At 38.9% G+C, this 144,179-nt stretch overlaps 2 long non-coding RNA genes across 2 annotated transcripts; both read left to right on the top strand.

Moving 5' to 3' along the window:
* Positions 1-32,609: 32,609 nt before the first annotated feature.
* Positions 32,610-36,854, top strand: LOC131924282 (uncharacterized). Its single transcript, XR_009382837.1, has 3 exons — positions 32,610-32,747; positions 36,474-36,529; positions 36,772-36,854. It is a non-coding gene; the product is annotated as an uncharacterized LOC131924282 (long non-coding RNA).
* A 5,316-nt stretch (positions 36,855-42,170) lies between these two features.
* Positions 42,171-91,059, top strand: LOC131924281 (uncharacterized). The gene is made up of 3 exons (XR_009382836.1): positions 42,171-42,284; positions 42,590-42,687; positions 90,904-91,059. It is a non-coding gene; the product is annotated as an uncharacterized LOC131924281 (long non-coding RNA).
* Positions 91,060-144,179: the final 53,120 nt, after the last annotated feature.

The raw sequence follows: 144,179 nt of genomic DNA, 5'->3' as shown, positions 1-144,179 counted from the left end.
CCTACATTTCCTTAACTGTCAGACAAAGATTGGGACATGCTGTTCTTCCAGATATGGATAGTATTAGGGAGTGGCTGGGTTTGTTTGTTTATGTGTGCATGTATGCATGTATATATGTATACATGTATATATGTATGTATTATATTTTGAGATATAGTAGCTCATTTTATTATTTTACTATATGAATAATATATAATGTATAACATATATGGTTATTTTATGGATATTTTGCTTTCATATATGTCTATGCACCATGTGCATTCCTGGTACTCTGGTGCATGGATTTCCCTTGAACTGGAGTTATAGACAGATGTGAGCTGCCACATGAGTATTGGGAATTGAACCCGGGTCCTCTGTAAGAGCTGTCAGTGCTCTTAACTGCTGAGCTCCCCCACCACTCCATCTGGAGGCTGAGTTTCAGTCTATGGCTTGGCAGCCTTGAGCTCACGCCATCCTTCTGGCTTTTCTCCTCCAGTGCAGGGATTAGAGGTGAGGGCCACCATGCCTGGCTTGGGGCTGTTTCTTAAAGCAGTTTAGTCCTTTACTGGCTTTTACTTTTTCTCTACTAGAATCCCTTAGAGACACCACTCTCCTACTTATTTAAGAGCTTCAGGTACTATCAGACATGAAGCATGCATCCAGGTTGGATGCAGGACTTTCTATCCATCCTGCACTCCTGCCCAGGTTAGATGCAGGACTTTCCATCCATCCCGCACTCCTGCCCAGGTTGGATGCAGTACTTTCTATCCATCCTGCACTCCTGCCCAGGTTAGTGCAGGACTTTCCATCCATCACACACTCCTGCTCAGTTGGATGCAGGACTTTCCATACATCCTGCACTCCTGCTCAGGTTGCATGCAGGACTTTCCATCCATCCTGTACTCCTGCTCAGGTTGCATGCAGGACTCTCCATCTGTCCCGCACTCCTGCCCAGGATGGATGCAGGACTTTCTATCCATCCTGCACTCCTGCCCAGGTTGGATGCAGGACTTTCATCCATCCTGCACTCTTGCCTTTCCCTTTATCCTCTCACTGCTGTAATGAGTGAGTGAGACTCTGTTTCTTGACACTTTTCTTCTGGGCACTTTTAGCTTGAGGCCCATGGAGAAGTAGAGAGAATGACCTCTCCTTCTATTCAGGGTACATGCTTAAAAACTGATGCCAGCACTCTCTACCTCACCCTCACATTTTAGAAGGAGTAAGTGTTTTGCCTGTTTTAGTTTTTGCTTAAGTATTTCTTTTACTATAACACAAGGGACATTCTTGTGGCCTGCTAAGCCATAGTTTGCCTTACAACCTTCTTCCTCTCTATACCACTAAACAGACGTATCTCCAGGATGGATATTATCATTGTATTGGTGCTTCCTAAGCCTTCCTCCTGCATCAAGGTCAAAGGACCCTCACCCCAAAGTATAATACTATCCTTTCTCAGCAAGTCTCTTTGTTTCTTTCCTATTGCTGTGATAAATACCTGTGAAGAGCAATGTGACAAAGGATGGGCTGCTGGGCAGTGGCACATGCCTTTAGTCCTAGCACGTGGGAGGCCGAGGCAGGTTAATGGGTCTCAGCCTGGGCTACATAGTGAACTGACTCAAGGAAAGATGTCAATGGTGAAAACATTGTTTATTAAAATGACCTACAAAAGAAATCTTGGGAAATACTACAGGGGAATTGGGAGGATGTTAATTTGGGTATTGTTCTGTTTGCTGTAATATACAATTATACCCCCTTGTCTTTAATAATATATAGATACATTAGAATATATCTATAATGGACATAGTATAATAGAATAGAATAATAATAATATAGTACATAGAATAATAATAGAACACTATAATAGAATAGCCTTTAGAGACTTCATTCAGAACCTGGGACAAATATTTTCTCCTGGGATCTAGCCAAGTAGTTTTCTGTCCTTGAAAATGAGATAAAGGTTGAGGATGTAGCTCAGTGGTAGAGCACTTGCTGAGCATGAGGATTCAATACACAATGATACAAGATTAACACTGATAATAATAAGATCACACAGCTAAAGCTAGGCATTGTGGTAAACACCTCTAAAGCCAGTACTTGGGAGGCTGAAGCAGGTGATTCGTGATTCCCACATCATCGCAACACCCATATCAAGACTGTACCTCAAAACAAGCAAAAAGGAAAAGGAAAGTAAACAGAAGACCTTACATTCCCTCAGCAGTGCCAAGTGGACATTTCCCCTTTTTCTCCTAGTTACACTGATCTTCCCAATTAATAATACACCAATCTCTTCTACTTTTAAACCCTCTTTTCAGATAAAAATTCTATCTTTTTAAGACTCATGTATGATTGGTTTAAGCCTATTCAAGCAATAGCTCAGTCTCTTGATTTTCTCCAGAGGTAACATTCGGGTGCCTGAGAAAGGATGGAGACTTGAATCCTTATGCTGTTCTCTGAACATTCAGGTTTCCATGGCAATCTGGTTCCTTATGCAACCTGATTGTTCCTGGTCTCCTGACTTTGTAACTGTGCCACCTGTGGACTGACCCCTGATTTCTGACTTGTCTACAACCTGGAATTTTGGCCACTGGGGCTCAGCCACCTCAGCTCAGGTCATATTAGGGTCTCCTGAGCTGCTGTCATGGACTCCATGTGGAATAAGTTGTACTTAGTTGATTCTGTAGACTCTCTTGCAGTATAGCCTTAGTTGATCCTGGGCATTTCAAGCTCCCACTCCTACTTTACAGGAGACACATGAATGTGACCCTTGGTCGACTTTTGACCTTACTCTATAGGCTCCTCATCGGGTGGTACCCGAAGTTCAGTATAGACCACTGTAAGTGCCGAACACGAACGCTGAGTCTTTACTCTTTAACCACGTTGTTAACTTCCCTGGTCATTTATGTGGCTGCCTCATTTGTTCCCAGGCTGCTCCCTGCTTCACTGCCTCCATTATACCCTTGTGTCTGCCTGTGTCTAATCTCCCAGGACAAGAAGGGACAGTTTTTAAGATCTTCTTCCTCCCATAATTTCTTATACACCATCTAAGCAGCGAGCTGGATGTCAGGCAGTCACAGGTGGAAAGAGTCCATTCCTTGAGCTATCTTTTCGGGAAGCAGGGAACAGAACCTGTTCTCATAGATGATATGGGACAAACAAGCAAAATTTTCATATGTAGAGGAATTAGAAAACAATTTTCCTTTGACATATTTTTTTAAATTTATATGCACATGGTGCTGATTCTTTTCTGAATGTCTGTGTCTTTGCATTTTCTCCTTATTAAGCCTAATCTCCCTTTTGGCTCCTGTACTACTACCCCTAATACATGCATACCGTGCACATTCACACATACCACACACACGTTTGCACAAACACATACTCATCAGTAAGTGAATTGGTGGATGAATAAAGAAGTTCATATGCATGGAAAGAAGAACAATAACTTCAAAGTTCAGAGGTTCTGCTTTTAAGGATCTGTCTTGCATGTGTTACTAATGCCATCAAGATCTTGCTAACTAGCTAATGTGGCCACCAGAGTAGCTAATTATTCTGTGGGAGATCTTGTAAGATGTGGAAACACATGTGAGATGTGTTTCATAGCTGAACCACCATTTGGAACCATGATGTCATGGGAGTGTGTTTGTAAATTGACTTATGAACAAACTTTTGGGATAGAGCTATCCCTAAAATTCTTTCAAAATTAATGTGGTGAATCCAAAACCCATAATAGTAATGATAGAAATAAGCATTTAGAAAATAACTAAGAGTAAATGAAATTTGAAAAGTGGGTTTCTCCCCTGATAGGACAAGTGGCCTTCTAAGCATTGGAACCTGAGTACAAGGGACGGCTGTGTGAGAACATCCCAGAAAGCCAGCTGCAAGGAAAAAGTAGCTTGCAAATGTACTTGAGCCGTCTAAGTTCCCCAACCTGTGATGTGTTGTCACAGTCAAATCACTGAGTAAAGAAATCTACTCATAAATCTAGAAGTCAGTCATCAGATTATATGTGCAAAACTTGTTCATTTTTACCACTTAATTAAAAACTGTACATAAAGCAGATGTTCAAGTAGTTCTTACATAAATGTCCTATATACTTAAGTATAAATAAAGAGTGAGAAATATCATAGATCCCTAAAAGAGAATGTATTTGAGATAAGCAAAACTTTGGATATAAGTCATAAAATCTCAAGAATCAATTGACCACGCTTTGAGAACAATAAGCTTATCTTTACTACAAAAACATCCCCAAATTACAAATCATATTAGGTACAAGACAGATGTTACCTAAATTGAAATCAAGCTGTCACCACTACTATTATATACACCAACACTAATTGTATAGACACAGATTATTTATCAATACAAAATACTTTCAGGAAGCAGAAGGGGTGTGAACAGGTAGGTGGATTTCACACGAAAATATATGTGGTAACCTAAAGCCTTTTAGTCTTGTGGCTAATCCAACATTGTTCCCATTTGAAAGAACAGATAATAATCCCTTTTTTTTGTTTGTTTTTGTTTTTGGAGACAGGGTTTCTCTGTGTAGCTCTAGCTTTCCTGGAACTCACTCTGTAGACCAGGCTGGCCTCAAACTCACAGATATCTACCTGCCTCTACCTGCCTAGGACTGGATTAAATGTGTGTGCTGCACCACCACCCAGAAACAGCTAATATTTCTAACCTGATGGAGTATTTAACATTTTTAGAAGGAAATTTCCAAGTGCTATAAGAATATATAGAAATAAGTAATGCTTATTCCAAATTTAACAAACAAGGTGCTTAGAAGCTATGTGGTAATTCAGTCTAGATTGGCCTTTTGGGATTCAGTGATATGCCTTTGTTTAACTTCTCAGTTCCAACACTCATTCATCTAGACTGAGCTATGACAGCAGTAGGTGTGTGGTGATGTCAACACTGGTCCATGAAGCACTCCCAAGTGCTCAGTTGTGCCTGATGCACATGTGTAACAGTGGCTGAAATAAAAGCAGCCACCCTTTTTTTATTACCTCCTTAGTCAGCCTTGGAGCAGTCATATGCAGATGGTAGTCTAGATTTATTTTTTTCTATGTCTTTATGGGTTTGTTTGTGTAAATATGTGCCATGTGGTTACCGGAAACCAAACTCAGATCCTCTGGAAGAACAGTATGTGCTGTTAACCTCTGAGCTATCAGATGATACTCAAGATAGTTTCATGGATAAGCGAATCAGGTCACAGAATTTAATTAGTGGCTCAATGTAACTCAGATTTAATAATAAGGTTATGATGTCTCCCTAACAGACTGTGGCTTTAAAAGCTTCTCTCTTCACAGTCATCCTGTTTAGATGACTTTATTTTCTATGTGTATATTTATGTTTATCTGCATGGTTATATAGTTTCTCATGATTTTTTTTATTCCTCATTGACAACTTGGGGGTCACAGTTGTTTAGATAGGTTGAAGAATCTCAAGTGTCCACTGAACACCTATGTGCCCAATACTTCTTGAGAACAATATGATTATGTTACTGGTTCTATTGTTGACAACTTGCCATGATTTAAGTCAATAATGGCTATGTGACAAAAGAACAGATATGACATTACTCAGGAAACCAGTTAGTATTTTGTAAATATGCTTTGTTTTTATTTATTTCATTTTCATTTTCCATGACTCGACCTTAGATTTATTCTCAATTTTTTTTAAAGCAAAAGCTTGTTTTGCCCAGGAAATTCTCTCTTTGGCCCATCTGCGAAGACTTGATATTTACATTCATAAACATTTAATCTCATTTCTTAACACTTCATATGATTTACACACTCTGAGATCTGAGATCAGAGCTGCCTGTCAATTGATGCTGACATTTCAATATTTTGAAATAGTTTATACATAATATATGTAACATACATTATAATTAAAACCTCTGCTACTGCACATTTAATATTCTTAATATATCTATTCTTATTGTGTGTGTGGAAAAGGACCATGGGCATTTTCTAAACAAGTGCTAGGCCACGCCTCCATGATGCTGCTCTAGTGCAGAACCAGCGTGCACTGAAACCAGTCTCAAAAGGGTACCTGTGCTAGAAGAACCAAGTCTCCCCTTTGTAAACCAAATCTCTCTAACTTCTAAGTGTGAGGTCCACAAGTCCCTTCCATTCTTGGAGCTGAGCCCGTGGTTACTGCTTTTTACTGCTACCTGCCTAAACCCTGTCTTTGGCCCCAGATAAACCTGCAATCAGAGTGGTATTGGCTCCTGATAAACCTGCAGTCAGAATGGTATTTTCTCCCTCCAGCACTTGCAAATCCGATTTTTATGTCTAACTAAGTGCTTTTGGTTTTCGCTCTACCTACTGCTGGGGCCTGGATTTTAGCAGGCCTGTACCTAAGCCAGATCCGGCCTATGTAATGCTGTTTGTAATGAGAAATCTAAACAGAGAATGGCAGTGAGGCATGGCAGGAATGTGTTTCCTTTGGAGAATTCGGTGCAGAGAAAAGTCTATTGCAGAGCCATGTCCAGAAGGCCTTTCAGCTGGCCAGGACTGAAGACTAATGTTATTGTACATAGGCGTTAGCCTGCCAGCCATTCCTCAGAGATTTGTTTTCTCTCTCTTCTCCCCTCCCCCACCCCACCCCCTTCTCACCCTTCTCTTCTCTTTTCCTTTTCTCTCCTTCTTTGGACCCTGCTGACTGTTTGCTCAGGTGGACAGTGACACCGTTTGGAATGAGCTGCACTCGTCCGGTGCTGCACGCATGGCTGTTGGCTGTGTCATTGAGCTGGCTTCCAAAGTGGCCTCAGGAGAGCTGAAGGTGAGGTCTGGGTTGCATTAAGTGTGGGAAATCCAGAGGAGAAGCTGAAACAGGGATGTTGTTATTTGGGGGTGGGGTGGGGGGTGTAGTGTGTTAATAAAGGGAAGAAATGGAGGGAGGAGGGAAAGGAGATGGCCATTGAGGTGTGAGCAGAACTCCACTGTAAGTAGATAGATACTGCCCTGCCTGAAGGGCCTTCCCCCTCTCCTGCATGTTCTGTAGTCAGAGCATACTGGTGTATTTGTAAGACCATAGACACGGTGAGCAAAACCTTGGTCCATGTTAAAAATACCATGTGCTTTGCATGTGCGTGTGCGTGTGCGTGTGCGTGTGCGTGTGTGTGTGTGTGTGTGTGTGTATAAAATCTGTGATGCTGTCCTGACATTCTCTTTTGAAGTGACTTAAAAACCACAGTTACTGAGTTGTATGTGTAAGCTCAGAATACCACCCAGAGAGAGGAGGGGGAGAAAGTCAACACAGACGGAAGGATTGGGAGGAAATTGTTGATTGGGAGGGTAATGAACCAAAGTATGTTTTTCCATGAAAGAACTTCAAAAATGAGCTATGCTTTATTGTTCTTTTCTTTTTATGGTCTCTTCTTTTCTACATCGTATGAAAAGAACAATGTCCAAACCCCAACGTTTCCAGTCTAAACAATTTATAAAAGCCAGAGACCTGACAGACATTGACATTTTATTTGGTATTTTAACAGTGCTATTTAAAGGTATGCCATGTGTGTCTTGAGTGTAGCTACCCCAATAAACTATGTTGGTGCTAACAGAGATTTTTAATGCACTAGTTCACACACTTCATAATGTGATCTGGAATGGTGATTGATCTGGTATTTTTAGCAATTGTGAGGCTTGAGGGAAATGTGTTATGACCAGTAACATATGCACTGTGAGTTTTGTAAATCTAAGATAAAATCTAAATAGAATTGTTTTTCTTAATGTTAAATGAATTTTTATTCAAATTATACCTGAGTCTTGTGATTTAAAATATAGGGTGGCACTGAAAAATGTGGTGTCATCTTTCCCAGAAGTCAGAATTTATAGAAATAAGGTTTGGATACGGTAGGTTATAGGGTTGTGTTGTTTTTAAAGAAATGCCTGTGTGCATTTGACCAGACTTAGCCTTGGGACATAACTGCTCATCTGGGGGATTAATGGGGCTATTAATGAATGTAGTGGTTAATTTTCAGGCTTTATCTTTGCAAAAGATAAATTAAAAGGTCAGAGGGATTCAGCTTTCTAGACAGGCTTTGCTGTCTCCTATAATTCCTTCTGGATAATTATTCTTATTTGAGTGGCATCATGTATTATGATAAGTGGACGTATTTAAAGAATATTTGAGGATCTTGTTTTCAAAAGAATTCAAGTGGCAACAATAATACCCTGGCTACATATTCTAATTTTTAATGTTGTGTTGTTTCCATACCCACACTTGATGTCAAAGGGAATTTCTATGTTAGCATTCATGATTCCTAATTGCTTTTAGGTTTAGACAAATTAATTGATAATTTATAAGCCTTCTTAATTAGAATGCATACAGTCAAGAAAATCATGACTGTCCTTACTTGGGCTGTGCAGAATTCACAAATTTATGAATGAAGAAAATGAAATAAAAACTTAATTCCATTTTTAGCAGGTAGTTATTTCAAATGGGCAGTTACAAAAAAGTGTCAACACAGTGTACTAAGGACATACTGACCACCAGCTGTGCTAACAAGGGCTATTTATGTTAAGAACAAGGATTCCCACAGATGCTTTTTCTCCTCTTTGCTAAACAGTCAGCAGGCATGGTTTTAGAAAAAGTAAAGAAGGTAAAGAAAAGGCACTGGGAATGTGATGGAACTACTCTGAGCTGGTTTCCTGACCTGCCACCAAGCGGGTCTGAAGAGGTTGGAAGTTGTCCACAGTGTTGACACTGACACTAAGCTGCTTGCAGATGAGAAAAGCAGAGTCAAGTCTCAATTATGTACCTTCAGCACACAAAATAAGTGAGCATTCCAAGTCCCTTCACCTTGCTTTGGTGAACATTTCATACTCTGGAGTTATCCTTCTGATTGTCAAGGAAAACAGAAAAAAAGAAAATCCAAGCTGGACAGGACCATAATAGGAACTGATTCCATGCTGACAGCCACAAATGAACCCCTGATGGGTACTGATTTGGGGACTGGGAGATCACACTGGAAATGCAGAAACCAAAAATGATTTGTTGGCATAGTGAGAATTAAAAAATACTAAGCTAGAGCCACATTTGTGAACCCCTAGTCAACCAGAAGTTCACTTAATTTCACCTGTCACAGCTGTAATTGTCCAGCCTACTGGCTAAGAGCATTGTTGCTCATGGCTTAGGGGTTCACCTCATTCTCATCCAAGAAGGAAATGGGGAGGCTTAATTTAGGACATTGGTAAGCAATACCATGGTAATAAATACCAAAAGGAAAAAGAAAAAAAGAATTAAAAACCCCACTTTTTTTTTTGGGTCATTTTCTGTCATCTCACACATTTTACCCATTTTCTTAGAAAGTCTAAACTTTAATGAAATACCACTGGTGTAGTATAATATTACTTTTAAGATAGTGCTAATTTATCTTGGAAAATATAAAAAGAATTAAGAGCTTTCTTTAAGAATAGTGGGACTGGGTATGTTAGGAACTGAGATGAGCTGGAGGGAGACCAGGGGACATCAAAGGAGAGAAAGCTGATTAGAAAATACTAAAGAAGGAAACAACAAAGATGAAGTAACCTGGGTCGACCTTGAAGCTGCCTTTCACCTTGCTTGTCTTCCTCACTTCTGAGAGGTTCTGTCCTTTTTTGCCTGGAGAAACTAATGAACCAGAAGAATTACAAAAGTGAATCTTGCAGAGGGGAAGGCCTCCAAACTGACATTTAAACAGAACACGTGCAGCAAACTATAACTGTAAATTGGTGTATTTTTAGTACAGAATGGAAATAATCAGCGGAGTAGAGTGGAAATTATGAGACGTTTCAAAGTTTTCTGGGTTTTTAAAAACACACATATACACGTATAATTTCTCAAATCTACAGATCCCCAAATAGGTTTCTGGTACCAATGGACAAACACTCTGAAAATGTTGGAATTTTTGGTGTACCAGAAGAATAATTACTTCAAAATGAATTTCCGTAGGGCATTATAGGAAGTATACTTGGAATATAGAAATACCTCTCAGAGTTAATATTTGTTCACCTCGTTAAATAAATACCCAGTAAGTATCTCTTAAGAATTCCTGCAGCAATTTACTTTGCTGATACTTTGAAAATGCTGCACATGCTTGAACAGCCTGCACAATTTATTCAGAAATGACAGCAAAAGGACAAAATGTCTGATCGTGTGGCAGATGATTTCTCTCATGTTTGAGTGCATATTGCAGTGCTATGTTGCTGTGATAGCTTTCTTGGAGTAACTACTGAGGTTGGTTTGCTCGGAGTGTGACCCTCATGCTCACTGAGTCCTCTTGAAGCAAACACCTTGGTAGAATACTGCCTTAGAGATTTCAACCAATCATTTTAGATCCTGTACACAGTTTGTAAAGTCTATAAACTTCACAACCTTCTGTTTTCTTCCAACTGGTGCATCAGAGCCTTTGGGTAGCACAGGGGGATGGCCCAAGTCCTCTTTTTTATTGCTAGAATTTCTTGATACATACAAAAAGACAAGATGGGGCTGGAGAAATGGCTTAGTAGTTAAGACCAACAACTGCTCTTTAAGAGGGTCTGGGTTTGGTTCCCAGCCCCAACCTGGCATCTTACGACCACCTATTACTCTAGTTTCAGGAGATCTGATGCCCTCTTTGTACCCCTGAGGAAATCAGACAGGCATGTAATGCAATACAAATATATAGGTAAAACACTCATCACATAAAATAAAAATAAATAAATAAATCTTTAAAAGACAAAAAAGTACTTCTAAATTCAAAAGGCAGTAAAATAACAAACTATCTATGATCTGTTCATCCGAACAGTGTGCTGATCAAACTAATGTGCACCCACAGCCACCTCATTCCTAGCTTTTTGAACCAGGCATAACAATTTACTGCATTTTTTAAAATTACTCATTTACTTATTTTTATAGTTTAAAACACTTTAGTCTTTATAAAAAGTAGAATAGTATTGATGTATTCTACTCTAGCTTTCTTCAACTTAAAATCATGCCATAAAGATGCATGCCTATGAATATGTATCTATAACTCACTCATTTTTAGAGTAATGAAATATTCCTTTGTAGAACGAAAATAGTCAGTTCATTCTTCTGTTGAGTGTTTTTGTTATTGCCAGCATTTGCTCTTTGAAGAATACTACGTGAACACTTGAACATGCTCCCTTTTTAACTATGTATTATAAGAATGCCCAGTTACTAGGCTGGCCACATGATATATTTTAGTAGGTAATGCCAAGTGGAATTCCAGAGTAATCTGCTAAAATAACATTCGTGAAAAGCAACACTTTGAAGCCTGTAAATTCTTCCCTCCACCATGGCATTGACAAAATCAGCAAAATTTATCAGGTTGATTTTTTTCAAAACCCTAAAAATTAGCAAAAGGTTTACATCAACTCAAGAAGCCTGTTTCAGAAGCATACTCACTGAGTCTCAATGGGAACAGTGAGGTTTGTGGTCTAAGATAACCCACTGCCATCTTGCCTTCCTATCACTACTACATTCCTAACACACAAAAGCACACATGCTCAGCAAAAAACAGGAAATCGGCAGTCCTCACAGGTGTAATGAGGATGGAGTCCCTTCAGAACCTGATTGCCAGCGACTTGTCTTTACGTGGTGTGTCTGGCTCTTTCCTGTAAGATCCATCCATAAGGCTACCTTTGTTTAAACTCACGCGGGACTTGCCCAGTGTTAAAGCTTGCTCTCAAAAGCATTTTTTGGAAAACTAAGAGGAATCAGAAAGCTTCATGTGCGCTAGGTAAACAATAGGCAGCAGGCTACACGCATGACAGGATGTGGTTGTGTGAACCCAGGGCTGTGTTCAAGCTCAAAAGAGACCTAGAGACCGTCAGCTCTCAGTTCAAGGTGATTCTGAGACTCTGCTCAAGCAGGAAGTAAAGGCCAAGGTGAGCTGTCCAAATAGTTACTGAGTGTGTACACTAACACGCTTACACACATGTGGTGATCCCACAAAGGCTAAAGCATTGCCTGCCCACCGAGCTAACAAAGTAGAAGCCAGGACATAAAAGTAGTTCAAAAACAAAACAAAACAAAACCCACCAAACAAAACAATTATCAACTGTACTAATCCCCTCACCCCCAGAGAGGTGGGCCTCTAATGTCCAGAGATACCATCTTTAAATGATGCATACCATCAACTGTTTTAAAAGTTCACTTTTATTTTCTTTTTCTCTCTTTTCTTTTTATTTATTCTCTCATTCAATACATTCTGCCTGCAGCCTCACCTCCCTCCACTCCTCCTGCCCCACCCCCCCAGCCTCCTCTCTCCTCCAGATCCACTGCTCCTCTGTTTCCCTTCAGAAAGGAGCTGGGATGTGCAATATCCATCACCCTGTTGACTGAGGGTTGACTCCACTGATCTGACTGGCTGGGTGGGTGCTCCCTTCCTCCCTCACCACTGTAAGCACTGCAGCTCGGATGGGACATTATCCTGGCAGTCGGGAGCCAAGGAATACCGCAAAGTCACACCACGCAACAAACCGCACTCAAGAGATTTATCAGGAGGGATAAAAACAAGAGGGTGGCTGCCTCTGCTCGGTGAGAGACAGAAGAGAACTGAACAGGACAGAGGGCTTATGTAGAGCCTTTGCGGAGGGGTGGAACTCTTCAGGGTGAAGCTTTCTGGGGTAGAAATTGGTAGGATTTCACGTGAGTTCAGAGATTGGGCTTTTTACTCTGTAGGGTGGGAGGGGGCTGGGTCCAGCAGTTAGGGTCGTTAGAGTGATCTGTAGGTGGAACCTTGAAGTTGGAGGTCTTTGGGGGAGGAGCCTGGCCACTCCTGTGGCTCAAGGTTGCATTCCCTCCTTTTTAGTTTACTATTGATAAGCAATCAGGTCATGGGAAAGGGGGCAATGTATCCACTTCCTGTTGAATGGGGGTGTCAGAGTTCTTTGGGCAAACATGACCTTCACCAACAGCATATAACAGGAAGCTGCAGTGGGGGCTGGTAATACTGTAATAGCAACTGACTGAAGTCTGGTCAGCAATCTTTTGAATCTATTGTTGAAGAAATATAGACAAGAAGTTTATAAGGCAGGGCTTGATTAATAAGATTAAGAAGAGGAGAAAGGCCGAGCAGTGGTGGCGCACGCCTTTAATCCCAGCACTTGGGAGGCAGAGGCAGGTGGACCTCTGTGAGTTCAAGGCCAGCCTGGGCTACAGAGTGAGTTCCAAAAAAGGTGCAAAGCTACACAGAGAAACCCTGTCTCGAAAAACAAACAAACAAAAAAAGAAGAGAAAGGGTGTTAAGAAGGATAGTATCCAATTTCATACTGGACGGCCAATGAGCTACTAGCCAGAGGCATCCAGCTGTTTCTTTTGTGTTTGGAGATTAACTGGAGTTGTCAGATCTTGTCTTTTACTACATCTGACTGGTTGACATAGGAGCAACATTCCTCCATAAAGAAGAGACAAAGATCGCCTCTTTCTGCTGTGAGTGACTCTAATCCTCCAGGAATTTTTTTTAAATTTTATTTTATTTTATTTTGTAATATAATTTAATTCTGCATATCAGCTACGGATTCCCTTGTTCTCCCCCCTCCCCTCCCCCCCAGCCCACCCCCCATTCCTGTATCCTCCAGGGCAAAGCCTCCCCCGAGGATTGAGATCAACCTGGTAGACTCAGTCCAGGCAGGTCCAGTCCCCTCCTCTCAGGCTGAGACAAGCAACCCTGCATAGGCCCCAGGTTTCAAACAGCCGACTCATGCAATGAGCACAGGACCCGGTCCCACTGCCTGGATGCCTCCCAAACAGATCAAGCCAATCAGCTGTCTCACCCATTCAGAGGGCCTGATCCAATTGGTGACCCCTCAGCCATTGGTTCATAGTTCATGTGTTTCCATTCTTTTGGCTATTTGTCCCTGTGCTCCAGGATTTTATAGTACTGCAGTGGTTGGTGAATCTCTTTGGCCCTGGAGAGTAAGGATGATCTGGTAGAACCATTAAGTTCTACCATTCCTGAACCTTTGGAATCTTAACATAACAATAGCAGAGGGGGAAAGAAATCTGAAACATTTTTCATTACCTGTAATCATTTTCTTATACCTTCAGAACTTTCATTTACATACCTTAAAACATTTTCTTATACCTTCAGAATTTCTTAAGCTTTTGTATGCTCAGACATTTATACACTTTCTTAGACCCTCAGAACTTACTGAAACTTTCACCAACTACCTCTCCTGGGCTGTCTTTAGGGACTTCAGTCCTGCCACACAATGCCAAGTCTCAATTTCTCTCCATGACCCCTTCATGTCCCTTTAAAACTAATACCACATAAGTGATTCTTACATTACAAAGTTCGGCTACCAGTATGAGGTACAGCATTGTACGAGTACATGGAGGTACAGCTTTAATACCTTATTAAACAAGCATTGTTTTTTAAATCTTATCATGTTTTTTTGTTTTCAGAACAGGAATTATCACACAGAAACAGAGAAAATAGGCATAGGGGGTAAGCTCCAGTGAAGAAGAAATGGATGAGGGACTTATAGGGAAGTGAATGGGCCTCTGACAATCTGATATAGAGCAATTTCCCTACTCTGTTAGGACAGATTATTAGTTAGAGGTGGAGGGTCCTCATATGTAAGAGGTAACCAGGACGTGTATAGTTAGGAAAAATAGAGGAGGAGAGAGCAAGTTTAGCTATGAAAGGTGTTCAGGTCATCTGTTTGTGCAGTGGCAGAAGTTGCCACCATTGAAAATCGAGCATGTCAGTTTAGGTCATTGAACTGTACTGAGGCCACGCTGTTTGTAGTAAGAGTGAGGTTTTAATAAAATCCAAGTCAGTGAAGGAAGAGAGGAAAGGTTGCAAGATGAACTCTATTGGAGGGAGTTTCTATAAGCTCCAAGTGGGAATTGAGAGGCAAGAGAAAGCCCAGGAGAACATAGAGAAGCTGAGAGACTTCAGAATGGAGCTGTGAGACAGGAGGGCAAGGTCACAGAGGCCCAGAAGGGCTCAAGGAAGCTGCGGGACTTAGCAGGCAGCTCATTTTGGAAGGCAAAGAAAACTGAAACATACAGGACCAAGAGGGCACTAGGAGAGATAGAACAGATAGCTCTAAGGCTAATGAGACAAGGAAAGGTCGCAGGACCTCAATCATGTAGGCAACTCCTAGTGGGAGGTGAGGAAGTTCCGGAAGGAGCAGAGAGGAGCCATGAGGAAGCAGAGGGAGTAAGTGTCATGGTAACAAGAATTTTAATCTAAGGCATCCCCAAGTGGAGTGAGAGACTTGTCAGAGAGAAATGTCCCAAATCACAGAGGAGTCCTTTTCCACCTGATGGGGACCTGGTAGGGCAAGAGGAAGCTTCCTGGTATGGCTTTCATAGTAAGCGTAAACTAAGCAGGGAGCTCTGTAGTGACACTGAGTAGAAAGGGAGAGATTAGTGGTTAGTGCAGGTAGAGAAGAAAATAGCTGAAGAGGTGTAAGTGTCTTAGTAGATAGAATTGCCCACTTGGTGGGGCTCGGAATGGCGTTGCAGGGAGTATGCCTATGTGGTTGGCTTCCCAAAGGGCGTAATAGGGAGATGCCCACTTGGCAGGTGACCCAAAAGGCATAGAAGGGATATGTTGTGGGCAGCCCATAGGGACATAGCCAGGAGAGAGGGCACTTACTGAGTAGGTGAGGAGAGATGGATGGTTCGTTAAGGTGGAGAAAAGAATCGACAGAAGATGTGGATTCTAGAATCAAATTTGGTGGGTTGCAGAAGCCAACAAAAACAAATGATCTGAACATACCTTAGGAGGGTCAGATCAGCAGCTTGAGTCAGCTTGAAATGTTGAGATGTGGGCATGGTTGAAATGTAAGTGTAGGATCCTCTACCAATGCTACCTGAAAAGAGAGAACTCTGGGAGGAGGTGGTGTTTGGAGACCCTTGTGTGTTAGGAGATGGGACAGGTGGTGAAGAGAGAAGACAGCAGTGGGTGGCCCAGAGGCCAACCTTTTTATTTGTGTATAAAGTTCAGCTGCAGCCAGAGCACACAGGCAAGGTGCCCATCCTTGGACAGTATATTCTGATTTTTTGATCAGTATGCAGGCGGTGTAAAGGAATGTCCTAGTTGGTGACCCAGGATCCAGAGGGCATATCTTTCTTTTTAGGTAACCCAGAGAGAGAAGGCATGAGTGAACTCCAGAAGATGTAGGGCTGGAGCCTGGAATAGGACCTGTTGAAGCTAATGAAATAGCTTAGTAGTGAGTATAAGTGTTGGAGTCCAGCTCTGACCTGTTGAAGGGTTCTTGCAGGGAGGAGAGATGAATGAGGAAGTATGAGAAAGAAATATAAGTGGAGACAGAGAGAAAGATAGAGACATAGGATAGCATCGGAAGGGCTCTGGGTCAATACCCAGATGTCTCGTTCTTTATTCTAATAGACCTGTTATACACTGCCAAGGGGAGAGGCGAAAAACCTCCCTCTATCAAGATCAAAGCACAATGTACAGCGCAGTGTAGATCCTTCAAAACATCTAGTAACTATGCCCCTGGCCAAATCATTCTATTATGCAGCCCTGCTGGGTAAAGCAAGCTCAGATTCTCTGACCTTGAATAAGGCCTCTGTGGGCCCCCATATAAAGAAGGGGTTCATGTGAGAGGCCAAGAGCCATCTCAAGGAAGTAATGCAAGAGCATAAGAAGCTGGCCATCCTTAGGAAGGACAGAATTTTGTCCTGGGTAGTCAGGACTGTGAGTGACTGAATTAAGTGTTTTCTATCTAGGGTAACGGCCTTGTGAGTTGTAGTGATAGCTCATCCCAGATAAGTAACTGAGAAGTAGACAGCTGGACCTTAGGGGGTGATATACTTGGTGGGTTTTGATGAGGCTGGTAAAGCTGTCACCCTACCCCAACAATAGGGGAACAAGAAGATGTGGGTCCCTAAAATTCTATCAGAACTAACTAGGTGGTTCCAGTGTCCAGAAGGAGAGAGAGAGACCGCCCTGATACTGTGGTGTCTACCTGAGACTCCCAGTGAGAGATGGCAGTGATCAGGCCAAGGGAACCCTAGCCCTCTCAGTAATAGATGGCCATATCTAAGAAGTTAGCTGAGTTACCTCACTCAGGATGATTTTTTTCTAGTTCCATTCATTTGCCTGCAAATTTCATGCTGTCATTGTTTCTCTCTGCTGAGTAGTATTCCATTGTGTATATGTACCACATTTTCTTAATCCATTCTTCAGTTGATGGGTATCTAGGTTGTTTCCAGGTTCTGGCTATTACAAATAGTGCTGCTGTGAACATAGTTGAGCATGTACCTTTGTGGTATGATTGAGCATTCCTTGGGTATATGCCCAAGAGTGGTATGGCTGGGTCTTGAGGTAGTTCGATTCCCAATTTTCTGAGAAATCGCCATACTGATTTCCACAGTGGTTGTACAAGTTTGCATTCCCACCAACAGTGGAGGAGTGTTCCCTTTGCTCCGCATCCTCTCCAACATTGACTGTCATTAGTGTTTTTGATTATAGCCATTCTGACAGGTGTAAGATGATATCTCAAAGTCGTTTTGATTTGCATTTCTCTGATGATTAAAGATGTTGAGCATTTCTTTAAATGTCTTTCAGCAATTTGTGATTCTTCTTTTGTGAATTCTCTGTTTAGTTCTTTAGCCCAAAGCCAGAAGGACAAACATGGTATGTACTCACTCATAAGTGGATTCTAGATATAAGGCAAAGAACAATCAGACTGCAACCCACAGAACCAGGGAGGCTATGTATATAGAAGGGGGGGGACCCTAGGATGACTGTGGCTTATAATAAGTTTTGGTTTTACTCAATTACTGAGCAAGCCTCAATGAAACATTTCACTATTAAGATAAGAATTTATACTGTATCAAGCTGATAATAGAAAAAATAAATTAATTAATTAAATAAAAAACCCAAAACAACAACAACAACAAAAACAAAAAACAAAACAAAACAAAAAAAAGAAGTTAGCTGAAGGCCACCTGGGCATGATGTCCCCATGCCATGAGGGACGTGGGGGTAGTCAACACACCAATGCCCTTTTTGATGGCACTTTGGACATAGTCTGGGTGGTTTACAAGTGTTTGGACAGGCCCAGGCCAGTGACCCTCCTGATCACATTTGACACAGGGACACAGAGGGTCTTGGGCTTTGGGAGCCTGGGCAACTGCTCCGGCAAGTGGAAAGGCTTTGGCCAGCATCAGGCACTCTTGTTTTCTGCCTTTCTCCTCTCTCCCACGGTACACCTTAGAGGCCACAGCACAGACTCTGCCTGTGGAGTCAGGGGTCCTTTCTCTAAATGTTTAAGTTTGGCCCTAATATAAGGGAAACTCTGGGAGAAGAAGAAGAAGATCATAAGGAGTTGTTTTCCATCTGTGGTCTGAGAATCTAGACTGGTGTACTGTAAGAGGGCCTTTGTGAGGCAGTCTAGGAATTGAGTTGGATTTTCATGTTTGTCCTGCATGACCTCTTGGATTTTTTCATAATTTACCACCTTAAGGGTGGCTTTGTGAAGACCAGCCAGGAGACAAGTTACAAATTGATCCTTAGCAAGAATGCCCCCTGGGATATTGTAATTCCACTCAGGTCCTGGTCTGGGATTCCCTCATCCCTGACTGGATAGACAGCCTGATGCTCAGATGGGAGAAAGGGAAACCAGAGAGGCTGGAGAGGAAGATGAGGGATTGTGGGTTGAGGCTGATAAGGGGGAGGCTTGTTAGTGTGATCAAAAACGATAGAAGAATCATCTGGTTTGGGCCTCCCAGCTAAGAGGAGTTATTTTTCCCTTGGTTGGCTTAAGTCACGTGGTCACTTTTAATCGAGATGGGAGTTAGGTCATCTGGCAAAATCCATCCTTTCCAACCCTCGCAAAGATGGTTCTCAGCCACGTGGCTGCCTCCATACCATTTTGGTTAATTAATCTCTTAAGCCCTCTATTCTTCGGGTTTTTTTCTTCCCAGTTGGTTTTAGAAGTTTCTTCAGAAATGATTTCTTCATATTTTCTTGTCCTTGATGTCTCTATTTTGTTTTTTAAAAACACAAGAGAAAGCCTTCTATTTTGAGTTCCATAAATATTTCACATATATGACTCTGATATTTGAAATTGATTAATTGTACATTAACCAAAATAAAATTTTATTTTTTCATAACAAAAAAAGTATAACAAAATTTTTATTTTTGAGAAGTATAACAAATCACAGGCCAGGAAAAGTTAACTACCTGTATGTACATGGGTGCAGGACTAGCTATGAGAGCATGGGTAGCCTCACAAAGGGGCCACGTGCTTGGAGAAAACCGCCCTTCCCTCAGCAGCCATAAGCTGCCAGTAGATCCTTAGACTGGCATGAGAGTTCATGAGCTCCTCCCCAATCCATGCTGAGATTCTGTCTGGCTTGATATTGTGTAGTTCTTGTGTATATAGTCATAGCCACTGTGAGTTCATTGGGCCACAACCCTGTCACGTCCAGCAAAGACTGTTTTACTACAGATATCTACCACCTCTGGATCTTACAACCTTCCCACCCCCTCTTCCATGATGAGTCCTGAGCTTAGGAGAGTCAGGTATGATATAGATATCCCACTGAGAGCTGAACATTCCCCAGTCTCTGATTCTCTACAGCTGAAAGATGCACATATCTGCGGGCATAGAGATACATACTTTAGGAGCAGAATAATACTATGCCAATTTAACAGAATAAAGGTATTGGGTTCTCCCTTAGCTCCCATGACCTATCCAGCCATAGGGTTTTGCTCAATTAATAGTATCAGGCATGAGTCCCTTTTTTTTTTTTTTTTCAAACTCTATGGTCAGGCTTCTTTCTAGCTAGCTCTTATAACTAAACTCAGCCCATTCTATTAATCTATATGTTACCATGTATTCTGTGGCTTTACCTGTGTGCCATTGCATGCTGCTCCCTGGACGGCGGCCTGGTGTCTCTCTGCCTCTCCTTTTTCTTTCCCCTATCCCTCTTGGATTTTCCCGCCTGGATTCATCCTGTTCTGCCATAGGTCAATGCAGCTACATTTATCAACCAATCAGAGCAACACATATTCACAGTATTCAGAAAAACATCCCACAACACTTCCCCTTTTCTGTCTAATCAAAAAGAAAGGTTTTAACTTTAATCTAGTAAAATTACATATAACGAAACAGCTATAAAGCAGAAATTACAGTTGCAATATCTAGTCTATTTATATTTGGCAAATTGAAAGTAAATATTCTACCTATCCTGTATTTATGAGTCTAAAGTTTTATATCTAATTTATCTTTTATCATGACTAAGGAAAACTATAATTATAACTCTCTGGTCTTCAACTACATCAAAGACCTCAGAAGGATATAATATTACCTAAGTAAACAGGAAGTACATTGTAAGCAACTTCCAAAAATCTAGAAATGACAGAGACAGCTGCCTGCCTGGACAGTCATCCACAGTTCCTCTGTAATGCTGGGGCATCCATCTTCAGCCAATAGGCCTAGAGTGTTTTAGTCACTGCTCCCTGTGTGCATGGGTCCTTCTTATGGAGCAGGCTTTAAATGCAATCTGAAAGTATTTGGTTACACCCATAACATTCATGCCAGCATTGAGCCAGCGGGCATCCTTGTCAGGCCAATTGTTGTTATAGCTCACAAGGTTTGACACCTTGTGATAAGACCTCTCAGCAACATGCATAGAACTAATAGCACTATGGAAATTAGCCAGTAGGAATGAACTTCCAAGTAAATATCAGTTTGATTTCTCCATAAGAGTGACAAAAAATGTTTAACTATAGTCAGTCATCCCCAATTCAAGGTAGACTCCTTCAGATAGAAGCAGTTTAGTAATCATTTAATTTTTCATAAGTAGATAACAATTCCTTTAATCAGTATAATGCATGTTGGGGTATAATGCCTGTTGGGTAGAATTACATATGATATGTGTGATGGTTTGTTTTTGTCACTTTGACACAAACTGGAGTCACTTTGGAAGGAAGAATCTCAATTAAAGAATTACCTTCATTAAATTAGCCTGTGGCCATGTCTGTAGAACATTTCTTAATTGATGATTGATGTGGAAGAGCCCAGACCACTATGGATGATGCTAGCCCTGGTCTGTGGGCCTGGGTTGTATAAGAACACAAGCTGAGCAAGCCATGGGAGCCAAACGTTGAGTTCCTCCATGGCCTCTGATTCAGTTCCTTTCTCTAGGTATCTGCCTTAACCTTCCTCATTGATGGATATGACTAGATGTGTAAGCCAAGTAAACCCTTTCCTCCCAAGTTGCTTTTGGTCAGTGTTTTTATCACAACAACAGAAATCAAACCAAGATAATATGTCTTTTTAAAAATGCTATATCTAGCTATATAACATGTTGTAAAATACGAAAATATCCCCCGAAAATTCCCTCAAGGTCAAGACAAATGTACATATAATTTTTCTCATCACAACTTGGTTTTCTTTTTTAGTGGTATAAAACTTCACATATGTGTCAACTACAATAATAATGTAGGTATAAATATATAAGAACAAGAGCTGGAGAGATGGCTTAGCAGTTAAAAGTATTGGCTGCTCTTCCAGAGGTCCTGAGTTCAATTCCCAGCGCCCACATGGTGGTTCACAGCCATCTGTAATGAAATCTGATGCCCTCTGGCATGCAGGCAGAACACTGTATACATAATAAATAAATAAATCTTTAAAAAATATATAGAGAGAAACAAACCTAATATTTTCACTGTGACTTCTCTTTCTTAACACAGCATTATAGCAATGCACCCATGTAGCTGCATACATTAGGAGCTTGTTAGCATTTATTGCTCAATATTGTACTGAATGAATATTACCCAGTCTATTGATTCATTTCTGTTTGGATCTCTCATGAATTTACCAAGAAACTTTTCCAACAGTATTTTGGGCATAAGTGAATATTTTACATTGGAAATTGCCTAGGGGAGAAAACCCTGTGTCATAGTTAGACATGTGTGAGAAAGACGTTTTTTGAAGGAAATTAAAATTTTGACTGTTGACTGAGTATTAGTGCTCCCCTTCCTAATTGTGATAGTCAGAGATGGTTTGAAAGCAACAGCTTCTGCTTTGTGAGTATGCTTTGTTCATTATCTGTTCTATTTCATTGGTTAGATCTTCAATGTTTTCTTTTTTCTACTTACGTTGAGTTGCATGTGATTGTTTTTCAGCATTTGAAGAATCTAAGTTTGTAGATTGCAGGTTTTTTTTTCAATAAAGACATTTTAGGGCTGTGGTTCTTTCTTAACACTGCTTTAGCTACATTTTATAAATTTTGATGTATTAAAAATAGTGTCTTCTTTCTTTCCTGGCATCTTCTTCAGTGCAGAGTTACTAGAATTCTGTTATTCAGTTCATTCCTAATTGAGCAACCCCAAACTGTCTTCTATAATTCATATGTAATTAATTCTTCTAGGGTCAAAAAACTATTGCCTGTAACTTAAACTTTTCATAGTTATTGCAAATTATAATGGTGAAATTCTCTTTAATTCCTGTTATATGTCATATTACTTTATCATATATTTGAGTTTTACATGATTATAGATACACCGAGTTGTCCACATTCCTTACACACTTAAAGTTTTTGAAATGTTTCAGTTTCTTATGATGCATTGTAAGGGGAGAGAGGCGGAGAGGAGAGACAGGAGAGAAGGGAGTAGGAGCGGAGAAGGGGAGAGGAGAATATGTGTATAAATTTATAAATAAATATAATTTTATATTAGCCCACATGTTTAATCTTCCCAGGGCTCTGTGTCCATTTGGGCAGTCCCAGATATCTGTACATTTTGTGTTATTTCTTCTCAACCTGCATTATTCCTTCCACATCCCTCATACTGCAGGTCTATTGACACCAAATTCATCTTTAATTTATAGGAAAATGTATTTTTTTCTTTGAATGATAGTCTTTGGCTTAGAATTCTCTGTTGACAGTTATTTCACACTTTAAATGTACTTTCACAGTTACTTTTTTTAATTTGATAAGTCAGCTATCATTTGTCATTTTTATTATTGATGTTTTAAAAATATTTTATTGCCATCTATCTTTAAAATTGTTTATCTTTATAGTTCAGAACATTTTAGGTTGGGTATGATTCCTTGGCATTTATTTTGCTAAACATTGTTGCGTTTCTTGTTGGTGGTTTGCTGTTTTCTAAGAACTGGAGAACTGTAAGCTACTTCTTTGAACACCTTCTGCTGCATTTTTGATATCCTCAGCACCCGAGGCTCCTGCTGTGTGTCATATGCTCAGTTCGTGCTGTCCTGTTAGACACTGAAACTCTGTTGGTGTCTTCAGTCTTGTTTTCCTCTCTGTGCCTCTGTTTGGAGAATTTCCCTTGACTGGTCTTTAAGTTCTGTGTTGCTGGCTTCTCTGGTGTCCTGTCTGCTACTTTTCCTTTGCAAAAAAAATTTTTTTTCATTGCACGTTATACTGTTTACTGTTAAGATTTCTCACTAGTTCCTCTTTCAAAATTTTTCTTTTCTTCACCATACCTATCTCCCCAAACTTAGTGTGTGACAACTTATAAATACTTGGAATTGGTCTGTACCTTATTTTCATTTGATTATGCATTTTGCTTTTGTTACTGTTTGCTTCTTCACATGTCTTGTGATATTTGATTATATGCTAGTCATTGCCTTTTGAAAGGCCAGTAAAGGCTAGAAAGGCTGTTTATTTCTAGTTTAATTTTGAAAATTTTTGTGTCCAAAGATCTTAAACCATTTATTTATCTATTAGTTATTTGTTGTTACCTTAAAATTTTGCTCATTCCCTTTCTACCAATCAGGCATGAATTTTTAAAACAAATCCATACTTACGAGGATGCTGAGATACTTCCTATTTGAAAATTCTACATTTCAGACTCACACAGGACACATATTAATGACTAGGATGGAAACATGTTTAATTTTCTCTTTTTAGATTCCTTAGTCCAAATGAAAGAATAAACAAACACATTACTAAGATAAGGCCTGCATGGCTGCTTGTGAGCATCTATCACAGTATCTCAGAATAGGAGCAGCCTCCACTCACATGGGTGATCTGTGAGTAGATGTATCCTCAGGACCTCCTCATGTCTGCCTGTACCTACCAGGTGCTCTGCCTTGTTCTGAAAGTTGCTCAACAAGCTATCATTGGCTGGCTTACCTCTCCGAGTTCATGACAAAGTTATGAACATTTACTAGATCTCGGTGGCAGAGGCGTAAATGGCAAGTCTGCCTGATGCTCCAGACCATCAGCTGGCTGTACAGCTGGGCTCCTTCCAGACTGTCTCCCTACCCGTCTGCTCTTCTCATAGCTAGTATTTCATTGGAGTTTTCACTGTTTACTCAGTGGTGGTCGGATATGCTTATTCCCAGCCTCTTCAACTGACTTCTGACTTTGTTGTGATTTAACTCATAGTGAAGAAAATTTTTGTATCTTACTGGAGACTATCAAAGGCCAAATTCTCCTAAATCAAGCACAAGTTTTCTCACTGACACCTACTTTACATTGTTAGGAAAAAGAGATTTCATGAGTGGTCTGATGGCAGGTGTGGATGGGAACATGAAGGGAGGGGGATGGAAGGGGAGAGTACTGAAAGAGACTACTGGAAAAGGCATGCATTTTGGGGTCAGGTAAAAACCTGGCCAAGGACGGACTCTTCAAGGATGACCCCACCTTAGACTCCTAGCAATGGCGGATACATGACCAGATTAGTGCCTAGCCCAATTGCCATCAGAGAGGCACCATCCAGCAACTGATGGAAACAGACACAGACCCACAGCCAAACATCAGAGAAGTTTGGGGAATCCTGCAGAAAAGGAGAAAGGATTGTAGGAGCCAGAGGGGTCAAGGACACCACAAGGAAACTCACACAATCAATTAACTTGGGCTCATAGGGATTCACAGAGACTGAACCAACAACCAGGGAGCCTGCATGGGACTGCACTGACCTAGGCACTCTGCACATTTGTTACAGTAGTGTAGTATGGAGTTCTTGTGTGACTCTTAACAGTGGGAACCGGGACTGTCTCTGATTCTTTTACTGACTGACTTTTGGGATGCTACTCCTTATACTGGGTCAACTTGCCCAGCCTCAATACATGGGGAGGTGCTTAGTCTTACTGCAACTTGATATGCCATGTTTTGTTGATAATCATGGGAGACCTGCCCTTCCCTAAACAGAAATGAGGAGGAGTGGACGGGGAGGTAGGAACAGAAAGGAGTCGGGGGAAGGGGCTGAGAGGAGAGGAGGGAGGGGAAACAGCAGCTGGGATGTAAAATAAGTAAATAAATAAATAAATAAATTTATTCTAAAAAGCCTATCTCCATGAAGTCAATAAAAGATCTCCCCCAACGTGATGCATTCTCTGACCCTGGAAAGAGTCAAACATCAGCCGCGCCTGGTTTTCTCTTCCTATTTTGTTTCTGGTAGTGATAAAAACTGCTGGATTTTTTGACAAAAAAAAAAAAGTCTTAATGAGACTTGAAAAATAACCTAGTTGGGAAAGAATTGCAACACAAATTCTAGTATCAAATTCAGCATTTATATACATAGCTTTCTAGTGCTTTGTTTTATTTTCAGTACTTGAAACAAAGACCAAGTAACATCCTATAAATATATGTTCCAAGTAATTTATTTATTTTGTTTGTGACAGTATTAAATTTGATACCTACTGATTATATATATTACAGGTGTTTCCTTGCAGTTTTGTTTCAGTTTCTGCAAAAGAAATTGTTTTTATACCAATATATGAATTGTACATATCCTACTCACTCAGAGAATGTAAGTATTTTGCACCTTTGAAATTTTATATGGTGGTAAATTTCACACACAAGCACAGACTCAATCACATATACATATAAACTCCATGTAAAATGAAAATTCACTTGGTGTTCTTTAACAATAACCACTGTTACATAATATTGTAAGATTTAAATTCTATGGTTGAAATTTTTATTTAATTGCCTAACTTTAACTAATTGTTCAGACTTGCTTGTTGCTAGCTATTCTTCCTATAGGGTGTGTTCACAGATATTTAGAACCCAATGTAAGAAGCAATCGAGGGCCAAAATGAAAGTCGTCCACTCAAAGGAGATACATGTGTTAGTACCAGAAATAAAATACTGAAATTTCATCAAATTTTCCAAAAATTTCTGTATAAACAAACATTTTTGTATAAAAATAATACCAAAAATATCAGGAGGACTGTAGACTGAGTACAAATTTACTGTAGTACACAGGAATACAATGACAACCAAGATCTGGTTTTGTGACATTTTGTGATTACCATCTTTTTTACCCAGCATAATCTTTGCTCACAACTTGATCAACACTATTATTTTGTTTTGTTACTTTTATAAAAGGCTATGTTCCTCATTATTTATAAAAAAATTCCAACTTCTGAAAAAAATACAGCAAAATTACCTTGCCCTAATTCATTTTTTCCTTGAAGTTTTTCATAATGTGGCTCTATTTACATGATGAAAAATACCTGATAGTTTTTGGTTAATGTGGTCCAAGAAACAGTCATGTTTCAAGAAAATCCAGCAATTGAATTGCTGGGCCATGAGTCAAATTCAACCACTGATTGATAAACTAAACAAATTGCTTTCAGTAGGTTATTATTGCCTTACCAAGATCCACATTCTGATGACTTCCTCCCTCCCAAGACCTTCTTCATAGTGGATCCATTGTTATTATTTTCGAAAAGGCTCAACTTAAATTACATGTAACACGAGCATCATCAGATTCCTTGTCTCCTTACCAGACGCCTGATTTTCCTGAGTGTGTTTCATCCTTGCGTAGCCACAGTACTGCCAGGCTCAAGGCCGTGGGCATCAAAGACCACAGATGCCAGCCTCTCCTAACCCTGCTTTCCAATGCTGTCAACAAGCTTCTTCCTTCTAGATTCTTCGGGGAGAAGGGCTGCCATCTGTGCGTGTGCTTTGGTGTCCCCCATGAGTTAAACTGCTAATGTCGTGCTCCTGTTTTCCTGGCTCCCTTGAGCTTACTCAGTGAAACAAAATGCGATTCCCACATGTCCCTTATTGTTTTCTTGGCAACTCTCCCCACCTCTCTTAACCTTCCAGATTCTAGTATGCTTAGGACAGTCTCTCTCTCTCTCTCTCTCTCTCTCTCTCTCTCTCTCTCTCTCTCTCTCTCTCTCTCTCTCTGTAATGCTTTACTTCTTCAAAGGTTTTAGATTCACAGCATTGGTTCTAAGCTAAACTAGTCATTTTAGAAAGTCCTTCTGAAGGCTGAGTTAGCTGGTATTAAGTGCTGTACTAATATATTCCAAAATATTATACAGTCTGGTGAAGTACAGTAGAAGACAATCCAGAAAGTTGACTATGACTTGCTAATTTGGATGTAAAATTTATAAATGGTTTGGATGGTGTTAGGTAATTCCTACTGACCAATGGGCCTCCTTTTTCATAAAGATTTGTATGTTAGAGAAAGCTGAACATTTTTGATCTTTAATAAATGAAAATTAATTTTATTACTCTAGGTAGAAATTAATATCCAGGAATTAAATTGCCATTGCAATATAATCAACATGGAGCCATATTTCACAGCAGAAATTAGCACAAATGAACAGAAGGAGCTCAGGATGAGTTCAGAGCCCACAGTTGGTACTGAACAAGGATTTTGATGGGAAGTGATATAAGGCGTGTTGAGTAAGTGATGAGCAGAACCATTTTCACAAATGTCAACTTTAGATTGTAGGTTACTTAGCAACTCCTCAGCCACATGGCTATGCATGAGTTATTCCTGAGAAGTAGAATCTGATTGACTTGCACTCACTCTTACAAGGTAACTGTGGATGTAGGAAGGAGTGAGACGGGACAGAAGAGGGGACAACTTATCTGTCTATCCCTGAGTAGGTCTCTGACGGCATAACTCCCCAAATGAAGTATTGGAGATTGACAAGAAGAAGGGAGGGTTTCCTTCAATATTCGTGTATGATCTTGGCCCAAAACCTTACCATGCAGTGGGAGCAACAGCAATGCTTTAATTGCCACTGAAGGATTTTCAGCTTAAAAGAGTCAAATCCCATGTCACTCTCTTTAGTATAATCTGGGTCATTGAATGAAATCTTATGGCACTATCTTAGTACCACAAGTGCCATTTTGGATGGGAACACAGATAAAGGAATTCAAATGACCTACCATAGGCTTTCCACAAGAATTGTGATTGATGTTTTTGGCCTTATTCAAGTACTTAATGTACATAATGCAATGTGATTCTCAGTGTTATTTAGTCTAAATCCTTTTAATAATAAATACAATAATAAATATCTCTTAAATGAAAGAATAAAAGACCCCAATAGGACCTGACAGATTATAGTTTATTTTTTAATATTTATTTTATTTTACATGTATGCGTGTTTTGCTCACATGTATGTATATGTACCATGTGCATGCCTGTGTCCATGGATGCTAGAAGAGGGCATCAAGTCCCTTGGAACTGGGGTTACCAATGGTTATTTGTCAGAATTGAACCCTGGTCCCTGACCTTCTATAAGAACAAGTGCTCTGAACCACTGAGCCATTTCTCCAGCCCTACATTATATTTTAAAAAACAAACTTTAGAGGCTGGAGATGGCCCAATGGTTAAGAGGGCTTACTGCTCCTACAGAATACCTAGGGTTTGTTCCCTGTATTCACATATCAGGATGCAACCATCTATATATAACTCCAGTTGCCTAGAATCTGATTCCATCTTCTGTTGGAACCAGGCATGCATGTGGTACATGCAGGGAAAACACACACACACACACACACACACACACACACACACACACACACACACTATTTTTTAAAGCTTTGAGTATTATAGGAAAACTTTAAAATAGTCCCAGCCTTCCTTCCCCTCCTCTCTGTTCTCTGTCTCTGTCTCTGTCTCTCTCTCTCTCTCTGTGTCTGTCTCTCTCTCTCTCTCTCTCTCACACACGCACACACAAACACACATACTTCATTATCAAATTGTTTTGCACATATGACAAACAATTGAAAATTTGGAAAGGGTACTTATGGTCAAGATAATATGAGGGAAGAAAACATGGACCATCATGGCATAGTATTATACAATGAAAAAAATGACTGCTTCAAGCCAATTCTTTTTTGTTTGTTTATTTGTTTAAACAGAATCAGATGGTTTATTCATAGACATATTGGATAAGTATAGTTATCATTGAATATCAGAGTGGGTTTGAATATCCCAAACTAGCTCTCTCGAAAGAAATAAAGCCTCCTACAACCTCTACAAAGGTAAAGAATGAGTTGCAAAGTCATTTGTTTCAGTCTGCATCTCTTTGGCTTAGCTGGGATTGTGGCTTCCAGTGAACTATTACAGCCACATCAAGCGTGGCAATATGAATTTCCAGTTCAGCCAATGCATTGGAGGTAATAATTCAACCATCACATCTATGTTACTTGGAAATTTGTGCTGCAAAACTTTTCCATGCTGTGCTTGGTTTGGACGCACACCCTTTCACTGAGCACTGATATTTTTGTCCATTTAGAAATACTTCAGTAATGATGCTTAAGATCAGGAGATAATGACCAAGCTCTAAATTAGCAGTATGTTGAAATAGTACTTCAGAAAACCAAATTTGAATCAGCTGGTCTGGAGTGCTCAGTCAATATCTGGGTTGTATGTGGTTAATGCTATGCAGAAAACATATTGCGGTGTCCTCAAAATATAGCTATATATAGAATAATTAATCAAAAAAATCTTAAATTTGATTAGGGACATATAAAAAATGACGTGTAACTATCATGTCTTGTTTTCATATTGTGAAGGTGACATTCACTTTCTATTCTCTTCATTTTACTTTTACTTTAATCTAGAATAAAGAATAGAAGTCTGACCTGTGAGACATGTCGGTGTTATAGATGGTGTTAGTTTAAGTGTTGGTTCATTGCTTCAGTTTTTCTTAAAGTGTGCATAAATAATAACATGCACTTTTCCGTTGAAGATTGCATCAGCTAAATGTAATACATAGTGTGTTCCCCCAATGTCACTCTCATCAGTGATCACGGGGCCCTTATTTTCCATGATTTTGAACCCTATGTTTCTCAGCATGTGTTGAAATTGTGAGTGGTATTTTGTCACTCATGGACTACATAGTTGGTTAAAGGGTTGTCAGGTAAATGGAAATGTGCATTCCCACTGTTCTTGGGACAATGGTTATAAGCAATACAAATAAAATAGTCAGATTATTTTGTACCTTCTGAATTTCTGTGCCTACTGTTACCATAGCAATAGACTTAGCTTTATGTGAAGTAAGAAATGAATATTTAAAGTGGTTTCAGTAATTTTTTTACTGCCTTCTCTTTATTTGCCTTGAAAAATTTCACTCTGCATGTGAAGAACACAAAAATAAACTTGACATTTTGGTAAATTTGTCCAGAAAAATATAGATTTCATCAATTGTAAAAATAGGCTAGTCTAAAATGATTAGAATTCTTTTCCTCAAATCCACTTTTATATTTAGGCAATATTATAAATGTCATCTGGCTCTATAGGACAGTCAATTATATTTCTACACATAATGACACCAAAACACACATCATTTCTCTTCTTTAACTGAGATGTGCCCTTTACACTAATTGAAACTCCAAAAACAAAACAGGCACATACTCAGAACTTAAAATGTAAACTATTACTGTTGATGGTGATAAAATATTCTAAAAGCTCTCTGGTTAGTCACATTCAAAACTGCAGAGAATTTGAAACTGGAAAAGAGAAAGATTGAATTATTCAAATGAAAATGTTAGCACCACAAAGTTGACCTGAGTCCACAGAAAAGCGCTGTCGTGTGAATTCACTCAGATTAATGACTCGGTCTTTACAACATCGAACAAAATGTGAATTAAAGAGCAACTCCATTGGATAAAATAAGAATACATAAACATTTTATGGATAAACATTTCTATTTTCTTACTATTGCCATCTAAATACAGATTAAAAGGGAAAGGACTAACTAGAAGCATTATATGTGCTCCAAAATTCGAATAACTGATTATTTTTCACAAAGCTAAAATCATTATCTCTTATCACAGCCTCAGCAGTATAAAAGAACAAATCAATGCATCTTTTGTTGTCCACTATATGTATATCTTCTTATCTTCTTCCTTCTTTCCTTCCTTCCTCCTCTTCCTCTTTCCTCACGGACCTCTCTGTCTCTGTCTCTCTTTCTTTCATTCTTCTTTCTTTGTGTGCAGACAGGATTTTACTGTGTAACCCAGACCGACCACAGACTTCCTGCCTCCGCCTCTCGGAAACGTTGAGATATCAGTATTTTATCAACATGGTTGGTTGTGCTCATTCATATGGCTGTTCTTTATGACTAGTATATTATTGATTTAAAAACACAATAAAGTTGTAAAGACTACTAGGAAAATATTAATTGAAGTGGTATAGATCTAGAATCTATGGAAATCTTATTTTATACTATGATATACAACAAATCCTTTTTTGTCAGACATAAAGGGATGTAGACCAATAGTAAATGAATTACTTGTCAAGAAGCTCAGAGTACCTAGAGACTTCCGTAATATTAATATTATCACTTGAAGTCATTCCCAGCCTACTTCATCAAACCAAAATGTGTTCATCATCTTTTTGTCATTTTGACAATATCTGAAAAAAACAATTTGTTTTAAATTTAGTGTTTTATTTGTCACATGGTTATGGATGGCTCAGTCCAAGGAGTCTCTGGCTCCATTTTTCTAGAATATGGTAAGGAAGAGTATCATGAGAGAAGGGCTGGACTCAGGAAGTCTCCTACACTCATGGCGGCCAGGAACAGAGAAGACGACCGTGGGAGGAGTCAACGACCAGGCATGCCCTTCAAGTGGCCTCCTTCTTCCAGCTAAGCCCTGCCGCCTTTGTTTCTACTGCATCGTAAAATAGAGCCACCAACTAGGACTCAAATATTCAGCACAAGTGCCTGTGAGATATATTTCACATTGAAAATGCAACACATAGATTTTATTTATTATAAGGCATGAAATATTTCATGCATTTCTGAGGAAATCTACCCTAAAAGGTGACTTCTCATAGCAGGTCTAATGGTGACCTGCAAAAAGCTGGAATGCAAACATTTGTGAGAGCTTGAAACCAAGGCCAGACTGGGGAAACAAACGAGGCACTTCTGTGTCACTGAGCATTCCACAGCTCATTTCTTTACTGGCCTCTTGCTGTGCAGCTAACGTCATATCAGACTAGAGAACAAAGTGACAAGCAGAAAGCAGATGCCTTGGTGAGTATGAACATGATGTATCCAAATCGCAAAAATCAAAACCGATCAAAGCAAGTACATCCAGTCATCACCCAAAGAGGCGCTTCATTATGAATGAGATGATGCGCAGAAATAGTGCCTGGCACAACTGTGAGAACATCTTCCTCTGTTTGTGCTAAAGTAAGATTCCATCAGCTGCTTAGCTCAGAAAGAGAGGACTGGCCTCTCAGCTCTGGAGAGGCTCAAGTCAAGATGAGGGCTGCTGTGATCCTTGAGTTGAGCTGCTTCTGCTTCCAAGATGCAGGAAGGAAGAGCACGGGCTGCGGCAGCCTCTTTACGTGGGACTTGAATCCCTTTAAAGGGAGGAGCCCTCAAGGCGAATTCACCTCCTGATGGCATCACAATGGCCACTAAGTTTCTGTTTCTTTTCTTTAAGAGGAGTAAAACATTTGCTGTGATTGCAAATGCTGTAGTGGAAGAGAAAGAGATGCTCTAGAGAGGAAGGGGAGCTGTAGTTAGCTGTGCCTGGGAAGGTGTCAGGGGAGAAAGGATGGACAAGTCAACAGCAAGGACTGCTGGGAGTCAGCGAACACATTTTCACTTGGAGTGTGTGGAAATATTATTCTAGTTGCTTTTTTTTCTAAGTGAAATAAGAACAACTTTTCAGCAGAAGTTAAGGAGTTAGCAGGGGTTATTGGAAATTTGAAGAAAAAGGAAAAGCTAGAATGACTCATATGAAAGTCATGGACAGTTGGTTCATTGATAAAGGAATGTGGTGTGGTTTCCAGCCATCCTGAGGAATGTACTTGGAGTTTAGGATTATAACTGTAAAGGACAACCAGACATCTGGCTTTTATGTGTGCTCGATAGATGTAGGGATAGAGCAGGTGTGAGGTGTGTCTTATCAGACTTGTAATTTTGTGTGAGTACATAAGAAGGGAAGGGACCGCATGATGGAAAATGTGTAAAGGACTGAAGGTTTGTGCATCTTCAGAGACTGTGTATTGAAAATTTAGCTCCTAGTCACTGGACATAAGGTTATAAGTCAGTGATAAAGATTATATGAGGTTCTTAGGGCCTTAGCCAATAGGGCACTTTAATGAAGAAAAAGGACACCAGAGTTATGTACTGTGAGTGCTGAGGAAAGGCTGTGTGGAGACTGTAGGGAGACTTCTTTAAGGATGAGTGCCCTGACCAGACAAAGTCCTGCCAAAGCTCAGAGGAAGGGCAGGGTTACGGTGTGGATGACAGTGTGTGAGAAGATGTAAATGTAGTGATGGCTTGAGAGTCTGAGCAAGATAAGAGGAAACCGAGCAGCTGGGCAGTGGTGGTGCACGCCTTTAATCCCAGCACTCAGGAGGCAGAGGTAGGCGGATTTCTGTGAGTTCGAGGCCAGCCTGGGCTACAGAGTGAGTTCCAGGAAAGGAGCAAAGCTACACAGAGAAACTCTGTCTTGAAAAGCAAAAAAAAAAAAAAAAAAAAAAAAAAAAAGAGGAAACCAAGCATGGCAGCTGATAAATTCTGAGCTGCAAAATTAAATAAGGTCAATGAACTAGAAATGGGAGGTGAGCTCAAGGTTCATCTGGGAAAGTAGATGCTTACTTCTCATAGAAATCATGAAGGTGATGTGGTCAGTCCCTGACGACAGTCTAAAAGGAAGAGTGTAAACACAATACAGATTTACTAACAGCAAGCGTCAGAGAGTGGAGAAATCAGAATACTGAATGGATTGTATGAGTACTGCATGGTAACTCCTACAAAGGCAAAAGCCTTAAGGAAAGGCTGAGTATACGGCTTCTTGGCAGAGTGCAGCAAAACAGAAGGACTGGATATAAGAATAAGAGAATAAATTTGAGTCATTTTTCAAAATGATACCTTTAGCAATTGGCCATGAACTTAAATGAAATGGAGGAAGGATGGAGAAGGAGCCAGGAGAGAGAATTCATTGGCCTCTGACTTAAGCTAGTGGAGGGACCATGTGTCATTGCCATGTTAAGGAGATTGGGAAATCAGTAGATTGATGTCTGAATAAATGACTAGAAGTGCCTTGAGGTATCCAAGTGAATCTTCAAAGTAGGTAGCTGATATTAATATCACATGGCTAACTGAGCCATAATTTATTTATCATTTTTATAGAGTTAGCTTATTATTTAGATAATTAGCATTTTTTATCATTGTAAATTAAATATGACCTTTTACACAGTGGCTTGTAGACACAGTTAAAGCTGTGTCGGGGAAAGCACTCTTTAATAATTCAGGGTGTAGATGCTTTCCAAAAGTTCTACATAGATGCAGGAAGGTTATTTTACAGAAAGTTTATGTCCATCTTCTACAAGCATCATATGGATGTGAAACTCCTTTATCGCTTACAATGGAAATGGCAACATACGGCTTACCACTGGGCCTTCCATCTGTTTTTATTTGATTAATAATAATGTTCAGTACGTATTGGTCATCGGTTGTTTTTTCTTTGTACTATGTAAATATGCCCTTTACTCATAAAGCAGTTTTTATTAAACTGGCAAAAGAATGGTGGTAGTTACTGCAGAAAATACAAAGCAAAGGGTGAACCTTGTTCAGAAGTTTGCCTGGAAGAGGTACGGAGGCGTCTGAACAGTGCTTGTGGAAGGCGCTTTGCTCGTGGGTTGTGTTTACCATGCCTTATCTTCATTTCTTTATTCAGTGACTTGTCTTGAGTTTATCGTGATCTTTTCAGAATTCTCCACTAATCTTAAAATTTCAGTGTTTATTACTTTGTGTTATTCATTAACAGTTTCTTTTTCTATAATAAAGGCTGGAGAAAGTATGAGTGATTTAAGGAAAAGGGTGGGAGATAAGTTTATCATCATCCCTAGAATTTAATTAGTGAAATATAATTTAGCTTCTTAGTCCATTTTCTGCTGCCATAACAAAATACTACAGACGAATACATAAATAATAAGAGGCCATGCAACCTTGACTTCCGGAGGCAATGCTCGCATATGGTCAAGTTGTAATTCTCAGTCACAACATAAGGAAAAGGCAAGAGAGAGGGAAAAATCAGTCTAACTGATCCTTTTCATCAGCAACTCACTCTGTGCATCTCTAACCCACTCCTCAACTACAGCATGAATCTGCACATGAGGAAAAAGCCCTCATGAAAAAGTTGCCATGTTAAGGTCCCACTTCATAATAAATTTGTACTGAGGGTGGCATTTCCAATCACAGAAAGATATCTTTAAATGATTGCAATTTCTAATTCGTCTCTAAAATCATTATTATATGCACTCACCAAATATATAGTAAATTTATCCATTGAATATAATTATCTTAACAAAGAGTGATCATATGCATGAAGGTCAAGGTAGGATGATGTTTTGATACCTTTATGATTTCAGGTAAAGATTTAGAAGGAAAGTTCTTGAGGCATATTAAAATTATTTCAGAAGTTATGGATTGTGTGTTAAGGAAATATTCTTTTTGGAGCATGCTCCTTGAATCATAGTTAAGTGAAAAGTGGTGTGAACTGTGTGATAAACGATTATTTTTTTGTATCGGACAAACCATCATTCCTAAGCGCACAGCTTTCCAAGGATTTATAGCTCCTGCCCTCATGCTGGAGTCTCTTCAGCTTTCTGTGATGCATTTCCGCTAACCTGGAGGTTAAGGCATTTCTTGATCATAGCTATATCTAACTGCTGCTCAGCTCTGGAATTCTTTATAAAATTCCAGAACTTGGGCTAAAAATTGACTTAGGGAATCCAATAAACTCACAAGCCTTGGCAGTCATCCAAGCTAAATTTATAGACTGGAAGAAATATGGGCTTTCCATTGTTCTCTTTTTCACCTTTCTGGGGTTTCTTTTGTGTCTATGTGCGTGTGCAAGTGTAAATTTATCATTTTGCTGACACTGGAGTGGAAATAACCATTGAGAGGACCCAGGTCAGGAATTTTCACTTTGGATCTTCCCCTGTCTTTCCAAACTTTGACCCAAACCTGCACCAAGACTGAATTTCTCTCTCTGTAGGATGTTGATGTTAGAAAATCAGAGGTTATTCTTGCAAATGAGTTGTGTAAGTCTAAGAGCTGAGATGATTGTCTGCCAGTCACGTACAACTCTCAACTCTCTGTTCTTCTGGCTCAGTGTGGGTCTGTTTGAGACAGGATCTGAGCAAATGTGATCCTAAATGTTGTCTCAGTTGACTCTGTCACATGGTGATAAGGGCAAGGAGACAAGCTTGGGTGTGTCTAAGAGATATCAGTCTTCTTTGTGTGTCTGTGATGCTATGTAAACTGCAGAGACCCAATCAGTATCATTATCCCTGCTATTGAAAACCTGTCTTGTGCTTCCAGAATGGGTTTGCTGTTGTGAGGCCCCCAGGCCATCATGCTGAAGAATCTGCAGCCATGTAAGTACCAGGACATACTGCCATCTTCAAGTGCATGGTTCCTGGCAGTCACCTGCCCTGGGCATGTTTTTGAAGCCTCTGATTGTTAACAGATGGACTGAAAACTCTCGAGAGGTACTCCCAGAAGCAGATTTATGGCTTCAGAGATCATATAGCATTAAAAAAAATGCTCTGAACATTATTTATAATGGTTTTCCTGGATGATTTGCCTTCTTATTTCTCTGTTCTTCTCTATTCCGCAGGGGGTTCTGCTTTTTTAATTCAGTTGCAATTACCGCCAAATACTTGAGAGACCAACTAAATATAAGCAAGATATTGATTGTAGATCTGGTATGTATGCCTGGCCAGGGCTGCATTTTCAGTCACTCTAGATAAAAGGGAGTGGATGCGTGTTTCTCTGTAAGGTTGTCTTGCTTTTAGCACTTGCAAACAACTGAAGGGTGTGTTTCCTTTGAATGTGGAAACTCATTAAACTCAGGATTGCAGTTCTGAAACCATAAACATTCACGTTTCACTTTCATGGTGTTAACTGCAATTTAATGAGAAGAAGGCGCAGATCAGGGCAACTTTTATGATCCTTAAATGAATTGATACTTCCACAGTTAAAATGACCCAACAGAACCTGAATTTACTTTTCCCTACAGAATATAGACTTTAAATAGTCAGATGTGCTGGAAGGAGTGCTGTTGCCTTGGTAACCAATTGGCCACTTCCCCTGGTTAGCAATCGTGTCCCTTGTTGTGCAACACTGGTATTATTAAAACAAGTCAACATGTCATTCTTTGTGAAAAGATCTCAGGTCTCAGATGCCAGTTTGGGATGACTCCCTGCAGGAACCCTGAGTGATTAAAGGTCAGAAGCATTGATTCATCTTGCATTTTAGCACGATGCATTCTTACACAATAGTTATAATTTATTTAACAAATGGTTTGTTTAAATGCAGATGACACTTGGCAGGTTGTCTAAAATGTATTCATGAATAATGAGCTGGAGATTTGCCCCATCCAGAAAGGACCAGCCCAGGAAAGGTTGGCGAGGGAAAGCCAATGGTGATTTATGAGCCTCCTTTCCAGTTTGCCTGCACTTCACCAGGAGGTGTAATAGGTTGTCTGACAAAGCATAGACAGGAAATGAACCCTGGCATCCAAGCCAAACCTGCTGCATCTGCACTTAATTAATTTTTGCAGGTGATAAAAGATTTAAAGGCAAAAAATGCTAGAGGTTTTTTTGAAGTGCAAGACTTAATAGTTTAAATCTTGTTCATATCTGCACTCATAATTAAATCTTATTGGAAGTCATGACATCAACCTTCAGCCCTCAGATTTAGTTAAGTGGGCACCCCCAAAGGGTGGAGAGACCACTAACAAAGTCATGTAAAAATATTTACATGAAAATGAAGAATTTACAAAAATGGAAGATTGACAAACACTTCTATTGCTTGATTAGAATAGATATTTTTCATATTCTGGCTTTTCTGCAGGCATTTTCATGTGAAAAATATTGAATTCTAATTTTCTGTGTATTTTCCAAGCATGCTTATGTTTCAAAGTAGGTCATAGTTCACTGTTAAACGGCTGTGTTGAAGGCTAGAGACATAACACTGCAGAGTTGTAACTGTGCATGAATGAAGACATCCATACCTATTTTCTCAAATACATTCAAAATGATGTTTTAAGTAATTAATAATTTGCATGCATTTTAATATAGTACATTTCTAAAAATCAGTATCCTTGTATTTTTGTAAGTATGAGGTTAGAGAGATAAGCCCAAAAATTTGGAGAAAAAAAATGGCAAATGAAGATCCAGAAATTTTTGGGGTGGGCAAGGTGATTGGTTAGCTGTGTTCTTCTTTAGAATCACAGGCTATTCTAACTGTATAGATATCTATTGAGCTGTATAATCTTTGGGTCTCACTATAGAAATAATCTGACTTGATTTGTAAATTGATTAACTTGGTAGCTCTAAGAGTCAGTTTCCTATAAGCTGCTGACTGTTGATTGATTGTGATTTACTTCATTATCCAATTCATATAAAAGATACTCCTTTCCCAATAGGCTCCCAGATGAGAAGTTTTTGTTTGAGAACCTCTCAGTGTATGAAGTCCTGTCCAGAGGGTGGCCACTGAGCTCACCACCAGCCCACACGTTCTTACTTTCTAGTCTTCCAAGCTATGCAGTTGCAGGGTACTTTGAGGAAATTCCTGTTTCTTCTGGCAGCTGAGAAGGAAGTTTTCACAGGTCGCAGATGTGGAGACACCCACTCTCCCTGGCCCATCGGTCTGCTCTGCAAGTTACAGTGAAATGATGGAGATTCTTCAGTAGGAAAACGTCTTCATCCCTTCACTAGCCACAGAGGCTCTGGGGCCCTTAAAAATAGTCTTACTCTATTGTCTAATAGTTAATTTGGGTATTTTTATATCCAAGTAAACATAAAGCCAGAGTTGCAACTCACCTTCTATTTGGGCCAGGGCCTAGTTCAGAGGTGTTTTACATGTTAGGCAGGTGTGATTTCAATTATTTATGAAGTCTTTTCTTTCTGTCTCTGATGTGCTGATCAGTATGTAAAGGAAGTAGGTTTATTTGCCTATCCACTTTCAAGAGCACAGCATTGTGTTCTGGGTAGTAGCATGTCCATGGAGTAGCCTTTCTTGCTTGAATCATATAGACTTTAGGTAATGTGACCTAGAAGGCAATTTGGAAAGATTACAGTTCTCCTTAATTTCCTCTTTTTTTTCCTTTATAACACAAAGGTTACTTCAAATGTCCTTATATTTTAGGAAATTCCATTGTTGATCAAAAACAATTAGACCTTTGTCTCCATGTAATAAATAATTATGAAGGATAATATTAACTGGCAGAATGAATGATTTATTCAAAGCCATTTTAGATAAGAATAAAATATATAGGTTCTAAATTATTATAATGCATCTCTTTTTATAGTATATCCTTTAACTAGTAGAATATTGATATGCATTTTTCATAGTTCTAAGTATATTTTAGATTCAATAGCTATCTTAAGGCTTTGATAATTCATTACATTTTTATGGTAATGTCTCATAGGCACAAGTAAGTTTATTTCTTAGTCTGATATATATTTGTTGCCATGGAGAAGCAAGTTCAGATAGTTCCTGAACAGTTGTTAGTTTGAATGTTTTGTTACATGGAGGCTGCAGTTAAGTATCAGAAGGCACTCTCAACCCTACACTCTAAGTCATTACCCCACATAGATTACATGTGTCCATAGTTATCTCTAAGGACTTGGCAAATAAATACAGAATCCAGCATTGCTCAAGGATTAGGATGGATTTGTGTATTTTTATAAATAATGTATATGGGGTTTGTTCTTTCATTTCACTGTGGACAAGATGCATTTCTTACAGTGTGTGCACTAACAAGCACTTCACACAGTTTTGAAGAGCAGATGATTTTGTACCAGGGAAAAAGTATCCTTTTTCATCCCCCTTCTTCTTAAATAAACTTTTCCAATGTCACTAAAGAAGTAAGAATAGTCAAAGCAGTGTTTTTCTCTGCTTTTCCACCTCTGGACTCTTATATCCAGAACAAAGTTTGTCTTGCAATCCTGACTATTGCTCCTGGAGGGAAGCAGGGATGACCCTCTACTGTTGTTTTCTTTAGAGTTATTTTGGTTTTGTTTGTTTTTTAAACATATTCTAGATAAGTAGTAGCTAGTATAAAATACATTGTGACTTAAATTGTTTCCTTTTTTACATAAAAAATAATTTTACTATCTTTCCCTTTCTTTTGAATATTCAGAAATCGAGTAATTAATATATTTTCAGCAAGTTATATATTTTTTTCTGATGCATCTGTGTTTGGCTAGAGCAAATTTTTGAGATGATTCCTATCTGCCTGAGTAGTATGATTCTTTAATTACTTTTGGATAAGTGAGATATGTAAAGCACAGCGGGATTACCGTATGTAGACACCATGGATAGCAAGCTCAGTGGAGGTTTTCAGCATCAAGGAGGCTTTGGAAGTGTCTAGTGGAATTGGGGGCTGGAGATTGGAGAAGAAAAAGGTTCTGTCAACATCAAGGAAGATAATTAGTTTCCAAAAAAATTCACTTCATAAGCTTGCTAAAAGTATTAGAAAAATAAGATTATAATTTAGCTTTGCATTGGCAGTAATGAGTGGATTCAAGAACCAGTTTCACAATGTACTTACTGTCTATAGATTCTTAGTAATTATGGAAACTCTTTAAGTATCAGTTGTCTTATTTTTAGAGTAGAGATATAACTTGTGTCCTATACAATTTTTAATTAATCCAAGCTGTTTAATAGTGTGTTCATTTAACAGTGGTAGGAATCATTGTTTAAAACAGTGAAAATCTTACTGATATAAAATAAAGCCCAATGTATTTAAATAACTACAAGATTACAAAGCTCTTTATTACTATGTAAGTGAATAATGTAACAATAATACTTCTCTGCATAAAATACGTAGGTCAGTATTCATTAGCAGCCTGCTTCTTTTTCCTCAGGAGGTATTGAGTGTATTAACTGAAGTCCTTAATACCTGAATTTGTTTTAATAAAGATATTTTTAAAATGTTACTCCTTTTATTGTTTCCATGAGTAATGTCAATTGTGACATTTATCTATATTAAAAGTAGAAGAACCATCAAAATTTGAATCATTATCATCTTCAAATGTCCAAAAAAAAATTTACTCATTCATTGATAATAGGATTTTGGAGGTGGGGGGACAGGAAGTTGGAGAGGTGTGGGAAAGACAGAAGATGAGGAAGGAAGGTGGGACGAGGCCATGATACAATCAGTATCTGTGCTATAGACTGGACTGGATTGTATAACTCCCTGTGCCATCTTCCTGCCTTGGCCCAAACGACTTAACAGTTAATGAGCTTATGCCCCTGTTGCTTCTACTCTTGCTGTTATGATTTTAGCAAAATGTAGTGTGAAGTCCTTTTCCCATCTGGCATCTTTTTTGAAGTGACTCTAGCTGCTGAGGGATTGCTAACTGAACTGAATGCTTCAAGAAAGCCAATTTATTCAGCTGGTTGCAAAGCCTTTGACCTTAATGGTGGGACTTGGCAAATCAAGGCATACACTTATGGTTTAGTGTTCTGTCAAGAATTGTGAAAATGCTCTGTAACCCATAGATCCTCCTGAAAAAGACTAGTTTGTAGTTTAAACATTAGTCTTTTTTTTCAGAGGCCAATGAGGCTAGTTAATTAAGCCTGAGGGGTTATGAACTGTTGGCAGTTAATAAGTCATAAAATTCCTCTATAAAACAGGATGCAGGATTCCATCACTGAGGCAGAGAGTACAAAGCGCCGATGTATAAATATCTAATTGTACCGAAGGACTGGGCTTTCTCAGTGACTGCTCATCTGGAGTCTCCAGGGCATGCTCGCTGTGGTTTCCTGATTTTTAGAAGCCAGTTTTTAAAAAAATGAGAGCATTAAAGGGTAATTTGCCTGAAAGTTCAGGAAGTAAAGGGGTGGTGTAGAAGTAGGCTGAAAGGGAGAAAGGGAAAGACGAGTGAAAAGACAGAAAATGAGAAGGGTGGGGTAGGAAGAGAGGGAACCAGAAACGAGGAGAGCCGTCTCCAGAGTCAGATGTGCCGGTGTTTGTCATCTGTTTTCTTTTCCCTGTAGGATGTTCACCATGGAAACGGTACACAGCAGGCCTTTTATGCTGACCCCAGCGTCCTGTACATTTCACTCCATCGCTATGATGAAGGGAACTTTTTCCCCGGCAGCGGAGCCCCGAATGAGGTTCGGTTTATTTCTTTAGAGCCCTGCTTTTACTTGTATCTCGCAGGTAATTGCGTTGCGTGATTACCCCTAATTTTCTTGTCCTTTGCTGGTGTTTTAAATTACACCAGATTACCCACTTGTCCCACAGGACCAAGAACCAGTGCAGAACAAGTGCATAACCCAGAGCGCTGGCTGTCAAGCAGAGCTGATTTGACGCTGTGTTTGATGTTTATTTCAAGAGCTCCCATGTGCTTGTTTCCCACTTTTTGTTTTTTCCCTTTCCTCCCTTCTCTACCCACAGCGGTGTGTTTTTCTGTTCCCAGGTTGGAATAGGCCTGGGAGAAGGCTACAACATAAACATTGCCTGGACAGGTGGCCTTGACCCCCCCATGGGAGATGCTGAGTACCTCGAAGCCTTCAGGTTGGTACTTCTTTCTCTCTGAAAGTGTCACATTAAAAAATACCAAATGTGAAAGAGAAATGTGAATTCTCCACAAAGCCATGTGGAGATATGCATAAGAAAACTAGGCTCATGGAGAACTAGCTGTGTTTATAGAGGTATATTGACGAGTGACGGCGTTTCCCTCTCACAGCAAAGGGAGAAAATTTGTTATTAACTGACTTCGTCTGGAAACTTGTGCCTGTTATAATAGGTGAAGTGGTTTACAATAGAGATTCACATAGTAAATGCTCTGAGAAGACCTTTAATACCGACATAATTTTGTAGAGCAGCATTTCCCAAGCTAACATCCCTTTGGAATTCTCAGAACATTGGCCTGGGATAGCCCATCTGATAGCAAAAGACTTGTTTATTTCCTGCTCACTTTAAAATATTAGCCAATTGTTTGTTTTCAGCTAATTTAGGAGTAAATTCTGCCACTTGTGTTTTCACTAAACAAAGGCTGACACTTAACTCAAACAACAAACACAGTCTTGTGTTCTGTCTACATCTCACTCATGGTCTATCTCTCTGTCTCTGTCTCTCTGCCCCCTCCATTCCTTCCTCCGCCTCTGTGAAATTTTAAAAGGAGCATTTCTTTTCTAGAATTAAAAACCAAAACAAACCAAGTTCTTTGGAAAGGTCTGTTTAAGGAGAAATCACACATTATCCCCATGTGAGCTTCAGCTTGCAAAACCCAGAGGTTTAACTCACTGGTGATGCACAGCTTCCTGCGTGTTTTGTTTAGTTAACAGCAAAAACCAAACAACTGCATGAAAACAAACATGAGAGGTATTTATAGTTCTGAAATTTACCATTTATAAATTCCCCAAAAGAGAAGTCCTCTCTAATATGGCTGAGCAAAGAGGAATTCCAGAGAAAGTTCCAGTAAGCGACACTGGCAAGTTCCTGTCTTCTCTGTGTCATGCATTTTTCTTTTTCTCATGGAAAGGTCACATGTTAGAAAAAAGGTCCACAGAACAGATAAAAAAAGTAGCTACTTGTAAAATAGCAATGCTTGACTTGGTATTTGGTACACAAAGGAAAATTCTACCCACATTTTAGATGCACACTTTGGGAAAAAATATACACAAAGGTGTCCACAGTACTTAGAGAAGCAAAAATAGGAACAATTTTACTATAAACTTAGGCTATATTTGAAAAATTTTTGCTGTAATTTTTAATTTGCTTTAAAATATTATTTAGGAGTAATTATCATCATAAAGGAACTCTAAGGACTTTGTAGATGTTAATATTATTAACATATAAAAATATAAATAATAAAAAGATATAACATATATAAATAACTGTATATGTTAATAACATTAACACATATAACACAAAGTTAATGTGGTTTCACAGCACACATTTAATTATCAGCTCTATGTAGAAATGAATCTTGTATGCACAGTGGTAAAGGGCAATTTATATTTTCTTCCTATTTATACTCACATCAAGAAGTGAAGGGTAGATGAGTTTGTTTCCTTTGAACATAATTTCATTTAATAATATAAAAACAGATATTAAATGCACTTTTTTATTTTGTGATTGAAACAGTAAGTGAATCAAGAAAGGCACTATGTTTGCTTGGAAGTCGGCAAGTTATATTAGTAAATTGTTATGAACTCCCCAGTTCATTGTTACCTGAGTTTAATTACACAAGTGGCCTTATATACTGCTGCGGGAATTAAAAACTCTTCTACATAATATTCATAGTTATTTAAGAACCATATTTTAAACTATAAGAGTTAAGTGAAAACTATTATTAGTTGAAAATCTGTCATGGCTATTTTTTAATGTTTATGCCTGGAAATACTTGTGAATTTGTTTTGAATGAGTCAAGAAAGTAAGCAATTCATTCAAAAAATATTTCTTAAGCACACTTTATGCATGGACTGTGGTGCTTGGAGTTCAGGGCTATAGGCATTATCAGAGAAGCAGAGTGTAACTGTTGTGGTGCCCACATGGCTTAGGCAGAGAGGCTGACTTTCCCTGAAAGGTCAGGGAAGACTGAACTGTTCGGCCTTTTAAGTATGAGTGGAAGTTTGCTGTGGGAAAAGGAAATTGCCCATGTGAGGGTGAAGGTAGATCTACACTAGTCAGAGTGAAAAGACTTCATGAATGGTGTGGACACATGAAATGGTCTGTCATTGTTACTCAAAGGCAGGAAGGGACGTTTGTAGAAGGTGAATGGATCATAATTCATAAAGTCTTTGGCCTTGCTCTATGAATTTGTTTGACCGTTTGTGGTGGTTTGAACAAGAATGGCCTCAACAGGCTGAAATGTTTGAATACTTCATTTCCAGTTAGTGTCTAAGAAGGATTAAGAGGTGTATCCTTGGTGGAGGAGGTTTGTCATTCAGGATGAGCTTTGAAGTTTCAAAAGACTCATACCTTTTTGAGTCTAGTTCTCTTGACCTCCTCCTTGTGGATCAATATGTGAACTCTCAGATGGTCCTGCCACCATGCTTTTGCTCCACCATCAAGGACTCTAATGCTCTGAAGTTGTCAATTTAGTTATTCTTTTATAAGTTACCTTGATCATGGTGTTTTACCACAGAAATAGAAAAATAGCTAAGAAGTTGGTACAGGGTTGCTGTGACCTTGTGATCTTCTGGATGACTGTGAAAGGCTTTGGTACTTCAGACTAGAGAAGGAGTTAAGCGCTATAAACAGGGCTTGATGGGTGGCCTATTAGGAGCCTGGAGGACAGCAATAAGAACTATGGACTGTGGAAACCCCACTCCAGGGCCTTCAGAGGGAAGTAAAGACTTCAACAGCTGCTGGGCAAGAGTGTAAAGAATGTAGTTATTCTGCCCTTGTCCTAAGAATTTCCCTGGGGTTAAATTAAAAATTAATGAGCTAATTTCTTTGGTGGAAATTTCAAGACAGCCTAATATTGACTCTGTCACATGGTTATTAGTAATCACTCATATATAGATCTACAATGAAAATGACAAGTATGACAAAATGAAACACAAAATGTACCATTTGAAGAGGAAGAGAGAATTAGGGATTAATATTGGAGTGAAGGCTTGGGCCAAAAGAGATGAGGTTAAGGAGAAGCTTTATATAAAATGGAATAAAGGGCCAGGCGGTGGTGGCGCACACCTTTAATCCCAGCACTTGGGAGGCAGAGCCAAGTGGATCTCTGTGAGTTCGAGGCCAGCCTGGGCTACCAAGTGAGTTCCAGGAAAGGCGCAAAGCTACACAGAGAAACCCTGTCTCGAAAAACCAAAAAAAAAAAAAAAAAAAAAAAAAAAAAAGGAATAAATCCCACCCAGATAAACTTCCAACATGAAAGGAAAAGGCCTAAGGAATTTTCTGCTCCTAAAAACTACAACAAAGAAAAGCTTTTACAAATGTGACTCCAGGGGGCCAGGCTCCATCCCAAGCCAGAATACCAATTTGACAGCATTCTCTCTTTGGTTCTGGCTTTAGAGTCCTGAAGGATACGCAGACTGTAGAGTCTTCCTCCACAGTTTAGGAGCACCTCTGAGGCCAGGCAATGTGTTGCAGGGCAGTCCCTGAATGAAGGCCCTGAGAAAATAAAGGTCCTGGAGAAGCCATTACATGAAACTGTGAAAGTGAAACCTAGGATGTGTTGGAGACTCCAATATGTTGGAGATGTCAGAGCCATGTGATATCTGCTAAGCAGAGCAGAATACAAGAAGTAGAAAGAGCCCAAAAGACAGAAGTGTGTTTTCGGCAGCAAAGCTGGAAGGGCAGAGTGACCTAAGCCCTTTGACTTTGGACATGGAGCTACAGGATCTGGTATTTGCCTTGAGCTTTGGTCTTGCTTTAATCCAGTATTTCCTCACTATGCCGCTCTTCCTTCCTTTTGAAGTGATAATGTTTATTATGTGCCATTGCATGTTGGAAGTATGTAATTTGCTTTTTAATGTACAAGGAGTAACAAGAAGTTGCCTTGAGTGTCAGAAGAGATTTTTTACTTTGGACTTTTAGACACTGTTGAGACAGACATGTATGAAGACTTTTGAGTTTGGACTAGATGCATATTGCATTATGATATGGCCACAGGCCTATGCAGGCCAGGGAAGGGAAAGTGAATGTTTGAATGAGAATGGCCTCTATAGGTACTTGGTCTCTGGCTGGTGTCTGTTTGTGGAGGATTAGGAGGTGTGCCCTTGCTAGAGTAAGTATGTCACTAGGAATAGGCTTGGAGGTTTTAAAAGATTCATTCCTTTTAGTTAGCTCTCATGGCCTCGTACTTGGGGAACAATATGTAAACTATCAGCTGTTGCTACCACCATGCATAACATCACGGACTCTAACCTTCTGAAACTATAAGCCCATTTAAATGCTTTCCATTCTAAGTTACCTTGGTTACGGCGATTAATCAGAGCAATAGAAAAGTAAGACACTGTCTATCATCTATCTATCTACCTATCATCTATCTATCTACCTATCTATCATCTATCTATCTATCTATCTATCTATCTATCTATCTATCTATCTAATCCATTGGCATTCATAAATTTTGCATTTAAGTCAGATGGACTCCAGAAATAATAATAATACATATGCATGCCACATATACATGTAATAATAATAATATTATTATCACATGTATATGTAATACATATGCACCACCACCCGGTGACAACATAATAATAATTATTACATGTATATGTGGCATGCATGTATCTGTATTTTCGCATGTATATGAGTATGAGTCTGTGCATGTATGCTGCTATATGTCAAAACCAGAGGCTCACTAACAACAGGTATCTTTTGTTGTTGTTGTTTTTTGTTTTGTTTTGTTTTTTCGAGACAGGGTTTCTCTGTGTAGCTTTGCTAGCCTTTCCTGGAACTCACTCTGTAGCCCAGGCTGGCCTTGAATTCACAGGCCTGCCTCTGACTTCCGAGTGTTGGGATTAAAGGCATGTGCCACTACCACCCGGCGACAACAGGTATCTTGATCATGAGACTCTCTACTTTATTTACTGAGATGGACCTTTTGATAGACCAGGAGCTTACAGATTATCTCATTTAGCTAGCCAGATTGCTCTGAGGATACTCTGTTTCTGTGTCCTTAGTGATAGGATTACAGGAAGGCTACCATGTTTGCTTGGCTTTCAGGTAAGATCTGAATTCTGGTCTCCTCAGTCTCATGAATTGCTTTTAAATGTAATATTCCCATCCAAGCATATTGCTTTATTTTTGAAATGTACCTTACAGGCTTGTGTGTTTAAAAACTTGTTCCCATACTAAGGGTGCTACTGGAAAGTAGAGAAACTGTAGGAGAAGGACGGAGCCCACTTGGTGTTGGGCCATGTTGGCGTGCTGTTGAAGTCAGAATATGCTCTTCCTTTCTTTCTTGGTGCCTCCTGGTCTCTGTGAATTAAGCAGTTTCCTTCTTGTCCTCAGCCACAATGCTCTGCACCAGTACAGTTCCAGCTGACCACGGATGGGAACCTCTGAATCCCTGGATCAGAGAAAGCATTTCCCCTTTTCAGTGGATTACTTCAGGTGTTTTGTTACAGTGACAGGCTTATGAATAATAAATAAAAATAACAGTAGTTCACCCTCAAAACAATCATTTTTCCCCTGCATTTAACTGGCCAGCGTTTCGGGTATGCATGTTTGAGTGTAGACAGTGGAGGTGGGGAAACAGGTAAACAGTGTATTTTCTCTTTTCTTAATTTTTCATTTTTTCGTGGCTGTGATAAGTATCTTTGCAAGGAAAGCCTCATTCTCAGTGAAAGTGTTCGTAATAATATGATGGATTGAATCAAAATTTCAATGTATTTAATTCTGATTTCTGTTCTGTTATTTTTCTATGACAAGATGAAAATTGTAGACAAACAAGCGTTTTCATGTTTACTGTGGACATCATTTTAAAAATGAAGTCGCTGAATTATTATAGATGATTGGGTATTTATTGCAAGCACTTATCATTCATCTCTGGGATAATTAACGACTAAAGTTATGGTTTTTCATAGGAATTTTAGAAAATATTCAATAATATTAAATATATTTTATGTTCAACTAAGATATGTTTCCAAGGTTACCATTTATAAGGCAATTATGGCTATTTATAATGAGGTCTTATATGTCAGGTCCTAGTTTAGAAACTTTATAAGCATTGGGGCTAATTAAAATTCTGGGTATAGTTCACAGTACACTAGCTGGAGGAGCCGTGATCTGAAGTTAGATTTTGGCTCTAACCTCTAAGCCTTTTTTGCTTTACCACATTGCTACTCTCTTATGCCCTAAAATACTAAGAAGTGATAAGGTACATCAACCTTACTAAAATGTAAGATTTTCATGTGCCCTCTGCTGCCCCACCTACCTAGAAATGGTGACTGTGTGGCGAAGACTTCATCCATGACACTGGCTGACTGAGTCAGAGCAGAGGCACAGTGAGGACGCTCAGAGGAGAGTCACAAGATGCTTTAAATGAGCCGGACATGTTTGAAAAGGCTACCGGTAACTGTGAACATCCTTTCATTTGCTCAGAGAATGCCTGATGCCTTCTCTTCATTCAACAGATGTCAGGGTGCCTGCTAAACACTGTCTGCTCAGTCATTTAAGAGATCACCCCAGGGATCCTAAATTCCTTACAGTGCCTTATGGGCACCAGGCCCATTGATTTAAAATGTCTAATTCAAGCCGGGCGGTGGTGGCGCACGCCTTTAATCCTAGCACTCAGGAGGCAGAGCCAGGCGGATCTCTGTGAGTTCGAGGCCAGCCTGGGCTACCAAGTGAGTTCCAGGAAAGACACCAAGCTACACAGAGAAACCCTGTCTCGAAAAATAAAATAATAAAATAAAATAAAATAAAATAAAATAAAATAAAATAAAATAAAATAAAATAAAATGTCTAATTCTTTGAGTGATTGTTTTTAAACTGATTATCTTATTGCTACAATTGCTATTGTTTGTTTTTAGTGGGCTGATGAAGTCTATATGCTACACTTCTAGTTATATTTAATGAAGAAAATATCTCCATGTAGTTTCTTTCCATGTAACAATTTTCAGTGCAAAAGGAAGATGGTGGCAGAGCTTGAAATCTGCCTATTTTACTGGATGAATGAGTGACTTTCTTTCTTTTTTTTTTTTTTGGTTTTTCGAGACAGGGTTTCTCTGTGTAGTTCTGGTGGCTGTCCTAGATCTTGCTCTGTAGACCAGGCTGGCCTCGAACTTGCAGAGATCTGCCTGGATCTGCCTCCTGAGTGCTGGGATTAAAGGAGTGCACCACCAATGCCCAGCAAGTGACAGTTCTTATGTAGCCTTTTAAAATGTTTTATTTTTGAGATTATAAAGTAATTGTATCATCTCTCCTTAACTCTTTCTTCCACCCAAACTCTCTCGTATACCCTTCTTTACTGTCCTTCAAACTCATGCCTCTTTTTTCATTAATTGTTTTTACATATATATATATATATATATATATATATATATATATATATATTCCTAAATATAACCTATTTAGTCTATATACTGTTACTCACATATATTTTCAGGGTTGATCATTTATCATTGGATAACCAATCGGAATGCTATTTCCTGAAGAAGACTATTTCTCCCATTATCAGTGTTCCTTGGTTGCCTATTATGTAGGGCTGAGGTCACATGAGCTTTCTCCATCCAGTTTGGTGTGTCCATTAGTGTCATCCTTGTTAAGTTCTGTTTGAGCAGTCATGTTGTTGAGACTTTATGGATGTAGCTTCTGACATTACTAGGAGACACAATGTCACAGAAAATTCCCTTTCCTATGACTCTTACAATCTTTCTGCCCCTTCTTTTGCAATGGTCCCTGAGCCTTCGGTGAGGAAATGATTTGTAGATGTAGCTATTGGGACTGGGCTCCATAACTCTACATTTTTATTGGTTGTAGTTATCTGTTGTGGTTTTGATCTGTTTCAAAGACAAGTGTATTTCATGTGAACACAGTTAGGGATTATGATGGTTTAGCAAACTGATGTCTGTAGTTTCTCCATTAGCCCTGTCTTGTCGGCTATATTTCCGTTACTAGGCATGGTTTCCATATTTTTGAAAAGGTCACAAGTCCTAGTAGGGAGTTGTTGGTTGCCACCGAGGTGTGTGCGCCACTACTGCCCTCTCAGGTTAGCATGCCATGCTGGCTGTTGAGTGGTTCATAGACGTCATAATGGGGTAGGTCTGTTGGTTGCCTCCCTCCTTGGGAAGTTGGCATCACTTTCTGGTACTATGGAAATCCTCAGGGAAGGGGCATTCATGTCAGTTTCAGCTCAGAGGCCTCTGGGCCCTGTTTCTGAAGTGCATGACATGTCCAACAGTAGAGACTTATCTTCTACCTCAGAGGGCAACCAAGTGCAACAGCAATAGGCTGTATGTTTTGAGAGTTCCTTGGATGGCCGTGACTGTCCAAAGAGGGCTTCTCATGTCTGGTCTTGGGTTTCTATTAGATGATTTCAGCTCTTGGAGATAGCATTGTCAGCCATGATGAGAAAAGTTCATTGCAAAATAATTATATATAAAATTATTATATACTATATTATATGATCGATAATTTATATATATACAAAACTTCATGTATTATAAGTAATTTTTAATTATGTGATTAATTGTATGATTTTAATGGCTTTTTCAGAATCCTTTTTGTTATTTTACCTTCCTTTGATATTTACCTCCATCTATGCCCTCTATTTACTTTCAAAAGAGAACCACAGTGGAGTCCCTTCTGTGTCCACATGGTCCACATCCATGGACTTAATAGTAAGTGGACAATATTTGAAAACAACTGTACAGAACATATTTAGACACTTTTTTCTTGTCTTATTCTTTAAACAGTATAGTGTTGTAGATTTTATAGTATATTAAGTATTATAAATAACCCAAGAATGATTTAAAGAATATGGTAGAAAGCTGGGGATGTAGCTTATCATGTATATCCCAGGGTTTGATACCTGCCACTATAAAATTCATTGACTGATTAATTTAAAATATATAGACAGATGAGCACAGGTTGTACACAAATATCACACTGTTTTATAAAAGGGATGTAGGGGACATATGCTCCTGCAAATTTCAGTTTCTACAGGGATCAAGCTCCCACAGATTCTGAGTGAAGACTCTGCCAGCCCTCAAAATGTGAGTCTCTTTGGCATATGCTAAGGACATAACTAAACAAGGGTCATGGGACTGTCAGTCTGCATTGTGGGAATGTGTCTTGATTTTTAAGAAGTAAACGCCAAGTCACTGCATTATATTCTGTAGCTACTTTCATGAGTATTTGCCACTGATGAAACTTTCCATAAAACAAATGTCTGTAACATGAACTGTACAGAGAAAGTCATCTCAAGGCAAAATCAACTCAGAATAATCAGATCTGACTGAGGCTTCTCAGTGTGATGAGAGGGAGATTTTAGGGTTATCTTTTCTAGAAATAAAAATTTAAGTTATAGATCTTGATAGTATTATTGAAAACACCACTTTCCCCCATTTTGTTGACTTATAAAGTACCTGTTTCACCAAAATGTGTTGTACTTCAAGTTCTAGACTTTGCTAAACATCTTTGGCTATATAAGCAACTAAAGATACCAAAGGGCAGCTTAGCTAAAACAGTCAAGCCCCTGGAGGACATGAGAGTGGTTCCATCACCCTCTGTCTCTTCCTTCTGTCTTCAGGTCATAATTATTTGCTTACTTCATAATCAAGTTTAAAATTTACTACTGTAAACCAGCAGTAAACACTCTCAGCTCATCATTCAAACTCTCAATTCTGTCTCTCAAATTCTTCAAACTAGAAGTGATGTTTGCCCAAGATTTCTCTACTGGTTATGAGAATGGAATGGGGTTTTACTGTCACATTACTAACACACACACTCTTCTGACATCTACTAAATAATGGTTTGCCTCGCATGTATGTTTCTGCCACAGGTCAACAGCAGATCATTTAGAGCAGGACACATTAATAAGTACATCTTATTTTCTTACACTGTTACTTGATCAAGCACATTATCATTTTATAATTAATTTTAGAAGACTATTTCTAGAATCCCTTGTTATGTTCTCAGACTAAAGAAAGGCTATTTTCTTCTAAGAAATTAAATAAGACCATTCATAAATGCTTAAATGCTTAGTTGCCCCACATTGGCAAGGATAATTAAATAAATATTGTTCTTGGGATATTGTTCTTATTTTAGTATAATTTAATGTGAAATTGAAAAGAAAACAATACCAGTGGGACAAGAAGAATATAATGATAATAATAGCAATCCAGAACATGCATTGAGTTTATAATATTTGGTATTTGTTTGTTTTCAAAATCCTTGGTGCTTTTTAAAATGCTATTGTTTTCCAGCGAAGACACCAAGCCTCTTTAAGCTCTCCAGGTCTCTTGATATCACATGCTTCTAAATGGTGGCCAACACTTTGCTGGCAGTGCTCTTTGGGCGTCATTTGAGACAATACGTATTAGCCCAAATGTACTCTGACTAGAATACAGGTGACAAAATAATAATATAGTGAGGTTGTGTTTTCAAACACTTGGGCACCTCAACAGGTAACAATAGCAACATTTTGAAATTGAAAATTACTTCTTAGACTTTTACTTCCTCTCTCTCATATCTCTAAGGAGCTTCTGTCCATTTGATATAGTAAGAGTTTATTGATTCAAACTAGACCCCTGTGACCTTCATCCTTCCTGATCACAAGGCTTTTATTTACAATAGAACTTTTTCGTGTTTATTTAAAGAAACATGTTCTGCTCATATATGTAGTTAGATTTTTAAATAAGAGACATATCACAAGACCTAAAGCAAATTAAATTTTAGCAGAAAATAGAATGAACTTTTAGATCCCATTTTGAAAGAAAAGATGACTTGTTGTCATTGAATCTCAAATGATTTGGGGGGTCTTGTTTTGTTTCTGAGCGCTGTGGTTGCTGCTGCCTGGGCTTGGAATGGATCCTCCATCATCAGTGACAATAAATATATTATTCTTAACGATAGTACGTTCTTTCTCAAGGATGCCCAAGACATTTTAGGAATGAGGATAAAATTTCTTGAAACAATTTGCCAATATGAAATACTGTACATATCAAATTGGCCTTGCTACCTTCTTTCCCAGACCATTTATCATAGCTTACAAATCAAGCCCACATTTTCTCTTTCTGAAAGACTTGGCTAATAAATACGATGTGGGCCTCAAATCTGAACTTGTCAATCAATCCTGAGAACAAAGCAATAATGACTTTCATCTATTAATATTTTATTTCAATAGAAACCAATATGTATAAATTTATGGCTGTTGTGAGCTACAGTTTTATTTATTATCCATATTCTATTGTCTATATTCAGAATGTTGAGATATTTCAAGAAATTTGATCAAAACTGGTCACAAAATACACACAAGTAAATTTTAGGAAGTTGTCAGCTCTATCTGCTCTTTTGCTCTGGGAATAAACATAAGAGCATTTTTTCTCATCTGTGCAACATATTGTACCAATTTTCATCAAAAAATTACAATTTCTATAGGTGTGTGTCTCTAGATACCCTTAGAATTTCTGCTCTTTGACCCTGAGAGAAAATTGATCTTATGCACACCTGTCTTCCTCAGGAAGCTTGCAAACTTGATTTTTGAGCTGAGCATCAAAGAGATATGATATTATTAGACAGTATGGAGCTCAAGTTAACATAGTCCAGGAAATACCTTGAAGTCCTGTAGTTTTGAAATGAATGGTATCTTCAGTGGACAACTTCTTAAAGTAGTTCAAATGCTATAATTTACTTTTAAAAATTATTTTAAAGGGTCAGATAAACTATTAAAATCTTAAGAAAGTGTTTTCCTTTGCCCTAAATGAATTCTAAAACCTAAAATTTTCATGAATTTGTTTAATAATTAAACAATTTTCCAAACAATAAAGGGTAGCTAAAGAATGGCTGTATTTAACTAACATGTTTCCTTAGCAGTACCTCTTAAGACAGAGGTCAGTTGTGTGCTTAGAAATGGTGTTTTCATTTTTAAAATGAAAAACTGAATTACAAAGCCCCCTCCTTTCACAAAATCTTCCCAGTGTATGTGGAGTTCCCTGAGATACCAAAACATCAAATCCAGTCCACAAAATATTATTGCAGAGTTTCCAGGCTAGAAATAACAGATCCATTGGACTACCAGTTTAAATGATCTCACTATTATGCAGTTGTTTGTGATATATCCAGAATGGAAGATAAATATTTTTGAGAAATTATAAAGTTTCACTCTTGTTCTATTTTGCTTTTTCAGAGTTCTAAGATTTTGCTGCATTTACTGACAAGGGGAAGCTCTGGCCCAAACAAAACTCACTCACCCTGTCCCTCAGCCAAGAGCTCCCAGAGTTCAATGTTTTTGGGGTTTAGTGTGGCTGGGTTTTTTTGTTTTGTTTTGTTTTGTTTTTTAACTGAAGAAAATTCTTTTCTCATTCCATGATTTTACATCTGAAGTTTGCCAAAACTAGATTTATTGAGATGATAAGTAATGTGGGAAAAATGGACCATTTGAATATACTATGAATATAAATCTGTATTCCTTTTGTGAGAACTAAATAAATATTATGATTTACTATGGGGAATTTACTCATTGACTTCCTGCAGTGGAGAAATAATATGCATGAAAATCCTACTTCTCCTAAGTCTCAAGCACAGGTTGAGGCTCACAGATGATGTGGTGGCAGAGCCTTCAGGAACTTCAGGGACAGTTCCAGTATTCACAGGGCACCAAACACCCGGATGGTAGACTCAGTTTTCCATCTCTTATTCCCATAATTTGATAGCATATAGATGAAACTTGCAAATCAACATCTGTTCTCATTTATGTAGGTATTTAAACTCCTCTGGCACCTCTGGAAGGCAAAGGCTTATCCCTGTATCTGGTATAAATCTGCCCATCTTTCTTGTGGGCACAGAAGAACTGGGTACTGGCTGTCTAAATATCTTCTGAAGAACAGAATTGTTGTAAAGCCACAAGGAGGACAGAGAGCTTATAAACTGCAGGAGAAAGATGGTAAAAAAAAAAAAGCATTCTTACCATAGTAGCTCATATTTCATAATATGGAAACCATGAGGGAAGATTAATGATTGAGTCTTTCTTGAAGCACAGCAGAATTTTAGATCTATCCACATCTCAATTTGGGGATATTTTGCTTTCAAAATGTATTCATATATTATCTTCTCCATTAAAGAGATATGTATTATTCCACTTAATATCAAAATGTTGACTTCCTTAGGATGTGAATTTTTTTTCTTAGAGCTTTGTGAAATAATAGAAATATTGAAGTTACTGAAGTAGACTGAGTCTCAGAAACAAATGAGCATTTTAATGAAACAGAGCCAAAGTCAAAGCCATGAAGTGAGGCTTATTCAAGATCTGAGATGGAATAAAATAGGCATGTGTTCAAAGTCTGTTCTCTCTTCCGTACTTCCAGTTGGGACCCTGTCTTTTAGATACCGAGTTGCTCCACTCACACTCTGTTTTTTTTCATACATGCCAGCCCCCTCTCTAGACATAGTTCTGCTACTTTAACACTTTGTAGTCCAGAAATTATAAAATGAAAGTTCCATTTCAGAAATGCAATGGCTGCTGACCCTCCAGCAAACATAATTACATTCGGTTCCCAGCAGGTGGAAAAGGCAGGGATGAGTTGTCTTGACTTCTTTAAATAACATATTAACTCCCAAACTACTCAGAGAACTGGAGTCTGCCCAAAGAATGTTAATATATTCCTTTTTGGCTGAGTTTTTAAAGATATAAACATCAAATAATTATATGCATAATCCAGTGAAAATATTTAATTGATATGAAAGTTTTGCTTAATTTGCAGTACCAGTTTCAATATCATGTCTTTGTTATAAAATAGTAACAATATGTAAAATTCAGTACAGTCCACGGCTTGAAAAGTTACAAGATGAGGACGGCATCATCCCATTGTCAAGGGCAAACACAAAATCCTGGGTCAAGAAGCACTTACATGGCCCAACTTAAAATTTTCTTGTTTCATAATCTTTGGAGAAGTGTATTGTTTCTTATAAAATGCCCACATGCTCTCCTTTGGAAGGGCTTCTAACTGTAACTGAACCACAAGGTTGCCCCCTGGTGCTTTATGTATTGTTTAATTGTTTGCCTTTGGTGAATGTTTTTATTAAAAGCCTATTATTTAGAGTAAGACCAAAGTGTCACTTTAGGAACAACAGAGGCTGAACTGTTCAGGGTAATAGTTCTTTTTCATGGGTGTGTTTAATGCACACTGGACGCAGCTAATGAGCTGAAATTTCTTCTTGTAATACTTCAAAAAGAGCAACAACAACAACAAACAAAACTCTGCATTTTTATTTTCCTCTAATAAAAGGTGACTGGATTGGCTGGAAGAGCCTTGCCTGAGTATGGCTGTGCCCTCGCCAGGAGGCAAGACGGGTGTCTGTATGTGCTCATCTGTTCTGTCTGCCTTTGTTCCAGGAGTTGTTTCTAGTCACATACACTTCGGGGCACATGGCCCTGGGGTCAGGGGAGGCAAACGAGTATGTGAGCTTCTTGGAGTGTTTACCAGGCCGTTCCTGTCTCCGCGTCTATCCGAGCAGCAAAGATAGGTCCTGGTGTCCTCCGTCTCTTCATAGCCTCGTTGCAAGGAAGTGTTTTCTGCTCAGGTTATTGCCAGCACACCTTAGGCCTGGGAAGTGTTTTGAATCTGGTGATTCTAATCCTTAAGGTTCTTCTCTCCAATATCCCCTTCTTGAAGCTGCATTGCCACATTGTTCACTTGGGGATTTCTTAGGATTTGGCTCTGGAGGAAGGTCAGTGTTCCCTACCAGGTCCTCACAGACAGCAAGCAATAGTCATTTTCCTTGTTTAGCTGTCTTCTTCCAAAGCTAATCTGGGTCTGGGACCCAGCTTCCAGAAAAAATAAATAAATAAATAAATAAAGCCGAAGTACCTCGGTACAATTTCTAGGACCTAAATGATCTCATTAAATTCTGACTCTAGATATCAAGTAGACATTTGAGGAAATATGATTATTGACAAAATGTAAGCCTGTTATACACTATATCACTTCAAAAGGAGAAAGGCCATTAGGACATAATTACATCAGAAACAGTATACACATTGGGCTGGTTTATAAACTGTCACTTTCAGAAGTACGAAGACGTATAAAAGTTTCCAAAGGTCCCATTATGACCCTATTTCCAACAGTATTCTTTGACAAACTAAATAAATTACTGCATGTATTGGACCTTTGAGGCTTGGGGCAAAGAATGGAAAAATTATTTACAAAAGCTTGAAAATATTTAATCACTGGAGGCAGGGCAACGGTGTTTTAATTAGCAGGTCCTGGGGCCATTGGCTGACTGGAGGCTTTCTCAAACAAGCACACAAATGCACTGAATAACTGTTCGCCAGCCTCAGGGTCAGGCCTGAGATGAAACAGATAAGATAATTGGCTCTAATGAAATCCAGAAGGCCTTGGCTTTCTTGTTTGAGCTTGGATTTGAAAAGTGCGTGTGGAAGTGAGGCTTAATTCAAACCAGAACTGAGCTAGGCCCGTTTCTCAGTGACTTTGATATTGTTTGAAGTTCTAAAAGTGTTCGCCACACCACTAGCCTGCTGGGCTGGGCCTCCCTGGTACCCTTAATTACTAAGCTTTATTGCTGACTTTACTGCACAGGAAAGGGCCATTATATGTTCCATCAACATCAGCTCTTCTCAGATTGGAGGAAAGGGCAGGGTTAAAGGCCACTGTAGGAAGGCAGCAACTTCACTTTGAGGTACTCAGATCGTTTACCAGTGTTAAATTTCAGTGTTATGTACATACATTCCTCACAACACAGAAGCGCAATTTCCATTTTTAAAGCAAATGATTACTTCTCTAACCATGTAGCTGGGCCTCTCCCACTCCTCACCAGAGAGAAAAGTTATATTTAGGGGCTAAAATGATTGCACACCATATAACGAAAAAAATAAAAAGAAAACCAAAAACTGTCAATGCCTCCCAATTAATCATCACTCCAGCGGGTCTGGTAGGATTCTATAATAAGGAGGATTATTATTAATTCACCTTTGAAGTAGAAATGAGTGTGGAACCCTCCTGTGCTGAGAGTTATCCTGACACCCTGAGGAATAAAGACCCTTCAGGAGAGCCTACAAAATTAAATGCCCACTTCCAGAATCTCTTACAAAGAGGTTATACAAAATGGAATGCTCCCCAAACACAAAAACATGGAAGTTTCATTTCAAGGATCAGCTGAGAAGTGACAGGGACCGGCACTCTCCAGCCTCGTGGCTAGTCCTTTTGTGATCCAGTTGGGAAGGATAGATTATGCATCTGAGTGAATAAAGAGTTATCCAATCCTTAGCTCTCTCAGAAATTTTCTTGTGCTATGAAAGCAACAGGACATGCACTCCCCAACCATTCCCTGCCCTATTTATCCTGCCTTTGAGTAGCAAATGTGTAATACCCTCAGATGTAGGTATTTATGAAAGAAATAACTATTTTTGCATTATTTAAGTAAACCTGATTAGTGTGTTCTAATAATGCAATCCTGTGGACAATTCATCCCTCTTTCTGAGTATTCAGTGTTTAAAGTGTGCAAGGCAGGAGCTCTCCAGGAGGGCAGTGTATAACTGACATGAAGTCCACAACAAACAGTCAGAGAATAACAGTATTAGGAAGACAAAACTGAGACCTGTTCTCTAGCCTCTCTCTTTTCTTAGAGAAATGAAAGTGAGCCTTCCCAGAATTTTCCAGTCATTAACATGACATCAGCTTGGATCAGAAAAAGGAAGAGCCATGGTGTACTCAGCTCACTTGAAATATTAATTTATTTTTCATTAGGAATTCTTATAGACTGAATGTTTGTGTCACCCCCATTCATATGTTGAGCCCTAATACCCAGCATGACGGTACTTGCAGACGGGACCTTTGAATGGTGAGTAGGGCCTAGATGTAGTTCTAAGGGTGATTCCATTACACTGATTCCTACACTGATTCCATTAGTGCCCTTGTGAGGAACTGTGAGGAACAAGAGAGCTTGTTCTGTCACTCACACACCAACGAAAGGTCTGGGAAGTGCATGTTTGCAGTCCATGAAGACGGTCCTCAACAGAACCTAGCACCCTAAGCATGCCAGTTCCTCATACCTTGCTTTCAGGACTTGCTATTGTTTAAAATGTCAGCGTAGGTAGAGTAAGAGGGATGCTAAAAGACTTCTGCAAGACTGAATAGCCACTAATAATTGTGCTCTGATATATCAATGAAATTGTTTCCCAAGCTGTATTAGCAAAACATTAAATTTAAGGAATATTAATACATGTTTCTCAACAATGAAAAAGTCTAGTAGAAAAAACTCTTTTCAAAATATCTATCACTGCACAAACTTTTATGAATTATTTCCTCAAATTATTTAATAATTGGGCTCCCATATGTTCTCAGCTTTCCCCTTAAAGTACCAATAAATTAATTTGAGACTACTATTCCACCAAACAGTGTTGCTTAAATCCCTGGTAGACAGGTAGAGACATGGTAAATGTTTGAGGTAGTCCACCATTAATTCAATAAACGCGATATAAAAGTAAAGTTAATCTACCTACAAGAATCTTACTATCTAATGGAAAAGTAAATATATGAGTCTCAATATATAGTACTGCATTATCATATAAGCAGGTCATTTGAGAAACCATGTTCTGTGGATGATCTCTCCATGTCTTGAGGATTGCATCTAAGCAGTTCTTAGATAAAATACTCTCATGAAGATGAAGGAAAAGCAAAATCAGCAAGTGAAGGAAGAGAAGAGCGGGTTGGTTTCCTTTGCTATCCCTGTGAAATCACCCAGTGAATTTTCTTAGGGTAAAGTTACTGCCATTCAAAATTATAGCAAATTGGTGTCTTTTTTGCAGTCTCTGTATATTTAATTTCAGCTTAAATATAGACACATATCTCCCATGTGTGTTTTAGATCAGATACAACAGAGTAAAAATATGGATTGGTTCTTTTTAGAACTTTTGCAATTAACAACTGATTATGGTGTGAACATAAAATTGGTTTTATGAGTAGATCCATTTATGGATTTACGAAGTTTTAAAGCCTCATTTTTTCATGTATGACAATATTTTGTGAAGGGAAAGAAAGAATTGTTTGTGTGTTAATGAGAAGACATGTCAAGTGACACTTGCCTTGTGAGTATTTTGAATGATAGCAACAGAACACACGCCCTGATGAGACAGTAAATGTTGGACTCCATTACTCTCCCTGACTAGAAAAGAACATGACTTGGCAGTAGATCTTCTGGGTACATGGAGTGTTAGCGGCATTTTATTCTAAAAGATAGTATTTCTAGATATACAGATGTTCTGAGCTTTATTAAACCACAGCTGTGGTTGACACGTATTTATTCAAAAGATTCTGTGACTATCAAAGCACTGAGTCAGCAGAGTTCCTTGCGCTTTCCTTAAAGCACATCCATTTGACTGTGAAATCACCAATGGCCCCAGCACGTGCCTAGAGGTTGAACTATGTAAGTGAGAAACAAGCGAAGAAACCTCATTCACATCATAGTGTTCAGAGTAGTGAGACAGCATTATGACAAGTGGTCTTTGTGTCATTTTCCAGGTTAAAAGGCAAAGGAGAAAAGCAATCCCTTCTCCTGATGGCACAGCAAATGCAGGTTTCCTTAGTGACACTGAGTCCCGTTACTCTCCTGAGAGGCTGTGCCTGGGAACTTACAATGGGCTTGTGAGGTGTACATTTGTGCCAGGCGGACTCCTGTGCTTCCTGTTCAAGTAGAGCCGAACTGATCACAGAAGGACAGGTTGTCCCTATAAGCGGATCCATAGAAAGCTTTCTTCCAGGGATTTCATGAACTTGTCTGAACCCAGAACACTGAGAACATGTGTGTCTCCTGAAAGTTTAAAACCTTTGTATCTTACCCTTTGTCCATCACCAATAACCTTAGGTTTGGGAAGGACCCCTCTCAAGAGCACATGGGAATTAATGCCATGATGAAAACAAGTGTGTCTGTGTGCCTTCATCATTCATTCAAAGTAGAAAACTAGTCCATCCTCACCTCCAACTCTTGAGATTGGTGTAATAAAATATCACAGAGTGGTTGGCTTATAAGAAACAAAAATTAATTTCTCACAGTTCTGAAGACTATGATGTCCAAGATCAAGATTCCAGCAAATTCTGGTTCTGGTAAGGGTCATTTTTGTGCTCTGCTTTCCTGCTGAGTCTTTGCTCGGTCTAAGGGGCAAGGTACCTACTTCTCTGTGGCTCTTGCATCAAAGAACTATTTCCCTTCCTAAAGGCTGCAACCTCATCAGCTAGTCACCTTCAAAGGCCTCCATCTTACTAAACCGCCCCGTTACAGGAGAAGATTTCCATATATGAATTAAGGGACATACTTCAGATTTCCCTCTTACCAGCTCCCCACCAGGAACATCTGGCTGCAGCACCTGCCCCACATCTTCCTCTGCTGTTTAGCTTTAGTGTTATCCATTAGTAATTTTCATCCTTTAGTTGCCTTCCCACTAAACTGCATTTTTAATTTTCAAAGCGTACACATGAAAGGTTAAGACCTAAATTTATATGATGTAATTTTTCTGAAATGTTGGTCATTGAAATGACTTCTATTACATCATCCAATCAACTTGTTAAAATTTCATTAACATCAAATGCCTGTAATTACTTTTGTCTTTTAAAATGTGTTTATGAAATGAAACCATTTTCCACTTTCTTTACTTTACGGAACATCAGCCCAGAGTTGGTTTCCTGAATGCTTAGATTCATTAGACGGTCTTCCTCTTTTCAAATGTGAAACCAGCCACTGAGCAATGGCGTCTTCCCTTTCATGCAGGTACATGCTTGTGGAGGAAACACCGTGGAGACTAAGGTTATTGGAGACCTGTCTCCCAGACAGAGGTCTCCTGACATGGCACTGAGGGTACAAAATAAATCACTCTGTTGTGACGCCTTAGTCAGCATCTCAGCTGAGCCTTTAATGTTTTGAAGAGGTGTATTTTCCTGAGGATGAAATTACATAAAAAGTGCCTTAGGAATGAGTGACCCACGCTGTGCTAATCTGTGAGTTGTAGGGAAAACACATAAGTATGCAATAGTCCTATTGGAGGCAGAGGACAAGCCAAGCATGGAGTGCTAACACATAAAGGAAAAGTCTGCTCATCCCAACCTTCGATGTGTCCTTCCTTTTGCTGGTATGCGAAGGCTCCTGAGAAGTCAAGGAAGAAGGATTTCAGTTAAAGCAGTGTTATCATTCCTGCTCAGGCACTCAACCTAGTATTTAGGCCTCTACCATATGCAATTGTAGAAAAACAAAGACAAAAAGACAGGTAACGTGACTTGGAAAAGGTCTTTGTGAGTGAGGGATTTTGACAATGAAGCTTCATTGGTTTTATGATAAATATACTTGAGTTCATGTAGACTTCCTAACTTGTTCTCCCATTAATTGACATAAAACAATGTATAACATACTGTATAATGAGCCTTAGATAAAATAAATAGTTATTCTAGGTCTTGATGGGAACAGGGAAGTGATGCAAGAGGAGAGAGTTTCTTAAACTGTTCCCAGAAGGAATGTTCTTAAAACAAAATTACAACTGGGATGCATTTCCATGTGACGGCTCATGCTGAGGAGCTCAAAGTAAAAGAGGTTTCTCTCTTTCTAGTAAATATTATGGTTTGCATATCATGTGGGTGTGGTATCCATGCAGACATATATATATATATATATATATATATATATATGTGTGTGTGTGTGTGTGTGTGTGTACATAAAATAAACACAAAAGGACCAACCAGCAAAATAATGAAAGCAATCCAAATAAAACGAAAAAAATCAATATTGAAATAGGAGAATAAGTAGTGCTTCTGTGGGACTACACAGGTTTTTATCAGCTCTAGTATGAAATGTCTGTACCTGTTTGTGAACACATTCCAAGCCTGAGCTAAAACTAGTCCTTAGCTGGAGTGGCTAACTTCCCTCCTAGAGGGCAGAGTTGCTTTAGTGCAGATCATGTGTAGGGTGTTTCATCTTAGCCAGAGTGATTTATGCTAATGAAATGAAACAGAGAAAATACCTTTGACCTATTAGACTCCTTTAAAAATATTAAATATGTCCTAGACTTTTGCATAACTCTATTTATTAAAATAAATGGAAGACCCCAATAAATACCAGAATAAATTTGCAGGTGATCCTTGGTAAGGTTAAATCCATTAGGGAAAATATGAGTTTGGGGGTTTCTTATAAATTCTGGAAGTTCTAAGTGGCCACTTGAGATTAGTAGCAGAAGGTTCTGACACTGACAATCATCACCAACATAGCTGGCTTGTGATAGTGTCAAACATCATTTCGTCTGGCTTTTTAAAGTTTGACTTCCTCCTTGTCTTGTTAGGGTTTCTATTACTATGAAGATAAAACATGACCAAGGCTATGCAAATACACCATGACCAAGTAAACATTTAATTGGGGCTGGCTTACAGGTTCAGAGGTTTAGTCAATTATCATGGCATGGTGGCATGCAGGCAGACATGGTGCTGGAGAAGAAGCGGAGAGTTTTACATATGCATTGGCAGGCAGCAGGAAGAGACTGAGACACACTAGGTCTGGCTAGAGCTTCTGAGACCTCAAAGCCCACCCTCTGTGACATACTTCCTCCAACAAAACCACACCCACTCCAACAAGGCCACACCTCCTAATAGTGTGAGTCTCTGGAAGCCAATTACATTCAAACCACCACATTCCTCAAGTCATGATACAAAATTCAGAGCACCTTTATAAGACTAATACTAAGATCTCTTACTAAATAATACTTTCTTACTATGTTGAAAATAAAACATGTACCACCTTACCTTTAAAATACCCCTTTCAATTTTTTATGATTCAGAATTAATGCCCATTGTTTATCATTTCCTTCTCATTAATGAAGAGCTAGTCTTTTAATGGACTGACAAAACAGCAGAAAACTTGTCAACCTATAGACTCTTCTAGTGGGCAGTAGTGGTCTGTCCCTACAGAACATGTTCATGCAATTAAATTCTATGAAATTGAATTAGCCAAATGAATCAATTTTTTACAAAAACAAGTTGATTGTCAGTGTTCTCAGAAGTTATCTATCTGGTGAAAATTACTGGACAAAAGATAATCATAACTGATTGAATTATAATTTATCCAGCTTGTGAAACCAGAGTCAGACAAGAAGCATTTAATTTACTTTCTAGACACAATGCATGGTCATAACTCCTCTGGCATCAGAAAATAGTGGTCAGTTTTAAGAAGACAAGATTAGAAAAAATAAGCTATATCTTCTAAAGTCTATCTGCCTGTTGCTATGTGAGTATAGCTCACCAGGAAAGTTCCAGAAATTTCCTAATGTGGTGATGTTGGCAAGTGTGTCAATTAGTCATTACTGCGAAGAAGCAGGTCAGGTTAATAAAAAAGGGTGTTTTTCAATACCTTTCTAAGGTCTTTCTAAGACATGTTTATAGGCCAGTTGACATTATTAGCATTAGCTGTAAACACACACACATAGATGTATATATATAAATATATATACATATATATTTACCAAAACATATGTGTGTGTGTGTGTGTGTGTGTGTGTGTGTGTGTGTGTGTGTGTATTGGTGTCAATAGTAAGGATCTAATGGCTAATGGCTCTTGGGGACCCTGGCAGGGACAGTGATTCTGATGATGCTGATGCTGTTCATTTAAGTTGTTCCAGGGCTGTGGCATAATTTACAGTATGGAAAATAAGAGCACTGCTGAATACAGAAAGAGGAACAGAAGCAGAGTCAATGGAATGGTGGAGATACTTCAGATGACTGTGTGGGAAGTGATGGTAAAATGCTGAGTCTAAATTGTAAGATGAATTGCTAAACAGTCTTATTAATAAAAAAAAAACAGGAGCCACATGTTGGGGTGAAAACTGAGAGATCAGAGGAATAGGACAAGCCACAGACAACCTCACCTTACCAACTCCTCAGCCTCCAAAGAAACCTACTTCCTGTATACCCACACCTATGTCTTTTCTGTGGCCTGCCATCTCACTTCCTCTCTCTGCCCAGCTCTATCACTTCCTGTCTGTCTGTCTAGACCTCCAGACCTCTATTGTTAACTAGCACTGAGATTAAAGGCCTGTGCCACCATGCCTGGATCTGTTTCCACTGTGGCCTTGAACTCACAGAGATCTAGATGAATCTCTGCCTCCTGAATGCTAGGATTAAAGGTGTGTGCTACCACTGTATGTTTAATATAGTGGCTGGCTTTTTCCGCTGTTCTCCATGCAAGCTTTATTTACTAGAGCACAAATAAAATATCACCACATTTCCTCTTTTTTTGTCTAAAATTAAAAAAGTTGTAACTAATATAAGAAAAACTATACACAATAAATACAATAACTATATACAATATACACAGGCAATAAATATATCAACAATGTCTAGTCCATTTGTATTTGACAAATTCAGAGAAAATATTCCATCATCTATCCAATCTTTGTGAATCCAAAGGCTTGTATCTAATTTACCTTCTATCCTAATTTGCATTACCAAAACTATCTTTTGATGTCTTTCAAACTTACACACTTTATACCTCTTTAGTGAGTTTCTTTTCAGAATTTCTTAACAAGGAAAAACTATAACTATAACTATCTAATCTTTAACTCCCTCAGAGACCCGAGAAGGAAATAATATTAACTGAGTAAGGAAGAAGTGCTAACAAGGGACTTCCAAAAAATTTGAGAAATGACAGAAACAGCTGGCTGCCTGGACAGTCACCCAGGGTTCTTCTGCAATGTTGGGGCATCCATCTGTGGTCTACAGGCCTAGCATATCTGACAGACTCATTTGTGAAGCAGGATTTTCTAAAGAGCTTTCCTACCTTGTCTTGGCAAGGATCAGCAGTCCTTTGTTTTGTGTCCTGCTTGTCCATTTTGGAGAGCATACTGTCAGCAGTAGATGCAAGGGCACTTTCCTGCCCAGTGGCTACCTTTTGCCACAGTGAAAGCAAACTCTATATGAAGTTTCTTCAGTGTCCATCATCTACCCTGAAGGAGATTGGTGCTGTGAGGAGCAGACATGTCTCATTGTCATTAAAAAAGGAAAAAAAAAATCTATGTTATTAAAACAACTTAAATGCCATATTCTGCAGATCTCTGAAGTGTTTGAAGATCATCTGTCTATCTAAAGTATATCTCTGTTTGACCTTGAAACATACCTAATATGACTACAAGTTCGATTGTAATGACTAACTTTCATTTCTTTATATCCTAATTAATTGTTAATAACTTTCAAGGATTAGAAAATTGCATTACATTGTTAAATGAACTGTATAGATACAAAACCTTGAGCAAGATTAGAAATATATTTACAATATATTCTAACAAAATTAATCTCAAATTTGTATCAATGTACAAAATTTGCATACAGTATACAAAAATCCAATCCAATGTAAAATATTTAAAATTTCTAAAAGTAAATTCAATAATCTACCTTTTTATCTTATCATATTTATATTCTCTCTTTTTTCTTTTCAGAGTAGATTCAATAATCTACCCTTTATCCATCATTTCTATATCTTTTTTTTCAGAGCAGATTTAATAATCCATCTTTTATCTAAATCCTCTTTTTTCTTTTCAAACAAGAACCTTAAATCTAATCTCCTTCGTTTAGCCTTTTTCCTGACTATTAACAATAACAACTTGTAACCAACCATCCTAAACAATGACAATTATCCAAAACCTATTGAAAGATCAAGAACCACCCACCTCAACTCTTGGGAATATGGGTGTTGTGTCCTTAAAATTGCTTCCTGCTGTCTGGGGGCAAAGGCATCTTTAGGGGATCCTGAAAAGAAAATTTTGAGTTAATTGTCAAGTCCTGTGAGAGGTAGCTGTATCATGTGTTGTCCAGTTTCTGCATAATGCCAAAATGCAGGACTTATCTCAAGTTCTTGCTTGAGTAGTCTGTGAGGCTGGATCATCTCAGCTAGCCATCTCAAAATTGTCCTGAGCAGTTTGTAGTCCAAAGCCGATCTTTGGGTAGTGTTTGTCAGCTTAGTAGTATTATCATCGTCCTGATGGAATCGTCGTTGTGGGGCCCCATTATCTTTTTAGAGACTTCAAATTTGCTCTTAGGCATGGACATGATTCCCTGCAGAAAACTGGTAGAGACTCAAACACAAAAACATTTACAGGCAGCTAGATGAAACCTTTTTTCTAGAATTAATTAGTACTTTATATGACCATTAATATCATGATAAAAGTTTATTTATATATATATATATAAATCCTATAAATTTTGATATAAAATTCATACCTTAAGAAAAGTTTTAAAGAGGCAAAATAGAACCAAAGAATTATAAGATTACTGGCAATAGAATAGTCTCTTAATTTTTTTTTCTGTCGCATATCAGTTTGGGCACTAGATGTAAGACGAATCTTAAAAGGTCTTATTAATAAAAAACCTAGAGCCAGATATTGGAGTTAAGGAAGTTAAGGAAGAATTGAGCACAGGAAATAGTCTAAAAGAAGAGGAAATGATGAAAGTGTGCTTTTGAAAAATGGATAAGGAAGCAAACATGGTTGCTTATATCTGCCGTCCAAGCACTTGGGAGCCTGAGGCACGAGGATTGCTGGAAATTAAGGGCATTTTGGGGATAAGTGGTGAGTTCCACTGTAGCCTGAGCTACAGTGTGATCCTGTTAAAAATAAATAACTAAGTCATGACAACAAGAAAACAAACAACAAAATGAGCAAAGTGTAAAAGCTTTTGTTATTGATTGCAGGTCACAATTAGTGACATTATTTCAAATTTGGAAACTCCCCAAAATGGCAGTGTCTTGTACTATCATTGTTAAATATTTGAATATCACCAAGGTTTCAAATAATAATTCTATAGCATACTGACAAAACAAGTGTACTTGATGGCTAACTTATTAGCAGTGTATTTCAGAGGTAGGAGGCCTTAGATAGAATGGATCCTTTAATCCCTGGTTCTACTCTCCAAAAGCAGATGGATACTATATCCACCCTGCAGCCAGGGGGTGATAGATTCCTGCTGTATACATCGGCTGGGAGGTGTCCAGTCAGGGCCTCCTTAGGTTTGATCACATATGGCAATATTTTCTAAATGCAAACTCCCAAAAGCATGGGTATGTGTCCTCTTTCTCTCTCTCCTGCCACTGTGTTATTTCATAGAAGGGAGTTTAAAGCTTGATTAATTGATCGATGACTGTCTTTCCTCTGTGAAGACAGCATAAATGTACATTTTTCTCTATTCAAGATAATATTGCAAGTTTTTCAACCTGGCTTAATGATAGTTCTGTTCTTTTTCCAACCACATTGAGCATCCTTGTGTTCCAGGTCTTCCCTGTGATCACATCTCTGCTTTCCTGTGCAAGTTTTGCTTCCAGCTCAGATACCAACTACACTTAGATGTCGCAGACAGAGCTCTTTTCCAATGGCTTGTGGTTTCACCACTTCTTAGTGTGTTAAATTTCATTAAGCTGTGGTTGCTCGTTCTTTAGTTTCTTGCTTGCCATCCTGTCAACTGTGTCCCTTGAATAGGACAAAATTCTAAAAAGTCAAAAAGAAGCGATCCTTAACCAAATCCAGGTCATGTTGCTAAACCAGAGGTAGCTGATGCCACTGCCCACTTGTTTCTATTTTCAGTTTTGAAGGTACCTAGAGACCTTTTGGGTAATGGAAACACTCCTTCTGTAACTTCTATTCACTATCATTTTCCTTGAATTCATGCAGAGAAACATGAGCGGCAAAATAATTGTAAGCATTTCAAAATAGAGTGATTCTGCTGTCTGTGACTGCCCTGGGAGAAATGTCTAATTACAAAGGACCCAACACATGTCATATTACCGGGAATGGTGCTGCCCTGCACACAGAACGTCTGTGGTGTCTTCAGAGAAGGGCTTTGGTAATGAGGTGGAGGCCTGTTCTTCCCTTAAAAGAAGGTACTCATATTTTGCTCATGAGAGATATTGCAGCAAAGGTCAAGATAAAGGCTCCTAAGTCCCAAGAAGCTATGAATAACTACTTTGTGGGTTCAGTCTCTAAAATAACCCTGGATATCAGAATATGTTTGAAAGCTAACATCATTGCAATGGGCAGCTGGGCTTCCCACCTGGCTTCTCTCTGGTGCTACAATTACTAACCAGGAAAAGTATTGACATGATTTTCATAGAAACAATGTGAACACATTCTTTATTTTTTTTCTTATATTGAACTTGACATAGGCAAAAAGAAGCCTACATTTTACAAACAACCTACCACCCTCTCTTGATTGCAGCTTAGTACTTTGTGCTGTAAATGCAGGAAATGGATTTATCATGTGCATTTATCTCTGAAATTAGAACAGTGATTTAATCAGTTGTTTTCTATTATCATAATTCTGAGTAATGTGAACAATATATCAGATCTAATTCAAATCCAGGTGTAAACCATTTCTAATTAGAAAACTGATTTTCTGGGTTGTCACACTCTTAAATAGATTGTGTAATTATCTCAATTGTGTGAGCTTAGGACCTAGACTGCCTGGATTCAAAACTCAGCCCCTCCGGTCCCTGTATGGTGTGGTTCAAGTCACTTAAACTGACCAACTCAGTGTTTCAGATCTGTAAAATAGGAAGCCTGGATGAAAATATCCTTAGGACTCTTTGTGCAACACAATTAACTTATTTGCAGAGAGCTCTTAGAATAGGGCCTGCACCTACGATACCACCTGTATCATTTGTTATAACTATTATATTGTGACAGAGGCTCCAGAAGGCATGTCTTCAAGGGCTACATCTAGAGAGCCCTCTTCTTCAGGATACAGCTGAACTTGGTTGAGAAGGCATCTGCTGCTTTTGTGGAACTCACTGGGATACAAATAAATGGAATATTATGCATTCACCTTGGGCCGTAAACACACATGACTGAGAAGAGCTCGCTCTCCCTGGTTATTTAGGCATTATGCCATCTCCAGCACCACAGTCTGGCCACCAGTGGCTTGTTACCGTCTTCCTATTCTCACTGTTGCCTGGTACTTAAATCCCTCCTGAATCCTTACCCTACCTCATCTTTATGGGTCTGTGCTCAAAAGGTTCATTGGTTTTACTATTTCTCCTTTGGGTTCTTCTGTTCCTTGGTAGCTAGTGTACAAGGTTCTGTCTCACTGTTTCTTTATGTCTAGGGATTTGACAAAAGTAGCAAAAGATATGTTAGGCTTTTTATAACTCAGAGTACCTGACAGCAAGGATTCACGTAGGAAGTTTTCTCTTGGCTCCAGGATTCCAGTGTTTTGGCCCATAGCCCTTGGCTCTGTGGACGCTGGATGGGTGATAGAGTAGAGAATACTGTGTCAGTGGAAGCATGGGGCGGCGGTTTTTGACACCATGACAGTCATGAGGCAGAGAGTGAGGGACTAGGAACCAACCAAAATGTTCAAAGACATACTTTCCAAGTGACCCACTCCCTTCAGCTGTGTTCTGCCTCCTAGGGCCTTAGCCACTTTGCAAAATAGTTGCACCAGATGAGACTCTAGCATACAACACCATAACAAACCATAACAAATGGGTTAATACTTCAAATATGGCCTACAAAAAAGGATATTCTTACAGTACAGAAAATGAAAATGGAAAGATAATAAAACATCACTTGTGAAAGATAGCATAATGATGTTAAGATGAATATCATTAGAATGTTTTCATGTAGATAATGTATTTATAAATTTTATAAACATTCAACCTTAATGTAAATTATATTTCCCTGTGAAATATTAAATTGTAGTTTTTTTTTTGAAGAGTTTTGGTATCTTGACTGTTGGTTCAGGATAGAAATGCAATTAAAAAAATACTTTGTCCTTGTCTGCACATCATTTGGACTATTCCAATCCTATGTCTCTGCTGGAAAAGGTAGTGCTGGAATAATGGTATACAATAATTTAATAGAAGTTTAAAGTTTGAAAATAAGTTTTAGTTTATTTTTTTTATCTTTGAGAAACTCATGTACTCTCCCAAACTTTTGGAGGTCATGTTTTTTCACCTTTTTCAATAAAAAAGAACTATAAAAGAATTTGGGGGGGCCTGGAGAGGTGGCTCAGTGGTTAAGAGCACTGGCTGTTATACCAGAGGACCTTGGTTCAATTCCCAATGCTCACATGTCAGCTCACAACAGTCTGTAACTCCAGTCCCAGGGATCTAATGCCCTCTTTTGGCCCCTGTGTGCATCAGGTATGTGCATACATGTATGTAAAATATCCATACATGAAATTTTAAAAAAGTATTTCTAGTCATTTGTGAATAATGGACAAATGACTATAATTTTATCTTTAATACTCATTTTTAACTACATCAAATTTCAAATGTTGTGCTCATAATCATTAGTAAACAGATGACAAATACAGAAAAAGATTAAAAAATAAAAAGTTACTTATAACTCCATAATTTTTGGCATTTCCTTTATGTTTTACCTTTGTTTTGATTCCTACATTTTAAAATCAAAATTAACACATCTTTGGGTCAATGATTGTTTTTTCAACATATTTTATCAAAGTATAAGAACAAAGCCCCCTGTTACTTCAGCCAAATGAAATACTTCACAATAGCTTCATGTTGTGGTTTACTCATTGGTGGGCATGTCAAGTGTTCTGCAATCCCCCACTACTTTGAATACTGAGCAAATGCAAGTTCTTTATTATCTAAATCCCCCCCATATCCACCCCAAAGAAATAATTTCCAATTTAAGTATTTGGTCAATAATTGTGATAATCTTTTTAAGTTTCTTGGTATAAATGGTCCAATTGATTTCCAAAAGATCACAAAAACGTGATCTTACCAGTAATGTATATATGCATACTAATTTCAATTCTTCTTTACCAGTATCAAATATTGAAGTTCTTAATCTTAGGCAGTTGGTAAATGAAAATTGGAATATTCTTTTAGGGCAATTTATATTTCTCTTGCTACTAATAAAGTGAATAATTTTTTCAAATATTTAATAGTCAATCATGCAAACCTGGTGATGTCCACTTGTAACTGTAATTTGAAAGAATGACTTGACTTCTTCAGAAAAGTCACTTAAATATATGACTTTAAAAAAGATTTATTTTTAATTCTCTCTCTCTCTCTCTCTCTCTCTCTCTCTCTCTCTCTCTCTCTCTCTCTGTGTGTGTGTTTGTGTGTGTGTGTGTGTGTGTGTGTGTGTGTGTTGTGTCTGTTGGAATCTGAGTTTGAGTGCCTGCTGAGGGCAGGAGACACTGGATCTCCCAGAGCTGGAATTACAGATGTTTGTAAACCATCGCACACGGGTTCTGGGTTCTTTGCAAAAGCAGTATGTGCTCTTAACTTTTGACCCATTCCTCCAGCCCCATGACTTTGCTGAAATAAATGTTTTCCACTTGGGAGATGGAAATAATTTGTGTATTTTTTTCCATCTGCACCTGTTGTTGGTTGCTTTTTACTCTTTTACTCTTTTGAGTCTTTGTTCTTTGGGGACCTGTCACCCAGCTCTCAATAAATCACAAACGGAGTCTTATTCTTAAATATAAATGTCTGGCCTTAGCTTTACTTGTTTCTTTCTAGCTTTTCTTAAATTATCCCAGTCTACCTTTTGCCTCTGGGCCTTTTCCTTTTCTTACTTCTGTAATCTTACCTTTATTCTTACTCCATTTCTGGCCAGGTGGCTGGCCCCTAATATCCTCCTCTTCTTGTTCTCTTGCTCTTCCTTCTTCTCTTAGATTTCTTCTTCAATTTATTTTCTCTGCCTGCCAGCCCCACCTATCCTTCTGCCTGCCTCACTATCAGCTCTTTATTAGATTATCAGATGTTTTAGACAGGCAAAGTAACACAGCTTCACAAATGCAACATAAACAAAAGTAATACACCTTAAAATAATATTCCCCAACATTCACCTTTCTTTTTTTTTCTCCTTGTTTTACTAGGATTTTTCTCCCTGGATATCTGACCTTGAATCTCTTCCTGGGAACAATGCTTGAAATTGTCCTTTTCTGCCCATTCCAACTGATCTAGTCTTGGCTGAGGACTTCATGACTTTTCCTCCTGACTGTGTTAGTATATTCCTCTTTTCCATCCACACTGCTGTCTTTGCTAAAATGAAGGTGACCTTCTGTTCCCCGGCTTATAGAACTTCCTTGGGTCACTGTCATCCTGCGCTGAAACTCATGGAAGGACATGACCTGCATTCACAATCCACTCCCAGATCTTCCCCATCATCAGCTTTGATTTTTTTCTTTTCTTTTTCTTCAGGCCAGTTTCCAACTCTTCACCCTTCACTGTCATGATTCATTTCCACCTAAACTTACCATTCCTTCTATCCTTCAGAGCTTTAGTAATTCCATCACTGAAATATTTCTTCTGTTTGTCTGTAATTACTTTCTTTCAGTAGGTGGTTGCTTTTCTTCCTTTAAAGTCATGTTTTCTTTAGCAATGACTTGAAACTCATTAAAAGGTCATCACCTTTTAAAGTCAATTTATGGATCAAGTCTGATATTATTAATAGAATGTATTAGGGAATAATAGAAAAGAATATAAATATTGTTTCAAAAATCATGTCTGTACATATGCATGTATGTGCACACGCACATGTGTCTGTATGTCTGTGTACTGGTTCAGGAGGTGAAATGTGTGTTGTTTTGTTAATTGTGATTTGAAAATTTTGAAACCTTCTAAACCATTGTTTAAATAGAAAATTCAAATGTTATTTTATCTGTGAAGCTTTTTCTCCATTCTCTGGGGAAAATCGGTAACTTCCTTCTCTGTGTCTGTATCTATAGCTCTATTTCTTAAAGTGATTACCCTTCTGAACTGGAAACAATGTCATCTAGGGAAATGTGAGTGAGAAGATACCACATTTCATTGGAAAAAAACTTGTTTTCAAGTCTGTTTCTTAAATGTCATGAAAACTTCCAGAATACGGCAATCTTCCTTAATCAATGAAATCCTGCACTTCATACACTGGCATTGAGATTCAGTGCAGATGTGTGAGGAGTGTTTGGGGAACACACTCATCAATGAACAAAAAGATCTATGAATAAGACAAACTTGTCAAAGTCCGCTTTGATTACTTTGCTTATTGTGAAAATTTTAAAGTAAATGAAATCTTGTGCTTGAGTGTGTGAGTACATGGGTGTGTGAGTGAATGAGGAGTGTGTGTGTGCTGTATGTGTGTGTCATACACACGTGCATGTGGGTGTGCACAAGGCCAGTGCTCAGGTCTCTTCCTTTGTTACTTTCCTCTTTATTTTCTGACACAGAGGCTCTTATTGACGCTGGAGCTCACCAGTCATATGGCATGACATTGGCTCTGGGGATCTGTCTACCTGCGTCTGCCTCCCCAGTACCGAGGTTGCAGACGTGTGTCACCACACAGAGCTTTTACACGCATTTATGTTAGCACAGCAAGTGCTCTGCTGACTGAGGTGCCTTCCCAGCCCTCACTTGTTTGTATTGATGTGAGGCTTTCCTGAGGCTGGAGAGTGGCTGTAGAAGGTGATCTGATCATAAGGCAGGCACACACAGGAAAATTAACTCGGCTCTCTGTCCACTGCAGCCTCGTGTTCTACAGTTGCTTGACAGGTGTCAAAATAATGAATAATAACTTTTATATCTAGAGTGTTCGAGTGTATTTAGAAATTTTTTCATAAGAAACCAATTAGCAATCTGTAGTCTTACTAATATTTCTATACTTTCCCAAAATAGTAAATATCAGGGGCAAGAGAGATGTCTCAGTGGTTTAAAACACCTTCTTACTGGCTTTTCAGAGGACCCAAGCTTGATCCCTAGTATGCACCTCACAACTGTCTATAACTACAGCTCCAGAGAATTCAATATCTCTGGGCTCTGAGGACACCAGTACTTGTGGACACATAAACACACACACACACACACACACACACACACACACACACACCACAATTAATAATAAAAAACATCTTAAAAATAGTAAACATCAACTACTTTACCCCAGCATTATGGAAAACTCTTAATTATTGTACCTCAGAATAAATTGGGCCTTCATGGCTACTATGTCCCAGGAAGGAGGAAACTGCACACCTACTTCTCCCTTGTAGAAGCACTGAAGTGCTTAATTAGGAACACATGCCTTCCTAGCCTCCCAGAGTCCCATCATGTAGAAGCATCACACTTTCATCCAGAAATTCAGTCAAAAGCCAGTGAAATCATCACATTTCAGAATATACAACCATCACATTAAGATAAATCTGGGTTTGAATCAAAATCCAACCAGTTACTTGATTAAATTAACCAAATGCTTTAGTCTCATAATAGTTTCAGTTTCCTTACATATAATTTTCTTCACTTATATTCACAATTTATTCACCTATATAGTTGAATTAAATGCATAGTTTCAAGTAAAACACATGATTCCAAGTCTTGTGTGGCTATGATAATATTGGAAAGACTAATTGACTGCAAAATTCCATGCCTGCCATATAGTACCATTCAAAGTGACTGATAAGCTTATTGTTGCTAGAACAAACCCTCATCAAAAACGAACCATTTCTTTACCTTGGATACTAATTCTATCCCCCTGGCCATTTTAGCTATGTGTGAAGTCTTGGCCTGGTCTCCAGACTGAGGATGCAGCCTTCCTCTGAACTTAGACCTCCAGGCAGGCCTCAAGTTTTGTCTTCTTTCTTGCTGTCTTTCTGGCTGTGCCTCAGGGAACAAGAAGAATTTTAGTTACTAAATGAGGTTGCCTTTTGTCTTGTTCATCCCACATTGTTATTCCATTTTTTTTTAAAACCTGATGATGCTGCCTCCCTCAGAAAGGCCACATCAAAAGGTAGAGTTCACCAAAAATAATACACACTTTTTCCAAAGACACAAACAGTTCCTTGAAAAGGATGTCATGCCATAATTTATTTTGTGAATTCTGTAAACCACAGAACATTTACTTAAAGCAAAGTCTGACCTTTCTTTTTCCTTCTTTTTCTGTCTACAAAGTTTTCTCTTTAAGAAAAAATATAAAAGCTAACGAGAGAGAGAGAGAGAGAGAGAGAGAGAGAGAGAGAGAGAGAGAGAGAGAGAGAGAAGAGAGATTTTATTGAAATCCTGAATTTAATTTTTAGCCAGGGTCTTTGGCTTCATGTAATAATACTTTATGGAATGCAATCACTTGTGGAAAGACCAGAAAGAGGCCCATTTGAAACTTTACAAAAGAATGTTCTGCGCTGTTCTTGGGGTGATGGGAAATGCAATAAGTGTACTAAGCCCCACATTGCACCCACCGAAGGCAGAGAAATCCTATGACCAATTGGATGGTAGTAAAATCTCTGTAGGGATTTTTTGGATAAAGAAAGTAATAACAAGAAATGGGCACATAATTAAGTTTCCAAAGTTCATGTGTTACAGTCATCTCACTGTCTCCCTGTAAGGAAAATCTGCTACAGTAGACAATTTTCCTGTGTGAGCCCATTTCAACAAACAAACAAATCAATCAGATTTTTTTAGGTTTTCTGAACAGTACTCGGCTATTTCAGTTAAGAAGTTTTCACTGTCATTTCTGTTTTAATTTCTGTTCGTTACAGCTGGGCTTTATAGCCATCGTGTTGCTATAGAAATGGAAATAAGCAAAGATTTGCAAAGATAGATGTCATAGAGGCTTGTTCTCTCCATGTCATATGAACTCTGTTCTTACCCATGTCATGTGGACTCTGTTTTTGCCCATGTCAGGTGGACTCTGTTCTTTTGTGAACATACCCATGGTTTCTCCCTTGCCTTATATTAGATATTTATTTAAGGGAATAGAGTTGAAATTTTCATTTTGATTTCTGTAAATATTTTTTCTACAGGCATCTTACTTTTTTTATGCCATTTAAGAATAAATCTAGGGGCTGCAGAATGGCTCAGGGATCAAGCACACTACCTATTCTGTCAGAGGACTGTGGTTTAATTCCCAACACTCAAATGGTGGCTTACATCCACTTGTAATTCCAGCTGTAAAACCTCTGAAGGCCCTGGACATATATAATATACAGACATGAATGTAGACAAAACACCCGTCCACATATAATCAATCAGTCAATCAATCAATCAATCTATCTATCATCAATCAATTTCTCTTAAAAAATAAGGAATTGAGCTAAAAATGGTTAAAACCCTTGGCCCTCACCTGTCATGCTCACCACTGGGACTGAGGACTCAAGCTGTTTTAAGTAGATTGTGTAAGAACACAGGATGGACCCCCATTCCTTTCCAGTCTTTGTCTTTACAGATTTGAGCAATTGATTTAGGAATGCTTATAAAACTATTTGTGTAAGACCATCTGTAAGTTACTGGGCCCACATTTGGAATCATAACAAAATACTTCTTAAGAACCACTGTTGAAAATTATTGCTACATTTTTGGCATATTAAAATACATTAAAAGTACATGATATTTATGTACTTTTATTCAATAATGCCTGGAAAGGGAAGTACACAGCACAAATAGTTTATATATAAATTTGTATCGAAATGCTTTAGATTATACATTTCTCAGCAAAAGAATGTTTATTTCAATATTAACTCATGTGACTGCTGAAAACTCTAAGATCAGCATGTCTCACAGCTTCTAATTCTTGTGTGCTGAATTTTCTAGATCAGCACCACTTCAGTGTTTAACAACAGTGTTTAAAAACAGCAAAATACATGTATTGTTGTATCATCACTGTGTTTACCTATGTTAATCAGATAAAAGATTCTTTATAGATAAGCAGTCATATATTTTTGCTCAACTTGCTACACTCAAGTATAAAATTTTACAGAGAGCTGGCATCATGTTTCATTCAGTAGAATACCAAATATGTGACCGTAAATATAATAATGTTATAGTCTCTGACAATATCCCAGAGCCAGAGAGATACTGTTGAGAAAGTATTTATCTTTCATTCATCAGCCGGGAGGAATATTAACTAATATTTTTGAATTAGTTAAAGTTATTGACTGCATGGCACATCTTGGGCAGGTAAAACCCTTAATCATTTCAAGTATTCTTTTTCTTTTAAGAGCATTGAGATCAAAATTAGCACTGGTATTTAACATATTAAAGCAATATAAATATACTAAATGTTGTATTGAAAACTATAATGAAAAGAAAGGATTTTCTAATCTATAGTACATTGAATATGTAGGAATACATACTACATACCTATATTCCTAGTTAGAATATATATGGTGGCCTACGTCCGCTTGTAATTCCAGCTGTAAAACCTCTGAAGGCACTGGACATATATAATATACAGACATGAATGTAGACAAAACACCCATCCACATATAATCAATCAATCAATCAATCAATCAATCAATCAATTTCTCTTAAAAAAATAAGGAAATGAGCTAAAAATGATTAAAACCCTTGGCCCTCACCCCTCATGCTCACCAACTGTGTTGAGGACTCATCTGCCATCTGCAGTGTCCTTATGCTTACCAATAATTCATTCCTTTAAAAGTGGAGCACTGGAATTAGCATTGATACTTTAATGTAGTGAAACAACATAGGCTCTGAGTGTCTTGTTTCGGACATCAACCTCTACGGACATGGGTAGTTATGCTGCCTTCATCCTTAAAGGTGGCAGGACATGACTGGAGTCTCACAGTAGCCAGGAAGCACAGGGACAAATCAGACGTGCCTACAAATTTCACCAAAAAGGATGTTAAGTGTCAGGACACAAAAATGTTAAGTAAGAAATTATTTGTGTGACACTGTAGCTCTGGGATCTGAAGCATTCATGACATATGACGGCTGCATCTGACCTCAGAGGTAGGTCATCAAGGTGAGTCTTCCAGCCCTTCACTGAAAAAGCAAAGCCAAGTGTTAAGCCCACAGATTTAGAAACAGTGCCAGGAACAGAAACTGTATGTGTTGAGTTGGAATGCAAGTGGGCATCTTACCAATCATTGACATTACACACCAAAACCAGAGAATTCAGCTGTGAGATGCCAGCCAGTGGGAAGCACTGCTGAATTTGACCCCTTCTTGAAAACCTGTTGTGTCTTCTCTTTCATGCTGTGTTCCAAAGCCACCAAATCAAGATTGTTAGGGATGAACTAACAGTGGTTCTTTCTTAGTTCAATGATTAATTGGATAAATAAAAAGGAAAAAATATGTAGGTTGGTGTACAAAAGTACAAGTGGGATTTGTTTTAAGCAGAATTATGGAGACAGAAAGGAAATGTAGATAGACCAGGGGAGAAAGAGTAACACATTGTGCTGTCTGGAGAGACAGAGCCACAGCCTCTGCATGGCCTATGCTCTGTATTGCGCATGCTTGATGCCTGTGCTCTTCCTTAGTGCAATTTACAGATAACGTGAAGAGAGTGAGCATTTATGCATCCTGACAGTTGTCATTCCTACTCTGACTTTGTTTCTGTAGAGCTTTACAATTCTGATTTTTATACTAAAACAAATGTTGGAATCCAATGACGCCGTAAGAAAAGGCAGTGGCCTTCACTAAAACAGCCATGTATTTGTATACATATTACAAATGTCTCTATGGCATATCCTGCCTGAGGAACAGTGAGGAATCAAGAAAACTTCAGCTGAAATAAATGAAAAAAGAACCCAAACACGACAGAAGGAATTTCATTTGAGATTTTGTTCAATGACTATTTGTTGACTGTTTCACATGTGTTAAATGGGCTTCTGGTGACTAAAAATTAGCCATTTGTCTGTGATGAACTAGATCTTGAAGTGAGTAAAGGAACCAGAAATAAATCATGAACATCATAATAAATAAATAAATAAATAGATAGATAGATAGATAGATAGATAGATAGATACATAGATAGATAGATACATAGATACTTAGATAGATAGATAGATAGATAGATAGATAGATAGATAGATAGATAGATAGATAGATAGATAGATAGTTAGCATGTTGTTTGGGGAAGTGAGTGGTATGGAGAAGGAGAAGTAAAACAAGGCATTCAATCTTGGAGGACAGCATGTCAGCGCCGTTTGGTGTCCTCACTGCTGGTGTGCAGAGTCCCAGCTCTTCATAGCAAGCAACTTAATTATCTTTAAATAGATACATAGATGAAAAAGGCAGTAAGACTTATATCCAATGGGATATTATTTAGTCTTTATAAAGAAATCCGGGGGTCCTGGGAACATAAAGCACTTTCTGCACAAGCCTGAGGATCCAAGTTCAAATCTCTAGAACCCATGTAAAAGCCAATGCACAGCACTAGTACCTGCAATTCTCATATTTCTACCAAGAGATGGGAGGTAGATTTTAAAAAAACATCCTTGGCAGCTTGTGGGCTAGTTACTTTGATGTATGGAACAGAAAAACAGCAAACAGACCATCTCAAGAATTTGGAGACAAAAACTAACGTCAGAGGCTGTCCCTTGACCTCAGCGTATACCTCATGACACACCCATATTTGACAATGCAGAACCTTGAAGAAAGATTATTAAGTGTAATAGGCAAGCCACAGAAGGGCAAATTTACAGCCTTTTACTTAGATGGCATAGCTAAGCTAGTCTAACACCACCAGAACACATAACGGTGAGTGTCAGGGGCCAGCAACAGGGTGAAGTGAGATGTTCAAAGGGATACATTTCAGCTGTGCAAGATGAATAACTTCTAAAGATCAGTGTAAAGTACTGCAGCTGCAAAGGGTGCATGTTCCAGTTCTCACTGAGAAGGTGACTTTCTCAGTGAGTGTCCTTGCCATGGTGGAAAAAACAAGGAAAGAAGAATGGAAGGGAAGGAAGAGAGAGGTGTGGCAAGAAGCCTTAATCAAGAAGGATGAAATGAAATGAATGTACTACCTTTACATCAAAGACGCTGTTGTGTTCATAGACAGCAAAGGGGACTGCTAGTCACAAAGTGAGTGGGGGATGGGAATTTATTAAACAAATGTTTGACTCATGCAGTGTCTGCTTGGGAACAAGAAATGTTCTGGAACTAAATGGTTGTTGCATAGCAATTAGTATGTTTAATGCCAATGAACCATGCCCTTTAACACAGTCAAGTGTCATATTTTATGATACGTACATATTACCACAAAAGTATTTAGGTTATTAAAACACTCTTTTGTCCAGAGTGAGTCAGGCATATTTGTGATTAGTGTCCTGGCAAAGAATAGGAAGACAGAGTCAAAGATGTGTTGGACAACTCTGTCCAGGGACTTGTAGGGCATTAAAAACTTGCTTTTTCCTGAGAGAGATGATGGGGATCTGATAAAACATGCTGCTGTGGCCTGCTGCTGTCCACAAGAGGCAACGATGATGCTAACTACATCTGGGGTGAGCGGTCCTGGGGGAGGGGAAGTTTCTAGAGGTATTTTTAAAGTGTAGACAATGAAATCGCTTGATGCATTGGTTATGGGTGAAAGAGAGAAAAATGATAGTTGCATAAGATAGAAAGGAAGTTAGAGAAGAACTAACATGAGTTACAAGTTGAGAGAAAAAATCAGGTGTGTGGTACGTGTGTGTGAGTGTACACATACTCTGGGTGTTTGTGTGTTGGAAGTTTATGTTAGAACATGCTTGTGCTTGTTACGGGGGCAGTTGGGGTGTGACTGTTGGGGGTGTTGGGGATATTTGTATGTGTACATTGGGCATCTCTGTGTATTTGATGTGTATGTGTGCTCTGTGGGTATCTGTTTGGAACTGGTATATTGGTACATACACAAGAGTATGTATGTGCAAAAAGAATGTGTGCTAAGCATGTGGATGTGCAAGGGATTGTTGGGTGATATGTGGGGTACATATATTGAGTGTGTATGCACTGAGTAGAGGGTAGGTATGGTGTGTGTTTGAGAGGGCATCAACTATGTGTTTAGGGAGGTGTGTGTGTGTGTGTGTGTGTGTGTGTGTGTGTGTGTGTGTTGTGGGGTATATTTAGGATGTGAGTGTGTGTTTGTGGTGGTTGTACAAGGAGATGCAAGATGAGACTACAGATAGGATGGAAGTCAGGGCTTGTGTAAGTGATTGTGAACACCAACCTTATGGGCTGTGCTCAGTGACCCCAGCATAGATCTCCCCCACACACACACACACAGATGCCCTTTAGCACTTTAACAGTGGTCCAGAGGTGATAGAGATGTTAGGAATGTCTCAATCAGCTGTCTGGATGTGAATTAGTGTGTTCTCTGCCAGTCCAAGTGTGGATTGTTATGAATATCTTTCCAGGGAAATGTTGTTCCTTGTACTTCATGTACAAATATAGGTACAGGAAGGGAAATGTACATAATGTCATGTGTACTTTGTTTTGTTTTTTAAAAAAAGCATAAAAGAACAGAACCCCTTGTACCATTTGGAAATGTTTAATTCATAATCTGATGCCTTTAAGCCATGACCTACAATTACACATACGGAAAAATGTAGACATGATTTTCACCTATAATTCACATATGCATGACTATAATATGACATTTTTAATCAGTCATGCAGTGGACTGAAATCCATTGTTTGAGGTGACATAAATCATAACATGGCATAGCCCTCTCCAGTCTTTCAGGGTCTTCTCATTTATGAGAATTAAATTCAGAGCACTGCAATGGCCGCCAGTGCCCCAGCTGCCCTGGCTTCGTTATCAGTTATCTGACTGGCCATTTCCAACAGTCTTCCACTGTTAACATTGTGAGTCAACCACAGTAACATCTCACGAGTCTCCGAGTACATCCAAGGCCCTCTCAGGACATTTACACATGCTCTCCCATCTGGCAGCTGTTCTTCCCTCTAACTGCACATGACCTTCATCACTTCATGCACTATCAGTATCAATCAGTCTAAACCTGTATCAGTCACTCCTGTGGCCTTCTGCACAATTTATGTTTCACCCTAGTTCTTGCTTCTTCCGATGAAATGAGGTGTCTTCAGGGTAGTATGGCTATGGACTGCTTGGTTGCTCATTAACTCCTTCTTCTTGATTAAGATGTGAAGTCTATGAAGTCAAGAGGTCCAGATTGTCTGTGAACCTGGCTGATGACATAGATGGGTGGTAAAAATTCATTACTTGAAAGATGTGAGTGGCATGCATTCCTGCAGTCACGCACTCTCCAGCTTCTGAAGAGCTCAGGTGAGAGTACATTGATCATCAAGGGAAATACAGACCATGTGTCCAGAAACTGCACAAAGCAGAGAAAAGAGCCCTATTGGGGATATCTTTCCATGAGATTTGGAGCAATGGATTCCAAATTTGCGAGGAGGTACAACCATGGCTGTCTCCCAAGGACTGCCATATTCCTCCTGAACAGCAGGCAAAGGCTGAGATCTGTTTGCTTTCATCCTTCTCTGCCGTTGCCACCCTGTAGTCCACGCTCAGCACGCTTCCCACTCCCCATGCCTTTTTACATGTCCACAGCTACACTCTTGCATGCTCCCTGCTGAGTGTCTTCCTTGCTTTAGGTTTTGTTTGCTTGTTGTTTCCTGTCAACCTTCTCCACTAATGTCCACACTCATTCTTTGTTTCTGCTGGGCTTTCTTCTTCCTGTTTTGTTCCTCCTGGTTACTCTGCCTCATGTATCTCTGGGCACACTGTATATGTTTGAGGCTTAACTTATAATACCACAAAGACATATTTTCTTCTTGCCTTCCTATAACCTGAAATCTCCTTAAGGGCAGATTTTCAACTCCTTTCTGTCTCAAGCTTCCATCTACCCCAATGTTTCCCCCAGAACAGAGTTTGATAAATGGCTTCTCAAAGAATAAAGCAGTATTTGGGATTAATTCATGTCTATGGATTCAGATGCTTTAAAATTGGAGTGGCATGACACAGATAGCTCAGTGAGTGAAAGAACCTGGAAGGTTTGTGTGGGGACCTGAGTTGGAATCCTCAGTACCACATAGAAGCCAGAGGTACAGGGAGACATGGACCAGGTGTCTAGATAGTAAATACGGAACAAAGAGGAGAATACTAGGAACATCTTTCCAGGAGACTGGAGCAATGGCTTAGGAGTATGTGATTCCTTAGTTAGATTCAGACCTCTGGGATGAGTTCCTGTCTAGTCAATGCCAACCCATTGGTTATACCAACAGTGAGTCAGGTGAAGCACTGTTTTTAAGCTGAACCCCATTAATAATTTCCTGTGGCACATGCTGAGTGATGAGTGAAAGACACCACCCACTCATTTGACACACACCAACTCAAGGAACACTGTTCTGGCTTTACAGAAGAAATAGGCTCAGCTCTATAGCCTGAAAAGTGTGTGTGTGTGTGTGTGTGTGTGTGTGTGTGTGTGTGTGTGTGTGTCTGTGTGTGTACATGCATGTGCATGTGCATATGTGTCCAAGTGCTCATGCATAGGTAGGTATGTATGAGAATGTGCCACGTCTCCCTTTACTAACAATGCTCTCTCCTTTGCATGGGTCATACCTGGAGACACATAGGGAGGGAAGGAAGAGAAAGGCTGCTTTTTAAGGAGGTGAATGGAGTACACCTGCGTTACTGCCTCAACCAGCTCTTTGGAGATCTGGTTTAGCTTGAGGAAGTGGATCTCTAGCTGTCTGGCCTTGAGGTTTATGGCCTAGCCTGGCTTCCTGAACAGTCTTTCCCTCTTAATTTTCACAGATGTGAGCAAGATGCCTCAAGATGCTGTCCTCATGCATTCTTGCTATAGTGGATTACATCTTCCATCTGTGAGCTAAGATACACAATTCATCTTTTAAATTGTTTATTGTCAGGTGTTTGGTCATGGCACTGAGAAAGTTAAATGATATACATCATGAGTTCCAGACCAGCTGAGGTACATAGTGAAATCTATCTATCTATCTATCTATCTATCTATCTATCTATCTATCTATCTATGTATCTATCTATCTATCTATCTATCTATCTATCTATCTATGTTTATATGTATATATACACTGAAATATATATGCATTTATATTTAAATATATATACACATATAAAAATATTTAAATACATTAAATATAATGTATTTTATTATTTATATTGCATATATTATATGGCTTTGCATATGATATATATATTTATATATACTATGTTTGAGAATATATTTATTGCCTGAACTATATCTGTTTTTTTCAGTTTTTTTTTTTTTTTTTTGAGACAGAGTTTCTCTGTGTAACAACAGCTCAGGCTGTCCTGGAACTTGCTCTGTAGACTAGAATGGCCTGGAATTCACAGAGATCTTCCTGTCTCTGCCTCCTGAGTACTGGGTTTAAAGGCTTGTGCCACCACTGCCCCAGCTTTTCCAGTTGTTTATATGTTTATTTTAATGTTTTTTCTATACTCTTGGGTCTTCTCGTGAGTCAGGAAATTCTCTTATTCTCCATTGATATTTAAGAAGGTAGTAGATGGTGTCGGTTTTCCTAATGAGTACATAAATAAGTCACTTGACAGTCTGAATCAGCTAGTATGTTTAACCCCTCCAAACTCTCCTTTCGGATTAACATTTTGGAATGGGGCTAGTGGTCTCTGAATGCCCTGAGGACAAAACAAAGAGAACTATATTTGGAGGTCACCAACACCACGTGAAGAGTTTAGACTTTGCCACACGTACTTGTCAGTAAGGAGGAGACCATCCGAATGCTTAGTTTGGCTGTTAGCAGGAAGAGAGACTGTTAGGATGTTTGGACATCTTCTAGTGGTCTTTGCTGGTCACATTTCTTTAATATCCTGTTTTTAGTCCCGCCTTCTCCTTCCACTGGACCTGTTTCCTTACTGAGGGTTTCCTGGGACAAATATCCCTCATCTGTTCTCTAGTTCCTTCTATATCAGATTCTGGTCAGTAGCTTCCTTTTCTAGCTCATTTTCCTAGTCGGCTCCCAAGTTCTCTCTGCTCAAAATTTGTTTAAATACTGTTTGCTGGGCTGGAGACGTGGCTCAGTGGTCAAGAGTACTGGCTGCTCTTACAGAGAACCAGAGTTGCCAATGCCTGCATGGTGGCTCACAACCATCTGTAACTCCAGTTTCAGAGATTCCAACACTCTCTTTCATCTTCATTGTGTACTGCATGCGTGTGGAGCCCACAAGCTCATGCAAGTACATCTGTACACAAGTAAAATAAATAAGCAAGTCATTTTTAAAAAGAAAAAATGAAAAGTCCACTTGCTGATAACATTCCCATTGTTAAGTTGGTAACATTTCTTATCTAATACTTTGTATTTTGAAAGAGTATTGGAGTTTCAGAAGTTTTCACAATAGTAAAGTTTTTGCGTGTATCTTGTGTCTCCTGATGTGACAAACACATAGAATCTGTAAATCTTGCTTCCTTCTGTTATTTTTCATCTTATTCAAATTGTGATTTTTCTCTTTCCTTAAGTTCTTGGATTCTTGGACAATCGTCAGTTGATAGATTATTGTGTAGGAAGAGCTGTTTTCTCACTGTTCAGTTATATCTCTGTTATACTATTAACTCATGAATACTTATCTGGTTTTATGGGTTATAATCCTCTGTTAGCATCACTTTCTGTGTTTCTGGAATTGTTCCAGTTTCAACCATCCCTGGCTTTTCTGCTTTAGTCCATATGCCTGGTAAGCACATCCTCATCCCTTCTGATGATTTCTTTGCCACCATACAGTGCTCCTGAGTTACTTCGTATTTCTGGTGATAATGTTCTAGAGTCAATCACTTTTCAAGGACGTCTGTACTCTTTTATCAGAGATTGACAATAGAACACTAGCTGTTCAATCACAGTTTTTTGCTATCAGGGTGTCATGGTTATTAGGAAGTGTATGAAAACCTAAGCAAACATGCATGTTTTGCTTTTCTTTTTAACAACAAATCCCATGAATGCTTTTGAGGAATTTGTTCAAGAAAAATCATACTGCTTTTTCTACTTAGTATTTTCATAACAGTCTTTTGGTCTTTCATACATGGTCTTAGTCTATTTTGCATTGCCGTAACAGATTATCTAAAGCTAGATAATTGATACAGAACATAGATTTATTTGGAAAATGGTTATGGAGGCTACAAAGTCCAGGTTTGTGGTGCTGGTGTTTGGTATGGGCCACCGTGCAGTGTCATAACATGGTGGAAGGACATACAAACAGGCATAGGACAGAGAGGAAGCTTGGCAGACTCATCCTTGCCTCAGGAGCTCACTCCCACAGCAATGGCAATGATCCATACTGTAGCAATGGTATTTAATCTCAACATAAATAAAAGAGCTCAAAGATTTCTGTGATGTCTCTTTAAAAGTTACCAGATATGGGGCTGGAGGAATGGCTCAGCGGTTGAGAGCACTAGCCTCTGTTTCAGAGGACCTGGGTTCTAGTCCTAGCATGAACATAGTGTCTTACAATCATCTGGTTCCATGGGATCCAATGCCCTCTTCTGACCTCTCTGGGCACCAGGCATGTAGAGATGACCAGACATATTTGCCCACGAAACACTTGTGCATACAGAACATTTTTTTTAATTTGCCAAAATAATAAGATCTGGGGACAATTAATTCTAACTGTTTATGAGTTGTAGGCAAAGAAGAGTTTATGTCAACATATGAAAATAATTAAGTTTCAGTTTGAAATTGAACAAGCTTTAGCCACAGCAATGTTTGCAACAAAGTAGACAATGTATATTAGATGAAGTCAATGAACAAAACATCACCAATGTTACTATTTAGAAGCAGTTGTTGCCATGTAATTGTCTAGTTTAACAAAAAAATTGCAGAATATTTTGTATCAGAACATCATACAAACTTTCTATAGTCACACACAGCTAGTTTATTCAGCAAACAATTGCCATCTGGACAACATTCTAACAATGCACCATTTTTAAAGGTAAGGATTGCTTTGAAGAGGAACCTGAGTTTTAAGAATGTATGCTTTGAAAGGAAAATTCTACCAGATAATGTGGTGTTCTAGTTCCCTTCTTTTGCTGTAACAAACACCATGATCAAAACAACTTGGAGAGAAAAGGCTTTATTTCATTTTAGACTTTCAGGACACTGTCCTTCCTTGAGGAAAGTCAGGGCAGGAACCAGAAGGCAGGCTTGCTGGCTCTTTGTGTAGTGTTTCCTCTGGCTAAGGGAGTGAAGCAAAAACTGTGGAAGAATGCTGTTTGCTGGCTGGATTGCTCAACCCCAGGACCATTGGCCTAGAGATGGTGCCATCGATGGGGACTGGGTCATCCTGCACCAATTAATAATCAAGACAGTCCCCCATAGACATGCCCCTAGGCCAATCTAGGAAATTCTTCCATCAAGGCTTTTCTCTCCACTGTCTCCAGGCTGTGACAAGCTTACATCTAAAGCTTACTGGGATGTGTGGTAGATTTTTTTTCCCAAAAAATTTCCTGTTGTTTTATTATTTTTGGAGTGAATTCACCTGCATATATTGAGTTCCCTAAGATGGAGCTTGATTGAAAACCCATTGTTTGCAAATTTAGAAATGACTGGCACAGTGAATGTGTTGATTGTCTTACAGCTGTTTGCTAGAAATTATCTAGTACCCACCAAAATAAAGAGAGGATCTTAAGAAAATATTCTGGATTCCTTGAGAGAGTATTCCAATGTCTCACTAACACATGGGCATTTCATTCATGAACATCAGTGAATGATTGATTATACATGATATTTCTATGAAAATTACAATGTCAGAGCTGATATTGTTGAAAGAAAGAATCTTGTATCTCTTTAGATCATGGATCTGTACTAAAGATTCATAACATTATTGAAGAAAAACCATAAGTAAGCTATGCATAGTGAGTAGTAGTATAGTTTTCTTAGTTTTATTAGTGAGTAATTCAGGCTTAGAGGTTTTTCAGCTGCTGAGAGAACTGCTGTGGAAATCTAATGTGTACATATGTTTGGAAGCTTGATGGCTGGCGTTTTATGCTAGCAGAAGAGTTATTAGAAAAAGTGTTGAGTTGATTTATGTAGCTCTGATAAGTTTCTCTCAGTTATTTTCTAATTTCAACTTTCTGACATTCAATCAAAATTTCTTTACATAAAGGGATGTGATCATTGTGAAAATCTAAAGTGTCTGAAGAAAACTCAAAGACCCTAATTAGTTTTCTACTGAAGGATTACTGGAACACTTGCTTTAGTTTCTTCTCACAGACAGAAGTCTTCCTAGTAAAAATCATAACAGTGAGCTGTTTCCTTGTTTTAATAAATAGTCTTCGGTATTTGAATTTTTATGATGGACTTGAAGCTCTGAGCTTGAAGCCCTCATAAATTTTTTTTCTGAGGTCCTGCAGTCATTTTCTCTCAAAACTAACAGGGATGGGAAGGTTCGGAGCCCCGAGGAGGCTGAGAGGTGAGTGCTGATGTGTCTAAGTGGGGCCGGCGGGGGCTGCTGCCAGAGACAAGACTGCCACATTCCTGGTGTGTCTGGCCTTGGACTCACTTAACATCATAATCTGGATTCTATTAAGGGAATTTTGTGTTTTTCCTTTGCAAGAGTCACCCCCTACCATGACAAATATTTTTAAATGTATTTTTTAAGTTGGGAAAGCAAACTTTTTCCCAAAAGAAATTTATAGTTCAAATTTATACCAATTTCTTACTAACTAGAGCAAGCTAGGCTCTCCCTAAAGCTTCAGTTCTCCTGTAGAACATTAGTCTCCTTTGGAAGAAGTGGGGCTTTCTTTTTTATAGGCAATGGAATAAAACAGTACAGATGCACTCTACTGTGACAGGCTGTGGAATGTACCTGCAGAGTATGGTGGTTTTCAACCTGGAGGAAAAAAAGATGAAAGGAAAAAGACTGTGTTGGGATGCGAAAACAACAGTATTCACATGTGAAGGAAATGATAAGCTTTTGATCCAGTTAGCATTTCCCTCTCCTTTTCTTAGGAAGTGACTGTGACTGTGCCAAGTCATTTTTTTTTTAAATTTTTATTTTGCAATACAATTAGATTCCCTTGTTCTCCCCCCTCCCGCCCCCCTCACCTTCCCCCCAGCCCGCCCCCCATTCCAATCTCCTCCAGGGCAAAGCCTTCCCCACAGACTGAGATCAACCTGGTGGACTCAGTCCAGGTAGGTCCAGTCCCCTCCTCCCAGGCCGAGCCAAGCGACCCTGCATAGGCCCCAGGTTTCAAACAGCCGACTCATGCAATGAGCACAGGACCCGGTGCCACTGCCTGGATGCCTCCCAAACAGATCAGGCCAATCAACTGTCTCACCCACTCAGAGGGCCTGATCCAGTTGGTGACCCCTCAGCCATTGGTTCATATTTCATGTGTTTCCGTTTGTTTGGCTATTTGTCATTTTTACTAAGCAGTTTTTACAGATACCCAGCTTTCCCATGAGTGACTGTTGCCTTTTCACCACACAGGACTGTCGTGATGCCTGTGGCCAAAGAATTTGATCCAGACATGGTCCTGGTTTCTGCTGGATTTGATGCATTGGAAGGCCACACCCCTCCCCTAGGGGGTTACAAAGTGACAGCAAAATGCAAGTATCTCTTTCAAGACTTCATGAAAAGCTATGACATCACACACCATTTAGTTCTTTAAGATACACAATACCTTTTGCTTGAGTTCAGTCAACTTTGAGGAGTGTTTGAAAATGACTGGCATAGTAGTTATAGTTCTGTCAGTTTCCTGTCTCTGTGGAAATTTTCATTGAATAAAAGCAAAACGATTTCCTGTGGTGGACAGTGGACATGTCAGGACCTTCATGCATTTAAAGAGTTAAGTGATATGGCTTCTCTTTACAATGTATTAACTGATCCAAGAAGTCCTAAGTCCAGAGAAGCTACTGGGCTTTTTGCAAGAAGAATGTAGTTGTTGTTTTATTCCATTGTACATGGGCTAGAAATAGCTATTTGGCATGAATGTTAATGTGCTTCCTGGTTCAAATACAGGCTCTACCACGCTACAGCAATCCAAAGGGTCCTGGTGTGCTGGTCTTGTGTTGGGTTGCAAGGACATACTTTCTGTCTGTGTTCCACAGCAGCCAGCTACCCAGCAGAGAAATGAACTTTGTATTTTATTGCATTGGAAGAATATGACTCCATGACTTTGAGAATAATTTCCTTACTCTAAGTATGAAAGCAAAGCATCTGTATAGCGCATGCACATAAATATCCGTTGGCACTATGCATCCCTACTAAACAACAAAAGACTGTAAAACTGCGCAGAGGGCGGCATGCAGTGTTGTGTGCTTTGGGGGAGTCGAAAGCAAACACGAGGAAAACAACTCAAGTAGTTTTAAGTGGGAGAGTTGAGTTTGGAATGAGTTTGCTATATTAATTTGAAAAGAACCGAAGAAGCAGCTTCATGCCAACCTTTGTTTTTAGTTGGCTGCTCATGTGAGAGCATTTCTGCACTCTAATTATTCCAGTAACATTGTTAGGTAATGGCTATTTTTAACATCTATTATTTACCCAGGGCTCTTGGTGCCTTGTTGTCTATCGAAAACATATTAAAACAGGCAACTCCACAGAAACAATAAAAATAGATAATGCATAGCTGTGGTAAGATTGAATACAGAGGCATATTCTTGCATTCTTTATGATTCTTCTGGTGATGTTTCTCATGGAACTCACCTCAAATAAAAGTCAGTCTTTCCACTGCAGATAAACCTCATTTGAGTCAAGGCTGGTGACTAGTTTACTTTAAATAAAGAAAAACCCAAGTGATACAAAACACATGGAGAGAAATACAGAAATCTGGGAAAGGTGACCCTTTTCCTGAAATCTACACAGCTCCTTCAGGAGTCGGGGAACACTGGTCTTTGAGTCTTTCTCCTTGCTAAGAGGTGCATGTTCAACATGTCCATCTCTCAAAAGTAGAAAGGACTAATCTTTGTGTTAAATTTTGGACAAATGAGTTTCAAATCTCAAATGTCACACTGAAAAGTAGAATCAAAGATGATAGTGATGTGGTCTCTTTTGGTTATAGATACAGGAAACATTGTTCTAACACTTTTTGCTTCAAGTAACGCCAGTCAGCTTTCTGGTGCTATAATAAAATAACTGAGATGATCAACTTATACAACGGGGAAGGTTTGTTGGCGCTAACAGCTTTTGAGTTTATGGTCAGTGGGGCTGTTGTTCGAAAACCTATAATGAAGCCAAACATTATGGTGAGTGGCAGAGTACAACTGTTTATCTCATTGGTGGGGACAAAAGAGAAGGCTGAATACTAGAATGGTATAATTCTCTTCAAGAGCACATCTTCAATGACCGGAAAACCTCCTACTAGACCCCACCTCTTATATTCCTGCATCTTCCCTATAGTAGCATGCTCATCCTGGGTACTGAGCTGTTAATATGGTGACCTCAGACCCCAGCTTTATCAAGCACAGGCAATGAAATCTTTGGTATTTCAAATCTACTAATGTATTTGTATTTACATAGGAGATAATTTATTGCTTTCTATCCCCAAATAAATTTGACTCTAAAATAGTCCTGCCATCCCTTCATCAGTCTCTAGTCCTGGCACATCTGTCTCTTCCTGCACCCTTTTCTACTCAAGAGATCATGCATTTCCTTGTTAGTGTTTATTGCCTAAAAGAAGCACACAGGGGGCTATCAGGTATTAATAACTACTCTTTGGTCAACTCTTGGCCATTCAATAAGGAAGATTTATATTGAGGAGAGAGGAACTTAGAATACAGAGTATGGGAGAAGCTGTTCTGAACAGGTCACAGATTTCATAACTGGGATTACAATAAAGTGTTTATGGATTTGTTCTTAGTTGAAATGGAATGAGCTATGTACTGGATTTTTCTTCACTAAGGAAAAAATCATGTCATCGTATAAAAAAAATAGAGAATTGGAATGTGCATTCAAAAGGTCACATTGGGGTCAAAGACCCACAAATATTGTCTATGATAACATGAACACCAGCACCCACTTCTGAACAACCACATGCATCATCTCAGGGAGGCTGCAGGGTGTTGCTGCTTTGGCCACAGACATTACCACCCTAACTGGGTAAGACCTGGGATTGCTGCTCACTGTTCTAGAGACTCCCCAGTGGCTCTCCGCTGGCTTGCTCCAGGCAGATGCATTTCTCTTCAATTTGACAGACAGGCGATTAAAATTGAGATCTCAGTGCTCCATGCCAGAAGTCATCCTGCAAGTGTGGAGAGTCCCAACACAAAGTTGAAAATGGGGTACAAATCTAAAGGAAATTGTAACTAAACTATATGAAAACAAATGTTCTACTAAACTTTTTCAATTTTGGCAAAACTCATTCTTGCTCCAAGTAAAACATTGGATGATTTGATCTGAGAGCGATTTGAGGATACTGTCATTTCAGACATCTGAAAATTTACTTCCCTGGCACATCAAATTGAGTTTTTACAGTACTTTATTTTATATTTTTGAAAGGAAAAGAAAGAGCAAGTCAAAACAACAATGGATTTTGTTCATTTTAAACATCTAAATAGCTGTCTAACTTTAAAAGAAGAAAGAAAGGCTGGTTCTGTGACAAACATTTCAGCCTAAAAACAGAGGTGATTTTCAATCAAGGTCATTCCTAAACTGCTGTCTTCTTCTCTCCTCTTTCTTCACGTTTTTGTCTTAGCTATGAAACTACAACATAAATGTCGGCTTTTGTTTGTGCTAAAGTTGAAAACATTTTTAATGGAGTTTTAGAAATATTTATTTAGAAATTTTGTTCTTCTTTATATTCAAGGCCATGATTAAGTTCCAACCTAAAAAACAAGCTCTGCCCTAAGCCCAGAACCAATGTGACCTTGAAAGTATCCATTTACCTTTCTAAGTATTCTGGTTTGCATCTAGTTGTCTTCCTGTTATAGTTTAGGAAGATTACCATGGCAACAGTGCCCTCCATGTCCTAGAATAAAATTGACTGTTTACATCGCAGAGTTCCTGGCTTTGTGATATTATCACCTCAGAAGACAAAAGCTCTTTAGTTCAAATTCACTTGCACAACAAATATGCTTTTCTTTCTCTTATAGATGTACATGTTCTCTGATTTCCTTGGTGTGTTCTAGTGAATTCCTATAGGCATATAGCTTATGCCATATAGATAAGAATCTTTTTCCTTTGGAAAAAATGATGGACATGTCTGATAAAATGTGTATTATTTTAAAACCATAGACAAGTTTTACTTTAATAACAATTCTGTAGTTCCCGAGATAGAGACAATTTTCCCAGATAATGCAGCATTACTTTTATTTATTTAATTTTTAAAGGAAAAATCATGTAACATATCTTAGATAATTGCTTTCCTACTGTTCCTCATATTGAGAATTACCTTTCTCCTGTTTGTAAATCTCCTCCCTACTACTAGGAATGTGGGTATGATAAGGGAGAAAGTATCGTTTTAGACAAGCACCTGCTTAAATGGACTCATAGCTAACTGTGAGTTATTTTCAGTTCAATAAAGAAGGACAAATGTTTCCTTTCCCTTTAAGAATAAATGTCTAAAAAAATTCGAGTGCTAATCCAAACAGCAAATAAGTGCAAAGAAAACAAATTTGTTTGGGAAGACTGTGTTGGCCGTCTCCTCTGCCCGTAATGTCTTTGTGTGCTGTATCTTGGTACCGATATGCATGAGGATGGCCAAAGTTTAGAGTGCCCTCCATCTACGCGTTTTACAAATCCAGAGCTGAAAATAGACTGAGCCAGAACAAGTACATTATGGTACAATTGACTCCCTTTTTACTGCATCTTTCTCCCCAGGGGTCCTATATCTATCTTAAATTGTCCATTTTTTAAATCTCTGATTTTCTTCTCATTACTTAAAATGTATAAAGACTCTGATTGCATTTACTTATGTGATTTCTTTATTGCGTGATTCTTCCTTTTTTCTAAAGGAAAGTGCATTTTCGTCTCTGAGAAAAGTCTATCCACCAGTTGTGTCTTATTAGTTATCTATAACTAAAGAAACCGTGTCATGACTTCTAAAGACAGAACATCAGCCCCTGGGCAGCAAGGGTGGAGAGAACAATGTCTGTAACAGTTAATACCAACACTTCCTGAAGGGTTAACCTGACCCCAGACTTCTCTGTTGTGTTCCTATATATTATGGTAAAACTTGAAGAAAACAAGCTTGTGTGGTGGTACGTGCTGTTAAAATATCAGCACTCTGGAAGCAGAGGCTGGAGGGTCTCGGATGAGCTTGAGGCTACATAGTGAGTTCCAGATAAGCCAGGGTTACATAGTGAGAACCTGTCTTAAAAATAAGAACAAACACAACAAGAAAACCTGGAGGAAAGGGATCAGCATTGACTCTCCAAAGCTTCCCACCACCAAGCTATCTTGAGAAGAAGCTTGCTTTATACGATTCCACACTGTGTTGTCAGAAACCCACCCAGTGTCTGGCACATTGTCTACACTCGCTTTTGAAGGAGTGAGGCTGATGGTGTAGATCTACTATATTTTCTGCTCTGTAAAGGGGGAATTTATTATGTTTTCATTGTTATTCTGGTCACTACCACCTCCTTTTTGTTTTGAACCACAGATACATATCTCTCACAATATTTTAATTAACACAAACTTGTAGTTCTAAAAATTATTCATCACAGTTGTGACTTTTAAATGTTTTCTCTTATGAAAAGTATTGAAAAAAATCTCTAGTAATTAAAGGAGGAAGTCATGATTTTCTTGTAGCTCTGGCCCTTGGACAACATGTCTACTCCAGTTATTAGCACCTGCTAGATTCTAATTAGCACAAAAAATTCATTTTCACCCTTACTGGGAAAAACAGGACTAGAAGATTATTCAGTTCTGTAAATATTAAACTTTAATTAGACACAAATAATTACTACAGAGGAGCGCTGTGTGTGTGTGTGTGTGTGTGTGTGTGTGTGTGTGTGTGTGTGTGTTGTGCTAGGAAACTTTGTGCCATGCTGGACTGAGATATGTGACCCTTCTACATGGGCTGTCATTATAAGCATATTCCACTATGTCCAGATAAGTTGTTTCTTAACTAGAAAAACAATTTAGTGAGGATCAAGAGCAATATTATCTAAAAAGAATAAATAACTTACTGCTGTAAGTTTATAATCTTGAATTTTATTGTTGATCCCATTTCAAACATTCTAAACATAAAGTTAAATTAAATCTTGTCATTTAAGTACTCTATAGGAAGACCAAATACACAACACAGATATTATAGTTTCCTTGTAGATGGTGTAAGTTCCTATAAGCAATGTAGTAGAATGGTGAGAAGTCCCAGAAAGCAGTTCAGGGTTCTAGATAAATAGTAGTTGATTATTGGTTCAATTGTGAATCATTAAAGTTGCTGAATACAGCTCATTCGCTAGATAGAGTACTTCCCTAACATGCACAAGACCCTAGGTTCAATCCTTAGAATCAAGGCATGGAAGTCCATACTTATGAACCCAGCTCTCAGAGTAGAGGGAAGAGGGTCAGAAGTGCAGGATCACCCCGGGTTACATGCTGAGTTAGAGGACAGACTTGGATACATGAGACACTGTGTCAAAGAAGGAAAATCAAACAAAACAAAAGTCAGTTAAATAAGAGAAGTGCCTGAATCTCACATTTCCTTATCTGTGTGTATGACTGCTTTGTAATAAATCTAGGGGCAATTGGACAGATATCATGCCTTTAAAAGAAAATAAACAATTATTTCTTTGTGGTAAGGATACATTAGTCCTTGCCTACTTAAATACTTTGCATTTTGTTTTGCTATACTGAGAAAGGAAATCTACTCTTGACATTTTAACATGATACAGAACAAATTCTTTACTGTTTTGCATTTTTAACAACTGAACTATCTAAACACAGTCAAGAAACAGGAAAAAAAGCCTGAGTCAAACATTTGGAGTGCAAGTCAATAGCATATTAAAAAGATGTTTCACCATGGCGAAGTGGGATTTATTTACAGATGCATAAGTAGTTCAGTACAGTCAAATAAATGTGATACACCATGTTAGCAGAGGAGAGGACAAAATTATATGATCACCTCACTAGATGCCAAAAATACATTTCTTTTATGGTGAAAACCAAACAAACTCAACAACTCAGATAAGATCATTTACAATTGTGAAAAGCTAAAGGCTTTCCCTATAAGACAGGAAAAAAAAATGAGGATGCCACATTTGACATCTCTGTTCAACTTAGAACTGGAAAGGCTAATCAGGGGACAGGAAAAAGAAACATTGGCCATCTGTATGAGAAAGGAGACAGATAAATTCTCTGTTTGCAGAAGATATACTTCTGTGTATATAAAATCCTAAGGAATGCAGAAAAATTGTAAGGACTGATAAATAAAGACAGTGGAAGTGTAGTTTCCAGTTATCAAAAAAAATCCATAATACATCTATAGACAAACAACAAACTATCCAAAAAAAGAAATGGGACTCAGATGACCACAAATTCTTACAGATTATTTCATGACTAAAGCAAGAACACTCATTTCATCTTGGTAGTGTGGTCATCACTGATGTTACAACAGAACGTCTGCTAGGAATCCTGAATATTTGTGCAAGGAACTGTGCTCAATGGCTCTCTGAATTATCTGATTTCATTCTTTATGATCAGATAAGATAATGAGCTTAAAGCACACCCTTTTGTATTTTATTTATTTATTATTATTATCATTATCATTATTATTATTATAGCCTTAAATTTTATTTCCCTGGAATCTTTAAACAAGAATTTAACAGTCATTTGCATTTCTAATTTTAGAAAAGTTAAGTGCCTTGTGAAAGTTATGGGGCCAAAGAATAACAAAATGTAACCTGCTCTCATGTCTCTATTTCCAGCTTCATGTATTTTCCACTAGGTCTAGAGGGTTAGTAAAAATATCTCCAATCTATAGCTTTATTCAGAATTGTGAAAATATAGAAAATGAAATAAAATCTTCACAACAGTGAGTCTCATATTTGAATAAAATTCTCCAAATCAGAAAAGCCGCTTTGCTAAGACACCAGTTGCAGGTAATGCTCCCTGCTTAACACCGAGTTTCCTGCAGTAAGATGTCAGGCTTTGGCGCTTTGGTTCAGCACTGCTGTGCAACAGCATCTCCTGGTTAAATTCTCAAACAACTGCACAATCCCCTGCAAAGACATGGAAGTGGAGTTATACGACATTTTTAAATGTATGCAGCACAATCCACTTACATGTAAGAAGAACCAATGTAAATAAACAATGTAGCTAATTAAGGAAAATATCAGCATAAAACTAGCATATCTTAAATTTGTGAATAATTTTGTTATGACAACCAAGAGATTTACTCAAGTGAATGAATTCCCTGTGTTTCATCTTATTTTTCTTTACTTCTCCTCAATTGCCTGTTCCCTTACACTATATAACAGTTCAAACAACAGGTTATAGAGGAATATTTTTCACCTCTAATGTTTAGTTACTGATGTCATAAAACCATCCTTAGCCTAGGATGATGTTGCTTAGCGTTAAAAACCAAAATTACCGTAACTGAGGTCATATTAACACTGTTTATGAAAAGAAAATGCATAAGCAGAGTTCACCCTGAAGGAGTTTGCCAACTGCAATCTATATTCAAATGTAGATAATATTTCATTAATATTAATGTGTGCTTTTTTCATACTTTACCATGTCTAAAATTGGGATACCATTTACATTTAGTGGCATTCGGTGTTAGACCAGCAATGTATTTTTATTTTTGATAGCATGGCATATAAAATGATTATGATTATTGTGTGTCACGATCAATGGTATCTTATATTAAATGAAGTATAATATTTTATTCTTTGAGATACTTTTTTTTTAATCTCAGTCGAAAGCCATGCTAAAAACTATAGCTTAGATTTTAATTTTATACTTCCTTTTCAGATTCCTATTGATTCGATTTTGAAGAAAATTGAAAGTAATAATATTATAGGGAAATTTATTGATATATGTTTTACTATGAGTTTGTTACTAGCTCAGACAAAATACATTCTTCCTTTTCTCAAAAATTCCAAAAGACATGGCTGTAACTCTTTGTTTTGATGATTACTATTAGTAAAATGATTGGCTTCACTGTCAATCTTTCTCCATCACTGTGACAAGTACCCACGAAATGAGGTATTTTCAAGATTTCAGTCCATGCTTATGTGCAGAGTTACTGTAGGTATGTGGAGAAACAGAATGTCATGGAGGCACAGCAGAGCACAAACGCTTGTATTCATCCTGCTTCAGAGAGAGACCAGGAGAAAGGTGCTGGAGAACGATGTCCCTGGAGACCATTCCCAGTGCTCTGCTTCTCCAGCCAGGCTTAATTCTCTGTATGCCCCATAGTCCATTCAGTTATGAGTCCACTAATGAATTAATTAATTGCTTACATCATTGTTTTTATAATCCAATCACTTCCCTAAAACTCCTTCCCCCAACACTCTATTGGAAACTAAGTCTTCAATCCAAGACCCTTTGGAAAATGTTCCATATCAAAGCATTAAAACTGTTTCTGTTTCCTTTCACAAACTGGATCAGTACCCAAAGAATCAGTCTGGCAGTTTGATAAGTGATATCATAGGGCGGTGTCAGTAATACGTAAGTGAATTGTAACTATGTGACCAAGAATTACCAACCAACCAGCGTGCACAACTGATAAGTAATCAAGGAAATTATCAAGAATGAATGGGTTCCTTGCACCCAAAGGACATTTTCTTCTCAATGGTCTCATGAGCTAGAGCTTCTATGAATTAGCATAGGGGTTTCCAAACTGGCAGGCATCTGCCTTTCATGGACAGCTTATTATCCTGTCCCAGAATTTCTCACTTGGAATGGAGAATTTCCAAGTTCCCAGGTACTGCTGATGCTCTCGGACCAGAGGACGTGCTTTGAGTACCAATGGGCTCCTTATAGGAAGAAAGGATATGGGGTCTGGAGTTGAATGGTCTGCAGTTGGGTCTAATTGATTAAAAAAACTCACTTTCCTGTGTTTTTATTTCTGTTTTCTCAACTAGAATTAATACAAAGTAGCCAATTTAAGTATCTGTGAGAAAACTCAATGTGATACTCTTGGGATGCTGAGATTAATGATTTCAAGCACACTCAATTGTGGGTTCCTTTTATTTCCATGCATAGAAGTTAAGGTCAGAATTCATATGTCAAGGTCCTTTTATAATCCTATAGGAAAGCTAATACTATCTTATCAAAATGTTGAAGAAATTTCAGTATTTGAAAATATCCAAAAACATTTGAAACACTTACTTGTAACTATTCTTTTGTTTTGTTTTGTTTTTGTTTTTGTTTTTCGAGACAGAGTTTCTCTGTGTAGCTTTGCGCCTTTCCTGGGACTCACTTGGCATTCCAGGCTGGCCTCAAACTCACAGAGATCCGCCTGGCTCTGCCTCCCGAGTGCTGGGATTAAAGATGTGCGCCACCACTGCCCGGCTTACTTGTAACTATTCTTAATGAGGGGAACTTCCTCTCCCTAGGTCTACCCAACAGACTCTTTCAGTTCGCCACTTCTAATGCTGGGATCAGTGGCCACAGATACATCCCTGGGAACTGTGGCAATTCTCATGCCAGCCACTGTCATGATTTTGAGAATGCTAGATAGTTAACCTACTCTGTCCAAAGATTCCCTGTCAAATTTCAAATCAAGAATCATTTCTGTATCTTTTGGCTCACAAAACCCAAACCATTACTGGGCCGAATACCATACACTGCGCTAGATCTTTTGATCCCTTTGCACAAAGAACTCTGTAGAAATGAGCTTTCTCTGCAGTTAGAACTGGGTGCATCTTAAATACACTATATAAAAAGTTATGAGATAGTCTGCATTGCTCAAGAAAAGCAAGACATTGCTCTTTACCATTTTGCAAGATGACAACTAAGAGGACTGAGCTATCAGACAGGAAGAAAAGCCTGAAGCCAAGCATGCCAGGACCACACTGAAAAAGAGAATCCTCAAATCTAAAAAACAGAAGAAATGTCAGCTCCACACCTGACTGTGTCTTCCACAGACAGCTCCACAGGTGATTCCAGTTTGTGCTTCCAGTGTGCTATGTGCTCCAAAGGCCGCACACAGGAGGAAGGGTCAAGAATGGAGGTGCCAGGTTTCCAATTACCTAACCTAGATATGATCTTAGTGAGGACAGCCACTGAGGACTGATGAGGCGCTGGGCAAAGCCAGTCAGTCAGCATGTGAGGAACCGGAGAGTTCATGTGCACTGGGACTGTCCCGTTGTCCTGCCTGGGGCTTTTCTGAGGCCACTCAATAGCAGCCTGCTACCTGCTGGGGCTTTCCTCTTGCTTGAGTTCCTATGTGCAGAACTTACCAGAAATTTGTACCGTCACTCCCACCAAAATTAACACTGTCAATGTGGAAGTCCGTGAACACTTTATTGATGTTTCACCCACTTCAAGAATCAGCACAAGCCCAGACACAAGAAGGAGAGATCCTCCACACACAGGAGAGAGATGCAAGATTACAAAGCAGTGCAAGCTAGCCAAGAAAGCTGAGTACTTCCAAGTTTTACCACAAATCAGAGCTATCACTCAATCCTGTGGATTAATGCAATTTATTTCTATTAGAACCAGTGAAATCCATTCTCACAGGGAACCTAGAGAAATAATGTATACAGACATAAAATCCAAGGCCTCCTTTACAATTGCTTATTCCATCTTTCAAATTCACCCTCTAAGGACTTTATTACTAGATCATCTCAGAAGTTGTTTGGGTTCAGTCAGAATATAAATTCTTATTTCCCTGAGTATCACTTCTCAATGTGTGGGATTTCTTAGCATAAAGGTATTGTTTGTGTAAAGTAGCTATAATGTTAATAATGTAAGCAAAATGGAAAGGTTTAGGATAAGAATCCTGAAGTCTGTATCGTGTGTTTTATTACAAAGCTTGCATTTTGACATATTGAATAGTATAATCTGTACATATGGTCTTTAATGGCTACACTTCTCTTCACTCTGCTTTGGTAAAAGCTCTCAACAGGACAAAATACTTACTTTCAAAGCTGTGTTACTGTCCACCAATGACCCACAACTGAGTACCCCCCCCACACACACACAGAGCTTCATATTCTTTTCCTGCAATTTCTTACCACATCAAACCTCCCTCCTCAGTCTACCCCAGGCTGCCTCTTCTGCTCTCCCTTCATTAGACTGGCAAGGTTTACTATGCCACAGAAGAGCGGGCTTACATCACGTCTACCCAGGGAGCTCCTCCAATCTAGAGCCCTTTCTCCTGACTTTCTTCTTAGCTGAGATGCATTGCTAATAATTTTTTTTTTTTAAGACAGGGTCTCACTATGTAGTTCTGGATGGTCTAGAATTCCCTATGTAGACCAGGTTGGCTTTAAACTAATTAGTTAATTTCCTAAAGCAGGCTCTGCTTTGCCTTTTAGCCAGTGTTAAACAGTCTGGACACTTTCATGTGCTTCAAGAGTGCTTTGGATCTGGGTCACAACAAGTGTAACGCAGGCACAGCAGCATCACAACGGAGTCATCTCAGTCTAAGCCTGGGTGTTGGGTTGTTTTGGTTTGTTTTTACTGTGCTGGGAAGAGAACCCAGTGTTTTAGAAGCTAAGCAAGGGTTCTGGCATGCAGCTCTACTTTCAGATTTTAACAAGAGACCTTCTCTTGAGAGATGGATTTGCTAAGATGGTCAAGTTGGTCTTGCACTCACTGTGTAGCCCAGTGGGATTCAACCTTGCAGTTTACTGCCTCAGCCAGGTAAGTAGCTGCAATTAGAGACATGTGCTACCATGCTCAACACATTTGTGTATTGAAACCAACCTGTTAGAAGCCAGTGACTGGACATGCTGAGCAAGTGTCCTACCAGTGAACAACTTCTCATGCCCCACTTATCAAATTTTTAAATTCTTCAAAATAACTTATAGGGGAAATCAGAAATAATTAACAACTGTTGACTGATGCCTGAACGACCTGAGTTTGCAGTGTTTGGATGCCTTTGTCTGTCCATGGCATAGCTCTCTCAGAATTTTGCATAAGAGAGAATCAGTGTAGCTGAACAAGCACATACAAACAGTACAGCCTAGTGAGAGCCCCTGTGTACAGCAGACTTCCTCACTTTATAAACCTGGCTACAGACATGCCAAAGTTTTCCATGTAGGGGAAACAAGCCTCTTGGAGCTGCTTGAGATAAAAACAAGGAATAAAAGAGAGGAAGCATGCCACTGAGACTGGGATTATGCTATGGCCAACATAATTCATGACCTTTTCCAAAGCGGCTTTCTGAAACTATAAAGTAAGGACATTTACTGCAGTCCTTCAAGGAGATTTTATTTGTATGTGCATACATATGTGAATTTCTCTTTGGCAGAATTGTGGTACAACTTTAAATGAAGGTTGAAAGGAGAAAGATGGAAGGACTGACGGAAGCAGTAACAGACAGGCAAAGATCACCAGCAGCACACAGTCAGACCCGGTAACCAGGCAGCATTTACTGTATTTAGCCAACCTCCTCCCTACTCTGACCCAGTGGTATTTCAGTGAATCTCTCTGATCTGCCTCTCGGAGCACATGCTTGTGCTCTGTAACATCTAGTAGGCCCTTTTGAGTCTTTTATCTCAGGTTCAGAGTAGGCTGCAGCTCTGTTCACTTGTTTGCTGTTTTCTGGATCTACTAGAAGCAGCTTTCTCAGATGTTATTTCTAGTCTAAAATATCCCCCATAGCACTGTCGTATACAACAGTCTCTTCTTTGCTCTGGTACAATTATCTAAATAAGGCACATAGGAGAGTCCCTAAAACACTTCATTGCCTAAGTAGCCAGCAGAGGAATCTTTTATTAAATGAAGCTAATTTCAGTTACTGACAGACCCACGAAGTGCCTAAAGAAAACGGGAGTGTCCGGCTCCTTGGGGCCGTTCCAGGAAGGTCGTCTGCTTTTAAAAGCTGCATTTCATTAAGGATCTGTGATGGTCACTGGAACTTTGCCTGTTGTTTTACTCAGTAGTCTCCAGGGGACTATTTGGCACTAGGGTGCAAAATGAGCTCAGCAATTAAGGAAAGACACCACTGCAGGCACTTGAGTAAATCACTGAGTACCAGACTTCACAGAGCGTCAGTACCAGGCCAGTGTAATAGCCTAAGGATGCTGGGGAGTCTGGCTTCTCTTCCTCCCAGTGGTTCTGGTCCAGCTCCCGCTGTCCCTGCCTCCAGGGGTGCTCTCAGGTATTTGGCAAGCAGAAAGGCAATTTCAACCCACTTTTCAGGCCAACAGAATCGATCACCAAATGTCTAGAACATTCATCCCCTGGAAGTGGAAAACTCCAAGAGCTATATCTATTTGTCTAGTCTGGCCCTAGAGATACCTGCATGTAAGACAGACTCTGGTGCTGTGACAACATGGAGGGGTCCTGGGGGGCAGGAGCACTGCCTCTGGGGTATGTGGGTTCTTCCAGGGATCTGTTTGATGATTCCTATGTAGTGAAGAGAGGATAAGAACAGTAACTCTGCTTGTGTCCAAATCTGTAATCCTATCTCAATTCCCCTAGGTTAAATTACCTATTTCAGTCCCAGAAAGTGTGGGAAGCATTCAGAGAGAAGGAGTGTCCCACTGTCCCACAACCTTGCCTCTAAGCCTGGGCAAGGAGAGGCAGATCACAGCAAGTTCAAGGCCAGGCTGCCTACATGGCTTAGCCAGTTCAGATAATCCAGGGATACACAATAAAACCCAGTCTCAGAAAACAAAAAGAAAGTAAAAATGAAGAAAATTAGATGAGCATGTCCTATGGTGTTAAGGACTAAGAAATAGTAGACAGTGTTCTTTTCAGTTTTCTTGAGACACTACGTATCTATCTGTTTGAAGAACCCATCTGGTCATCTTCAAAGGGAAAGAAGTGTTTGGTCACTTAATACAGCATGGTGAAATTCCCTCTCTAGAGTAGCAGGGGACACAAGAACTGATAATAAAGGCTTCTAATCTAGAGTAAACTCAATTCACTCTCCAATTCACCTCTTTTTAACAAGGCCATCAGATCAGCAGTTTTACTATGATCCCCATTTACAAAGGAAGAAACAAAAGTATAAATTGATAAGAAACAGGCAGAGTTATGAGCAGCTAGGAACTGTAAGTAGAATGTCTCCTTTATTTATGTTCATATGACAAAGTAGACCTTACAAACAGGGAGAGCCAGCATTGTCTTTTCTCCTTCCCTCTCTCTCTCTCCCTCTCTCTCTCTCATATTTCCACTGATATTCCTCTGTCCCAGAGTGACATCTTGTATATAGAGAGCATAAATCCGTGTCGTCCCCCCCCACGCCCTGCGCTTGAAGAACCTAGGCCCTGACACTTACAAAATCATACAGAGGTAACTTGGTCCCTGAGCACCAATTTGCTCTTAGCATCTTCTCTCTCTCAGTGACTTAGTAAAGGCTAATAAAGGACAAGTAACGTGGAGAAGGAGAATGATAGCCCAGTCAGAAGTCCACACTGGACTTAGTGATGCAGGCCTGTAAATAGTTACTCTGGAGGCTGAGACATAAGAACTACAAATCCCAAGGCTGCTTACACCACTGAGTGAGTTCAAAGTCAACAACTGAGAGACTGTTTCAAAATTTAAAAAAGTAACAAGAAAGCTGGAGGTTAGTTCAGTGGTCAAGTGCTTACTTACCACATGATGTCATCTGCTTAAGCCCCATGTCCGGGGCCAGGGTGTTGATCCAGAAGGTTTAGAAGACCGAGGAGGGGTCACCAGATTTTGAACTGCCCATACAGGGCTATTAAGAGCTGCCCAGGATGGTTGAAGAAACTTCCATCTTAACAGACAGATCGGGGATTCCAGTCCAGAGCGACTTTCCTGCTGTTCATATCTTTCCTTCACCTGAATAGGCCTCATCAGATGAGTGAGGTTAAGAAGCCTGTTCATGTCGGACTGTCGTTGTTGATTTTAAACACCATTGCTATTCTCCTGTCTCCTGACTGCACTTCGTGCTCCTCATATCTACTCCCCCTTTTTTTCTGAAGTTGAGTGTTGAATGCCAACACAGAGTTTCAAGTGGGTAAAAAGATTGAAACAACAACAACATTATCGTTTTGTTACCTAAGTGATTGGGGTAGTGACTCTGGGCAAAAAGATTAAAACAACAATAAAATTATTGCTTTGTTACCTATGTGATTGGGGTAGTGAATCTGGGTAAACAGATGGAAACAACAATAAAATTATTGCTTTGTTACCTACGTGATTGGGGTAGTGACAGAAGAGACTCCCACACTTCTGTCTCCAGTGCCAGGCCTCTGTATTCCTGCCTTTCTTTTCACTGTGGTAGTGAAGGTGGGAGGAAGCAGAGGAAAAGCTGCAACTGTAAAGGTGGATTGATAACCTCTCACTTCAGAGCCACAACTTGGATAGCTCTGCAGTTGACATTTGTATAATGGGATTTAGGATGAGAAGTTAACTGCAAACTGGACTTCCTTCACCATCTAAATACCACTGTTTGTGATGATGTTTGAGTGAATCAAACTAGGAAAAAAAGAAAATGAGTAAGTCCTTCCACAGATATGCAGTGGGCATCTCCTGTATGCCTGAAGAACTGGTAAATGTGGAGTTACATCAGTCTGAAAATAAAACTTAAAAAGCTATGCTTGAATGAAGCTTATATTGACCACATGTGCATGTTTAAATTAAAACTTAAATTATTTCAAATGCTTGATAGCCATGTATCTGTGCTGTGGGATGGTCTGTATGTCAAATGTGTTGCTGATTGGTAAATAAATAAATCACTGATTGGCCAGTGACCAGGCAGGAAGTATAGGTGGGACTAACACAGAGGAGAATTGAGAGAACAGGAAGCTGGGTGGAGGGACACACTGCCAGCCACCGCCATGACAAGCCACATGTGAAGATCCCGGTAAGCCACGAGCCATGTGGCAAGATATAGATTTATAAAAATGGATTAATTTAAGCTGTAAGAACAGTTAGCAAGAAGCCTGCCATGGCCATACAGTTTGTAACAATATAAGTCTCTGTGTTTACTTGGTCGGGTCTGAGCAGCTGTGGGACTGGCAGGTGAGAGAGATTTGTCCTGAGGTGGGCCAGGCAGGAAAACTCTAGCTACATATCTGCTACCATATTGGAAATCACAGATGTGGAACAGTTTGTATCACTGAAGAGAGTTCTTTTGGAGAAGTCTAATGATTAAATCCTAAACAGAATGAACAAAAGGAGTTCAATAAAAGTTGTTCTGTTAACAAAGACTAAAGCAAGAATAGGGCCAGCTTATATTACAGAAGTGAGATTCATGATTTTATAAGGGGTGATCAAAGATGGTTTCATTCACAGATGACATTTGCATGCAAAGCTCAAGATGATGAGGCAAGAAGCTGGAACCATCACAGGCAAGATCCTTCTAGACTTAGGGAAAGGCAAGAGCAGAGAGCCTGCGACCGACCATGACTGAGGGCTCTAGGAACAAACGTGAGGTGGAGCGACAAAGGAAAGGCTGAGAGTGGGGAGGAGATCTGTCCAAGTTTGTTGTAAAGGTGACTGAGTGGGACTTGACCCAACCCCACTAGGCTTGGAGAGAGTAAATGCTCACTTCAGGACTGGGCCATGTACTGCTCAGGAAGGAGCTGCTGATGACGGAATCAGGAAGAAGTGTGGAATCAGATTGAATCTGATGATCAGGTGTTGATCTTTGAAAATGTCACATCTAAGATGTTTTTTGGATATCCAAGTGGATATATCAAGAAGGCAATTGGATACATTTTGAGTTCATGATAGACATGAAGCCAAAAGCTTAAAGTTATAAGCCCTGCTGAGATGACCTAGGGGCCAAGTGAAGGCTAAGATGAGACTTAGGAGTGGAGGCTTCAGGAAGTCCTACATTAACAACAATGCTCTGAGGAGGAGCCCACACAGAGCACTGGGGCTCACTACCCTGCCTGCACTCTCCAGCCACCTAGCGGAAGCAGGTATTGTGTAAAGGAGTTCTGTCAGGAGTTGTTGATGGATCTGGTATCACGAGAATTGATCGTTAAACTTCCTAACAGGAAAGCCACTGCTGACCACAATAGTTTGCTGTTTGGTGGGTAAAGCCTAGTTACAAGAGGTCACTGTAGAATAGTCAATGTAGACTGCACAACTGGATTGTTCTGAGGAATTTTGCTCTAGAGGGAGCAGAAACATGGAGCAATGAGCAGAGGGAGTTGAGTCGTCCAATGAGTGTTTTAAAAAGTAATATTAGTTAAATAGCAACATGTTTACAGAATGCTTGCGGTGACCTATAAAAGGAAAACTGCTGCTGCTGTGAGAACAGAAGGAAATGGCTGTAAAATTGCCCTTGAACATGTGAGGGTCGCAAGAGCTACTCTTAAAGATGGAAACTTTGGCCATGGATATGGGCAACTTTATCTATACTAACAGTGGAAAATGCAGAGCGCTTGGTCCTGATGGCAGCCTGTCAATGGTGGACACAGTGGTTGACAATGGATGGAGTATGTTTCTGATTAGGTTTTTCCTCAGTAAATAAGCAAGTGATCATTGTGAATTAAAATGGAGAGAAAATTTTGAAGTTTTGAAAAGGGAAGATATTCATAATTATTCAGGAGGTTGGAGAAGGGAATCTACTAGAGAAAAATGTTTTGGAACAATTTTAAGGGCCAATGTAAATTTCATGAACATCACCTAACAGTCTAAAGTCAGAACAGTAATGTAATTGCCACAGCCACATTCAGCAAAGGGTCTAGGTGCCTACTAGGTAGAGTTGGATGCAACCAAGAACAAGAAAGCACCGAAGAGGAACCACTTACATGAGGAAGCATGAGTTTTAACTTGACTAAAGAAAGGGAGGAAGTGAGGAGCATCTGAGAAATGACAGGTTGTGAGATCAGTGGGGTGTGGTTCCTGGAATAGCTGTAGCCATTGCCGCACAGAAACTAGAGAGATAGGCCAGTGATGAAGAGTGAAGGATGCTAGCTGTCTCAGTGAGTCTCATCGCTTCACGAAGTGAGGCAGTTTTGATGAGCTACAAATAATTGACATTTGAATTTAATATCCGAAAAACAGCAGGTCAGCACGTTCCCTCTACTCCAGCAGGGCCTCGACGTCTTCTTTCCCCTGGAGGCTGAACAGTGAGTTTGTATCCCGTCTGAAGCCCTTGTTCTACCCAAACTCCATTACTCTTCTGTTGAAAGTTTAAATACAAGCTTTGTCATACTATGACATTATTTCACTATGTTTATCTAATTTTTAAATAAATGTATTTCTAGGTGAGAAAGATGATTGTGTCCTTGGTGTGGGTTCTGTCCTCTTTTTCTACACAGCCTTAAGGAAGCTCATCTGTTTCCTTAAACAATCAAAGAAACCTTTGAAATGAGCAAATAAAGACTTGACTCATGCAAAAGGGAAAACTCACGACAATACTTTCTGTCTTTATATGTAGGAAATTCTGTTATTCATGATAATATAATATATGACAAATTATTAGTTTTGATGTTTAAGTTTAAAGTTTATTTCACATATATTTTTTCCAGAATAAATGAACAAATGGGGTGCATTTGTAACCCCTATTTAAGAATTCATTTGTAATACGATTCCTAAAATCCCAATTAGTCTTGACATATAAATGGGTAAAATCTTTGTTTCCTGGGGTGAAGATTTATTGACATTTAATCACAGGAAAAAAAAATCAGGAAAAAAAAAAAAAGGACAAACTGCTTTGAGACCCAAGCAAAATGTGTCTATTTCCCCAAGGTTTACAATGACTTTGATAAAGCACTCAGTCAGGTCAGGCAGGATTCGTTCTCCATCACCCTTAAAAGCACAAGGTAGGAGCTCATCTTCACTAAGTGCCCTGGATGTCGGGCAGTAGCGTTGGTCTACGGGAAGCCTCAAGTTCAAAGGGAGTGGAGACATCCTGTTGGGTGTTGTGTTTCACTTGTGCTGCTAAAACTGCCCAGACGCCCTCCGTGGCTTACTTTGGTCTCCCTCATGAATCAGACCAAGTACAATAAACTCCTGAGGCAGACGAATCACTTCCCAGTGTGTCTTAAGGTTTTGCTTTTAGGTATAAAAATCTTCCTATATAAGAACCGTTCTGTTAGTGATGGTGAATATGCATCACATGCCACTCCCGAAGACCTGTGGCTTGTAGAAAGGAGAGCGTGGGCTCAGGCCAGCTCTGTAAGATTGCAAGTTCTGTTATTTAGACTTTCTCTACAAAGGGCATCGACAGAAAAATGAAAAGGAAGAGAGTTAAACTCTAATCTGTCTAATGCTGAAAATTCATCCTCAGTTCTAAGGACAAAAGAAGGAAAAAGAACAGTTTTGAGTTATCTCTAGAAACGGTAACATTCTAAAGACTTCATTCATTCAGTTCGACTACCAGATGCTCATCAATCTAAAAATTTTAAATTCTTCAAATTTAAAATCATGACCTTTAACCATTTTGTAATTTTAAAATCATGTTTCTACTAACATTTCCCATTAAAGTTAATTGTGGGAAAACATTGCCTGACTAACTAGTTCTAAAATGGGTGTAGTGCAGTTTCCTGTGTATTTATTTACAACAGTAAAATAAACAAATGTGAAAATATGTCATGTACATGCTGATATAAAGGGAACTTGGCTGTCACTGGATAAAAGGCAAGAATGTCTCCCAAATGATGACTTATTGAATAATACTGAGGATCAGAGGGAACCTGTGTTTTGCTAGGACTTCACCCTTTCCCTTTGTATTAGTACATAGTTGGAAGAGAATGTGTTCATAACACGATTCCTAAAATCTATGGATACCTCACCAACAAATTGTTTAAAGGCCACAATATATAGCTGCTGCTCTTTAATTGCCCCATGCCTCCCTCATCGGCAGAATATAGAATAATCAAATTTGACAGTCAAATTGAGTTTGACCTTGCTGTTCTAGAAAGGGGTCTGGTTAGGCTGTCTGATTGGGCAGTGTAATGGGGTGAATGGTGGGCTATCATTCTCCGTACTTTTAGAATTAGTCTCATTTAAATTTTTATTTGCTAGTTGTTACATGTGTTCAATGGGTATAATTAAATGCTAAAATTGATTAAAAAACAAATGCTATATTTCCCTTATCCATTTGGCCTGGTAAAATTTTTGGTTTTAAAGCATTGTTTCCTTGATTTTAGCAAAGGGTCTGTACATAAGGGCACGTGCACTGTGCAATGATTTCAAAAGCCTGTGTCCACCTTTCCAGTTACTGCTTTGCCTAATTAGTTTTACCTGAAACAAAGAAGGAGAATAGCAAATATTCACATACGTACAGGAACTATTAAAGCTTGCCTGGTGCATGCTGCTAAGGGAACTGTCCCTTTGGAGCATACATCGCTACACAGCTATTGTCCTTACAGTGTGCTGCTTTAGACGTTTCTCAGTGAGACTAGTTCTTAATTTCACTTAAAGCATTTGTTGGTTCTTCAGCACATGAAAAGCATATAACCTATTAACAGAAACATGTACCCAATTGTAACAAAAAGCATGTCAGTTTTCCTGGTTGAGGAAGACATCATCAACAAGGTTGCTTGAGTAGAACTTAAAAAAAAAGTGGCACTTTGTCAAAAGAACAAACAGATTCTGCAAGTACATAGTATGTTCAGTGAGAATAACAAGTGAACTGTGTGATGTTTGAGGCATGCGAAACATGGTAAAAAGGTGTATTTTTTCCTGAGGAAGCTTCTTGACAAGAAAACAGATTGAGCTATTATAAGTAATGTTGAGAGATGCAGATTCTCACTGAGAGAGTGGCTGTGCACATCTATGCATGTACATATGCATGTGTGTCTGTTTCTACCTGCCAATCCATCCACGCCTTCTCAATGATCTTACATTGCAATTCAGATTCTCAACATTTGAAGGATAAAAGAAAGTAAAATAGAAGTGTAGATCATGTTAAGTGAAATAAACCAGGCACAAAAGACAACTACTATGTGACTTCATTTACACGTTGAGTATAAACAGTTGCACTTGTGAGGTTAAGAGTAGAATTGGGGGCGGGGCTAGAGGCTGGCATGAATAGGAAGGGTGTGGGAATGTAGAAAAGCCAACTGATGGTAGATGGTGCAGGAAGTTCTAATGCACTCATGCACAGCAGGGAGACCACAGGCAACAACCATGAGCTGTGGGGTTCAGAGTGAGATGAAAGGATTTTGAAACATTTCAGTGTTTGCAGAGATAGAGTTGACCTACTATAAACATTGCATAATGTATGCATCTATTTAAATAGCACATGGTACCCCACTAATATGTATAATTTTGGTCTTTATGAAGCTGGTAAAATTAATTTTAATTTAAAAAAAGATCATTATTCCAAGAAATATGAAGATTGCTGTGTTAGTAAGTTATTTTGTGGGGAAAGTTTCCAAAGTATGGCTTTGGGTTTGGAATTCCCACAAAGTAAACGGTTATTAATGAAAAAACATGTTTTAATCTCAGAATATATTTGCTATGGTTTCACTGATTGAAAACATAACTTTTGGATGAGATAGAGATTTTTCTCCCTCACAATCAAAATGCTAATTGGATGTCCCATCAATAGAGGAGCCCTCCTGTGCCCGGTGCAGAGTTTAGATTGAACTGAAGCAAAGAGCTGTAGGTTCCACTGAGTGAACTCCCCAGGGGTTCCAGTTCCTGCCAGCACCAGTTCCTGTGAAAGTCACCTACTCTCCTAATCTGAATGTGCACCCTGTCTCACTCTTTCCCAGTACTTGTACTGAGACTCACGAAGCCGACAGTGTAGAGGTTGCTGTACATCTTGCTAGAATTCATTCTCTCTTTTCACCAGGTGGTTCCTTGAATCCAGCTCAGGTCTCAGGTTGGTGGTCAGTGCCTTTAGCCTCTGAGTCATCTCACAAGCACCAAACTTTAAATTTTTTCATAGGATCTGGTAGATACAAAGTTTAATTTTTTTTTTGCCAAATTGAAATTAATAGTGTTTTAATTATTCCTTTAGAAGCCATGATAACTACCTTGCTTACAGAGTGCATGGCATAAGTTCAGTGGCATAATTTCTTTTATCATGCTGTAAGCCATTAATAATTTGATGTAGCTTGTTCTTTAACATGCTGTGTGGATAAAGACAGGTATCCACATTAATTATAACTAATTTTAACATTGTATTTTTCATGACTTGAAACACAAGCCTTTTTCTTAAGCATGAAAATGTTAACAAAAAAGAAAAATCAAGCTTCTAGTTCATATTTCCAAACTTCAAAGTTTGAAAACATATACTCTTTGAACTGAGATTTCTTTGAAAGAGTATATAGTACACACACAATGACCTGAAAATGAGAGAAAGGCATTCTTTTGTCCATGACTCTCAAACAGTGTTTCTCTAACTAACAAATAAACTGCTCAAAAAATAAAAAATTTCATCTGCACAGTTTTCCAGGGAGATTTCTTCTGTACAAAGGCTTATAAACAAAAGGTTATAGCTGAGTTGCTTTGAGTATCTTACTTTCAAGTTCAGACCCAATTTCCCAACTCCTCTCTCTCTCTCTCTCTCTCTTTCTCTCTCTCTCTCTCTCTCTCTCTCTCTCTCTCTCTCTCTCTGTCACACACACACACACACACACACACTATATATATATATATATATATATATATATATATATATATATATCATACACAATTACCTACATATCCTTTCTATATTTAGAGATCAAATGTAAACTAACAAAATATGCATCACTCTGATTGGGAGAGCTTGCTCCAGTCAGCATGAAGTGTTCTTGATGCTGGGATGGTGTGGAATCCTGGAAGCACATTAGCTAACTGAGGAACAGATGGCCCCAATCACCCCATGTGGCTAAACACACAAATGCCAACCTCAAGACGCCTTACCTTTGCCCTGTCTGTCCCCACTTGGCTAGCTCTGTTATATTAAAGGGTATTGCCTTTCTGGCCCTCAGTGTTTGAAGTCCATGGCCAAGAAGACGGGGTGAGAATACCATTATGAGAGAGGTGTTTGCTTAGAGACATAGTCCGGACAAGTTTTCATGGACCCCTTGATAGTCCAGCAGGGAGCCACAAACTCCAGCCAGTATCTTCTAATCCTCTGAGGATTCAGAACTGCCCACCATAAAAACATAATGGGCTGTTTATCTGAACAGCCAAGAGATAACATCTTGGAGTTACAATCTGAGCTGCAGACTAGTGACATGAAGCCATAGGAAACAGGAATACCACCCTGCCTGGGAAAATCAGCATGTGGATGGGCCAGTGCATAGACACCTCCAGACGCTCTTTTCTCATGCTAATGAGAGCCACAACTTTCCCAACATTTTTCTGTTGAACAAATTAAATGTACTTGGGAAGAAATAGATGGGTCCGCCCTCACTCGGTTCACATGCTTATACTGTTTTTGAAGTTTAGGACTATGTTAGGAAATATTCCCACTGGCACAATCAAGTGAATTTTTGTGGCACATTCTGACTTCTTTTCAAAGATTGCTTAAGTTCTGTGACATTAATCATGATCATCTAATAAAAACCGGCAGAGATTCTCCACAAGTGTATAATTCCCAGCACTCCAATACCACGACAGATCAGATGCCCTACACACACATGTGTACATAATGTGTATGTGTTTCCCTCTGTGAGCCTGTGAACAATATATTCTGTTCTCTGCTGGGACAGAATTAAAATATCCCAAAGTTAAAAAATAAAAATGTTCTTTTTCCGAAGCCCTGTTATTTGAATGTGTTATTGGCATTAGTAAAAAGAAGAGCAAGGCCTGATATCAGACTATTGAACATGTAATGTAGCAGAGATTTTCCAACAGTTTGGTTTTAGAAAGGCTGTTGTTGCCTTGCAGGTACACCGCACCCCCGACAAACTCATATCTGTAATCAAGGAGAATGACCAAATTAGTCACCTCACTGTCAGATCCCTCATTTGCTATGTCAGCATATGACAGCATGACCAAGAATACACTATATTTCCACCAACTTGTTTGTATTAGCCAGCTTTATACACCTTTGATAAGATTGCTTTCATAGTAACCATAAAAATGAGGTTCCACATATTCGCAAATATTTTGAATTTAATGCTAAGGTTCAGACCTGCATATATACCTTCCTGCCCTTCTCCATTCTCTCCTGGTGTGTGTGGGAGGGGTCGTGTTATTTCGTGCCAGATTCAATTTCATCACGGTTTGTCTGATCTCACCTGCTTTACTTCTCTCTGCTCTTTCAATAACCGTATGAAGTGACAGGAGAATGTTACACATGAAATTGCTCCAATTTGTGTGGAGACATCAGCTTCGGCAGTACCGAGCTATGCAATAAAGAGACTCAAGGTGAGAGCCCCTGGAGGGCCAGGCCTCTGGAACTAATCTGGGAGGATCCTCTGTGTTCCCAACTGTGTTCCCGGAGGTTGACTAAAAGTGGAATGTTGGCCTGGTGGGGAGACGCTGCCGCTGCCGCCTCTTAAGGCTCTAAACTCAGGGAGGGCTTTAAGAACAGCTTAATGGAATGCTCCAGAAGGCCCCTCCTCCTCCTCCCAGGCCAGCTCATTCGGATATGGATTAGGGCAAAGCCCCTCTACCTTGTCCTTATGAGAGTCATCGTGGTGAGCCCCACCAAGGGGTGGGGAGAAACAAAGTCTGCAGAAGGTTGCCTTGAGCCAAAAACAAAGAGAGAAATGAGGTTTTGGCAGGAAAACTTCCCTGCATTTGAAAGAAAACTATGAAAGAAAACTGTTTCAGTAAAAAGATTTCCCCAAAGATTTCATTTGGAATCGAATTTTCAATATAATGAAGATAAAGCACTTTTTGAGAACCCCCTCTGACAATATTTCATTTCTAATAGAATCGCCTGTGAGCAGCTCCAACAACGGACATGGGCAGGGGCAGTGACTGAGTGAACTGTAGAAAGAAATACAAATACGCTTACTTCAGTCAAGCACCTCCTTCTGTTTTCTAGAATGTAACCACTTTGCCAAGTAATCAAATCTACAGAGAAACAAAAGAAGCACATTGTTTTTCAATTTTAGTGTCCAAGGCTTAGAAAATGTTGGGAGCAGGAAATTTCACACTGCTGATAATTAAATGCGCCTCTGCCCTGGATACAGAAGCCTTTGATTCCAGAACTCCCCCTAGTCTCATTCCTTTGAGCGTTTCTCAGGAGTGTGATCACTGGTAAGGAAACCCTGATTTACAGGTGGTGCCGAGCTAAAAGTTAAACAAAACACTGCACAGAAAATGTCCAGGTCTTAGAGGAAGGGTCAGTCTGATAAAATAAAGCGTGATCCGGTTGTTAGGGAAATTGGAGCAAATATACTCCAGAATTTTCTTGCATGCGGACTTCGCAAACAATTTACATGTTCTTGTTCCAGTCAGAGGAAAGGTGCATAGATCAGTGGGTGGGGAGAGGGACGGTGGGGAGAGGGACGGTGGGGAGAGGGACGGTGGGGAGAGGGACGCTGAGGGGAGGGACGGTGGGGAGAGGGACGGTGGGGAGAGGGACGGTGGGGAGAGGGACGGTGGGGAGAGGGACGGTGGGGAGAGGGACGCTGAGGGCTGACGAGACTGGAGCCTGACAGCAGCTACAGCAAGACTGGACCCTTTTATTAGTGACATTACTCTAGGCCGTCATCACTTTCTCAAACCACGAGTCTCCTCATTTCTGAAAGATAAAACAACTCTACTTCTTTTTCCTACTATGTAAAATACTTGCAGGGTGAGCGGTGAGGTGGTGAGGAGGCTTGGTGGGCAAAGGCATTTGTCATCAGGCCTAGTGACGCAATCTCTGTGATCCACAGGGTGGAAGGAGATAGCCATCTCCAGCAAGTTGTCCTCTGAGCCTCACACGCGCTCTGTGACATGGACATGTGCACACATAAACAATTACATCAGCGGGTGAGGAGAGGAATAATAATAATCCAAAGAAAATACTTCCATGGTGTCCTAGCATGGTACATGTTAGAGCAACATCCTTCAACTTTTAGTCCGTTTTCACCTTCCGTAGTAACTTCTTTGTTTCACGTTCTTCTGGCCAGTATTAAGTAGATCGACGCTGGAATTTCCTGCCTTCCACTTTCTGAGAACAACCATTGAGTTGCTGTATTTAGCTCTTTCACTTCCTTGTCATTATCTCACTGGCTGCCAGGACTTGACCATGGAAAGGGCGAGTTTTCATATCCGCAAAGAACATAATGGGGCTTTCTTACTTTCATCCATTTGGCCAAGTATTTATTCCCATGTTTTCAGTTATCTTCCTGCCAAGTGTTTTCATTTATTCTCTCTACTGATAAAACAAACCTTCCATTCCTCAGCCTCCTTCGCCATCACTGTCAGCCACCATCAGTCAAGAATGTACCATTTGGCTTGTCTGGCTAGAGCTCTTTGTAGTCAGGTTTACTGTCCCCTCTCTCCATCTCTCCATTTTATTAATCTGGAGTCTCTTTAAAGTTCCAAAAGGAATTGGAGCCAGATACTTCATATTCTGTTCACCTCTACATGACCTCCATACAACTGGCCAAGGCTCTATTACCAGAACAGTGTTGGCTCCTACTGGGATCAGAGATTCTGGTGAATGTCTATAGTTTCAATGATCATAATTGCAGAAAGAAAAATTCCTATCTTTCGCCAAACACCTAACAATTGGAACAAGCACAAGCTTAAAAAATACCAAGATAAAAATATGCATATCTATAATTTATAATTTGGGGTGAAGTAGTAGGAGTTTACTAAAGCAGTAACTTCTCTACCTTACCTATCCATATAATAAAATTAGAACATGATTACAAAATATCTACTTTTCTTCACATACCTAATGTATTTCAAAAGAATAAACAGCCAATGTAGCTACCAAACAAAAGCACACCTTGTGTGTATGATGTCAGCACGCTGTCATAAGAAAGTATCATTACGGAAGATGTGGTCTTCACCCTGGTAGGGGTTAACATGTATTTGCAAGTGTGTAGCAGGAATGACTTTGTTCTAAAATCCATTGATCCTTAAAATACTGCACCAGATTATCGATTATTTGAGCTTCTCACTTGCTAGACATTTAACATAAGCAAATGGGGAGCCCTTTAGTATATCTTGTCAGCCACTCAAGAAAGGGATATAATCTCATTCGCACCTTGAGGAAAACCAACTGTGTTATAAAAGTATAATCTGAAAGTTTTTTTTTCTTTTTCTTCTTTCTCATTTTTATGAAGAAACTGACATACTGCTTATGGAAGTCTTAATAACTTAATATGAGGTTGAAAAGGCTCCCATCATAAATGAATGAGACATGAAGCTCCCCAATGGTGAAGTACTCTGCCATTGGCTTTTTAAGATCAGCCATTTGGCTGGCCTGCCGCTCAGCCTCATGGTCCTCCTTCTGTAGCCATAAGTTCGTCTTTCACCATCCCGAATTATGGTTATTTTTTTCATGTGTAATTGTTTGTCTCAGTAGAGATAGCCACTGGATGTAATTTTTGACTCCCAAGTAGTTTTACATGTAATTTTATAAATGTAGTTTAAGTTATGAAGAAAATACAGTTTTATTCCTTGCTACAAATGTATGAACTGGCAAAGGAGAGTTAGCCAAGGATGTTCAGTTATAAATAGGATTTACTCTTGGGGGTGAAAGGAGGCAAAATAGAGAAAATAACAGACACAAGCGTGGAGAAGGCAGCCCCAGCCGCCTGTTGCTTCACAGCTCCCACAGTGTCCAGACATGCTCCTTAAGGTCTCGTTTTCAGACCTCAGTGTACAAACAGCCAGAGGTAACTAACCTGAGCAGCCTCTTCCTGCTGACTGCCAAACATTGAACTCTTCCCACTGTTCAGTGGATACATACAGTGAATTTGAAGGGCTGTAGGCAGTAATGAGGAAATTATAGCTAATATGATCACAGCTACACTGCATCTTTACAAAAGTTTTTTTAAGTTCATGAAAACTTTCATTTGGAGCAAGGACAACCTAGGAATTTATGGCCCCAAAATGGGAGAGTTTATGTGTAAACTTGGGAAAAGAGAAGACATAGGATGTTAGGAAGATATTTTCTCTTCATGTTAAGAACATTTTCATGAGAAATGAGGGAACCATGGAATGTGTATTTAGCATCTTGGAAATCACAAGAGGCACAGTTATACACAGTTTCAATAAAAAGTCAACCGAATTCCACCGGGACCTGTCTTACAGCATTGTGATCCATTCAGAGCACGGAGGTGCATTTTTTCTTCATAACTTTAAAAATGGAAAAACAATCATTCCAGGGCAGAGGAAGAGGGAAGCTTTCATCTAACTTACTAGAAGGTCGTGATTGGGAAAAAGTTTGCCAAGCACAACAGAACAGCGTGCAGGAGTGTCTTTGTCGCTACTACACAAGCAACAACGGGAATTCCAAAGTGCAGAAGCTGAAGTGTTGAAGGTTTGTTTGAAGAGAGTGAAAGGGAACGCACACACCATGATGCTATGATGTATTTCAGTATTGTGTTACTCCAGATTTCCATTGGTGAAATGATAAAGAAAATGTGGTATGTAAACACAGTAGAATTTATCCAACTGTGAAAACAGAGTTAATTTTGTACTTTACAGCAATATGGATGGAAAAAGTAAGTGAAGCACAGGGAGAGAAATTCTACATGTTCTCACTTATGTTTGGGAGCTAAAAACTTCATCTCAAATAAGTAGATAAGAGAGAAATGGTTTCCAGAGCCTGGGATGGTGTGGAAAGGAGGATGGAGATAGCATGGTAAACAAACACAAGGTGCTCAGCTGATGGGAGGAACAGCTTCTGTTGATGTTCTGTTGATATTACTGTGATGTGATACATAAAAGTGCAGGTCAGAGTTGCTGAGATAAACCGAGTTTTTTGTTGTTGTTGTTGTTTTGTTTGGTAGGGAACATTTAGATTCTTCTTTACCAGCTATTTGGAAATATTCAGTTGATTGTTATCAGAACGATCGTCACACTAAGAGTGCATTGAATGGTCACATTATACTCCCTGTTCCCTAAACATGTTCAGTTACTGTTTGTCAGTTAGAAATTAGTGTACACTGGAAGTATTCATTACATCACTGACTTTCACTCCTGGTTGTGAATAAGGACACTTTATACCTTTTGTAATGTTATTAGATAGAGAAAATTTAATGAGGGGTAGGTTCTTTCACAACCTGGAAAAACCCAGCAGAATCCAGTTATGATGTTATTATGACATTCACTTTTGAAAAGAGCCTTTCGTGGACGAACAGTCCTCAGTGTTATGCTGCCCAGTGATAGGCAACCAGCTAACCCCAGGATTCAGCCCAGCAGAACATGAAAACTGCATGTGGCATTCTTACAGCCCATTGTACTCTTAGGAGAGTAGTGACGCGTCAGTAGAGTAATGGTATCTAAGGGGATAGGGTCTAGTCGTGTTTAGCGTCATCACATGGCCATCAACCTGGAAGATATGTGCTCAGGGAAACTTCCATGGGATTGATTACAATCAAGTTCAGAGCTGTGCTTTACCACACCGAATATTTTTTTTTGTTTTGTTTTGTTTTTTTTTGGTTTTTCGAGACAGGGTTTCTCTGTGTAGCTTTGCGCCTTTTCCTGGAACTCACTTGGTAGCCCAGGCTGGCCTCTAACTCACAGAGATCCGCCTGGCTCTGCCTCCCGAGTGCTCGGATTAAAGGCGTGCGCCACCACCGCCCGGCAACACACCGAATATTTTCTGTGTGTGTGCAGCATGTTTAATTGTACATTGTTTGCTCTGACCATTGCTGTTCTACTTTATCTTAAAGGATAGGAGCCGGTTGATTACATTTTCTCTTTACAGAAACACTTTATACAGAAAAATTTTATACAGAAACCACTTTAGAATGCTGGTGCCTCATAAATAGATTCTTGGGATTAATATTCTTTTTTTGTGTTTTTTTGAGACAGGGTTCCTCTGTGTAGCTTTGGAGCCTGTCCTGGAACTCACTCTGTAGACCAGGCTGGCCTGGAACTCACAGAGATCCACCTGACTCTGCCTCCCGAGAGCTGGGATTAAAGGCATGTTTTAACATTCTTAAAGTAAAGATAACATACAGAATAAAAATCTCAATATTTATGGTACCTTTATATAGTCATAGCTTAACTTTGCATTGTATATGTTGTTTGAGTATTGGCCTTTAGCTATATTTAGATCATTATAGCCTTGTAATCTTTGAGAAACTCATTTCCTTTCTTATGCTCAGTTTTTTTTTATCTGTGAAAATGAACATAAAGCCCTATATTCCTGGATTTTTAATGATAATCACATGAAGTAATGCTTTAAAATATGAGAACTATAAATGCACAGTAAGTAGAGAAAATATTATCATATTTTTCTTCTCCGATTCATAGGAAACATGAAAAGTTATTGTGTATCAAATTAACATTTTCTTGGAAATTAGTCCTGTTCGGCGGTTCTCAGCTGCAGGTAAATTCTGGATACCAGGCTTGTCTGGCAACAAGGTCTGGGAAGACTGTGACTGTTGCAACTAGAGGGTGCTGCTGGCACACAGTGGCGAGAGAAGGGCACGGAATGGAAACTTTACAACACATGGGTCACTTCTCCACAGCAACACAGTGTCTGATTTTAAATGTCAGTAAAGTGGAGACTCAGAAACACTGCTCATATCTTAGTCTGACGAGAGAAATGAGGGGATATGGTATTAATAGTAACGATTCTAGCAACAACTGAAGGATTCTTCTGTGGAAGTTGCACTATCACAGCCTTGTATTAAACCCAAGGAGACTTAAAGTAGAGCTATTACAGTTATGATTCATGAAAGTTATGCTCATGTATCTAGACAATGCTATAGCAGACTTTAGAAAATATGCTTAGTAATTTCTTTGCTCCTGCACTACAAATAATACTAAACCTTAATTATTAGAATACTGTCTAGACCAGTGGTTCTCAACCTTCCTAATGCTTTGACTGTTGACTACAGTTTTTCATGTTGTGGGTGACTTCCAATCATAAAATTATTTTGTTGCTACTTTACAACTCTAATTTTGCTACTGTTGTGAATCATAATGTAAATATTTGATATGCAGGATAACTGGTATGTGACCCCTGTGAAAATGTCAGTTGACCTCCAAGAGGTTGTGATCCACTGGCCGAGAACCACTTGCCTAGAGCCAGGCAGAACACTGTAGGTCTTTAATTGCAAGGCAAAAGGATTTTGGAGAGTTTAAGGCCCATCTGGTCCATGGGGTAAAACCCTGTCTTAAAACAAAAGGAAAGCTAAAACCGAGTTTTCAGTAGTAAGTATTGTCAGAGTTACCGACAAACGCATATTTTCTCTCCTTAAAATTGTGTGTGTCTCATTTGAGCATGATAGGAATCTAGCCATCTTAAGGACCAGACTAAAGACTATGCAAAAATGTGCAAATTCAATCTTTTCAACACATAGCTGTTGTCCATATTCAAACTTCCCCCAGTTCTTATCTAGATCTTATCTAGATCCACATTCCTTCCAGAGAAACACATATTAATTTATTATGTCTAAAGTCTGTTTGTATTCAAGATAGTCACTCATATCAAAATAACATCATCGAAACACTTGGCATAAAAATGTTTTTCATTTTTAGATGGAGGCTGTTATTTAAGTAGAATAGTAGGAGGTTGCCGGTCCATGTGATGATTATTTAATGCTTATGTGATTAGGCTATATAACATGCTTGACACCGCCCTTCGAGACACCAGTCCCAAATTCTAGGGTCATGACATGAAAATACTCAGTTTACTCAAAGAAGATAATAGGTATAATTTTGTTCCTGTTATACGTGGACCACTTGTAGCTAGCTGATCTTGAGCCAGACAGAAGAGGAATGTTATACTAGTTTTCCCAATTACTGCTGACATCACACAGTTATGTATGTTTTCATTAAAGCTATGAGAGGTGGTTTCCAGAGATGTGAAAATACAACTTTATTCTTGGTAAAAGAGAAATTAAGATCATAGAAGATGAGAAAAATGAGACTTTGAAAAGAAAGACCTTGTGTTGACTGGCAGTGAACAGATTAAAGAAAAATATGTAACTGAGCAAGTTGAGTAGTGTCAAGCTGTAGGTAAGTGGAAAGAGTCCAGTGCATCTAAGTGAGCCTATTTAATAACTGCCAGAAAGAATGCAAATGAAAATAAATTTTATCTGCAGCTCTTACTTGAGGTACCCAGGTGATGACATTAAAATAAGATGATCACTGTGAACTATAGATGTGCTCTTCTGAATATTTTGGATATGGTAGACTTAGTAAATGATTGGTGCAGGTAAACAATTTAAAAGCAACTCTTCCAGTGATAAGGAAAAAAAAAGAAGGTGGTGTGAGTATTTGTGTGTCTCAAAAATTGATATGTTAAAACCTAATGACAAATACTAAAAGGTCCAGCCTTAGACAGATGAAAGAACAAAGGACAGAGGACCCTCAGAAATAGAGCTAGTACCCTGATGTAAGAGTTCCCAAAGAGCCACCTTGCAGACTTGTCATCGTGAACCAGAAAATGGAGCCTCTCCACACAGCAGACCTCAGCATCTTCATCTTGGACTTGCCATTCTTCAAAACTGTGAGAAGTAAGTTCTCGTCTTTGTCACCACAGATAGATGGACACACACCAAGCCAATGCCAAGCTGCCAGCGCACAAGTAACTGGAGTTAGTTTAGAAGTAATGTACAATGACAAAGCCAGAATTTCCTCCACATGGACACAATAAACACAAATAACCCTAGAGCATAAATAATAGTAAATATACTCCTACAATCAAGAAGCGATGAGTTTGGGGTTTTGTAATGCCCTTTTAAATATAATCTGTAAACTAAAAGCTTATGCAATATAATATTTAGTGATGGTTGTAATATACCTGGTATAAAAAAAAATTCCTAACAGTTCAGCGGTCAGTTCTAAAGGGCCAGTTGAGACATCCTGGACAGAACAGTGCTGTGTATAGTTATTTCAGTGTCCCAGCTCACATTGGCCACAGAGTGGAACTTAACAGTAGAGGCGACACGTGGCCATGATAGCTGGGCTGGAGGATAGTCTATTGGGAATAATGTTTTCAGAAATGCTCATTTAGAATGTAGGAGACGAAAGGAACCTCCGGTATAGGAATTTCACTATCAAAAGAGAAAGAGGTTGAACAAAGTATAACAGCATTTGGAATGGTTATAAATAATTGCTTCAAAAAACAATGAAGCCTAGAAGAGATTATTGGTATAATTCTAGAGAATAAAAATGATGGTTTGGGTGTTTAAGCACCCACAAACATTTAGATCTATCAGGTGTGTGTATAAACTGATGAACAATATTCACTCAGTTTATGTTACGTAGACATGCATATATGGGGTTATGTGCTTTAAATGTGCAAACGTGGGCACATTTTCATTAAGTACTGTTGAAATCTGAAGCTTTTATCATTAGAACACGAAAGCCAGATAGACATTTTCTTTGGCCTGATTCAAAATTCTTCACATTTTTGTCCTTATACTGAGAGAATTTGGGTACTTTAAAAGCTAAACATAATATTTCTATGGCTTTTATTAAAAAAAATTTAAAAGACGCCATTTACTAAATTTCTCTGGATTTTCCTATTCCCATCTTACTTTAAAAAGACATAATAAACTTTTCTTTTCAGTTGAATAAAATAAAAGTAAAATGCCTGGCTTTTGAGGCAGTAGATGAATATTAAGCTGAGGGAGAAAAAAATGTATTAAAGTTATGTTCCATAATAAGACTTTGCAAACCAAGAGTGGGAAACCTGGAGAAAAGGACAATTTGTACATCAGGGCCCAGAGGTTCTGTTTTATGATTATGCTGCAGTTTAATTTCTTTATATCTTTCTGCCATTGTTAAAAAATTTTTTTAAAGAGCAAGCAGAACTTCAAAGGGGCCCCGCATGTGTTCTGAATCAAGGCTCCAGAGCTGATGTCTGACAGCCCAGAAATTAAAACGAAATAAATGTGCTGTTTAAACTCCTATTTTTTCCAACAACAACAACAACAACAAAGTCACTTTTTCTGCATTTAAGTCTCTCCCTACTCCTGAGTTAACTTTAAGTTTCTTTTTTTGTGGATGTTTCATCATTTAGCAATTAGGGTCCAGGCCCTTCATAGTGCAAAATTCCCATAGACTTTAGAAGGAATGCCAGACAGCTAGAGTATGTCAAAGCTTTGGGATCAGCCTTTGTGACTTTTTCTGTCCTTTAAAACAGATCTCCCCTCCAAAGAACAGAAAAAAAGAAAAGAAAGAAAAAAGAAATGAACCTTAGTTGTTAGACCACGCCCACACACCTGCATTTGACTGTTCTTGCATTTTCTTAGGCTGATGGAAACAGACATCTCAAAAAGAACAAAGCCAGGCTGGGGATGGTTTGTGTTTGAAAGTGCACCAGCGTGAATATGAACCGTCAGTCACTAGCCAGAAATGTGGCAGCCGTTTCTTGGCGCATGGAGGAGGGTGATCAGAGTTTGACCCACAGCGCTGTTTTTCGAGTAAGTCAGGCTCATCACTGGAAAGTAGCTTTCCTGTCATCTACAGAGATTTCTTAGTCTTCCAAATGACCAAGTGAGGAAGGACACAGAATCTCACGGTGCCAGTGCAGTTTGCGAACAACACTACAATTAGTAAATGTGGGGTGAAGTTTAGGTGAATTGTGAGATGTGGCTGCAGGAGAAGAGAAGTTCCTGGACTTCAGGGAGGAACACATTCATAAATACCTGTGTTTAGCTGCAAGTTGCTACCTGTGTGTCACATCATTGATCTGAAACATACTCCAGGCTTTCCTGTTAATCAATATTAACAGAATGTGGATAAATGCCAGCAGCGGGTAAAGGATTTTGTGCTGCAACTTTGCAAAGAGCAGAAAAAAAAAAAAAGCAAGCAAGCCGCTCTGGGAATATTCTAAGTTTAATGGGCTTGGGTTCATTCTCTTTTCTCCCACAATGCCATCTAACAGCCTGCACATCTGGCCTGCAGAGCATCCCAGAATGTTTATTTCCGGACTTTGAGACACTTCCTCAAGTGTGGGGTAGACTCCATGTTGGTTAATGCTAAATTATATTGTGAGAGTATATCATATCCCAGTGCAGATGATACATTCAGTGTTCACACTCCCTGTTCTGTAAGCATCCAAGTTGAAGAGAAAAGAGTAAAAGTTAGCAGGAAGGCCTTCAAAGTGTGCCCACACAAAATCTTCCTATGTTCCTCAGGAAAGAACAACGAGACACCAGAGTGACGATCTCCCAACCCAGGCATAGTCAGGATGGTGCAATCCATTATGAGGAAGAAATCACATTCCTGCATCGGTACCATCTGATCCAGATGTCTCTCTGGATGTCAATGTGAGGAGACAAACAGGCATCACAAATTTCACTAGATCTGACTGTGCTGGCTTGCTGGCTAGTATGCTACAAACTGGAATCCTACAGTTAAATTAAAAATAATAACTGACCTATGTGATAGAAAAGACAGCATCTTATTAAAGTAAATTTGCTAGCAAAGTGTAGAGTGCCAAGAGAAATGCATCTGAATACAGTGGCCAGTGGCTGGGGAAGGCAGCAGAGGTAATTCTTCCTGCCTTCCCTCCCTCCTCCCTCCCTCCTCCCCTCCTCCCTCCCTCCTCCCCTCCTCCCTCCTCCCTCCTCCCTCCTCCCCTCCTCCCTCCTCCCTCTGTCCCTTCTTTCCTTTTTTTCTTCTATTTTGGTTTTTGGAGTCTGGAACTTTTTTCTTTTAATTTTTGGACAACATTTCATTCTACAGTTCAGGCTTTCTTAAAACAGGCTCAAACTTGCAGCCATCCCATCCCAGCCTTGCAGGAGCTGAGACTACAGGCATGTGCCAAGATGCCCAGCCAGAGATGTCTTGAATGATGAACTGACCATAGGTAATAAGAACAGGAGAGGCTGACAGAGACGGAAAGAGTAAAAGAAGCGATCCTATGTTTCCCTGGCATTTCCTGTGCCCTTGCATAGCGCTGCTGCCAGCTGGTGCTGTCCTGGCATTCACTCTAATCCTCAAATATTATTTCTCCACCTACTGAACAAAATTGGAGAGTCAGGGATTTTAAAGAATATGTATTTGATGTCAATGATGGTAATGAAAGAGTTGTGCTTCAGACTCCGAAAGTCTCAGCTGCTTACTAAGAGTCCGTTTGACAGCGGTAGCTTATTGGTCAAGCAGTCTAACCTCACATGTCATTGCATATTTTGAACTCTTTTGTCATTAGCTTTATAAGCAAGATATAAGGATGTCACTGGCAGAAACTGAGGAAATGTATAAAATTATAATGGATAATACACTCCTTGTATGTGTTTAGAGTCTTGTTATTGATGTATCCATTGATGTACCCGCAGGCTGCATGCGTCCCAGAATTACTATGAATGTAACCCAAAAGTTTGGACACTCCTGATAGTGGGTCTACAAAGAAATTTCCTACTGGCAATGTGTGACTGAAGACAAGAGCTAGGAAAGGAATGCGGGAGAAGTTGATGGGTTCAATGTTTGCCTTAGTGAAGTGGAGCACAAAGGTTGGTCTGGAAAAAAATGGGCAAGCGGGTAAAATTGTTTTCCAGGCAGGCCTAGTGTCCTGCATTAGATTCCTGGATCCCATGACGGAAGAAATGGAATAATTCCTAACAATTGTCGTCTGACCTCCACATGCACACCATGGCACATGTGTGCCTACTCTCATGCACACATATGATGCACATATACACACAATAATAAATCAAACAATCTTTAAAAGGACTGGAGGCTTTTTGAGGCAATCACTGAAATTTGTCCTTAATTTGAGCCACCAAATAAGCGTGTTACTGCTGTTTCATCATGCTCATTACCCGTGCCTGCTCCACTGAAGGCTGAATGCATCCTGGAGTGTATGTCACACACCTCCACCTTGACTATACAGCTTTGTAAGTGCCGCCACCTCTGTTCTTGAGTCTAGAAACAAAACTTCTATTGATTCAAAGGATTTTGTTGAAGCAACTAAATCCAATAGTGATTTATCCTGAACACACACATTCCCTTGTGTATAAGAATAACCAGGCCAGGTGATGGTGGTGCATGCCTTTAATCCCTGCAGGTGAAACCCTATGAGTTCGAGGCCAGCCTGATCTACAGAGTGAGTTGCAGGATAGCCAAGTCTATTACATGGAGAAACCCTGTCTCAAAAACAAAACAAAAAATAAAACAGACTTATTTTTGTCTTGTAATAAACTTTGGTTTTATCCCAGCGACTTTTTTTTTTTTAAGCAGCTTGGTAATGCACTTCTCTGGCTGGTCTCGCAGAGCCTGCACCCTCCTTGTTGACCCTGTCCCATGCCTCTATTCAGATTATCTGCCTGTTTAAGTCTATGGTAGAAAAGACATAACTACAACATAGAAGTTTCATCAACAAATACTGCAGTTAAAAGACAAATTATGATTAAAGGCCTGATAATCAAGAAATTTCAATGTTATTACAGAAAAATGTACATTTTAAAAACACAAAGGCATTTGAGCTCTTGGGAGTCATTGTTTATAGGAAATAGATGGCCACTATCTTAAAACTATTTATTTACAGTTATTGAAGGGTTATCTACCTATCAGCATTTTACTTTTCATAATTCACAACAAGACTAGCTAACATAGTAAGCAAGTTTGGTCTTAAATATGAGTAAATTATTTCCTTCAATACTATAATTTGTGGAAGGCAAGAATCAGGAGAATTCTCCCTAACAGAAAAAGACAGGTTCTTACCACTCCAGCTTAACATACAGATACGGAACTCTGATAATTTTCTATGATTCTTATACATAGACATTTCACTATTAGGATGAAGCCCTCAAGTCCAAAGCTTCTGGATAATGATGACCTATTCACACAGATGAGCTGTGCCAGGGGTACTCGAGAATACAGAGTCCATGGGCTTAAGAGGGAAGAAGAAGGGAGTAGCTAAGGGAGGCTGGCGTACAGCTGGTGTGGGAAATCCCAATAGGCAGGCGCAGTACCCTCTGTTGTTAGCATTGTAATGCCTACGTATCTTGTTAATAAAACGAAGCTAGGTTAGTTCTGTTTGGAGTTTTCTGGATTCTTTCTTAGGTAGCTTGCATTCTTGACTACTACAGAGATAGCAAAAACTGAGCCCAGATGTCATGTCTAGAAGCCTTCAAAAGTCAGATGACTCTTCAAGCTGTGTGCTATGCAGAAGGAACTGGCCTCAGCAGGATACATTTTAGATGTATTCTGGTTCTCCCAGAGATCTGAATTCAAATTTTACTTTGTCCAGGATGGTGTTCAAAACTGTATTTTTAAGACACTGCCATGTGATTTTGATTAATCAAGAGGTTAACCTCACTTTAAGAAATACTGATTTAGTCCAATGCTTGTCTTTGATTCCTTGAGAAAACAAAACAAAACAAAACAAAGAAACCTTAAGGGGAAAATTGACAGGTCCAATTATCTAGCTGGTCTGAGAACCCTGCTTCACCCTTAGAATTCAGTAGATTGTATCCTTTGTAATTGTTCATCAGTGTTACTCAATACCAGTCCGTGCCTCTGTCCTGATTCTGTGGCTGAAGGTCAGCAAGCAGAGAAAATAATCTTTTCTAGCAGCTAACAATTTTTAGGAAATAACAATCGACAAATGTCTTGGGAGAGTTTAAGCAGCTGGTGGAGCACAGCTGGGTGTCTCTTAAGAAAAATAATTTTTCTTTAATGAATTTGTCTGACATTGAGAATGATGATGAAGAGTTACATAATTCTTGAGATGTAATAGTTATGATAAAAGCTGCATTCCTGTAAGAGTCACTTTCAATTTCTGACATCATTTATGACTAATTAGACAATTTTAAACATCCGCTTATCATTTTTGTTTCCAATAACTATTGTCCTTTTTGTTTGATTAAAAAATGTTGATAATCACACCTTAATAAATTCCCAACATTTTCCGTCTTCTAGATATGTCTGTTAATAGCCAGTCTATGGAATTTTAAGTATGTTTGAAAATCTGAGCTGACATTCTCAAGCAGCAGTCTCCAACAGCTTCTCATCCTGGTACACTTCAGCCTGACTTCCAGCCTAGAGCATCTGGGGGCAGCTTTGGTTTGAAAATCAATTGCCTAATCTCATTACTCTTGTTGAGAGATATTCATGACTTCCTTGTTCCAATGATTCTAGAATGGCTAGCAGATCATGCTTCTTTATTTATTCCAGTACATACCCAGCTAGTCATTGAAGTCCTGACAACTTTTCTCTATCTTTGACCTAAGCATCCTGAACTGGATCTTCTTCTTCACTCTCTGAACATTCATTCTATAGCCCCATCGTCTTTCAGATCCCTAAGTGTTTTGAAGTATTTGAGCTGCAATGTTGCCATACTTCATGAACTATTTTGTCTGTTAACCTTGTGCAAGTTTTATGGTATCTTATGTAACAAAAGTTGGAGCCTGGGCTTTATTCACAAAGAAGCCATAACTGAGTTGTTATACCATTAGAATGAGCCATCACATTTATACCTCTAACTTGGAAAAGCATAAAGCAGTGTGAACTAAAAGGCCTGGTAGAATGTGCTCGGCAGTGTTTACACTTCTTCAAATTATGATAGTTATGTTAAAACATCTGATGTATAAAGTATATTAGAGGGACTTCCTGTTTCAGGTATCATTATTTTTATCCAAAAAGAAAAAAAGGACAAAGAGAAATGGCCTAAAAGAGAACAAAATCACTTGGATAATCAATATTAGAAGCAAAGCCTTTATTTTGTTCACATGGAAAGGATGAACCGAGCATTTATAAAGATGCTGTAGGAAAAGTTCTGGCCGTGTTTACATGGCACATTTTCTACTCTCTGTTCCGGACTCTACTGAGCTTTGTTTTTATAACAACTTTGTTGGGCTTATTACATTCTCTCAAGGCTTGCTAAGTGTTGTGCTTTACTTTGCAAATGTTCCTTAAGTATTTCAATTAAATGGTTATTTATTTTTTAAATTAGCAATAACGAATATGTAATAGTAGCCTATATATTACAGAGTTCTTGATCTTTAAAAAATATCCAGGGCTATTTCATATTTATTTAACATACAATTGCTGTCTAATTTAATCTAAATTAAATGGTTGCTTGAAACCTACAATTTAGAGGGTTCCTAAGCTGCTTTTTAAGGAAGAAAAAATAAGAAATCATCAGTTTTGCCTCAAGGGTAGATAGTTATCTTTTAAAATCAGGTATTTGGGTATTGAAATTAAAAACCAAGGTCATTTGGGAAATGCAATTCCAAAGAATGCTTTTGGCAAAGAGACATACATTGCCATGTGGTATAGAGGGAATAACTTAGCTTTTTATTTTTTCACTATCATTCCCCAAACCTTAATAACATAGCTGATACTTACCTGACACTCTGAAGATGAATTATCACCTGTCCATTAAGAACATGTGTGATGAGACCCAACAGTGACATTTTCAATGATGCATCTTTCAAAGAAAAGAATAAATAATTTTGACATTGTATGTTATATACTACATGGGTTGAAAACAGGAAATATCTTTTAAAGTGAGTATTATGCAGTAACCACAGGAAGGCTAGAGCAGACTAATAGATACATTGTTGTGAATAGTCCATTACAAGGGACACTGTGTGAGCTGAGTTTGGGGGGTACTGCCATGAATGAATGCAGTGCTGGAGTTGGAATGTAAACTTAGATCTGAAGGTTAGTTCGAAAACAATGAGAGGATTTTGAGGGAGTGGGGTGGTATATCAAACAAAAAATACAAAATACTCCAAGTGGGTTGTTTCTCAATGACTATTAGTGTAATTGAAAACAGGCACAAGGATGGTCTAGTCATGGATGTATGAGGAGTTTTAGTCAGAAAAGACTGGCACTTTGAATCTAGCAGCCTCTGGATTTAGTAAAGTGACTTGATGGAAAGTCCTGTGGCCAACCGAAAAATGTCACCACAGTCTGGCCATTGACTGACCTGGCTGGTAGGGTGAACGACCTTTTCTATTTCTTATTCTCTTGTTGGTCAGTTACGTGTTGCTTAGATAAGATAATGTAACATGGTGCCTGTTGCCTCTGACAAACTTTAGCTTGTAAACAATGATGGCAAGTACTTTCTTTTCTTGACCTGGTGAATTATCATTGCCCAGCAAAGTTACTGGTGCATACAGTCAGTACTCAACAAACACTCCTTCCGTGAATGGATTCCTCACTGTTGTTTGACTGAGTCCCTTCGAAAACATAGTGTTCTACTTTTCACTCTACGTGAAACGAAATCAATGGAATTCCTTGTGTTATGGGCTTATGTTACTAACAGTCTGAGACAAGAAGGGTTTGATTTTTCTCTTCGGGATATTGTGTTTCTTTGGTTTGAATTTCTTCCTTAAATACTTTTTCTCCTTCATTCCCCATGCTCAATCCCTGAGAAAGATTTTTTTTACTTACATTTCAACAGTATCTTTAAAAAAAAAAAATTCTTATAGAAAATAGGTCTGGAAAGATACCTTTATCATTAAAATGCTTGTAAGAAGACCTGAGTTTGACCCTCAGAATCAACAATGTTTTTTTTCAAAAGTCAGATGTGGTGGTATAGAGTTAGAGTCCCAGTTCTAGGAGGGAGGGAGGAAGCAGGCAGACACCAGGGCTCTCTGGAAAGCCTCTTTTATCTAGTGAGGTCCAGGGCAGTGAGAGACCTTGCCTCAAAACAGTAAATAAATAAACAGACAAACAGCTCCTGGGGAATGACACTCAAGGTTGGCCTCTGACTCTATCCCCATGCACCATATACACACATACACCATTGCACACATGTACCTGCACACCACATTAATCTGGACACATGTATATAACACAATCACACATATACTCACACAAACACAAAAGAATATATCTTATAACAGGCATACCAAAAGAGTATGTTGTTTTCATTATTTTTAGTTTATTTACTTTTTTCTGAGCACACACACACACACACACACACACACACACACACACACACCAGAGGTAATTATGGATCCTGAATGACAAAATGGGAGCTGTAGTTAAAGCAGTGTTACCAGAGTCCACGACTTCAGCTCCTACCTTTGCTGTTTCCTCTTAAACAACATGCTTAACTTCTTGGTTTTTTTAACTCTGAAATGAGTATTTGCAAAATACTCCTGTTTGCAAAATTTTGCAAACACACATTTCAAAATGGTTAGTAGGGTAGCTATCCTGTCATGAACTCCATAGAAACGTTAACCATCATTGCACAGTCAGCCAGTGCTTAATGGTTTAGTCATCAATAATTTAATCACTATGTTTGTGCTTGCCCAGCCCTGTGGTAGGTACTAAGATTTGGTCCCAAACTCCAGGGGTTTAAAACTCATGAGTGGTAGACCCATTAAGAACTATAAAGAAAAGACATGGGTGTGAAGATTTCACAGAGAGGACAGGAAATTGGTTATAATTTAATTTAAAGATGGATGGGAGATTCATAAGTAGAAGCTCGAAGTATGGGCTACTAGTTGACGAAAATATTTTCAACAAACTACATAGCGGCTATGTGCAAATTAAGAGGGGGTGTGGTGGAATGTGGGAAGAGGAGATGAAGATGTGTCTTGAAGGACTTGAACTTGATCCTGTAAATGTGAGAAGCAGTTAAATTGTTGAACTCACTGTGCTGTGTACTAAGCCTAGACTTTCCTGCTACCATGCTTGTTATCTCAAAATCCAGGGATTTCTACTTTACATGCCATCTTAGCCATCTGAAATCTCAAGAACAAGGTGTATTGGTTAGAAAGGTTTTGCAGCATGCACCCTGATGCAGAAAGGATGTCTCTTTAGCAGAACCTTGGGAGAGCTCAGAAACCAGTATGTTTCTAGGCTTGACAATGGTCTCCTCTTCTCCATGAACTAATACTTATCCGGGAGTAATGTGCTCTGTTCTTTGTCACAAAGTAACCCATAGATATTGGCCTGATTCAGAGACATGGAGAAGCTGGGGAGAGGGGCAATGACTTTTCACAGAATCTCTTCACAACAGAAAACATCACAATTGTATTTTCTTCCAGTAGTTCACTTCCACAGAGCCAACTGTTAATCAGTTCAGGCAGTGGTTACTCTATCTCACTCCAAGTGAAAATTAAAATGATGAGTGTGTATGTGTTTAAAAATTTAGGGGCTGTTTTCACTTTTCATTTTAAAGAGGAAGTCTGTTCAATAGTGAAGACCTTAGATTCTAAAGTCAGAAAGCTTGATGTGAACCCCTATTCTGTGTTCCATTTCTGTGACATTGGGAAAACTCCTAATGCTCCCTCTACTCTTCATTTGCTCCTCCATATAAAACCACATACAGTGTTTTTCATAGCTGCCTCATGAGGTCAGCATGAAGACTGGATGAAAGAAATGTGTTTATAGAGCCAAGGACTTGTACAGGGCAAACATTTTAGCGTCATTCAGTATTAGAGCTACCTTTATTGCTGTTTCTCTATATTCCCAACAACTTATTTCATGGAGTACAGTGGGAGATCTGGTGTTTCTTAGCCTCTAGTACAGTGAAAGAAGTTTGGAAATTCAGTGCTTACATTTCTTATTTCAGAGTTCTGTCCATCAGGAGTCTGTACAGACTCAACTATGTTCTCAGCCCTGGGTCTCACAAACTCGATATCCAGCCAGGCTAGACTGTAATCAGAAGCCTCCAGGGAAGAATCCTCTTCTGAGCTCAGGTTGCTGGGCAAAACTCAGTCCATGGTGGGTACAAATCTGAAGTCCCCATACTGGCTAGAAGCCACCCACATTCCTTCCACATGTATTCCTCGATTTTCAAATCCTTCTCTATGCATTTTTATGCTTCAATTTCTTAAATTTTCTCTTCTGTGACTGGTTAGTGAGGTTTTGGTTAAAATGGTTGGATTGTCAGAGTATCCTCCACTTCACCATCAGTAGTGCCTCTCAAGTAGCTCTTTGCTATTCTCCAGCTCAACAGAAAAAATCTTTTGCCATTCCCTGAATCAATAACTCATGCTGTTTACATATGATGCCCAAAATCAGCATCACTGGGGGTACTCCACAGATCTGCCTTTTATTACAGTGTGTAATAGAAATGAAATTGTGTGGGCTTGTATAAGCTCACTCCAAATGAGCAGCTATCAGTAACCTACACTGAGCACCTACTCTGACCAAATTCTACACTGCATTTGAGAATATTGCTCAGGTCTTGGCAATTTATCTTTGCAAAGTAATGTTCAAAGAGCACTGTCTGGAAATGCAGGTGTCTACTTACCAAGTTTATCAATACATTCCCTACATTGTTCTCTGGGTATGGAATGTATGTGATCCTATACTGGTCTGAGTGATCTTAGAGCTAAGTTTACTAAAAGAATCCCTTAATAAATTAAGATAATGATGCTATCTAGAAGATATAACCTATTTGTCCAGCAGTGCTTTGAACCATAAATGAGTCCATGGGTTGGGTAAACCAATCTAGTTATTGATCCTGCCCTGGTGCCATGAGCTCAGTGAGACATGTTGCATGTCTCAGATGAACCAAGCAGCATTATTACTGTCATGTTAGACATGGAAACTTAAGCAAAGGCTTACAAATGTAACACTGCCTCCAGGTGTCTTCTGTATGCACTTACTTTCTCTATTAAGGCTTATCTCCCTTCATTTATTCTGTGATACTAATTTTTCTCTCTGTCAGCTGATATTTGTCTGTGGACAAGACTCCAATATTTTTGGTTCCTGGAAGCCAGAACCCTAGTAACATCATAGTTATTCTTTGAGATAAACTCAGGAGTTGCCAATTCCATTTGAACCATTCAAACTACTGAAATAGCATCATCATTGCTTAACATGATCTGTTTTTGCTCAATGTCACTTGATCACTTATGTACAGGGGCATCAATGCAAGGATCGACCTCGTGCATTTGATTAATTATTGGAAACAGAAGTAAAAACTAGTGATTGACAAATTAAGTTGCAATTGGGGTTTGGCAAAAGTCAACATCTAGTAGGGTATTCTAGGAATTTTTTTCCTTTACTGGTTTTGTACTTGCATATTTTAATGGAAATTGAGTTCATATGCTTCTGTGTTCTGTTTTGTTTGCACTTAACACAGCAAGGCAACAATCTGTAAACAAAGAAGAAGAGGAAGAGGAGGAAGAAGAAGGGATAAATATACACAGAGAGAGAGAGACCATCTTTGAGATGGAAGTCTTAGCTGAGAATGTGGCCAGTATTAATATAAATGTTGTTGAAAGGGACAGTGAGAAGTGTGCTCCCTGGAGATCCGGATCCAACTCTAGTGCTGCTGCTGCTGCTGCTGCTGCTGCTTGCCTTCATAATTGACTCTTAGTGCCTGGTTTTCTCACTCTTAAAATGAAAAACTGGCTTATACATAATCTTGATTTCTAAATCTGAAATTACAAAGTTAACAACTCATCATTAGAAATGAAAGGCCGGTGGATGTATCTCAGTGATGGAATGCTTACACAGCATGGGAGAGGCCCTCAGTTAAACCTGCACTGCTGTAAACAAAACAGAACAGCTCAGACACCAGGGAGCAATTCTGTCAGGCTTTGCCTTGTATAGCCTGCTTCTGACTTTGTAGAGTCTGTTGATTACATGCTCATTTCAAACCTGTGAAGTAGAATGCACACAATTTCCTTATGTCTGTGAGCGAGGCCACTGAGGTTGAAGCAGAATTTGTGTCATCATGTGCCCATGTGACCTATCAGCTTTATGTGAAAAACTAAAGGCTTCAGTAGATATTACTACAGTAATTGGCAAGTGACTTATTTAGATCATGGGTGCATGGGTTGATGTGTAGTAAAAATGTCACTCAACCTGTCCCGTTATTCTTATTCTTGAGAAGAAAAGTATTAATTTTATTGTGCAGAAATAAAACAGTGAAATATTTCATTGTTTCAGACTTTGCTTAAAATCCAGTCCAAATATTCATTTTCTTTCCAAAGGTACTGAGAATGGAAACTTATTTACTTCACAGAGCATCACCAACTAGAAGAGTAAAAGAATTTTTACTGTATCTGAAATACTTTCTTTAAAACATATGTAATATTTATAGAGCAGCTTGGAGTAAGCCAGCTGAAAGATTTAATGATAATAATCTCCATATTTCTTCTAAAATTGATTTCCGGTTTCAATGATCTTGGAAGGAGTCCTGGGACATCAAATAAGTAAAGATCTTAACATGAAATGAATCTTCAGAATATGTCCATAGATTTGCATTTTAAACATGACCAGAAAATATATATATCTTTTCCCATTATTAAGGTGATACTTTAATGAAATTTTTTTCATTTACATGAAATAGAACTTTTTGGCTACAGATGAAAGGATTTTATGGTAGCGACAATGGTTTTGTGAGTTAAATGATCCCAACATCATCAGGAACGAATCACAAGTGCCTACCATATGAATTACAGCACCGTGAGTCTTAAAAAGGTATTTTTGTGGCACGCATTCTTCCCATCTGCACAATCAGATTCTGCTTTGAAGTCCTGCTTGAGAGCCTCGCAGTACACGAGACTGCCACATGCTACCCAGCTTCTCTCTCAACTGCAGTTTGACTATGTTTTCCTGAAAAACGACATGGTAGCTTAATGACGAAGGGGCTTAGAGAGGAAAAAGGCTACAGTTTTTATAATTAGACTTCACTATAGAAACATTCCTCAGTAATTGTTCCAGATAAAACTATAGAGACTATGACAGTTGATGTGCAACATTAAATTTCAAATTAGTTTTGGCAAGAGTATTTGACTTCTTTGATCTTTTCTATATGGCATATACAATGAGGTCTTTACAAAGATTCAGGCCCCGATGAAACTAATCTGTTACTAAATGAGCACATTGATATTGCGACATTTAGCCATGCAATAAAGAGTCACAAAAACGATAGGAACCATAAGATAATAGGTGCAAATATTTCAGGAGACCCCCACTACTGCTGACTTTCACTCTAGAGCCCCCATGGATGGCAGAGTGGGGATGGGGAAGGTTCGCTGTGGTAGCACTTCTGGTTTGAATTTTCTCCTTGGTATATTTGTAGTAGAGACACAGAAAACAATGCCTATGGATGACTTGTAGTGAATGGGAGATGGAAGTCAGCAAATACAAGTGAGGTGACTTGTTTTTGTTTTTTTTGTTTTTTTTTTTTTTTTTTTTTTGGTTTTTCGAGACAGGGTTTCTCTGTGTAGCTTTGTGCCTTTCCTGGAACTCACTTGGTAGCCCAGGCTGGCCTCGAACTCACAGAGATCCGCCTGGCTCTGCCTCCCGAGTGCTGGGATTAAAGGCGTGAGCCACCACCGCCCGGCGAGTGAGGTGACTTGTGTAAGCAATAACATTATGTCATTGTTTCTGTGTTAATCAAATCAGTCATGGCACAGGTATGTTTCCTTGGGATTTGCCTGGTGATTCTTGACCCATATCTGGGTTATGGCAAGAGAGAAATGAAAACTAAGTTGCGGACTGGAGAGAATTCCATCTTCAGCCTGTGGTAGAGTTCCTCAGATTCAGCTTCCATAGAGACTTCCAGCACCATTTGCAATTTCATATTAAAAACAAACTTTCGGGGAGGCCCTCGGACACCTCTGAGTTCTCACGAGAATATTTAAGTTGTTTACAACAGGCATCACCAAACATTGACTCTTAAAGAATCAGGCTTAAAAATGCTGACTGCACGCCATTCTTCTTTTGCTCGAAATGCTTCAGCTTTATAGCTGTGCCATATTCTAGTTTAAAAAGAGAGGTCACTAATCCGAACAGAAACCTATCCCTAACAATACACAACAACTCAGGAATCACCATAGAATGACTATTTTTATTGTACATATAAATGTCCTTTTAATCTGATATAAAACTTAACAAAAATAACAAATACATAAAAACATAACTGGCTGGTATGTTAATGCATTTAAAATGACATTGAGGATGTGAGACATGTTTTCACTATAGTGACACTTTAACATGTCTAAAATTTAAAAAATCTAACATGGTTGTCTTATGAAATAAATAACAGTGAAATATATAAAAGCAGAATTGATTATCACTGGTTGATGGAACTGTGGGTTTCTTATTATATAAAGTTACTCTATTGTTGTTGTTTATTTAGCTTATTTATTAAATGAGAGCCAAATACTTATATAATATATAATAGCACAGGGCATGATTTTCATTATATTACATTGCTATACAGTGACATTTATTATTTTTACCATTTTTCAAATGATTTGCTATTAATGTACTGATTTTGGTTTTCAAAATGATTTTCTGTTAAAAAAATTAAAATAAAACTAGTTTTAGCTATTTCCTTTTGTTAACCTCTACTCTTTGAGAATGATCTGGAAGCCTTCAAGTGAAGGCTTTGAGCTGTGCCAGTTGGAGAGGTGACTTGTTTGGTGTCCTATGACTTAGCTGTTAATTATGCATATAAGGTTTAATCTTTGAGATCTCTAAGAGAAACTTTCCATTTCACGCAACTTTTCTGAACTCCTGAGAATGCCAACACAAAATGACTTCTTTGGCAAAGCAAAGAAGTCATAGCATGTCAGGAAATCTCCCTGAAATTGATAATTCAAAGGTTTTCCCTATCTACAGCTCATTTGATACGTTTTCAGGAGAAAAAAATGCATTTTCTCCTACAAAATCAACAGAATGGAACAGGATTTTAAATTACAAATGCTTCTCCAGATCTCTGCAGTAGTTTTGTCTGGGTTTCTGTAGTTTTCCAGTTGAGCTGTTAAAGATGGAGTGAGAAGTGTCTCCCACAGGTTCATGAGTTTGAATGCTTGGTCCCCCGCATATGACATTGTTGGGGAGGTTGTGGGACATTTTGGACGTGGACCCTGGTGGGCAGACATAGGCAATGGGAGCACAGCTAAAGGGTCGTAGGTGGGCTAACCTTGCAGCAAGAACAGTCCGCTCCCTGACAGTCTACACACATAAACCGCTGCCTGTGTAAGCCAGTCCTACTACCCTGGCTGTAGGCTGTGATGGACCATGAGTCAGAGTAAATGCTTCTTCCTTTAACGTCATTCTGTCAGGTGTTCTGTCAATGACGAGAGTGATAACTAATTCAGCTGCGTTTGGTTAGCAAGAGAAATGATTTGTTTCATTGTACCTTCACTCTGGCATTTATAATTTGATGCTATGTGATTTCTTTCTTTAAAAAAACAACAACCAGGATACATGCAGCCTATAATGTATACAGTCAGTATAGTGCTATAATCTAATATATAGCATAGTATTTTTTAAATACTATAGTCATGGCAGTATTGAATAATGCCTTATAAGATTACCTCAAATGATGGAAATTTTGTCTTGGAAAATACACACACACACACACACACACACACACACACACAGAGGCATGCATGTACTATGTCTCTCACTGAATTCAACAGTAGAAACTATAGGTAACAGGGGAGCTGTCTAGGGTGGTTTCCAGTCACTTGGCATCAATACTTGGGCTTGTCCACAGGGTTGTTACTCCCTCAGTTCTGCAGTTCTGGATCCACACTTCCAAAATGTCAGGTCCATTTGGGACTCCAGTCCATCTCTGCGGTCCATGCTGACTTGAGCCCACTCTACCTTATGTTATGAAGACAAGTTTCTTCACTGTAGTACTCAACCTACCAGCCTTCACACACAGGTCACTGTTTCTTCCCTGAAGATAAGTTTTCAACTCTGGAGGCTGTGAAAAGAGAGGAAGGCTTTTTGTGTTGTTTGTGAATCTAGAAGTAACATGATGACATGAAAATTGTGTTGATAGTTTTTAAAACTAGCTACCTAACCTCCAATCAATCAGACACATAGACACAAACCCAGGCTTGGCTTCTACTAAAACTCTCTTATTCTGAAAAGTAGTGTCTTGCCATTAGTCACTGTTCAGCTGGCATTTTAATGCTTCATATGTGCGCAGCAGAAATGAACGCAGAAGAACTTGAGATAATAAGACTGGGAGCTTCTTCCTGAACTGCTGACTTAGATTAGAAAGGGGATTTGTAAACCTTCATTTCTTTGCTGTACTTGGTGTTTTGTCCACACTTAACTAGGCATGTTCAGCTGCCACCATCTCTGACTCCAGAGGTCACATGGGCAGCATGTGAGTGGAAACAAAGCCTGTAGGTAAAAGAAGGAGGAATTTGGACTGAGATCAAAGCTTAGCTTCATTCCACTGTTTCCTATGACTTTTTACTATCCCATCTAAATTTGGCATTTTATGAGATGTTTCTTGTATTCTCAAAGGTAAAACTAAACTTGAATCAATCCAGGACTCCTCTGCCTCTGCTGGAGAAATGCATGCAATTTGATTTGCTCGATGGGTGTTTCATCATTGCATTCCTGATTTCTAAGAGCATTCAGTATGAAGTATGTAGTGCATGGGCTTGTTTTAGAATTCTATTATGAAAACGGTCACTATAGCTCTGGTTAAGTTACAGAAGAAGCTATTTAGAATACTTAACAGTACAATTAACTGTGACCTTGTCTGGGATATCTTATGTTTCCTGCAATGAAATGAACTACTACATGCTATTGATGTTGACTGGAGCCAAGGGCACTTCCGAGCACCTTGGATCACTTGTTTTCTGAACATCTATTCTCCTTTCCTACTCACTGGGTAACAAGATGGAGCTCACTGTCATCCATCTCAGTCTTAAGTGTCCCGTGTAAAAAAATCAGCAGCTCCACAGGAAGTGAGAGGTACTGAAAAGCTAGAAAGCCATTTTTACTTGTTTTTCATGTACTGTTAAAAAATAATTTGCCAACCATTTAAGAATATGGGACATTTAGAAAGTGACTATTTTGACTTCCACCCAAATAATAGTTAAGTGGTTAAGATTGACATCACAGTGCTTTAGGACAGTAGTGAGGAAACCATCTCATAGGGCTCATAGCTAAGATCAAATGCTGGATCACAACTGAAAACCCTAAAGTTGTTTATTGGGTGAGTACCTCAATTCATTCCAAAACTTAAGATGATATTGTTCATTATGTTTTTTGTTCTCAGATGGAAGCAACTTTGCTTCAGTTCATGTTCTTACCACTTGACCTTTGTATCATTCTAGCTTTGTTCTACCGACTAGATTCTGGGGATTCCTTTTCATGAGTGACACTGTGATACTTTAGAGAAAAGCAAGAGTTAGATGGAAAGCAGCCCAGGCATGTCTTTAGAGCATGCATTTCTGTGTGCAAATTTATTCTTGCAGTGTCAATCTTTGATAAGTGCAGATACATACAAGTGTTTTCAATATGTGCTGTATAAGTAAGAGGACAAGGAATCATGTGTTCTCTGATTTAGAAAGACTAATAAAATAAATTAAAATTTTGAGTTCATGAAGGCATCAAGTAGGTGACAAAACTGAAGAGTGAGAAGACCATTGATTGGCAAGAGCTGAGCAGAAAGAAGGCTGGAGAGATTGAGCACATGGAGTCTTAGGGCAGTCGTAATTATTTCTTGTGGTACTATGATGGTGGACACATGTCACTCTGTATTTGTCAAACTCCATGCACTTGTACAGCATGGAGTATGAAGCATATGCATCATTATTAACTTAGAAAATGTAAAAATACTAATGTAAACTAGTAATCGGAAAAGGATGGGTATATGGGTTACAATCTACTTCCTGATCAATTTCTTTGTAACTTCCAAACTACTCTGAAAAATAAAATTTATTAACTATTTAAAATGTATTTGTTTTAAAATTAAGTATTCCCTCTGTAAGTTCAGAAAACCTAAAAATAAAATGTCGTGCTGAAGCAATTATTTTATTTTTATGTACTTACTATGCAATTATTCCTGCAACTGGACAAGTTTATATGATATGATGAGTTAAAAAAATATTGAAAAAGAATGTTCCAATTTGGCAATATGAAAAAGTGGGTGTCTTCAAGTACTCTGGCATCAAAGTATCTTAAAACATTAAGGTAAATATAAAAAAATACTTCTAGATTTATTGATGGCATATGGAAAGATGAAGGAAGTTGAACAAATATTAGAGATGTTGGTTATTTTAGAGTATCCATCTCCAAATCTTCGTTTTCTGAACCTTGTTTCTTGCATGCTAGAGCAGGTAAAGCATGATCCTATAATGGGGGAGGGATCTGACTGAAGACCAAGAACAACAACAAAAGGTCAACTCAAAAGAGGAAAGTACTGCTGAAAAATAGCAAGCCTGTTTGATTTATCACTATGAAGAGAAGAAAAGGAAGCTAAAAGGAAAGAAAAAGTAAAGAGGTGGAAAAAATCAAGTAACTTCCTTGTGAATGTGATCAAGCTATCCAGTCCATATTTATGATAAATATGCAGAATCAACCCTGCAATCCAAGATGGTAAAATGAATCTAGATGACAGCATCTTAAACATTTAGCAGAAGAAACCAAACTACACTCTACTGGGCTTGAAAGACAGACTGCATTCAATTGGGTGTCCTAGTTCAGTCTGATACAGTAAAGTAGAATAGAACAATGGCTGTAAAACAGCCAAGGTTTCCCTCATCACCATCAAGCCTGTAGCAGAACTCCGGCAAGGTTAGTTCTAGTGAATGGCTCCATGCTTACAACTTCTAGCAGCCTCATGGGCCAGAGAAAGAAAGGAAAAAACAAAACCAAACAAATGGTTTGAGTACTCTTTGGGGTTCCCTTTTTTAAAGGCCCTAATCTCATTCATGAGGTTATCACCTAATTACCAAAAGGCCCACCTGTGGATACCCTCCCCTAGGCAGTTAGAATTCCAGCATACCAACTCCAGGAAAGGGGGGTGTGGTCACAGACACAGTCCATTGCACCAGGCTTCATAGATTTCTCTTCCATAAACTGTATGTGAGCTTGAGAGTCAA

Source organism: Peromyscus eremicus, chromosome 14 (assembly GCF_949786415.1).
Source record: "Peromyscus eremicus chromosome 14, PerEre_H2_v1, whole genome shotgun sequence".
Classification (NCBI taxonomy): Eukaryota; Metazoa; Chordata; class Mammalia; order Rodentia; family Cricetidae; genus Peromyscus; species Peromyscus eremicus.
Note: the sequence above shows the minus strand (reverse complement) of the source record. Positions and strands in the feature narration are given on the sequence as shown.